The sequence below is a fragment of the Plecotus auritus genome, assembly GCF_963455305.1.
Source record: "Plecotus auritus genome assembly, chromosome: 10".
In the NCBI taxonomy this organism is placed as follows: domain Eukaryota; kingdom Metazoa; phylum Chordata; class Mammalia; order Chiroptera; family Vespertilionidae; genus Plecotus; species Plecotus auritus.
Window position 1 is genome coordinate 42,625,174 of NC_137785.1, and position 128,040 is coordinate 42,753,213.

At 48.8% G+C, this 128,040-nt stretch overlaps 5 protein-coding genes and 1 long non-coding RNA gene across 20 annotated transcripts in view; 2 read left to right on the forward strand and 4 right to left on the reverse strand.

Moving 5' to 3' along the window:
- The first annotated feature begins 1,104 nt into the window (after positions 1–1,104).
- Positions 1,105–25,872, forward strand: LOC308234955 (pyruvate dehydrogenase phosphatase regulatory subunit, mitochondrial-like). Of its 4 annotated transcripts, XM_080643471.1 has the most exons (8): positions 1,105–1,336; positions 10,850–11,136; positions 15,089–15,222; positions 18,045–18,166; positions 19,282–19,474; positions 20,523–20,647; positions 22,805–22,967; positions 24,519–25,684. In XM_080643471.1, exons 2-5 carry the CDS (start codon positions 10,913–10,915, stop codon positions 19,291–19,293), a joined length of 492 nt encoding a protein of 163 aa, XP_080499597.1. In that variant the 5' UTR covers positions 1,105–1,336; positions 10,850–10,912; the 3' UTR covers positions 19,294–19,474; positions 20,523–20,647; positions 22,805–22,967; positions 24,519–25,684. The 4 variants fall into 4 exon arrangements, with proteins under 4 accessions (XP_080499597.1, XP_080499596.1, XP_080499595.1 ...); XM_080643470.1 differs by lacking the exon at positions 20,523–20,647 and having other exon boundaries at positions 24,519–25,872; XM_080643472.1 differs by lacking the exon at positions 24,519–25,684 and having other exon boundaries at positions 1,115–1,336; positions 22,805–23,896.
- Positions 18,423–21,384, reverse strand: LOC308234956. The gene is made up of 3 exons (XR_013959151.1): positions 19,805–21,384; positions 18,848–19,173; positions 18,423–18,766 (listed from the first exon to the last, which is right to left on the reverse strand). It is a non-coding gene; the product is annotated as an uncharacterized lncRNA (long non-coding RNA).
- PDPR (pyruvate dehydrogenase phosphatase regulatory subunit) lies at positions 24,921–101,940 on the reverse strand. 8 transcript variants are annotated; one of them, XM_080643462.1, is made up of 19 exons: positions 101,872–101,940; positions 98,645–98,730; positions 53,159–53,444; positions 50,720–50,853; positions 47,309–47,390; positions 47,051–47,214; positions 46,046–46,167; positions 45,150–45,267; positions 44,303–44,452; positions 41,629–41,821; positions 40,414–40,538; positions 37,843–37,998; positions 37,535–37,668; positions 37,054–37,202; positions 36,483–36,595; positions 34,648–34,742; positions 33,047–33,136; positions 27,048–27,230; positions 24,921–25,434 (listed from the first exon to the last, which is right to left on the reverse strand). In XM_080643462.1, the coding sequence occupies exons 3-19, from the start codon at positions 53,380–53,382 to the stop codon at positions 25,030–25,032; spliced, it is 2,637 nt and encodes an 878-aa protein (XP_080499588.1). In that variant the 5' UTR covers positions 53,383–53,444; positions 98,645–98,730; positions 101,872–101,940; the 3' UTR covers positions 24,921–25,029. The 8 variants fall into 8 exon arrangements, with proteins under 8 accessions (XP_080499588.1, XP_080499587.1, XP_080499589.1 ...); XM_080643461.1 differs by lacking the exons at positions 98,645–98,730; positions 101,872–101,940 and adding an exon at positions 68,188–68,413; XM_080643463.1 differs by lacking the exons at positions 98,645–98,730; positions 101,872–101,940 and adding an exon at positions 67,578–67,702.
- CLEC18C (C-type lectin domain family 18 member C) lies at positions 82,114–96,917 on the forward strand. 4 transcript variants are annotated; one of them, XM_080644955.1, is made up of 13 exons: positions 82,114–82,297; positions 82,418–82,660; positions 83,260–83,351; positions 85,813–86,052; positions 90,988–91,085; positions 91,467–91,588; positions 91,761–91,868; positions 92,506–92,598; positions 92,991–93,097; positions 93,663–93,792; positions 94,074–94,170; positions 95,712–95,803; positions 96,284–96,675. In XM_080644955.1, the coding sequence occupies exons 2-13, from the start codon at positions 82,522–82,524 to the stop codon at positions 96,319–96,321; spliced, it is 1,356 nt and encodes a 451-aa protein (XP_080501081.1). In that variant the 5' UTR covers positions 82,114–82,297; positions 82,418–82,521; the 3' UTR covers positions 96,322–96,675. The 4 variants fall into 4 exon arrangements, with proteins under 4 accessions (XP_080501081.1, XP_080501082.1, XP_080501083.1 ...); XM_080644956.1 differs by having other exon boundaries at positions 82,222–82,297; positions 93,687–93,792; positions 96,284–96,917; XM_080644957.1 differs by having other exon boundaries at positions 82,222–82,297; positions 85,912–86,052.
- Positions 101,941–110,297: 8,357 nt separating the features above from the next.
- Positions 110,298–111,611, reverse strand: EXOSC6 (exosome component 6). The gene has a single exon (XM_080644895.1). It carries the CDS (start codon positions 111,584–111,586, stop codon positions 110,768–110,770), a length of 819 nt encoding a protein of 272 aa, XP_080501021.1. The 5' UTR covers positions 111,587–111,611; the 3' UTR covers positions 110,298–110,767.
- A 1,205-nt stretch (positions 111,612–112,816) lies between these two features.
- Positions 112,817–128,040, reverse strand: part of AARS1 (alanyl-tRNA synthetase 1) — a 22,267-nt gene continuing 7,043 nt past the window's right edge. For both annotated transcript variants that reach the window (XM_080643897.1, XM_080643898.1), the window contains exons 5-21: positions 126,911–127,102; positions 125,908–126,052; positions 125,419–125,564; positions 124,740–124,848; positions 124,434–124,584; positions 122,917–123,041; positions 122,380–122,524; positions 121,417–121,595; positions 120,648–120,761; positions 118,633–118,839; positions 117,931–118,115; positions 116,614–116,722; positions 115,871–115,984; positions 114,877–114,996; positions 114,674–114,760; positions 114,118–114,231; positions 112,817–113,494 (exon numbers count right to left, since the gene is read on the reverse strand). In XM_080643897.1, coding sequence (XP_080500023.1) covers positions 113,309–113,494; positions 114,118–114,231; positions 114,674–114,760; positions 114,877–114,996; positions 115,871–115,984; positions 116,614–116,722; positions 117,931–118,115; positions 118,633–118,839; positions 120,648–120,761; positions 121,417–121,595; positions 122,380–122,524; positions 122,917–123,041; positions 124,434–124,584; positions 124,740–124,848; positions 125,419–125,564; positions 125,908–126,052; positions 126,911–127,102 — 2,428 coding nt within the window. In that variant the 3' untranslated portion in view covers positions 112,817–113,308. The remainder of the gene's footprint in view (positions 113,495–114,117; positions 114,232–114,673; positions 114,761–114,876; positions 114,997–115,870; positions 115,985–116,613; positions 116,723–117,930; positions 118,116–118,632; positions 118,840–120,647; positions 120,762–121,416; positions 121,596–122,379; positions 122,525–122,916; positions 123,042–124,433; positions 124,585–124,739; positions 124,849–125,418; positions 125,565–125,907; positions 126,053–126,910; positions 127,103–128,040) is intronic.

A 128,040-nucleotide genomic window follows, 5' to 3' on the forward strand; every position in this document is an offset into this window, starting at 1 on the left:
TCCTCCCCTGTCCCATCATGCACTAGTGGGGTCCCTCAGCCTGGCTTGCGTCCTCTCGCAATCCAGGACCCCTTGGGGGTTGTTGGAGAGCCAGTTTCAGCCGGATCCCACAGGCCACTCCCCTTGGGAGGGCGCCAGAAGTAGGGCTCATGGCTGGCGAGCGCTGCTGTGGCAGTGAGCCTCTCCCAATCGGGACTGATTGGGCGAGAGCCTGTGGCAGTCACAGCCGGGCCAGGATGAGCGTGAGCGGCAGGTAGGAGCTGCAGGCAGCGTTGGACTGCAGGTTTAGGCCCGATCCCTGCAGGCCACCCAGAGGGACCCACCCGTGCACAAATTTGTGCACCAGGCCTCTAGTAAAAACATAACATGCTAAGTGTCCAACTGATTGGTTGACTGCTGAACCAGTCACCATGACATGCACTGACAACAAGGGGGCAGACACTCCCATCTGTAGGTTAGCTTGCTGCTGGGGTCTGACAGATCCCGACTGTGCGAGATGGTGCTCCCGGCCTCTAGTAGTTCTATAAAGGAAAGAAATAGGGCCACGGGATAGTAAGGGAGCGGTAGGTGGGCTACTTCTCAGAAGATCCTGTGGTGATTGATCCCTTTTCCTCTGGCCCAGACAAGCTAGAAGGGTGCAGAGTAAAATACGGCCTGGAACTCGGGGTCCTCTAATCCTGCCTTCCTGGGAGTCAGGACAGCCAACCAGATTTCCGATCAGGTCAGCTAGAGCCCCGCCCTGAAGACCCCAAAGACTTCCAAGAAAAAAAGCGACTATCACACCAAGAAGCCTTTATAAGGCCTTGGATTAGGGTGGTTTTGGGTTCCAGACCCACGAGGGGCAAGACCTATAAACACCCTCGAGGGCAGAGAGAACCCCGCCTCCCCACACTCCAGCGGGGCTGCCGCCATCTCGGACGTCCTGGTTGCACTTGCAGAAATTAACAGCGTCTGAGGCTCGAGTTCCAAAGCGGCCTTGAGAGGAGATGCCTCCAAATCGCCTTCACCTTGGCTGAGGCAAAGGAGGGGCACAGCGAGGCCTCAACAAGCCCCACGTGCAGGGGAGGGGCCGCGGCGGTGACGTCATGGCGCGCGTGCGCGTGGGAGATCACGCGCGGCGTCCCCTTGCTCGGGGCCGTAAAGCGCGGAAGGTCGCGGCCCGCTTCCTAGGAACCCTTCACGCCCTCTGCCCCACCCCCTCCCGTTCCCGGCCCCCCACTCCCTTCCCGGCCCCGGAACCCCAGGACCCCAGGACCCCAGGACCCCGGTGACTGTGGAGGCTGCTGCCGGTCTCCCGCCGGGTGTTGCTGAGCGCGGAGCCCGTGGGGCCCGTGAGGTGAGGAGACGGCGGCGGACGCTCTGACGTCTCCGTCCGCGCGGCCTTAGCGCCCCGGGACCCCTGCGCCCCTCTTTCCGCTTCGGTCTGGCTCAGGGGTGTTCCCCGCGGCCCCTCGTTTCCCGTCGGTTCTACCTGGTTCTCCCGGGAAGGCGCGTCCTGGCGCCAGGACTCCGCGGGCCCGGGCGAGAGTGGGTCCGCCTGGTCTCGCTCAGTCTCTGCGGCGGTGCTCGGGGCGGCGGAGATTGTCCCGGCCTCGGGGACGCGTAAGCGGCTGCCGCGCACCCGCTCCCCAGCGTTCGGGGTGACCTCGCTTCTATCTCCCCGCCTCGGGCTCGCCCAGCCCCGCAGCGAAGATGAGGCGCGTCTAGCCCGGTCTTCCCTCTGCAGGTGGCGGTGTTCTCCCGCGTGGAAACGTGCGGTCCACCTGGGCTTTGCTCACTAGTCAGACTCTGCAGAGCCCCAGCAGTGCAGTCACCTGGGAACGCCTAGGCCGGGCAGTGTCTCATGCTGGTCCCCTCGGGTCTGATGTGGATGACACGCAGATTTGATTTAGGAATCTTGAAGTCCATGTTGCCTAGGCATGTGAGCCTGACGCTGGAGGATGCAGGTGGGGCTAGGAGGTGGGGTGAGTCGGCCCAAGAGGCACCCTTTTCCGGTGCAAGGGATTTATAATAATTTCTTAAACTTTGCCTGATCACCTGGCACACTTGTTTGAAAAACAGCACCCTGAACCAGGAGGATCAGACCCCCCAGAGAGGGAGCCCGGGAGGGAGGGTGTGTGTGTGTGTGTGTGTGTGTGTGTGTGTGTGTGTATGTAAAGTGTCCCAGGTGGCTCTTAGGCGGAGGCAGGTTTGGGAAATGCTTTCTTTGTCTGTAGTCCCCAGTCTTCCTTGGGGCCCGCACGCAGCCCATGTGTACACTAGGCTGTATCACACAGAGGAACAACTCAGAGGGAGTTAGAGCTATCCTCTTGCTCTTGGTGAGAGCAGATCTGAACCAGCCCAGTATTGAAGTTGTTTAGCAGAAATTATTCCTCTCAGCAGGGAATATTATACAGTCAGTTTATATTTTTTAATGTAATTTGTTTTAAAGGTGATTATATGTTTTATTTACATTCAATTTCTTCTCTACTGGCCTTACCTCCTTTGCTATCAAGCTTTGCTACCAAACCTACTAGAATAGACTCTGGTACTTTCCTTTCCTCACAGTTGTATCCACTTTAAACAATTTTTTTTCACTTCACTACTTTACTGACTTGTTTTTTAAACATATTTTTATTGATTTCAGACAGGAGGGGAGAGGGAGGGAGAGATAGAAACAGCAGTGATGACAGAATCATTGATGGGCTGCCTCCTGTATGCCCCACACTGGGGATCAAGTCCGCAACCTGAGCATGTACCCTGACTGGGAATCGAATCCTGACTTCCTGGTTCATAGGTCGACACTCAACCACTGAGCCACACTGGCCGGGCACTGACTTTTTTTAACTGAGTATAAGTATTTAAACATTTTTTTACATAAAATATTATATTAGTTTTGGATTAGACATGTAACTTACTAAGTGATTACCTCAATAAGTCTAGTACCTATGTGATACTATACATAATTATTACAATATTATTGACTGTATTCCCTGTGCTATACTTTACTTCTCTGTGACTATGTTTATTATTGGCAATTTGTACTTCTTGATCACTTTTCCTTTTTTTAAATATATTTTTATTGATTTCAGAGAGGAAGGGACAGGGAGAGAGAGAGAAATATCAATGATGAGAGGGAATCATTGATTGGCTGCCCCACACTGGGAATCGAGCCCGCAACCCAGGCATGCGCCCTTGACTGTAATTGAACCTGGGCCCCTTCAGTGCGTAGGCCAAGCTCTATCCACTGAGCCAAACCAGCCAGGGCAATCACTTTCCCTTTTTTACCCATCCACTCCCCTTCCACAACCTTTCTGCCATCTGGCAACTATCAATTTGTATCTATGAGTTTGTTTCTGTTTTATTTTTTTTTAGATTCCACATATAAGTGAAATCATATGATATTTTATTTCTGTCTGACTTATTTTACTTAGCATAATATCCTCTAGGTCAGTGGTTCTCAACCTTTCTAATGCATAATATCCTCTAGGTCAGTGGTTCTCAATCTTTCTAACCTTTCTTAGGCTCTACAGCAGCGGTTCTCAACCTGTCGGTCGCGACCCACAGGTTGAGAAGCGCTAGCAGGGTCACCTAAGACCATCGGAAAACACAGATATTTACATTACGATTCATAACAGTAGCAAAATTACAGTTATGAAGTAGCAACGAAAATAATTTTATGGTTGGGGGTCACCACAACATGAGGAACTGTATTAAAGGGTCACGGCATTAGAAAGGTTGAGAACCACTGCTCTAGGTCCATTCATGTTGTTGCAATGACAAGATTTCATTTTTTTTTTTATGGTGAGTAACATATCATTGTATACGTGTACCACAGCTTTTTAAATCCATTCACCTATCGATGGACACTTGGGTTGCTTCCATATCTTGGCCTTTGTAAATAATGCTGCAATGAACATGGGGGGCGGGGAGCATGTAGCTTTTCAAATTAGTACTTTGGATTTCTTTGTATAAATACCCAGAAGTGGAATTGTTGGATAATGTGGTAATTCTATTTTCAAAATTTTGAGGACCTTCTGTACAGTTTCCCATTGTGGCTGCACCAAATTACAAGCCCACCAACAGTGCACGAGGGTTCCCTTTTATCCACATCCTGGCCAAAACTTGTTGTTTTATTGATTATTGCCTTTCTGACACGTGAAGTGATATCTAATTGCGGTTTTAATTTGCGTTTCCCTGATGATTAGTGATGTTGAGCATCTTTCCATAAGCCTGTTGGCCAGCTAGCTGTATGTCCTCTTTGAAGGAATGTCTATTGAGGTTCCCCTGCCCATTTTTAAATCAGATTGTTTGTTTTGTTCTTTTTCGTGTTAAGTTGTATAAGTCCCTTATATATTTTGAATGTAGCATAGACAAATATCTTCTCTTAATCAGTAGGGTGTCTTTTCATTTTGTTGATGGTTTCTTTTGCTGTGCTAAAACATTTTAATTCGCAGTTGTTCCATTTGTTTATTTTTTCTTTTATTTCCCTTGTCTGAGGAGACATATTTTAAAACATACTATTAAGCCCTGGCCAGTTTGGCTCATTGGGTGAGAACGTCGGCCTGCGGACTGCAGGGTCCCGGGTTCGACTCCGGTCAAGGGCTCAATCCCTAGGGTGGGGTGTGCAGGAGGCAGCTGATCGATGATTCTCATTGATGTTTCAATCTTTCTCTCCCTCTCCTTTCCTCTCTGAAATCAATAAAAATACATTGATTATAAAAATACATTGATTATAAATATATATCAATAAAAATCTGTATTGTTGAAAGTATTACATATGTCTCCTTCCCCCCCCCCCCCCATTGATCCCTTTTAGCCCTCCCTTATCTCCCGCCCCATGCCTTCACCACCCTATTGTCTGTATCCATGGGTTATGCATATATGCATACAAGTTCTTTGGTTAATCTCTTCCTACCCACCCACCCACCTCCACCTTACCTCTGAGATTCTATAGTCTGTTCCATGCTTCTATGTCTCTGGATCTATTTTGTTCATCAGTTTATTTTGTTCACTACATTCCACATATGAGTGAGATCATGTGATACTTGTCTTTCTCTGACAGGCTTTATTTAGCTTAGCAAAAAATGCTCCAGGTCCCTCCATGCTGTCTCAAAGGGTAAGAGATCCTTATTTTTTACTGCTGCATAGTATTTCATGGTATAAATGTACCACTGCTTTTTGACTCACTGATCTACTGATGGGCACTTGGGCTGTTTCCAGATCTTAGCTATTGTAAATGGTGCTTCTATGAACATAGGGGTGCATATATCCTTTCTGATTGGTGTTGTGGGTTTCTTAGGATATATTCCTAGAAGTGGGATTACTGGGTCAAATGGCACTTATATATTTAATTTTTTGAGGAAACTTAATACTATTTTCCATAATGGCTGCACAAGTCTGTATTCCCACCTGCAGTGTATTAAGGTTCTCTTTTCTCCACATCCTCGCCAGCAGTTGTCATTTGTTGATTTGTTGATGATAGCTATTCTGACAGGTGTGAGGTGATACCTCATTGTCATTTTAATTTGCATCTCTCTGACAATCAGTGACTTTGAGCACTTTCCATATGTGTCTTGGCCATCTGTATGTTCACTTTGGAAAAGTGTCTATGTAGGTACTTTGTCCGTTTTTTAATTGAATTGTTTATCTTCCTTTTGTTAAGTTGTATGAGTTCCTTATATACTTTGGATATTAACCCTTTATCAGATGTGTCATTGCCAAATATGTTCTCCTATACAGTGGGCTCCCTTTTCATTTTGTTGATAGTTTTGCTGTGCAGAAGCTTTTATGATGTAGTGCCCTTTGTTTATTTTCTCTTTAGTTTCCTTTGGCCTAGAACCGTGGTCAGCAAACTGCGACTCGCAAGCCACATGCGGCTCTTTGGCCCCTTGAGTGTGGCTCTTCCACAAAATACCACGGCCTGGGCGAGTCTATTTTGAAGAAGTGGCATTAGAAGAAGTTTAAGTTTAAAAAATTGGACTCCCAAAAGAAATTTCAATTGTTGTACTGTTGATATTTGGCTCTGTTGACTAATGAGTTTGCTGACCACTGGCCTAGAAGATGTATTCGTAAATATATTGTTTCAAGAGGTGCCCGAGATTTTGCTGCCTATAGTTTTTTCTAGGATTTTCATGGTTTCCCGAATTACATTTAAGACTTTTATCCATTTTGGGTTTATTCTTGTGTATGGTGTAGGTTGGTGGTCATCTAGTTTCATTTTCATGTATCTGTCCAATTTTCCCAACACCATTTATGGAAGAGACTGTCTATGCTCCATTGTATATTCTTGCCTCCTTTGTCAAATATTAATTGAGCATAGTGGCTTGGGTCGATTTACTGGTTCTCTGTCCTGGTCCATTGGTCTATATGTGTGTTCTTGTGTCAGTACCAGGCAGTTTTGAGAACAGTGGCTTTGTAGTAAACTTGATATCTGGTATTGTGATCCCTCCAACTTTGTTGTTCTTTCTCAAGATTGCTGCGGCTATTCAGAGTCTTTTTTGATCCCATATAAATTTTTGGAGTATTTGCTCTAGGTCTGTAAAATATGTCATTGGTTTTTTATTTTTTAAATACATTTTTATTGATTTCAGAGAGGAAAGGAGAGGGAGAGAGAGAGAGAGAGAGAAGCATTGCTGATGAGAGAGAATCGTTGATCAGCTGCCTCCTGCACGCCCCACGGTGGGGATCGAGCCCGCAACTCAGGCATGTGCCCTTGACCAGAATCAAACTCAGGACCCTTTAGTCCGCAGGCCGACGCTCTATCCACTGAGCCAAACCAGCTAGGACTGTCATTGGTATTTTAATAGGAATTGTATTGAATCTGTAGATTGCTTTGGATAGTATGGACATTTTAATGTTAATTCTACCAATCCATGAGTGTGGTATATTCTTCCACCTGTTTATGTCTTCCTCTATCTTTTTTTTTTTTTTTCAACATGTTGTACTTTTTTGAGTATAATTCTTTTACCTCCTTGGTTAGGTTTATTCCTACGTACCTTAATTTTTTGTTGCAGTGGTAAATAGGATTGTTTAGTTTCTCTTTCTGAGAATTAATTATTGGTGTATAAAAATGCCATCAATTTCTGGGTGTTAATTTTGTATTCTGCTACATTCTAAGTTCATTTATTACATTTAGTTTTTTTGGTTTTCTATGTACAATGTCATGCCATCTGTGAATAATGAGAGTTTTACTTCCTACATTACAATTTGGATGCCTTTTATTCTTTTTGTCTGATCACTGTCGGTAGGACTTCCAGTACTATGTTGAGAAAGGGGTGAAAGCGGACATCCCTTTCTTGTTCCTGTTCTTAGGGACAATAGTTTTAGTTTTTGCCCATTGAGTATGACGCTGGCTGTAGGTTTGTCATATGTGGCCTTTATTATGTCAAAATATGATCCCTCTATTCCCACTTTGCTGAGAGATTTTATAAAAAACTAGTGACCCGGTGCATGAAATTCGTGCACATTAAAAGGGGATTAATTAGAGGAAATAATTTGATATTGCTATTTTCCCTTTCTCTGTTATAGAAGTGTCAGAGATGAAAGAAAATTAATAAAATGTATATGAAAACCTTCCTCCTGTCAAGGGTCTGGGGCACACCACGGGACCCAGAGTCAAGTCCCCGCCTACCCACATGCACCTCAAAATCGAGACCCAGACCTGGCCGGCCCTCCTGCATTGGGCTAGATCCAGACCTTGCCAGTCCCACCCTTGTCAAGCCCTGCTGGGCAGGGAGCGTAGCCTCAGGTCCCCTGGCCTGGCGCCAGGACAGGGGGGCATGGCCTGAGGTCCCCTAGCCCAGACCGGGGCAGGGGGCATGCCTTGAGGTCCTCCATCAAGCCCCGCCAGGTGGGGACACGGCCTGAGATCCCCTGACCCAGCACTGGGGGTGCACCTTGAGGTCCCCTGTCAAGCCCCGCTGGGTTGGGAGCATGGCCTGAGGTCCTGTCAAGCCCAGCCGGGCAGGGGGGCACAGCCTCAGGTCCCCTGGCCCAGTGCTGGGGCGTGGGGAGCAGCCTGAGGTCCCCTAGCCCAGCACCAGGACAGGAAGCGCACCTTGAGGTCCCCCGTCAAGCCCTGCCAGGTGGGGGGCGTGACCTCAGGTCCCCTGGCCTGGCACTGTGGTGGAGGGTAGGGCATGAGGTCCCTCAGCCTGACACCAGGGTGGGGGGTGTGGCCTGAGGTCCCATGTCAAGCCCCACGGGGGCGGGGGCAGGGGAGGGTGTAACCTCATTTCCTGGCTGATTGCTCATTAAGGCTCCTTATGGGAATTTGGCCTCAGCTGTGGGTGCAGCCATCTTTGTGACGGAGTGATGGTCATTTAGCATATTCCCTCTTTATTAGATAGGATGGGTGTTGGATTTTGTTGAATGCTTTTTCTGTGTCTATTGATATGATCATGTGATTTTTTTAAAATATATTTTATTGACATTTTACAGAGAGGAAGGGAGAGGGATAGAGAGCCAGAAACATCGATGAGAGAGAAACATCGATCAGCTGCCTCCTGCACACTCCCCACTGGGGATGTGCGCGCAACCAAGGTACATGCCCTTGACCGGAATCGAACCCGGGACCCTTCAGTTCGCAGGCCGACGCTCTATCCACTGAGCCAAACCAGTTTCGGCAGTTGTGATATATTCTTAACAGCTCTCATCTTTAAAAAAAAAAAAAAAAAAAAAAAAAAAACCAGCTAGGCCCTAGCTGGTTTGGCTCAGTGGATAGAGCATCAGCCTATGGACTGAGGGTTCGATTCTGGTCAAGGGCACATGTCCAGGTTGCGAGCTCCATCCCTAGTGGGGGGTGCGCAGGAAGCAGCCGATCAATGATTTTCTCTCATCATTGATGTTTCTCTCTCTCTCTCACCCTTTCTCTCTGAAATCAATAAAAATGTTTTTTAAAAAATAAAACAACAGCAAAAACCCAGCTAGCCCAGCCAGTGTGGATCCGAGGATGAGCATCCACCTGTGAACCAGGAAGTTCTGTCAGGGCACATGCCTGGGTTGTGGGCTCAATCACCAGTGTGGGGCTTGCAGGAGGCTGCCAGTGATTCTCATCATTAATGTTTCTATCTCTCTCTCCCTCTCCCTTCCTCTCTGAAATCAATAAAAATATATTTTAACAAACAAGTAAAAAACCAGCTAGCCATCTCTGGCCAGTGTGATTCAGTTGCTTGGGTGGTGTCCCAAGCACTGTGGTGGGGGAGGCAGAGGTGTGCAAGAAGCAGCTGATCAGTGTTACATTCCCACATCCATGTTTCTCGCTTTTCCCTTCCTCTCTCTCTAAAAATCAGTAAACTGTTCTTTAAAGAACAACCAGCTCACCTTGCTGTACCCCACATTCTTCCCACGCTTCTGCCCAGCTTTTCTGCTCCCCATAAGAGCAAACTGTAACCGAGCTGTTCCCACTCCCACATCTTGCTTATCTTCAGTTTGCTCTTGTATTTCCTCCCTTCCTCTCCCCTGAAATGTTCTTCTTGAGGACATCAGGACCTCCGTGCTGTCAGATCCCAGTGGGCACTCCGCCACCTGCTCCACCCTCAGCACTGTCTGTAGTTAACCACTTCTTGGAACCTGTGCCTGGTTTTCCTTCTACCTTACTAACCGCTCCTTCTTCGTCTCTTTAGCCCAGCCGTGGGCAAACTACGGCCCGCGGGCCGGATCCGGCTGTTCTATCCGGTTCTCTTGTTCTCCCCTCCGCTCCTTTACTTTGAATTTATATTAGTTCACACAAACACTCCATCCATGCTTTTGTTCCGGCCCTCCGGTCCAGTTTAAGAACCCATTGTGGCCCTCGAGTCAAAAAGTTTGCCCACCCCTGCTTTAGCCACTTGCCTGCGTCTGTACACTCTGATTCTGCCACAGCGTCCAGTCCTGTCTCTAGCCTTGTCTTTCTGTGTCCAGTCTGAATGCTGGGGAGCCTCAGAGTTCTTGTTTCTCAAAATGTTAGGGGCTTTCAACATTGCGCATATGCTAATGACTCCCAGCATCCTTCCCATTTCAGACTTGTGTATCCAGCTGCTACTTAGTGTTCCACAAGTGGATGCAGATGGGTATATTGTACTTAACTCTAAAAGTTGAATGTTCAACTGTATACACACACACTCACACACATACATGTACACACTCACCCTCGGCCTGCCAGGCTCACTCCCTGTTCTTTCCTGCTCCTTCACACTATAGCAAGTGGCCCCAGTTGCTTAACCCAGACACATAGGCATTGTCCTTGATTCTCCCTCTTTGCATGTTAACGTTCAATTTGTTGGCAAGTAAGTTCTGTCATTTCTACTTCCAAAACAATCCAGTCATGTCTCTGACTCCACTGCCCCCTCCTGGTCTCAGCCACCATGACGTCCCCCTGGAATAGTGCTATAGCTTCCCAACCCATCCCTGCTATTCCTCTCATTCTGCAATGCAGTCTCCACCACGGAGCCAGGCTGATCTTGGACAGGCTGGCTTCCTCTCTGTGCTTGGGCTCATCAAGGTGTCTCACATCAGGGCCTTAGACAGTTGTTCCTCTAGTCTTGTCTGGAACACGCAGGTAGCTGCTTCCATTTTGTCCATCACGTCTTTTCCAATGTCACTTCTTTCCTGACCATGGTATTAAAATTAGTTACTCCTTGTCACTTGTTTCATTTGTTGCCGCCCCTCTCCCATACACACACACAATCTCATCCTCTCTCACATGTAAGTTACTAAAGGCTGGGACCTCTTTATTATTGCTCATGCTGAATCCAAGTTAGCACAATGTATGGGACTCAGTCCTCACCTACTTGCTAAATGAACAATGATTGTTTTTATTTCATCCTTTTCTCATGAATCGTATGCACTCAGCACAGTGGAATGAAATATGTTTGTTTTTTCTGTCCAGGTCGAGTGCTTGGGATCTCCTTCTGACTGAGCGAGCGCACACCTCCCATTGCTGACAGACGTGATGTTTTACCGGTTGCTATCGGTGGTCCAAAGACAAAGAACCAGCCGAGGATGGCAGAACTGGTCCTCAGCCAGAGGCGGTGCATCAGCGGCCGAGGCGCATTCTGTCGCCCTGCCTGCCCAGGCGCAGGTGGTCATCTGTGGCGGCGGAATCATGGGCACATCTGTGGCCTATCACCTGTCCAAGATGGGGTGGAAGGACATTGTCCTTTTGGAGCAGGGCAGGTAAGGATCCACTGGGCATGAATTCCCTCCTTCCCTCTCCTCCTCCTTTCGGTGATGCTGTCCCACCACTAGCTACTCAGTGTTGCTAGGAGCATGAGAAGAATCACAGGTGGAAATCCTGTACTGGGTTTTGTTTGTTGATGCCTAAAACTCATGTTTCCTGGTTTTGGAGAGCTGGCAGAGTCCAGCAAACCAAGTCCCTGAAGCATGTGTTTATTCACGTTCAGAGCACATCTTGCCATCTGTTCTTCTTATACTAGTACAGTGGTCGGTAAACCGCGGCTCCTGAGCCACATGCGGCTCTTTGGCCCCTTGAGTGTGGCTCTTCCACAAAATACCACGGCCTGGGCGAGTCTATTTTGAAGTGGCATTAGAAGAAGTTTAAGTTTAAAAAATTGGGCTCTCAAAAGAAATTTCAATCATTGTACTGTTGATATTTGGCTCTGTTGACTAATGCGTTTGCCGACCACTGGGCTAGTAGTCAGGCAGCAACACAAATCCTGGGGCCAAGAGCTCCCTCTAGGAGTCAGACTGAAATTGCCTGCATCCTGCTATATGTTTTTGTTTTTCATTTAAGTAACTTGTTTTGAAAGAGTTTTAGATTTACAGAACAATTGAGAAGACAGGAGGGAGTTCCCATAACTTACCCCCAGTTTCACTTGTTATTAACATATTAATGTTACTGTCTCACTAACGAACCAACATCGACATGTTATTATTAACTATAATTCATAGTGATTTTGTATGTATTTTAAAAAATATATGTTTATTGATTTGAGAGAGGAAGGAAGAGGGAGAGAGAGATAGAAACATCAGTGATGAGAGAGAATCATTGATTGGCTGCCTCCTGCATGCCCCACACTGGAGATCGAGCCTGCAACCTGGGCATGTGCCATGACTGGGAATCGAACCATGACCTTTTGGTTCACAGGTCGATGCTCAACCACTGAGCCACGTCAGCCGGGCAATTCATAGATTTTTTGAAATTCTTCATTTTACTACTAGTGTTCTTATCTGTTTCAGGCTTTTGCCTATAACAAATTGGACATTTAAAGGAATTTATTATTTCTTAAAAGGCAATAGATTCGAGAGAAACCAAGATGGCGGCATAGGTAAACACCTAAACTGCTGCCTCGCACAACAATTTCAAAACTACAACTAAAAGACAGAACGGACACCATCCAGAACCACAGGAAAGCTGGCTGAGGGAAAATTCTACAACTAGAAGCAAAGAGAAAAGCTCACAGAGAATTGGAGGTACGGCAAAGGGGCTTTGTGCGCGCAGAGAGGAAGGGCGGCTGAGAGCCTGGCTGACTTTCTCTGGCGGAAGGGGGAAGGAAGCCTCCGACCGCACTGAACCCCAGTTCTGACTGCACTGAACCCCAGTTCCGGGCGAGCCCCTGGGGACCCACGCTCTTGTTGGGGGAGTCTGGACTCTCGGGCGGAGACTCGAGCTGGGAAAGGCAGAAGTCTGAAGGCGCACGCGGGCCAGTGCGCACAAAGGCTGCGGAGGTTGCCATAGGCTTTCCCTAGTGGAAGGGAGTCGGAGGCTCCTGACGGCACTGAGCCCCAGTTCTGACTGCAGTGAACCCCAGTTCCAGGCGAGCCCCTGGGGACCCACGCTCTTGTGGGGGGAGTCTGGACTCTCAGGCGGAGACTCGAGCCGGGGAAGGCGGAGGACTGAAAGCGCACATGCGCGCAAGGGCAAGGCTGACAGGAAGCCAAGACTGAGACTCCACCCCATCCAAGCTGAGCACAGAGGCTATTGCAATTTGGCAAGTCTAATCCTATAAGGCTGTCTCCAGCACCGAACTTCTCCCAGCATAGACACAGCTGATCCTTACAGCCAACTGGCCCGGAGGTCAATTCTTCCCAGTGATACCAACAACAATAAAGACTTAATTACAACAAGGCTGTACACACAGTCCACAAAGGGGTGCACCAAGAGTGTCCACCTCAGGTTAAGTGGGGAGGCAGACCCACTGGGCCATATTGGAAACCTAGCACAAATATCTACCTTACCAACTCGGAAGCAGTGAAAATGCGGCGTCAAAGAATCAGATCACAAACGAAAGAAATGGAGGAAAACAAACGACTGGATATAGAATTCAAAACCACGGTTATAAGGCTTTTTAAGAATATCCTAGAAAAGGCCGATAAATATAACGAGACCCTCGAAGATATGAAAAAGGACCAACTAGAAATTAAACATACACTGACTGAAATAAAAAATATTATACAGAGACCCAAAAACAGAATAGAGGAACACAAGAATCAAGTCAAAGAATTGAAATACAAAGAAGCAAAAAACACTCAACCGAAAAAGCAAAAAGCAAAAAAAAAAATCCAAAAAGTTGAAGATAGTGTAAGAAGACTCTGGGACAACTTCAAGCGTACCAACATCAGAATTATGGGGGTGCCAGAAGAAGAGAGAGAGCAAGATACTGAAAACCTATTTGAAGAAATAATGACCGAAAACTTCCCCCACCTGGTGAAAGAAATAGACTTACAAGTCCAGGAAGCCCACAGAACCCCAAACAAAAGGAATCCAAAGAGGACCACACCAAAACACATCATAATTAAAATGCCAAGAGCAAAAGACAAAGAGAGAATATTAAAAGCAGCAAGAGAAAAACAGTTAATTACCTACAAGGGAGCACCCATACGACTGTCAGCTGACTTCTCAACAGAAACTATGCAGGCCAGACGGGAGTGGCAAGAAATTTTCAATGTGATGAATAGCAAGAACCTACAACCAAGATTACTCTACCCAGCAAAGCTATCATTCAGAATTGAAGGGCAGATAAAGAGCTTCACAGATAAGAAAAAGCTGAAGGAGTTCATCACCACCAAACCAGTATTATATGAAATGCTGAAAGGTATTCTTGAGGAAGAAGAAAAAAGTAAAGATAAAAATTATGAACAACAAATACATATCTATCAACAAGCGAACCTAAAAATCAAGTGAATTAAAAACCTGAGGAACAGAATAATCTGGTGAATATAATAGAATCAGGGGCATAGAAAGGGAGTGGACTGATAATTCTCAGGGGGAAAGGGGTATGGGGGGTTCATGAAGAGAATGGACAAAAATCATACACCTATGGATGAGGACAGTGGGGGGGAGGTGAGGGCAGAAGGTGGGGTGGGAAATGGGTGGAGGGGACCAAGGGGGGGGAAAAAGGAGAAATAATTGTAATAATCTGAATAAAGATTTATTTAAAAAAAAAAAAAAAGGGCAATAGATTCACATGAGTCAGAATAGAAAATTCTAGAAGTGTCCAGGGAAAGTTTCTCTCCCATCTCTGACCTCTGTCTGCAAGTTTCCCTCGCTGGAGGCAAGTTAAGTTCCTGGTGTATCAATCCAGATGCTCTCTCCACATAGAAACAGACGTGTGTTCGTCAGTATGTACTGGTGTAAATGGGTGTTCATTTATTTATTCCGTTTTATACAAGCGATAGCATTCCTTACTGTTCCTTGCCTTGCTTTTCTCAGTAGGATTATTCCACATTGTAGCATATAAATTTTCTCATTCCGTTTTTTATTTTTTTGTTGTTAATCTTCACCTGAGGATATTTTTCCATTGATTTTAGGGAAAGTGAAAGAGAGGGAAAGACAGAGAGAAACATCTATGTGAGAGAGATACATCAAATGGTTGCCTCCTGCAACCAAGGTACCTGCCGTTGACCGGTGCCGAACCCAGAAACCTTTGGTCTGCAGGCCGACTCTCTATGCACTGAGCCAAACCAGCTAGGGCTCACATTCTTTTTTTATGGCTGTATAGTATCCCACCATGTAGGTGAACTCCAAAATGTGAAATCCGTGTCATGTCGACGGGCATGTAGGTGTTTCCATCTTTTGATATGACAGAACAGTGCTATAGTTGGGACTTGAACTGGCTGCATTCACAGGTATGAGTCCACCTAAAAGCCTTTGGGATCCATCCTGCAGGCTGGCTGCTGGCTCTACGAGGTTCTGTGCGGGCATCATAAGCACTGCCAGGCACTTGAGCATCGAGCAGAAGATGGCAGACTATTCAAACAAACTGTACCAGCAGTTAGAGCAAGAAACAGGGATCCAAACAGGTAAGCAGGGGGTCTGCCATTTCCTGGGGACTGTGTGTGGTCCCACAAGAGTTGGCCTGGTGAGTGGTAATTCAGACCTGAGTTGTAGTTTGGGCTCTGCCACTAGTCAGAGTATTACCTTGGGCAAGTCATTTTGCTTTTGAGCCGTCTTTGTTTCCCTATTTTTGTTTTATTATTTTTAAAAAATATGTTCTTGTTGATTTCAGAGAGGAAAGGAGAGGGAGGAGAGGGAGAGAGACATAGAGAATCATCAATGGGCTGCCTCCTACACGCCCCCTACTAGGGATTGAGCCCACAACCCGGTTTGTGCCCAGACCAGGAATTGATCCTTGACCTCTTGGTTCATGGGTTAACTTCGTGGTTGGCAAACTGTGGCTCTTTGGCCCCTTGAGTGTGGCTCTTCCACAAAATACCACGGCCTGGGCGAGTCTATTTTGAAGAAGTGGCGTTAGAAGAAGTTTAAGTTTAAAAAATTGGGCTCTCAAAAAAGAAATTCCAATCGTTGTACTGTTGATATTTGGCTCTGTTGACTAATGAGTTTGCTGACCACTGGGTTAACTGATCAATCACTGAGCCATGATGGCCAAGCTTGTTTTACTATTTTTAAAATGGGAGATTCATCATTCCAGATCCTTTTCAGATGCTATAATTCTTGTGATATTAAGGTTTTCCTGGGCCATTTCCTATATATTTCACTTGTAGAAGGGTAGTAAGTGGCAGCATTGGCTCCTTGAGGATGAGGAGGAGGAAGAATTTAAGTTAGGTGCTTGGAAGTTAAGTCAGAGTTTGACTCATTGAAGTACACCAGTCGCTAGTAAGGATGTTCCTGACTCTACAGCATTCTCACGTTTCTCCTTACCTGTGTAATTGGGGGAGGGGAGGGGGAAGGACATAGGGGTTATAAGCTAGCTAGCACTGGAGTGAGTAGGAACTGTCCCAGGAAGAGGAAGACCCATCTACACGATGGTCCCATATGATCAAAGGCAGAAAGAATGGCCATCAGTTTGTTGTAAGGTGACGGATTAGTGGAGGGAGAGAGAGATACCAGGAGAGGATCCAGAGGCCTGGAAGAAGAGGCTGTGTATTCTAGGGCACATGGCAGGGCCAGGACTGGGGTGAGACAAGTATGCATCCTGGGGTAACCCTGCAGTCACAGCACTGAGTGGGTGCCTCCTTACACGGTGTGCCCCTGGCGCCTTGACCCCATGGTGTCATTGCACTTGGCCAGGCCTCCTGTTGAAGGGCAGGGCTCTCCAGTGAACGTGGTAAAAGTGCTTCCTGCTGCCGCACAGTCTCTGGCTTTTAGTAGGGAAGATGCTGCTACAGGCAGGACAGGTGGGAAGCAGTCCCTTTGGTTGTGTTTAATGATGGCAACAAGGTACTTGAATCAAATATTAACTGGGTTCGAGTCAGAATAAGGTCCACAAAATGGGCCCCTGTTCCATTGGGCCAGAGACTAGTGCATTGCCCGGCCTTGCATCCCTCAGGTGGTGGGATTCCACAGGAATCAGGGTTATAAGTTCTTTTCTGTAAAGTGAGGGAGCTTAGCTTGCTTTCTGGATCACCATCTGGAACCCTTATAGGCCCGACTTCTCCTTGGTCCTTGTGGGAAGTGAGGAAGCCAGGTAAGCGAGAAGGGGATCAGCCTCAGTCTCACGCCCGTGGTCGTTCGCCAGTGGCGCAGGGAAAGGTGACAGGGCCCCAAGGAGGAGAGGTCTCCTGTCCCGCAGTTGTGCAGGTGCCTGCCATGGTCACTTCACTCATGGACTGCTGTTGGGTCATGAAATAAGGATGAAGTGACATACGTGCACCTAGATTTAAGGGAAGATGTTATCTGCTTCTCCTCTGAAAACAGTCCGTTTACTCGAGATGTTCGTTCATTACCTGCTAACCAAACTCAGCAGATGACCCCCAGTCCTCATCCCCGACTGTGATGTTAGTGTCGGCAGTGCTTCAATCTGTGTGACTTTGGTCAAGTGAATGAGAGAGGTGACATAATAGCTTTTATAATCTTTGGAAAGTATTCCATATAGTCCTTGATCTTATAATAAGGGTCATTCTTTTACAGCTGAAGAAACCTAGATTCGGGAAGTTGAGTTGTTTTTCCAAGTCAGGGATAATGCATTTATAAAAAATTATTTAGTGGGTTAAAAGGAACATACATACAGTGGTACTCTGCTATACGTAATCTATGGTAGTGAGCAGAAAATGACTTTTGAACCCTTTGCCTGAAATTCAGGCTGTGTTAGCTACAAGTCATTGGACTACTCTGGTAAACAGACTATATTTAAACACCAATCTCTGAAATTTCAGTTCTCCAAATAGACATTCAATGTGCTGACTTACTACCCTTCAGACTTCAGGAATTCCTCTCCTTCCCCCCCATCCCAAGGAACTGAGAGGCTCCAAGGTTAGTATACACCTTGGGGATTTAATCCACAGCTTGGATCATGTCCCGGGTTTGAGTGAATGAGGGGAGGACACCTCAGTGTTCATGGTGTTGTGCACTTTGAATGAACTGATCCATGATGTGGGTAGATAGGATGTAAGCTGTCCTATTTGAACTTTTCTCCCCTGCCCTTTTATGATTCCTGGAATTGAATTGTGCACTAAAGTCCCTTATTAAATTTGCCTGCCATTTTTAACCTTGGGAAATCTCCTTTACAGTCTCAGGGTGTGGTCCGTAGGAGTGTTTTGTTTTTTTAAATTAAAGCTTTGTCCTGGCCTTTTCAGTATTTCTTATGAGTTGAGAATCTGCTGCAGATGCCTTACTTGTGGACCATCTGAGGATCAAAGCCCAACTCTTTCTTTACCTTGAACAGGTGTTCAGATCTATGACCGGACAAGTGTTGTTCACGTGATGACCAAAAAAGGTGAAGTTACTGATGTGGAGACAGATAAAGGACAGATCGGATGCCAGTATTTTGTCAACTGTGCTGGTCAGGTAAGTTAGCAACAATAGCGGGATCTCTGGTTTTTTTATTTACCTTTTATCTCCAGGACTTTTGGTGTAGAGACTTAAGATTATTTAGGGACAAAGTAAACCGATGTCAGGGGCACACTGTTTCCTGTGTGGGCTGGAGCACTCCAACGCGGAAACCTGCACTGCTACTCCTGTGGCCTCCTCCCTCCTCCCAGGTGAACAGGTTTCCCCGTCGGGGCCCTGGAAGCACTTATGCAGTTACAAATACAAAAGATATGAAAGGGTCTATAATGAAGAGTTTCTCTCCATCTTTAATATATTTTTAAAATACAGGTGTGGGCAAAAGTAGGTTTACAGTTATAATTCAAATCCTATATAATAAAAGGCTAACATGCAAATCGACCAAATGGTGGAACGACTGGTTGCTATGATGCGCTCTGACCACCAGGAGGCAGACACTCAATGCAGGAGCCGCCCCCTGGTGGTCTCAGCCAGAAGCCAGAATGCAGCAGCAGTCCCACCTCCACAGCAGTCAGACATCCTCCAAGGGCTCCCGGACGGTGAGAGGGTGCTGGCCGGGCTGAGGGACCCTCAAGTGCACAAATTTCGTGTATTGGGCCTCTAGTAAGTAAATAAGAATAAACTGTGTTGTACATACTCACAACTGTAAACCTACTTTCTTATGAGAAATATAAAACTTACCCACCAGCCAGCTCACAGTCTGGTGTCATCTGTGACCACTGCCCCACTGGACTGCTCCCAGATGATGGAGTCACTTTAAAACAGACTGAGCATCTGTCCTTGCAGCCATGCCAGCTTAGGGAACCTGCCCTTCATTGCATCTCCCTCGGGCGCCCCGTGAGAGCTTTAGCACCGAGCCCTTTGAGATCCTCATCTGTAACGTGTTTGCTCTTCCACAGCATCTTCTTTGTCAGTCTGCATGCCAGGCACCTCGTAGGTGTGTTCCATAATTCCAGCAAGGGTTCTGCTCTCTGATAAATGGCCCCGTTGCTCTTCTTAGAAAACCTCTTCCAAAAGATTTTATGAAAGGAGAGGGAAGAGTTAGAAAGTATGAGGAGTTGGAAGGTTTGAATTCCCTGAAGCTGAGGACTCTGTTTGGCTGTTTTATTGCTCAGAGCCCCTGTTGAGCTCCCTCCTGCGTAGGATGCCAGACCTGGAGACGCTGGAGATTGTGAAGTTGGTCAATTGCCCCGAGACCTTCACGCCAGACATGAGGTGCATCATGGGCGAGTCTCCTTTGGTTAAGGGCTACTATGTCCTGGCAGGAATGAACTCTGCTGGCCTTTCATTTGGTGGAGGAGCTGGAAGGTAAGTCTTTGTCACTCACACTCAGCTTGCTAGGCTTCTTTTTCCCTAGAATGACTTGTTAACGTACTAGATGAAGTGTATTGTATACCATAGTAAGAAGGAGGTACATGTAATTTGAGAGTATCTCCCTCAAAGCAGTCACTTTGGGAGGCTTTTCTGACATTCCAGAAATGTCACTGCAAATTATTTCTGGAACTCCTCTTTTGGAGTCAGCCACCTAGCCTGTGGGATGTTGTGTGTGTTATAAAAAATGTTGGTCAATAATGAAACTGGAAATTAAAGGAGGAGGTTTAGAATATAAGATGAATTGTTATAGACCTGTTACCTTACCTATGGATTCCCAGATGTGGTTCCTCAGAGAATAATTGGATAAACAGATTAAAGTCCAGTGACTAAATTCTGATGGTAGCTGAGTACAGTAAAAGATCGCTGGCTTCTTCTCTTCCCAGGGTGTGACCAAGAATGTCCACATAAACATGGGCTCACATGAGTGATGACATCAAGTGCCAGGTTTCTAGAATGAAGTCAGTTGTAAGGCAGGATGTCGAACCCAGTGACAGGCACTAACCTCAGGAGGAACGGAGGCTTTCTCTCTCCAGCCAGGCCAGCACCGCAGGGAGGGGACAGAACGCCTGTATCTGCCGCACCTCGGTTTCCACATTCTGTTTTACACTTGGTAACACAGCAATCAACACTTTTATGTGTGATATCTATCTTTCGTGATGGCAAACACATACAGATGAATATTTCACAGACATGGTAAGAGTAATTAAAGTGTCTGTTTATTCATTTATAAACCTGGTAATATGAAAAGAAAAACTGAAATCCGGCTTGATAATACCATGTTCATGGAGGCAGAAAGGCTCGGTCACCCTGTGGGCCTGTGACCAGGGCCCTTGAGAGACGATCCCATTTACCTAAGTTCCTCAAACGGCTTCAGGACCACATGCTAACGCTACACAACCAAGGGACAGAAAGGGGCTGAACAGAACTGCACATTTATAGATGCGGGTAATGAGCTATGGCACTTTACAATCATTAATTACAGTGGCGCTTTGACATATCCCGAGAGTTGACCAGAGAGGAAGGTGTGAGCTGTGCTGCTGGAGAACCCCTCACTGAGACGAGCTGGGGCAGCCTCTCCCCACACCCACCTGTTCTGGGGAAGGAGAGGTGAGCGGGCGATGGAACCCTCAGCCTGAAATGGAGTTACCTTTGCCTCCCTCCTCTCCCCACCTGCCATGGGACACTCTGGAGTGTAAGGCACGAGAACAGGCAGGGAGAAAAGATGTGCTCCAAGCCCCAGTTCTTGGTGTGCAAAGGGATTCCTGGCTTAGATCTTGTGAAACAGGTGCTAAAGATATCCTTCCCACCTCTTGTAATTTCTGTCCTTGAGACAGAAAAGAGAAGGCAGAAAAGGATTGCAAAGGATAAAAATAGCTGCATCTAAATATCATGGGAAAAATGGCCCATGAGAAATGTGTAATTCTCCAAGGACAGTGTTCAGAGAAGTCAAGAATCATATTATGAAGAAACAGCTCTGGTGTGTAATGGACAAAGAGAAGGCAAACACATACAAAAATAGTCCTCTTGGAAAATAGTGCATTTGTTAGTGATGAGGGACTGCGAATGTGAGCCCCACACTGACGATGAAGGAGCCTTGCAATTCAGCACCTTACAGTGGAGGGGGGTGGTGGGGGAGGGTGCTGACGGGCAGACCTACAGTTTACTCACAACTTACAGTTGGATGTCCTAGTTAATGCGGGAAACATCTTACTATTTCTCCTACCATTTCTTCCACTCAACTGTGCTTCTCCTGAACCCATGTGCCTGGAAATGACGTGAGATGAAAATTCTTTCCTCACAAGAAAATTGCCCCTATATCGTGTTGATAAAATGGTGCTTATATCAGTTTGTAAGGGACCGGGGGAGGGGGGGTGGGGGGGGCGGGAATACAGGGGAAAACCCCCAGAAGGTTATTCTTCAGTATTAAAAACTGTTGACCAAACCTCTGCCTTAGATACTAAGGAGGATCCTTGCTGCCTACACTGCACAAGGAGCCACAGAGATAAAAATGAACCTCGCAGCTTACCCCTGAAAGTAGGCCAGTGAGCTGTCCTACTGGGCACAGCCTTCCAGGTCAGAACCAGGACCACAGGTCACAGAAGAGTCCCTCTTGCCTGCCTCAGGTTCTAAAACAGTGGTTCTCAACCTTTTTAGTGCCGCGAACCTTTAATACAGTTCCTCATGTTGTGGTGACTCCCAACCATAAAATTATTTTCGTTGCTACTTCATGACTGTAATTTTGCTACTGTTAATGAATTGTAATGTAAATATCTGTGTTTTCTGATAGTCTTAGGCTCTCCAGCCGTGGGCAAACTACGGCCCGCGGGCCGGATCCAGCTGTTCTATCCGGTTCTCTTGCTCTCCCCTCCGCTCCTTTACTTTGAATTTATATTAGTTCACACAAACACTCCATGCATGCTTTTGTTCCGGCCCTCCGGTCCAGTTTAAGAACCCATTGTGGCCCTCGAGTCAAAAAGTTTGCCCACCCCTGCTCTACACTGTCGCGACCCACAGGTTGAGAACCGCTAGCAGGGTCGCCTAAGACCATTGGAAAACACAAGATATTTACATTACGATTCATAACCGGTAGCAAAATTACATGAAGTAGCAACGAAAATAATCTTATGGTTGGGGGTCACCACAACATGAGGAACCGCATTAAAGGGTCACAGCATTAGAAAGGTTTGAGAACCACTGGTCTATAAGGATGGTGAAGACACTCAGATGCCAGCAAGTGTCCACGAGTCAGAAATCAGGGCAGTGAGTCATCTCTTCGTGGGCTCTTTGGGCCAAAGGGAAGCAGGTTGATCACTTGGCTAAGTGGTCTTTGGCCCTAGCCTGAATGGCATTGCCCAGATTTGGGGGTACAGGGACTCCCCAGAAGAGCACTAGCACTGTGGTGGGAGTTGTTCCCTTGTGTCTCCTGGAGCATGTCCTGCCCATGCAGGTATGAGACTACATCACAAGGTAAAGGACATCAAACAGGTTATCCAAGCGGGTACATTTTATCCCTTTTTGTTCTTAAAACTTTCTGAATTAGAGCTTTTCTGACTTCAGTGATAGAATCACAGATGGGAACCTTTCTGATAACACGCTTCAGTTTAACACGCTTCAGTTTAAGTCAACGACCGTGGCTGTGCCAAGAAACCGGATGGACGTGTGCAGTAGGGGCTTAGAAGCTATCTGAAGGGAGGAGGCGGCACACGGGAGACTTGCAACCCCTGGGTCTTCATCTGTTTGAGGCTAACACACCTGGTTTTTTAGGTTAAAAAAGATTCCCTCAACTGAATATGCTGACAAGATGGAAGTGTGTAGAGCCCCTCCCCAAGAGGTGATGATGGATCGTTTCAGAGAAGAAAAGTACCAACCATCTTAAAGTCCATCCACCCAGTCACAGGAGTCCAGAACCCCTGGAATCCTTAGAGAGGTAAGTTGTCACACGAGAAACCCTTGGGGCCTCCCTGCCCCAGAGATGGAAATGACATACAAATTAGGTGTTGTGATTGTCAGTTATGCTAGAGGTGGGAGTCAGTCAACCCCTTCAGATTTAGGACCAAATGGAGAAAACTACCAAATTCACACTGCCTGCATTTGAACAAAGAGACTTCAAGGATGGACTTTGAAGTGCCCAAAACTAATGTGTGTTGCAAGGCACTCAATAAGCAAGTGATGCGCTCTACTATGGACAGGATGAAGTTGATGCGTAACTAGAAAAGGTGGTTTTGGAATGGTGCAGAGCGTGTAATAACTGTAGCCCTCTAGCACCTGTTCCCATCTTCTTGGGCCAGTCGGCTCCCTGCTGGTTACCCTGCGTTGGCACACCTCTCCTTTCACCTCTGTGCCTAGGAGCAACATCTCTCAGCCATTAAGTACACATGTTCACCAGAATAGCAAGGCCTTCCAAGCAATTCTAATCACATGATCCCTTAGTCAACTAAGACCTCCTAAAAAGGTGGGCACTCGCTGGGGAAATAGCAAGACATGCCTAGAAGCAGACATTCTGATTAAGGGGGTAAATAGTAGCCAGAGCAGGCTGGCACCTGGAGCACCTTGTTTACTAGACTTGCAGAGCTAATGCATTTACGATGCCAATACAACAAAGGCTGCAGTTAGTTAGTTACATCTCTAGCAACAGTTTATACTTTTAAGAAAACAGCTTAGGTGCAAGGGGAAATTAAGAATTAAGTGTTGGGCCCTAGCTGGTTTGGCTCAGTGGATAGAGCATCCACCTGTGGACCGAAGGGTCCCAGGTTCAATTACTGTCAAGGGCACATGCTGGGCTCAATCCCCAGGAGGCAGCTGATCAATGATTCTCATCATTGATGTTTCTCTCTCTCCCCATCTCCATTCCTCTCCAAAATAAAAACATATTAAAAAAAAAAAATTAAGTGTTGGGATGAATAGTATAGTCTGACGTCACTCAATTTTCACCCTTAAAAGAGAGACACTTCTTAACTGTGCATGACCCTCTTAGAGGCACTCCAAGTCACTTTCTATTTGAGAGGATGCGGAAAGCAAGGATGGAAGGCAGTCTGCTAGGCTCACACACATACCCCTCCTCACTCAGAACCCACGTGGGTCAGCTGTGGCTCTGTGCTGTACCACAGGAAGCAGAACTTGGCAGTCCAGTCCTCTTGAACTCAGTATGTGGCTGCCCTACCTTCCCCTCCCTCTTCTTAAAGGGGAGAAATGTTTGCTGAGCTAGTGAGCCTACTACCGAAGGGACAGGAAGAGAAAGCAGCACTGTTTGGTGTTGGTACGTTCTGAGGTTAAGACCTTTTCATCTGGAAAAAGCAACATGGTTTTTCCCTTTCCAATACTGTGGCTTACTTGTTTACTCAACCAAACAAGCAAAGCCTCTCATTACAGAGATTAACAAGCGATGAAGAAAATTATAGGCAGGTGGCCCTGGCCCTATGGTCGAGAACTAGTTGTTAGGGAGGCTGGGAGTAATGCCAGCTTAACTTTATCTCTGCAGTCCACCTGATGCCTCTCGTCAGTGAGGTAGATGGTCATCTTGCTAGAGGTATCACGGTACCAACCCACAGCACAGTGGAACAGGAGCGCAGCTGCCTGGCTGAAGGCACAAACTGTCTCAGGGCCGTAACAAGCACACACAGCAACTCGTCACCGTCAACAGGCGGCTCTGAGAACACCTGGCGCCATGGAGATGGACTCTTGCCTGCTCACCACCAGCTTCCCTGGCTTCCCGACACAGCATGTGACATCAGACTGCCACCACACCCACTTCTACAAGTGGGGCTTGCTCCTGTCACCATGGGAATCAGACGGGGGGACAGATGGGACAAACAGCCCAGACTGAGTGTGAGAAGATGAGAAACTGCAACAGGGAGGAGGAGATGAAAGGACAAGAGAGGCTGCAAAGCAAAAAGTTAAAATGATATCGAGGTAAGAGATGGAAGGTAAAGGTTAAATCGAGAAGAGGGACGGGATCAGGACAGAGGCTAAGACGGTAAGACTGCCTGGCATTACTTCCCATGCAAGTCACTTAGCTCCACGTCTTCCTTTCGGCGCTTATGAGTGTAGAGGGAAGCAACTGGGTAGAGCCGGGCCTTGGCCTGGAACCGCTGTCCCGCGATGTCAATCTCGTACTCTCCCCGGTTGACGAAATCTGCTGTCACCACCTGCTCTTCCCCAGTGTCCTCAGAGAAATTGTGCACGAAGCCCAGGCAAACGTGGCGCTCCAGGGTGTAGCTATAGGCACTGCTGGTGGTCTTGCCAGCGTACAGCCCGTTTCGGTAAATGGGCTCTCCCCACCAAGGCCAGAGGTCCAGGTCTGTGTCGTGGTCATCCAGGACGAACATAGCCAGGCGTTTGTACACTCCGTTCTGCTTTTGCTGCAGCAGGGCATCTCGACCAATGAAATCCACCCCCTAGGGAAGAAAGGCAACACTGAACCATCCTCACCAGCAGCACAGTGGGAGGGTCCCCTGTGTCACTGTGGTGGAGGGCAGCGCTCTCCCCCACCCAGGGAAGGCTTTGGGGACATTGTGTTTGCCTACCATGTGAAAAACTACATTCACAACAGAAGAGACGCCTTCAGAGAATTTTTGTAACAACACAGGTAACCATGTTTCTTTTTTCTATTTTATAAACACGGATTTCAATAACAAGACCACATAGAACAAAATATTTAGGAAGAAAAATCAATATTCCAAAAACACTTGCTAGAATATTTTAGAAAAACAGCATTTTTATATAATCCCAACAAAAAGTCCATGCATATATATCTGTATTCAATGCATACATGTCTATATATGCATATGTACAAAAACAAGAGCAGGATAAAATAATAAAGTATGAATGACTTTAATTTTCTTGATATATTCTATTTTCTACAATGAATATTCATTTTATATCAGAAAAAATGTTATCTATAATTTCTCAAAAAGAATACTATAGATCTAATATACTGGTAGGGAATGATTGTTAAAATAATATAGCAAGGATGTAGTATCCAACCATCTAGGTTAGAAAAGTGGCCAGGGGCCCTAGCTGGTTTTGCTCAGTGAATAGAACATCAGCCTTTGGACCTAAGGGTCCCAGGTTTGATCCTGGTCAAGGGCACATACCTCGGTTGCAGGCTCCTCCCTGGCCCAGGCCCTGGTCAGGGTTCGTGCTGGAGGCAACCAATCGATGGGCTTCTCTCACATCAATGTTTCTGTCTTTCCCTCTCTCTTCCACTCTAAAAAAATCAATGGAAAAATATCCTTGGGTGAGGATTAAAAAAAAAGGGAAAAAGTGGCGAGGGAGCACACCTGTGCCATTCCCTTCCTCACCCCCCTCCCTGGCACATAGCCCCTAAGGGACTCCATGAGACTTGCAACCAAGGGAGCAATAGGCAGTAGCAGCTTATCCTGGGCTAAGGCCCCCTATTCTCTGATTTCCCAGTTAAGCTAAGGCAGCCCAGACTCTCCTGTTACTTCTATGCCCTTGTTTCACCCTCTTAAGTATATTTTTGCTGTGGTCAATAAACACTCATTGGTTCGCAACACAAATTCTAAAGGAGAGACAAGAAACTGCTCCTGATAAAGGTGGCAGTGAGACAGGTGGGGTTCAGAGGTGGAGAAGAGAATTCACCCAACATTCTCTTCAATTATGACTTTTTTAAAAATCATGTTCATATGTTACTTTGAAAAGAAACCAAAAATTAGGCAGTTGAATAGAAGGTAACTAATTTGTACAAACAATCATGGCACGTTCATGTATCACTACATTCTACTCAGAAAAACTTGCCCAGAAAGCAGTCTAAAAGAGCAAAGTGCTAAAAACAGGTGCTGTCGGCTTCTTGTTCTCATATTAAGATGTTTTATCCCATAGATACACTCATCATTCTAAGGACATCCTAATCATCACAGTTCACCTGATGCTATCATCGAGGTCTCAGTACTTCCACCCTTTCCTTCCACATAAGCCCACTTCCTGCTCTTAACACAGACGCCCTGCACGGGCAGGTGAGTGACAGGAGTGCGCACGGACACAGTACCTTCTCTAATTTCACCCGAGACTCTCGTCCACATTCCAGGGGGGTGGTGAGGGTATTCAAATCCTGGCCCCAGAAGGCAAAAAACTTTTCAATTCGGAGACTACGAAGAGCATAATACCCAGCGTTCCGGATTCCGTATTTCTGCCCAACACTCATCACTTCATTGTAGACATGTAGGGCATACTAGAGGGAAAGATGAAAGGGTAATAAGCAGCAGACCTTCAGATTTCAACCTGGAGTGTGTCTGCCGTGCCTGATGGCTGACACTATTAATCTGGATGGGGAGAGGTTTGTATAAAATTCTCAGGATGTCTCATCAACAAACCAAAGTGCTACAGCCCAGGTGTAAGGAGCCAGGGTCACCCTTAATGCAGACGTAAGCTCCATGAAAGCAACATTCATATCTTTTCATGCCTCTGAAATGTCTAGGAGACTAACTTAAGTACTTACTAGTATATAGCAATTATTAAATAACTCACAGAAGCACTCGCAGCTCCAAGTAATGACTAAGCTCAGCTGCTTCTCCAATAGCCTGCTCACCCTCCACTGGCTTTGTTCCCTGCCCCAATTCCCTATGAGCTGGCCCTGCTATGAAACGTGGTACACATCACTCTCCCATGTGCCCATAACATCTGATTTTTCACACAGATTACAGCGTATCTTAGAGATCCAGGATGAGGCACAGAGGAAGAAGTCAGGGAAGCAGAGCTCTCCCAACTTGCCCCACAACATTGGCCTCTCACGTTCTTTTTTTTTTGTTGTTCCAAAAATGTGTAAGTATCAAATAAATGAACAGTTTTCCAAATTGAAAGCAAAATATTCAATCCCCATCTAAATATACTCTGTTAAGTCTAAAGCCTAATAGCAGACTACACTGTTTGCTTTAAAAACTGTAAAAAGTAAAAGACAAAACAAAGACAGAAATAAGGCAGATATTACATGATCTCACTTACATGTGGAATAAAAAAAAGCAACTCCTAGAAGAAGTCATCAGACTTATGGTTACCAGAAGTAGGGGAGGGAGGAGGAGGAATTGGAGGGAAGTGGTCAAGTACAAGATTCCAGTTATAAGTTAAAAAGTAGTAGGAATGCAGTGTACAACTCATGACTCTAGTTAACACTGCAGTATGGAGTGGAGTCAATCCTAAGAGATCTCAGCACAAGTAAATATTTTTTGCTTTTTTTTCCCCCCAATCTGTAAGAGATGTATCTGCCCTAGCTGGTTTGGCTCAGTGGATAGAGCGTAGGCCTGTGGACTGAAGGGTCCTGGGTTCGATTCTGATCAAGGGCACGTACCTCTTTTGCAGGCTTCTCTCCGGCCTGGGCCCTGGTCGGGGTGTGTGGAAGCAACCAATCAATGTGTTTCTCTCACATTGATATTTCTCTCTGTCTTTCCCTCTCTCTAAAAATCAATGGAAAATATTCTCGGGTGAGGATTAAAAAAAAATGATGTATATAAATTTATGGCAGTAATCATTTCATAATATGTGTAAATCCATTACGCTGTACATCTTAAACTTATACAGCGATGTATGCCAGTAATCTATCTATATATATAAAAGCCTAAGTGACCGTTCAACCATTCACGATGATGCGCACTGACCACCAGGGAGCAGATGCTCAATGCATAGGCATGGAAACATGGAACAGACTGATGAATCTCAGAGGGTAGGGGGGAGGGGAGAGGACAGGAAGAGATTAACCAAGCATGGATTCGTACACTGATGGGGTCCCTCGGCCTGGCCTGCAGGGATCAGGCTGAAACTGGCAGTCCAACATCCCCTGAGGGGTCCTGGACTGCAAGAGGGCGCAGGCCAGGCTGAGGGACCTCACTGGTGCAAGAATCCATTCACCGGGCCTCTAGAATCTCAATAAAACTTGAAAACAAAAAAAATCAGCTTCACTGGTGTTATATTTTGTCCTGGCAATGTGTGTTGCTCTTTAAATTGCACTACTGCAGCTGGACAGCCTGTGAAATGTGTGAGTGAAACACCTGAATTAGCAAAGTAGGGGGAGGAGACCAACAGAGACTGGCAGGGAAAGGAGGATAAAGAGCCACTATCTGGTGGGCTTGGTGCTTTACGGCCTCAAACTGAATACTCTGTACTGGAGTTAAGAGGACGACAAAGGAGGAAAGGTCTAAAGCAGGTGACCAGTCGTTGGCTAGTTGAGAAAAGCAAAGGGAAAAGTGGGTCCCCCATCACTGACTCATTTCCTCACTAAATGCTGGGAAAATCACAAGAGCGGGACCAGGAAAATCAGAAGGCAGACACCAGGGCCTCCGAGTCACGATGCTGCTGGAGCCGCAGAGCCTCCCCCTCCTGATGGGGTTTGGCCAATCAATGACATGTGCACCCAGGTGGTAACACCTGAATGACCTGATGACACTTCAGAATCAATCCCTGTCCATATAGGCAAAACGTATCAGCTACATTTGTATCAACTCCTCTTAAATAGTGAATAGTACTCTCATCTTAATATTTTTATAATATTTCTGAGCATAGAAAAGCAGATGAAATTTCATGGGCGGATAATTTTGTGTTTCACTTAATAATTGAGAAAACTTAACACTATGAGTAATATGACTGATGTTAAGAACAGGACAAGGATGCCTATGATCACTGCTACCTGTCACAATGGAGCAGGGAAAGAAATTGTAGGAATAAAAATTGTCTAGCTGGTTTGGCTCAGTGAATAGAGCGTTGGCCTGTGGATTGAAGGATCCTGGGTTCGATTCGAGTCAAGGGCATGTGCCAGGGTTGTGGGCTCGATCCCCAGTAGAGGGCGTGCAGGAGGCAACCAAGTCATGATTCTCTATCATTGATGTTTCTATCTCTCTCCCTTTCCCTTCCTCTCTGAAAAAAAATTGTTAAGAAGAAAAACTTACTACCCTTATATGTTAAGATTGAACCTTGGACATTCCAGAGAATCAACTGAAAACAACTGTAAACAATAATTTAGTAAGGAGTTAGGTTAAAGAATCAATATACAGGAAAACAGCTTTCATAAATCATAACCACTTAGAAGATAATGGACAAAGATACCCTTCCCAGTCATAGCAACAAAAAAATATTATCCAAATAAACTTGAGAAATGTACAACATTCACATGAAGAAAATGTCAAATACCTTTGAAGATTATAAAAAACAAAAAACGAATAAAAAATAAAAAGCATACTTTGTAAGATTCAACACAAGAAATGTCAATGGTCAGCCCTGGCCGGGGAGTTCAGTTGGTTAGAGCATTCCAATACACTAGGGCAGTGGTCGGCAAACTGTGGCTCGCGAGCCACATGCGACTCTTTGGCCCTTTGAATGTGGCTCTTCCACAAAATACCACGGCCTGGGCAAGTCTATTTTGAAGAAGTGGCGTTAGAAGAAGTTTAAAAATTTTGGCTCTCGATATTTCAATCGTTGTACTCTTGATATTTGGCTCTGTTGACTAATGAGTTTGCCGACCACTGCACTAGGGTTGTGGGTTCCATCCCTGGTCAGGGCACATACAAGAATCAACCAATGGGTGGTGAAGACCTGGGGGGAGGGGAGGGGCTGAGAGGAGGGAGTGGGGATGGGGGATGGGAGACATCTGTAATACTATCAACAATAAAAAATATATTTTAAAAAAATCAACCAATGAATGCATAAATAAGTGGAACAACAAATCAATGTTTCTCTTTGTCTCTAAAAAAATAAAATAAATGTCAATTCATGTAACACGATCCAAACCATAGGGTGGTGTTTTAACTACATGATTATAAAGTTCACAGGGGAAAATAAGGAAACAGGAATTGTTTTTCTTTTCCAGAGTTTTCTAAGCTATGAGAGAGGATAAGTACTTACAGGCATGAAAAATATATAATAATAATTAAAACTGTGATCCTGGATCTGAATAGACCGACAGAACAGAGTAAAAGAGTCCAGAAATAAACCCAAATGCACTTAGTCTCTGACAAAGGTAGAATCTCAAATCAGTTGGTTATCCAGGTGGAGAAAAATAGTTTGAGCTGTATCTCATAAAGTGCACCAAGAGACACTGAGGGGATGGAGCATTTAAATATATAAAAGAAACCACAAACCCGTAAAAGGCAACTAACACCAAGTATAAAGGCACTAGAAGAAAAATGGAAAAACTCTATAGCCCAGGAGTGGGGAAGCCCCTTCCACAAAGACTGATAAATTCAACTATATAAAAACAGAATTTCTGCAATATATGAAACATTTTCCATAATAAAAAGTAAATTTAAAAAAATCCTTCTACATGCAAAAACACAAGTCAAAAGACAAATGGCAAATTGGCAAAAAGATTTTACAGCTCTACAGCAAGGACTGTTTGATTCAGAGAATGCCTAGAAGCTGGTAAAAGTACCAATAATTCAATACAAAAATGGACAAAGGATAGGACCAGAACATTCACTCATACAGCATGTATTAAGCATTCACTATATGCCAAGTATCTCTCTAAAGTGCTGAGAATATAAAACTTAAAAGACAAATATGCCTGCCCTCAGGAAACTTACATTTAAACAGGTAATCCAATGAATAAAAAATATTTTTATGGAGAAAAATAAAACAGGAAAGGTGGATAGGGAGAACTGGGGTTGAGGGTGGGGTTGCAACTTAATTTTATTTTTATTGATTTCAGAGAGGAAGGGAGAGAGAAACATCAATCATGAGAGAGAATCGCTGACTGACTGCCTCCTGCACACCCACAGTGGGGATCGAGCCCATGACCCAGGAATGTGCCTATGGAGAATTGAACCGTGACCTCCTGGTTCATAGGTCGACACTCAACCACTGAGCCATGCCAGCAGGCTTGGGATTGCAACTTTAAATAAGGTCTCATCAAGAAGGTGGCATGTAAATCTGACCTGAAGCAGGTATGGCTAAGAGGTTGGGAGTATCTGTCTGATAGAAGGGGCGCCAAGGGAAGGGGAACAGCAAATGTCAAGGCCCTGAGGCAGGAGCAAGCTGGCATGTTCAGAGACTAGCAGGGAGGGAGGGAGGGAGGGAGGTAGAGAAGACACGTTGCGTAAGATCAGAAGAGAACGAGTGGAAAATGGGCAGGCAGAACTGTGCCGGCCCTGCAGGTGGGTGGGCTTTTACTTAGAGATGGTTTTGAAAAGTTGCTCAGTCTCTGACACACACACACACACACACACACACACACACACACAAGGAAACTAAAGCTGTACTGACCAACTGTTTTGCACCTATCAGCCTAAAGTTTGACACCTCCATGTGTTGGCACACTCTTGTACACTGCCGAATTTTTATAATAGTAAAAGGACTAGAAACACCATAAATGTCTATTAGTACCAGGCTGGTTAAGTAAATTATGATTCAACTATATGATGGAATAATGTGCCACTATAAAAAAAGAAAGGAAAAAAGAAAGAGGAAGCTCTTTAAGTACCCATAGGAAAAAGATCTCTATGATAAATTGTTAAGAAAAACAAAATGAATGCCCAGCTGGCATGCCTCAGTGGTTGAGCATCGACCTATGAACCAGGAGGTCACGGTTCAATTCCCAGTCAGGGCACATGCCCGGGTTGTGGGCTGGATCCCCAGTGTGGGGCATGCAGGAGGCAGCCGATCAATGCTTCTCTCTCATCATTAATGTTTCTAACTCTCTCTCTCCCTTTGTCTCTGAAATCAATAAAAAAAATATATATTAAAAAAAAAAGATGAACAACAGTATGCTTCTGTGGGTCTAAAGAGGGTTAAAATATGTATTTGAACTTCCATATTCACAAAAATTTCTGACATGACAAAAAACTAAGATCACATAGTTAGTAGAAACTGGTCAAATGGAACTGAATATTTTGGGGTTTTTTAAAACCATGTGGACATATTACCTATTTTTTAAAAAAGTAAATACCTTAGTTAAATGTGCTAAAATGTCTTTAACGCAGCCTATTCAATTACCCAGGCACAACAGGGCTCTAACCCTGCCAGTGCTCAGCAGGTGTGGGACACCAGCACACCTTCCTTGCTTCTTACCTCTATGGGGATGTAAAGCATGAAGCCTGGCTCTCCCGTGTGAGTCATGCTCATCACTCGGATCCCGTTGGCATAGCCCACACTCATCTCCTGTGGAGACAAAGGGAGATAGTGTCAAAACTCCAAGGGAAGTGGGCAAACCCCTCTCCTTAGCTGTGCACCCTTTGTCTGACCCTAAAAGAGACATGTGAATGAAAGAATTTCATCCTCAAAATGATCTGTTTTCAGGTCTCCAGGTCATCAGGAATGGAACAAAGCCTTTACAATATCTTTTCTTTGAATATCATCAATATCAGGAGTGCTAGCCAAATTGCTGATGGGAAGTGGAGGCAAAGTCCTGACAAACAGGAAATAATACTTTTTGCAAAGTCCTGCTAAAGATTTGTTTTAGGTGCACAGGGAGCAATGAAGACCAGGAGTCTCTTTCAGGGCACTCGGCAGACAGTGCTAGGCTCCTGCCCACAAAAGATGATGTCTGGTGCCCAGAGAACACGGTTCACCTGCTATCCTGGGGTCTGATGTCCAAAACGTGTTCACAGCAGCTCCGTTACCTCTGTCTCAATTCCTGTTCCTGTGAAGGAAAGTGCCAAGTCCCAGGTGGCACTAAAGCAAACTTTCCACAGAAAATCCGGCATCACATGGTGCTCTGCAGGCACACGCGGATGATCACTCATCAAGAAACAAGACAACCCTAGCCGGTTTGGCTCAGTGGGTAGAGCATCAGCCTGCAGACTGAAGGGTCCTGGGTTTCATTCCGGTCAAGGGCACATGCCAGGGTTGCTGGCTCAATCCCCGGGGCGGGGGGGCATGCAGAAGGCAGCTGATCAGTGATTCTCATCATTGATGTTTCTATCTCCCTCTCCCTTCCTCTCTGAAATCAATAAAAATTTAAAAAAGAAGCAAAGACACTGAAGGAGTTAGTAATGGCTAACAGTGAGTTTCCTGTGGCTTTCACTCTGCCATAGAGGAAAAGGAAAACTGAAATCAATTAGTAGGTGGATCCCAAATTTGGTTTGAACATCAAAGAGCCTCCTTCGATTACTGTCCCCAAGCTGCTTGTTACAGGCTGACAAAAACATTTCTCCATTTGGACCGCAAATCAAACACTTCGAGAGGACGCAGTTATTTCTTTTTTGTTCAGTTACAATTTGTTTTTGTTTCACTCAGCTATAGTTGCCAAGTATAAGAAAGAATCTTATGTAAGTTGTTTAGGAATTCACCTACACCACTTATTACCTGAAGATGCCACATACACAGAAGCTGCTCTGCCTCTGGGCATGGGAGAGAGGAAGAGCTGCTGGAGAGAAGGGACCTGACCCTGACCGGCGTATTATAATCCTGTAACGTAGAGTCTGCTGTTATAGAAAGCAATAAATATATAGAACTGATATTCAGAGAAGTTAAATCCACTTCACATATATCCTGATGCTTATTAAATAAGGAGATCTTGAAGGGTGAAAAATAAAGGAATTTGTTCTGTCATTTTATTAATAAGTCAACACATTTTGTGGGTGTTACCGCCATAGTAAGAACAGGCAATTTCCATCTCTTAAAAAGATATTCCCTGCCCATTCAAAAACTAGAACCTTACTGGCACTCACCTTGCAAAAGAGGCTTGGGAAGTGGTCTGGAGTTATCGGGGCATAGGACAACTCGGACAGCACATCCACAGCTCGAGGACCAATCAGATTGAGGGCTAAACAGAAAAGAACAAGCAATGTCTGGCCGCTCCAGGTAAACAGCTGAGCCATTGGGAAAGGTCTGTTGTGGACTTGCTCACCCATAACCAGGCCTGGGTGGCAAGACCACAAGAGCATCCCTTTGTTTAGGCCAGTGGTTGGCAAACTCATTAGTCAACAGAGCCAAATATCAACAGTACAACGATTGAAATTTCTTTTGAGAGCCAAATTTTTTTAACTTAAACTTCTTCTAACGCCAATTCTTCAAAATAGACTCGCCCAGGCCGTGGTATTTTGTGGAAGAGCCACACTCAAGGGGCCAAAGAGCCGCGTGTGGCTCACGAGCCGCGGTTCGACGACCACGGGTTTAGGCAATCCAAAGTGCACCTGATTCTGATAGACACCCCTCTCCCGACAGGCCTGCTAAATGCAGCTACTGACTGCTGGCATAAAAACTAACTAGAGTGTTTCCTCTTCCTAGGGACACAGGAAGGCAACATTCCATAGCCTCCTTTGTAGTCAGATGGGACCATGAGACCAAGTCCTGGCCAGTGGGACAGGAGCCCACTTCTAAGACTGGACATCCTCTCCTGCATACTTCCCATTCCCCTCATCTTCCCAGTGTGGCTACGTGATGGGAAAAGCCCCACTCCCAAATCGACGAGGAGGAGAGCTGCCCAATCACTCTGGATCTGTCAGTTTGTGACAGCAGCCTGTGCTAAGTACACTTTAACTATCTTCATTCAACAACTCTGGTTCAACAAGATTCTGTAGTTTGCCAATCTGGCAGCAAGAGTTTGTAATATTTGCTGCTACAATGAATTGAGAATGAGGGCCTGCTGAAATGAAGGGCAGGAGTAGGTTAAGTAGGGTGAGGGAGGAGTTACACCTAGAATGGTAGTGGGATGGCATTAGAGGAGAGCTGCTCCCCCGACTTAACCACTGGAACAAACAGGAAATTTAAGTCATCCTTAACAATTATTCACTCATTGCCCAGCCAGTGTGGCTCCGTGGTCGAGCGTCGACCGATGAACCAGGAAGTCAGGGTTCAATTCCCAGTCAGGGCACATGCCTGGGTTTTGGGCTCAATCCCCAGTAGGGGGCATGCAAGAGGCAGTCGATGGAAGATTCTCTCTCCCCCTCTCCCTTCCTCACTCTGAAATCAATAAAAACATATTTTAAAATATTATTCACTCATTAAAAAAAAGCTAACGAAAAATTTTTTTTTTAATTTTTTTTTCAAATATATTTTATTAATATTTCTACAGAGAGGAAGGGAGAGGGACAGAGAGCCAGAAACATCAATGAGAGAGAAACATCGATCAGCTGCCTCCCGCACACCCCCCACTGGGGACGTGCCCGCAACCAAGGTACATGCCCCTGACCAGAATCGAACCCGGGACCCTTCAGTCCGCAGGCCGACGCTCTATCCACTGAGCCAAACCGGTTTCGGCGCTAATGAAAATTTTTGAGGAAAATAATACTTAGATAATAAATATAAAAATGCTTTAAAATTACTTACTCTAGAAAACTAGAGAAAATAAAAATTATTTACTCATTCACTCAACAAATATTTACACTCCTAACATGCTGACTGCAGGGGACATAGCAGTGAACAAAACAGTAACTGAAGAACTCATTCCACATTTCCCTTAAAAAACTCAGGAAGTATCAGAGACCATTTTTCTATAACCAGTGAGCCTCTTCTAATTCTGACAAATCTGGGTCAGCTCCCCCGGGGACCCGGAGAGAAGTACCTGTGTATTTCCAGGTGACGTCCTCCAGGAGCAGGTCGCTGTCTAGCGGCATGTGCTTCTTAAGCCAGGCCCAACAGTGGACCTGCTGGTCGGTTGGAGAAATCATGAAGAAACTGAAAGGGAGACCCATAAGCAATCAAAACCAGGCAGCAGAGAGAGGATCGGGAAACAATCAAGTTCTGAGCTAATGTCAAAGCAGTGGGTAGAATACTGGCCAATGAGCTCTTAGCCTTCAGAGGGCCAGGAGCATGGAACTTGAGGACACACCATGTAAGGACAAGCGGAAGACTGACTTCTGTCACTATACAGACCTACTAATACAAGATAAGACGTCTTCTCCCAGTAGGGTAACTAATTTTCCACATCAGGTTTTGCATAATCTGATGAATTTCTTTTCTTTCTGGTGATTTTTTTTTTTTTTTGTACTGGACTGCTAATGGACTGGCCATGAGGTAGTGAAGTGTTTCTGTCCTTGGTATGACTCAGGGTTCCTGGGGGAGCTGGGTGCTCTGCTCTGTCACAGTACCCGGGGACCAGTGCTGGAGAGAGCCAGCGCGGCAGCTGACCTCACCTGCGCTTGTTCAGGCGCGCTATGCTGCAGTCATTTTCATATCCTCCGCCCTCATTGAGCATGCCGGTATGCACGATGTGGCCCACGGGCACGTCAAGGTCATTGGAGAAGAGGTACTGCAGAATTTCTAATGCCTGATCTCCGGTGGACTGCACAGTTAAGACACAAAGCAGAGAAAGCACAAGAACATTTGGCTGGTAACACGGCCTCATGAGCAATGTGACTTGCTACAAAAATTCACTGCAACAATATTTTCAGATTTACATCACTGTAGGAAGCACGAAAGAAAGCTAGCTGTTGATTCTAATGATAAATGGGCCTCTGTAAGCAGATTAAAAACCAGAAACAAAGAGCTAAAAATTATGTAATAAAGATATGATATTAAAATATATCAGAGTTCTTACAGAATCCATTTTAAACAGACAGATGAAAAAAGGAGGCACCGTCTCCTAATCTGTTATATTGGTTTCCAATTACTTACTGTTATTTCAAACTTTGTGAAAGAGGACATGTCAATGACACATACGGCTTCCTTACAGCACTTGACTTCAGACTCCACAATGTCAAACCAGTCCGGCTTATAGAAAGTCTTGCTCTGCTCCAAAGCCAGGAGGTCTGTGGACCAGAAAAACAGAAGGAGAAGATTTATATTGGGGAGTCTCCTGTGTAGTTAGGTTTTATTATTTATTCTTCCAGGAACACATTCTAGCTACATATGTTTAAAAATAAATTGTATTAATTCTCAAAAGCAAAAAAAGTGAACAAAAATGAGAATGTGCCTCTCTTTACCCTTGTCTGGTGGCACAAAGTACTTTGGCCTCTCGAATCCATGCTTTTCCATCCACCTGGCTCCTTGTGCGTCCAGCCGGTCATAGAGAGGGGATGTGCGTAACTGCCTCCCAGTCTGGAAGTCCCAACGAGGAACCTTCAAATCGTACAGCAGAGCTAGAACAAGTAAGAACAGTCCATGAAAGCCCAAGCCAGTGAGCTGAGTGCACACTACCCACTAGACTCTGCAGTTGCTCCCATTCAAAAAAGCATCCTTTCCAGGCTAACGTAGCATAACTTGCCAAACGGCACCCAGTATAACAGGCATGTTCCAGGAGAAAGAAAAATATTGCAAGAGCTGGTGTCACCCCTTCATAGTTATATAGCTGTGAGTCACATGACAACTCTACATCCCTGTTTGCAATTATGGTTCCAAATTTGTAAGTAGATCTAAACTTTGCTAAGCTCTGTAGGAGAGATGAAGGAGATATCAAAGGTCACAGGTGGTTACAAAGTGTGAAAAAATGGCACTTGATTCTTTACAGTGCCTGTGCTATTGGGATCTCAGACCCATTACAGACATTTCCTCTGTAATGCTGAACCCATTTCTGAAGTGAAAGGTCACAGCATACCTCATTTGGTAGCTCTGAAACCTGACAGCTTGCACAGGATTGTCCCAGTGACATTATTCACATAACAAGTTTGGGTCAGGATTCAGTTCTCCTAATGTCCAGTCTGCAACAGCAATGAGTAAAAATAGCCAGAAAGAGTGTGACCTCTAGTCCCTTCCAAAGAGAAGACCTGACCTCACACCACTCCACACAGGAGGTATCTTGGGGGTAGTGGGGAGGTTGGGAAACTAAAAATCAGGAAACTAAAACCCTAGTTTTCTTATATTGTGACAACTTGTCCATCTCTGGTATTTTAGGTTCTACTTTCCCCATTTTCTATCATGCCTACAACAATTTCTATTTTATGAGAATCAGGAAATGTCACCTAACATGTCATGTCATCAAGGAGAAATTGAAGCTGTTATGATTTGCATAGGTTCTAAAGTAACTATGGATGGGGAAATCTGGACCTATGATAGTTCAACATTTTAACCAAAATATTTGCTAAAAAGAAGGAAGCTTAGCAATTACACATACTGCTGCCAGGTCCCAAATCTCCCCCAGATATCAGTTCTCTGCCACAGGTCATACAGGTGTTAAAGGTCACTAAATGCTCACGATGAATGGAACAACCAGCAGTTCATTCTTAAAGAAAAAGTTTTTACTGATTTTGGATAGAGGGAAAGGGAGAGAGAAAGCATGAAAGAAACATCGATGTGAAAGAGAAACATTGATCAGCTGCCTCCTGCACACCCCCTACTGGGGATCAAGCCCACAACGCAGGCACATGCCCTGACCCTTAATCAAACTGGCACAGGACACTGCTCAACCAACTGAGCCACACTGGCCAGGTGAGCAGTTCATTCTTAATCAAGAACAGTGATCACAGCCAATGTAGAAACTTAGTCCTGAGCATAAATATGCCCAAAATATCTATCTATCTATCTATCTATATCTATCTATCTGTATAAAAGCCTAAGCAACCTGCTGACCAGCCGACTGGCCAGTAGCTATGACACACAATGACCACCAGGGGGTAGCCGCTGAACGAATAGGCATGGAAACATGAAACAGACTGATGAATCTCAGAGGGAAGGGGGAAGAGGGGAGGGCAGGAAGAGATTAACCAAAGATCTTATATGCATACTAGGCCCAGTGCACGTCCTTGGGCCTGGCCTGCGGGGATTAGGCCGAAATTGACTCTCTGACATCCCCGAGGGGTCCCGGATTGCAAGAGGGTGCAGGCCAGGCCGAGGGACCCCATCGGTGCACAGATTGGGCCTGTAGTTTAGACACATTTTGGCAAAGTCTGAAAATAGTTCACCAGTGTAAGAAAAATGAAATTACAACCTGATTTGGTTTAATTCCTCAATAAAAGTTAGAAAACAAATGCAAGACAAGGAAGAGTACCTAGTTAAGTTAAAATGAAGAGCTGGATCCTTCAAAGTTGGAGGGAAGCTAGAACAAGGAGAAAGAGCAGGGACATATGTTTTGTATGCACATGAGAAGTTGTTTTCTATCTTGCCAGAGTATCAGGGGTTAATGACAGAAGACACTCAGAGAAGCTTTAAGCTTTGAGAATAAGTTGGCAAGTTCGCTGCATTGGAAAGCAAATCTTGATCCCAAAGACCAAGTGGTGAGCCAGAGCACTCACTGTGACATCAGCTTTCCAGACACAGTGGGAAGCAGGCAATGCTGGGAACATACTAGAAGCTGCTGCCTGAGTCTGGCAGGAATTACCACCTGAAAGTCAGTGCACTGTCCTGCCCCGTGAAGTAAATAGGTACAAGATGCAAGAGAAAACGTTCCACAAACATCACAGGGACACCATGTCCCTGACACAAGCCTGAAACAGTTAAACATCAGAAGCTCAGCTTGAAGCAATTACAGAAGAACTGAGGAAAACCTGCCCTCTGAATGACAGATCAGGCACCAAAGAAGACTCCTGTAAGCAAGTGCGACAGGATAAAGCTCCACTTACGCATGACTTCCATGACCCGGTGGCGCAGAAAGGTGCGGCTGCTCTGCAGGGCTCCGAAACGCTTTAGGTCCAGCTCCCAGACGTTTTCTGAGGGATAACCATGCACCATCCACTCAGCGAGGTACCTGTTGGCGGGGGGGTGAGGGGAGCAGTAGTAGTTGGGCCTCAGATGTGATACTCTCAACACTGTACCAGGAATCAAGAACCAACATGATCAAAGATCCTGTCTTGTCAGAGACTGGGTGAGAAATTCTGGGCAATTTCCTTAACTTTTTGGAAGAAACAAACATGGATCCATCTCCTGTGCTCACAAGATCACTATGAGGATTTTAGCTCTAATGATAAGATTCTCCAGAAAGTGTTTAATACATGGGCACATCTAGGAAGAAATAAGACTAAAAGGTATACAAATGTACTCTAATTTATACATCCATGTATTTATTTTTGTCTGTAAAACAGGAGGTTATAGTTATCTGAACACATCTCCTCTGCTCCAAAGGTTTTTTGTAACTCCACTTCCATAACTGTTTTCAGAGCCATTCTACAAGTCACTCAAGAAAAATGGCCTCATTAATTTTTTAGGAAGTTTTTAAATTGTGAATACACAGCATAAGCTGACCATCTTAACCACTTCCAAGTGTATAGTTCAGTGGCATCCAACATTCACATTATTGTGTAACCTTCACCACCTTCCATCTTTTCCCAAACTAAAACTCTTTATTAAGCAATCACTCTCCATTCCCTACCCCAGCCTCTAGCAACCAGCATTTTACTGTCTGTGCCATCCGTTATGAATTAGCCTCGCAGAGTGAACCACACCATATCTGTCCTTTCATGACCAGCTTGTTAAATGTTTATTAGTACCAATTAAATAAAAACTAGTGATACTCAGCATGATCATCTATCTCACTCACCATACTTGGATGTTCCCAAATTTAAATATACAAAATTGTGTACTCTTACAGTTTGAAAGAGTACACAAGTATATCCATCCCACAGGCTTAGTGACTAACTCCAAAATAGGGGTTCCAAAAACATTTTGCACATTTCAGGACCATCAGAAGAGCCTTCCATGGTAATTACTTTGAAAGGACTTTAAAATTACATATATCTTCCTATAATAACATACCAGATTAAATATATTATTTAAAATTTAACAAGTCATCCTAGAAAGAAAGAAGCCCAGTGAACTGAGTGTGAGTGACAAAGACTTACCTTCCAGCTCCTCCACCAAATGAAAGGCCAGCAGAGTTCATTCCTGCCAGGACATAGTAGCCCTTAACCAAAGGAGACTCGCCCATGATGCACCTCATGTCTGGCGTGAAGGTCTCGGGGCAATTGACCAACTTCACAATCTCCAGCGTCTCCAGGTCTGGCATCCTACGCAGGAGGGAGCTCAACAGGGGCTCTGAGCAATAAAACAGCCAAACAGAGTCCTCAGCTTCAGGGAATTCAAACCTTCCAACTCCTCATACTTTCTAACTCTTCCCTCTCCTTTCATAAAATCTTTTGGAAGAGGTTTTCTAAGAAGAGCAACGGGGCCATTTATCAGAGAGCAGAACCCTTGCTGGAATTATGGAACACACCTACGAGGTGCCTGGCATGCAGACTGACAAAGAAGATGCTGTGGAAGAGCAAACACGTTACAGATGAGGATCTCAAAGGGCTCGGTGCTAAAGCTCTCACGGGGCGCCCGAGGGAGATGCAATGAAGGGCAGGTTCCCTAAGCTGGCATGGCTGCAAGGACAGATGCTCAGTCTGTTTTAAAGTGACTCCATCATCTGGGAGCAGTCCAGTGGGGCAGTGGTCACAGATGACACCAGACTGTGGAGCTGGCTGGTAGGTACACGGGGTTTGATATTTTCTACCATAAAAAGTTTACTTTAAAAAAAATCCATTAAGGCTAGGAAGGAAACTTCATTATAGACCTTTTCATATCTTTTATATTTGGAACCATGTGAATATATTAACTATTCAATAAATAAAAAGTATTTTAAAATTGAGTAACGGACATTAACAAAATAATTCTGCTTTCTAAAAATGTCTTTAATCCTATCTAATAAAAGTAATATGCAAATTACCTCCGCTACACCCACAAGCCACACCCACCAGACAATCAGGAGCGAATATGCAAATAAACCCAACCAAGATGGCTGCGGCCACAGAGAGCAGGAGGGAGGTTTGGGTTTCCCCGGAAATGGAGGAAGCCAAGCTTTCCGCCTGCCCTTGCCAGCCCAGTCCTCCACTCAATGCTACGAAGTTTCAATGACAGAAGATAAATAAATTCCAACAAAAATGGCAGCAGCCACGGAGCTGGATAACCCGGCGATGGAGGAAGCCAAGCTTTCCTGCACACCCTGGCCTGCCTTGGCCTCCGCTTAAGGCTACAAAGTTTCAATTATAGAAGATAAATAAATCCCAACAGAAATGGCTGCTGCCACAGAGCGAGCAGGAGCCTTGGTTCCACTCCAGGATACAATGTTTCAATTGTAGAAGATAAATAAATCCCAGATACAGGGCCTCTGCTTGGGTCGCCGGGGGGCGTGGCCAGCCTGCAAACCACCACAGGCCCCTCGCCCAGGCCGCCCCACGCCCCAAGGGAACTCCCACCCTGATCCAGGACACCCTTCAGGACAAACCAGCTGGCCCACACCCGTGCACTAGACCTCTATCCCATCTAATAAAAGAACAATATGCAGATTGACCATCACTCCAACACACAAGATGGCTGCCCCCATGTGGTCAAAGATCCTGCCCCCATGTGGACATAAGATGGCCACCACAAGATGGCCAGCAGGGGAGGGCAGTTGGGAGGGATCAGGCTTGCAAGGGAGGTCATTTGTGGGCAATCAGGCCAGCAGGGGAAGGCAGTTGGGAGGGACCAGGCCTACAAGGGAGGGCAGTTAGGGGTGATCAGGCCGGCAGAGGAGGGAAGTTGGGGGTGACCGGTTCTGCAGGGAAGGGCAGTTGGGGGGGGGACCCAGGCCTGCAGGGGAGAGCAGTTGGGGGGGACCAGGCATGCAGGGGAGGGCAGTTAGGGGTGACCAGGCCTACATGGGAGTGCAGTTAGGGGCAAACAGGCTGGCAGGGGAGCAGTTAGGTGTCAATCAGGCTGGCAGGGGAGTGGTTAGGGGGTGATCAGGCTGGCAGGCAAAAGTGGTTAGGGGCAATCAGGAAGGCAGACAGGCGAGCAGTTGGGAGCCAGCAGTCCTGGATTGTGAGAGGGATCCCAGATTGGAGAGGGTGCAGGCTGGGCTGAGGGACACCCCCCACCCCCGTGCACGAATTTCGTGCACTGGGCCTCTAGTCTTCTATAAAATCCTAAGAAAAGGTTTCCTCCTGGCTTAAAATTTCAGCAGTAATTTTAGGTGAATAAGTAATAAGCTAAAAGTCCACTAACCAAGAATAGTCTTCTGACTCTGCTACCAAGTAACTGTCCTGAGACCCAGCAAACTCTAACCTCCACACGGGGCTGTTACAAAGATCAAGTGAGATGCTGTTCTTGAAAATGCTTTGAAAAATGTAACATTTTAGGTAAGTTCAGAGCATTATTATTACTACTAAAGGCCCAGTGCATAAAATTCGTGCACAGTGTGGGGGGTGTCCCTCAGCCCAGCCTGCACCCTCTTGCGATACGGGACCCCTTGGGGGATGTCCAACTGCCAGGACTGCTGGCTCCTAACCACTCTCCTGCCTGCCTGATCACCCCCTAACCACTCTCCTGCCTGCCTGATAGCCCCTAACCACTCTCCTGCCTGCCTAATCACCCCTAACCGCCTCTGCCTTGGCCCCCGCCACAGCGGCTTCATCCAGGAGGACATCTGGAAGGTTGTTCGGCTGTCCGATCTAATAATCATATTACACTTGTATTATTATACAGTTCACACACCAAAGTGGTCCCAGTCTTCCTGTAGGTTGTGAATCTCCAGCTGGTTTTTGCCCTCAGTGAAAATTGGTTTCGGGGTTTTCTCAAAGCCCCCAGACAAGATGCCACCCTGCCAGTTGCGAATATAAATTCTGCCATCGGCGTCTACAATATCTGAGGAGAGAAACAATAAGGGAGTGGGGAGTGGAAGAGAAGAGCAGGGGTTAGATGTAAGCCAGTTTTCTAAATAGACAGAAAAAAAGCAAAGCAGAAACACCCACTCGCTGTTGGCTTTGTTAATGGAACAGCATCTCATGAACACATCAGCTTTAAAATACCTTTCCAGGCCATCCAGGAGGTTTCCCCTTGCAGATTCACAATGGAGACTTTCTCTGATTTCCCTTTACCCGATCAGTTACGTAGAAGCTTTGACTAGTCCTCACAACCAAACTACTGTAATTGCCACTGTGCCACATAAAGCCTAAGAAAAGGGGGCATTGCCGAGCCCACTGCAGGGATTCAGACCTTCAGAGTGAAATCAGCCCTCTCCACAGCACTCGGGGTCACTGAATACCCTGAGTTTATAGCATTCAAGTAAAAAACTCCAGGTTATATTCCAAATATTGTCAATTTAGACCTCTGTCTGGGAGTACAATTAGCTTGCAGAAAAAAACTGCTTCAGTAGAATGCCCGTTTGGCCATCCTTTCATAAAGAGTTCTTAAAGAAAAGTCAGAACTGGGCCACCTCTCTGTAACATGCTCTAGAAAAGAAAAGGCTCTTTCGGACAGTCTGTCCTTCGCAGAGAGTCTTCCTTCAGAGGACAGAACAGTGGCAAGGAAACAAGATTAAAAACAAAGTGCAGGTCCTCACTTGGTGTGTTGCTCTGCAGAGGGGTCTCCAAGGGGCGAGTCAGGAGGTAGAAGTGTTCGCAGGCATGTAACGGGATACTAATCGGCTCCTCGTTGGACAGACCCAGCTCGTATGCCCACTACAAATGGACAGATTGATTTGTGGGTGGAAGAGGAACAGAAAGACAAATGAGCAAGTTCAGCCGCTTGAAAAGAGTTTAATTTCAAGTGGCCTGTGTGTGCTCTTGCAACAATGTCAGCTGTGGGAAGCCAAGATTCAGCCTGCTTTCGTTTAATTATCTGGATGGGGAACAACACTAGACGTTTTAAGTAATAAAACTTACTTTTAGATCAAAAGAAGACAGATTTCCCCATAGTAAAAGGAGCTCATGGGGAGCAAAGGAGGCCTTCTAACGAAATGCCTGGCTTCAAGACAAACCCCAAGTACCATCATAAATGAGCTTTACAGAACAGGAAGTATCCCTATATCACCTTAAACTGTAGAGTGGACAGAAAGGACCAATTTGTCTTCAAAGCACAAGCAGCTTAGTGAATTGGAAACTGAATCTATGCTCCTGACACAATAGTACAGCCTAGTACTTTACCTGCTAGGTTGTAGAATGAAAACAAAACACCACAGGAAGATCCAATGCCAGGGATTTATGTCAATGCGCAAGTGCTTCCAGGGCCCGGACGGGGAGCACCAGTTCACCAGGGAGGAAAAGGAGGCACTGCAGCTCCATAGGGGAGCAGTGCAGGTTTCCAAGTTCGAGCACAAGAGCCCCGAGTTCCAGCCCTCATTGTGCTCCCTGCATCTCTTTACTCTGTCACTAAATAATCTTAAGTCTCTACACCAAAAGTCCTGGAGATAAAAGGTAAATAAGAAAACCAGAGATCCCGCTATTGTTGCTAACTTACCTGACCAGCACAGTTGACAAAATACTGGCATTCAATCTGTCCTTTATCTGTCTCCACACCAGTAACTTCACCTTTTTTGGTCATCACGTGAACAACACTTGTCCGGTCATAGATCTGAACACCTGTTCAAGGTAAAGAAAGAGTTGGGCTTTGATCCTCAGATGGTCTACAAGTAAGGCATCTGCAGCAGATTCTCAACTCATGAGAAATACTGAAAAGGCCAGGACAAAGCTTTAATTTAAAAAAACAAAACACTCCTAGGGACCACACCCTGAGACTGTAAAGGAGATTTCCCAAGGTTAAAAATGGCAGGCAAATTTAATAAGGGACTTTAGTGCATAATTCAATTCCAGGAATCATAAAAGGGGCAGGGGAGAAAAGTTCAAATAGGACAGCTTACATCCTATCTACCCACATCATGGATCAGCTCATTCAAAGTGCACAACACCATGAACACTGAGGTGTCCTCCCCTCATTCACTCAAACCCGGGACATGATCCAAGCTGTGGATTAAATCCCCAAGGTGTGTACTAACCTTAGAGCCTCTCAGTTCAGGAGGGAAAGGAGTTCTTTAAGTCTGAAGTGTACTAAGTCAGCACTAAAACAGGGTTCCTCAGGGCTTTAATAAGAAAAATGTCGTCCCAAGGAAAAATAGTAACAGGTAGCGTATTAAAACAAAAAGAGCCAGTGTAGCCCAGCTGGTGTCGCTCAGTGGTGGAGCATTGACTTTGAACCAGGAGGTCCCGGTTCTATTCCCAGTCAGAACACATGCCTGGGTTGTGGGCTCGGCCCCCAGTGTGGGGCGTGCAGGACGCAGCCGATCAATGATTCTCTCTCATCATTGATGTTTCTCTCTCTCTCCCTCTCCTTTCCTCTCTGAAATCAATAAAATTTATTAAAAAATAAAAGAGCCAGTGTACAACACAGTAGCTGAGTTGGTGTCGTTGCCTATTGTGAGACAATTTCTTCGACAACCTCTTCCTCCCTTGTCCCCAGCCTGCTTACCATTTTGGGAGGCAGCACTTGCCAGGGCGAGCGCCACGTCAGCAGAGGACACCACCGCGTCCTCGGGGACGTGCATGGCCCCCGCCAGGTCATGCACGTTGAGCAGAGGGTGCAGTTCGGCCACTTTCTTGGGGGAGATGATCTCAGAAGGGATGCCTATCACACTGCCACGGAACACAAGGGGACAATGACATCACTGGCCTCTGACAGAGGGCAGGGGGCAGTAATGCCAGGACAGGCTTCTAGCCTCACACATACTTCAGCCTGGAGTTGATGCGCTTCAGGGAGATCAGCCGGTCCTGAGTCTGGGCCAGAAAGATGGAGCCTGTCCGTATGTAACCTGTAAGAACAATCAGCCGAACTGAGATCAACCAGGACAAATGTGGGGTGGCAAAGAGGCAAACTCGCGGGATTATTAAGTGAGAAGACCTGTGATGAGCTCCGGCACTGCCACCATCCAAACGTTCTTGGCTCAGAGTTTTGTGAAGATCAAATGAGATTTTAATGCACATGAAATCACTCATAAAATAAAAATTAAAGATGCCACGGCTAAAAAACATTTGGGGGGCGGGTGGAGATAACCCAGACTCATATTCTTCACTCTGTTTAGATTTTCTCCCCGGAGTTTTGGTGGCATGTAACCCCCTAGAACATTCAGCCTTGAGCAAGTAGGTGAATGACTGGAGGTTACTCATCTCGGATGCAGAGCATCCAGGCCAGATGGCTCCTGTTCCAGCTGAGGCCCTGTCGGCTGTGGGGACCCATGTCCTGGCCTCCACGCTGCCTCTGGCAACCTCCTGACAAATCTAAAGGCACCCAACAGCCTTCCACAAACTCCTTATGCCCACTGCAGCCAGTCATTTCCTGTTGTTTGAAATCAACATACCAGACACCACCTTATTACATTTGGGTCAATTACAAGTCCCCTAAAATGCCATGTCTCTTAGTTCTTATGAAGAAAGAGTTGAATCAGTTATCATTTCAAAGGAATTATTAGTGAGAATAATTTATTTTCTTAGTTTCTTTAGAAATCATCATATAAATATACCCTTCGCTGATATGACAAGAATGTCTCAGTTTGAAGAACTGAAATTTCAGAGATTGGTGTTTAAATATAGTCTGTTTACCAGAGTAGTCCAATGACTTGTAGCTAACACAGCCTGAATTTCAGGCAAAGGGTTCAAAAGTCATTTTCTGCTCACTACCATAGATTACATATAGCAGAGTACCATTGTATATATGTTCCTTTTAACCCACTAAATAATTTTTTATAAATGCATTATCCCTGACTTGGAAAAACAACTCAACTCCCCGAATCTAGGTTTCTTCAGCTGTAAAAGAATGACCCTTATTATAAGATCAAGGACTATATGGAATACTTTCCAAAGATTATAAAAGCTATTATGTCACCTCTCTCATTCACTTGACCAAAGTCACACAGATTGAAGCACTGCCGACACTAACATCACAGTCGGGGATGAGGACTGGGGGTCATCTGCTGAGTTTGGTTAGCAGGTAATGAACGAACATCTCGAGTAAACGGACTGTTTTCAGAGGAGAAGCAGATAACATCTTCCCTTAAATCTAGGTGCACGTATGTCACTTCATCCTTATTTCATGACCCAACAGCAGTCCATGAGTGAAGTGACCATGGCAGGCACCTGCACAACTGCGGGACAGGAGACCTCTCCTCCTCGGGGCCCTGTCACCTTTCCCTGCGCCACTGGCGAACGACCACGGGCGTGAGACTGAGGCTGATCCCCTTCTCTCGCTTACCTGGCTTCCTCACTGCCCACAAGGACCAAGGAGAAGTCGGGCCTCTAAGGGTTCCAGATGGTGATCCAGAAAGCAAGCTAAGCTCCCTCACTTTACAGAAAAGAACTTATAACCCTGATTCCTGTGGAATCCCACCACCTGAGGGATGCAAGGCCGGGCAATGCACTAGTCTCTGGCCCAATGGAACAGGGGCCCATTTTGTGGACCTTATTCTGACTCGAACCCAGTTAATATTTGATTCAAGTACCTTGTTGCCATCATTAAACACAACCAAAGGGACTGCTTCCCACCTGTCCTGCCTGTAGCAGCATCTTCCCTAGTAAAAGCCAGAGACTGTGCGGCAGCAGGAAGCACTTTTACCACGTTCACTGGAGAGCCCTGCCCTTCAACAGGAGGCCTGGCCAAGTGCAATGACACCATGGGGTCAAGGCGCCAGGGGCACACCGTGTAAGGAGGCACCCACTCAGTGCTGTGACTGCAGGGTCACCCCAGGATGCATACTTGTCTCACCCCAGTCCTGGCCCTGCCATGTGCCCTAGAATACACAGCCTCTTCTTCCAGGCCTCTGGATCCTCTCCTGGCATCTCTCTCTTCCTCCACGGCTATCAAATCCTACCTACTAGACAATCAGTCTTCCTCTACAGTTTACAGTTTACTTCATGACAGTATGAACTATATAAAATGGAAATGTGATAAACCCTTACTTGTGATCAAAATTTCAAATCTCCCTTTCCCTAATGAAAATGTTGTCAGCGGTCACATGATTTCTAAAAGGGCTGGCGAGGTAAACCACACACTGTGCTAGACTATTGTTTGAATAGTCTGCTACTGATCACATGGCAGAGCCACTGCAGCTGGCAAAAGACAAAGCTACCACCCTCTGTCAGGATTAGTTTCTAATGATCTCTGATTCATTTTGTGCAATGTCTTCAAAAGAACGACCCTGACATATGCAAGTGTCTGGAATTTCATCACTGGGCCTCGCTACCCACACAGGATGATTAGTGCGCTCACCACAGTCTCATCAGCCACCAGAGCAGGCTCCAGGCTGGGCTTCTGCTAATCCGTCACCTTACAACAAACTGATGGCCATTCTTTCTGCCTTTGATCATATGGGACCATCGTGTAGGGGTCTTCCTCTTCCTGGGACAGTTCCTACTCACTCCAGTGCTAGCTAGCTTATAACCCCTGTTTCCTTCCCCGCCCCCCCCCCCCCCCCCCCCCAATTACACAGGTAAGGAGAAACGTGAGAATGCTGTAGAGTCAGGAACATCCTTACTAGCGACTGGTGTACTTCAATGGGTCAAACTCTGACTTAACTTCCAAGCACCTAACTTAAATTCTTCCTCCTCCTCGTCCTCAAGGAGCCAATGCTGCCACTTACTACCCTTCTACAAGTGAAATATATAGGAAATGGCCCAGGAAAACCTTAATATCACAAGAATTATAGCATCTGAAAAGGATCTGGAATGATGATTGAATCACATTTTAAAGATAGGGAAACAAAGCCTGGCTGGCGTTGCTCAGTGGTTGATCAGTTAACCCATGAACCAAGAGGTCAAGGACAATTCCTGGTCTGGGCACAAACCGGGTTGTGGGCTCAATCACCAGTAGGGGGCGTGCAAGAAGCAGCCCATTGATGATTCTCTCTCATCATTGATGTTTCTATCTCTCCCTCTCCCTTCCTCTCTGAAATCAATAAAAGCATTTTTAAAATAAAATAAAATAAAAATAGGGAAACAAAGATGGCTCAAAAGCAAAATGACTTGCCCAAGGTAATACTCTGACTAGTGGCAGAGCCCAAACTACAACTCAGGTCTGAATTACCACTCACCAGGCCAACTCTTGTGGGACCACACACAGTCCCCAGGAAATGGCAGACCCCCTGCTTACCTGTTTGGATCCCTGTTTCTTGCTCTAACTTCTGGTACAGTTTGTTTGAATAGTCTGCCATCTTCTGCTCGATGCTCAAGTGCCTGGCAGTGCTTATGATGCCCGCACAGAACCTCGTAGAGCCAGCAGCCAGCCTGCAGGATGGATCCCAAAGGCTTTTAGGTGGACTCATACCTGTGAATGCAGCCAGTTCAAGTCCCAACTACAGCACTGTTCTGTCATATCAAAAGATGGAAACACCTACATGCCTGTCGACATGACACGAATTTCACATTTTGGAGTTCACCTACATGGTGGGATACTATACAGCCATAAAAAAGGAATGAGAAAGCTTTTATCCCACAATATGAAACAATCCTATTGAGAAAAGCATGGCAAGGAATGCTACCGCTTGTATAAAACAGAATAAATAAATGAACACCCATTTACACCAACATATACTGAAGAACACAGATCTGTTCCTATGTGGAGAGAAGATCTGGACCGATCCACCAGAAACTTAACTTGCCTCCAGTGAGGGAAACTTGAAGCCAGAGGTCAGGATTGGAAGAGAGACTTTCCCTGGACACTCTTCTACAATTTTCTATTCTGACTTATGTCAATGTATTGCCTTTTAAGAAATAATAAACTTTTTAAAAATGTCCAATTTGTTGTAGGCAAAAGAACAACAAAAGCCTGAAACAGATAAAGAACACTAGGGGTAAAATGAAGAATTCAAAAAAACTATGAACTATCCTATATAATAAAGAGGTAATATGCAAATTGACCATCACTCCAACACACAAGATGGCCACCCCCATGTGATCAAAGATGGCTACCACAAGATGGCCAGCAGGGGAGGGCAGTTGTGAGCGATCAGGTCAGCAAGGGAGGGCAGTTGGGAGGGACCAGGCCTGCAAGGGAGAGCAGTTGGGGGCGATCAGGCCTGCAGGAGAGGGCAGTTAGGGGTGACCGAGCCAGCAGAGGAGGGCAGTTGGGGGCAACCAGGCTTGCAGGGGAGGACAGTTGGAAGCAACCAGGCTTGAAGGGGAGGGCAGTTGGGGGGGGACCAGGCCTGCAGGGGAGGGCAGTTGGGGGGACCAGGCCTGCAGAAGAGGGCAGTTGGGGGCAACCAGGCCTGCAGGGGAGGGCAGTTAGGGGTGACCGAGCCAGCAGAGGAGGGCAGTTGGGGGCAACCAGGCTTGCAGGGGAGGACAGTTGGAAGCAACCAGGCTTGAAGGGGAGGGCAGTTGGGGGGACCAGGCCTGCAGAAGAGGGCAGTTGGGGGTGACCAGGCCTGCAGGGGAGGGCAGTTGGGAGGGACAAGGCCTGCAGGGGAGGGCTGTTGGGGGGGACCAGGCCTGCAGGAGAGGGCAATTGGGGGCGACCAGGCCAGAAAGGGAGGGCAATTAGGAGTGACCAGGCCTGCAGGGGAGGGCTGTTGGGGGAAATCGGGCTGGCAGGGGAGCAGTTAGGTGTCAATCAGGCTGGCAGGGGAGTGGTTAGGGGGTGATCAGGATGGCAGGCAGAAGCGGTTAGGGGCAATCAGGCAGGCAGGCAGGCGAGTGGTTGGGAGCCAGCAGTCCTGGGTTGTGAGAGGGATGTCCAACTGCCTGTTGGACATTCCTTGAGGGGTCCCAGATTGGAGAGGGTGCAGGCTGGGCTGAAGGACACCCCCCTCCCGTGCACGAATTTCATGCACCGGGCCTATAGTAGTTAGTAGCAACATATAAATGTTGGTTCATTAATGAGTTGGTATCACTAATGTAGGATGTTAATAACAAGTGAAAGTCGGGGGTAAGTTATATGGGAACTCCCTCCTGTATACTCAATTTTTCAGTAAATCCTAAACTCTTTCATAATAAGTTACTTAAATGAAAAACAAAAACAAATAGAGCAGCCTGGCCTGCGTGGCTCAGTGGTTGAGCGTCAACCTAAAAACCAGGATATCCTGGTTCGATCCCCAGTCAGGGCTCATGCCCAGGTTGTGGGCTCAATCCCCAGTGTGGGGCGTGCAGGAGGCAGTCAATCAATGATTCTCATCTCTGATGTTTCTATTTCTCTCTCCCTCTTCTTTCCTCTCTGAAATCAATAAAAAAAAATGTTAAAAACAAACAAAAAGAGCAGGATGCAGGCAATTTCATTCTGACTCCTAGAGGCAACTCTTGGCCCCAGGATATGTGTTGCTGCCTGACTACTAGTAAAAGAAAGAGAACAGATGGCAAGATGTGCTCTGAACGTGAATAAACACATGCTTCAGGGACTTGGTTTGCTGGACTCTGCCAGCTCTCCAAAACCAGGAAACATGAGTTTTAGGCATCAACAAACAAAACCCAGTACAGGATTTCCACCTGTGATTCTTCTCATGCTCCTAGCAACACTGATTAGCTAGTGGTGGGACAGCATCACCAAAAGGAGGAGGAGAGGGAAGGAGGGAATTCATGCCCAGTGGATCCTTACCTGCCCTGCTCCAAAAGGACAATGTCCTTCCACCCCATCTTGGACAGGTGATAGGCCACAGATGTGCCCATGATTCCGCCGCCACAGATGACCACCTGCGCCTGGGCAGGCAGGGCGACAGAATGCGCCTCGGCCGCTGATGCACCGCCTCTGGCTGAGGACCAGTTCTGCCATCCTCGGCTGGTTCTTTGTCTTTGGACCACCGATAGCAACCGGTAAAACATCACGTCTGTCAGCAATGGGAGGTGTGCGCTCGCTCAGTCAGAAGGAGATCCCAAGCACTGACCTAGACAGAAAAAACAAACATATTTCATTCCACTGTGCTGAGTGCATACGATTCATGAGAAAAGGATGAAATAAAAACAATCATTGTTCATTTAGCAAGTAGGTGAGGACTGACTGAGTCCCATACATTGTGCTAACTTGGATTCAGCAGTGAGCAATAAAGAGGTCCCAGCCTTTAGTAATCTACATCTGAGAGGAAGGGAGTCTGTGTGAGTGTGTATGCGAAAGTGGCGGCTATAAACAAAGTAAGTCACAAAGAGTAACTAATTTTAATATCGTGATCAGGAAAGAAGGTGACATTGTGAAAAGATATGATAGATGAAATGGAACCAGCTATCTGAGTGTTCCAGTAGATTGAACATCGTCCCTCTCTTGGCTTCTGTGATACCTCTGCCTGGTTTTCCAGGAATAGGGAATGTGTCTGGCAGGCTGAGGATGAGTGTGTATGAAGGTAAGGAAACTGTGGCTCAGTGGATTGAACATGGTCCCATGCACCAAGAGGTTGCTGGAACAAGTGTTACCAAAGGCCCTGATGTGAGACAGACCTTAATGAGCCCAAGCACAGAGGGGAAGCCAGCCTGTCCCCAGCATGAAGAGCAAGGAGGCCAGGATCTAAGAGAAAACTGGAGAGGCAGGCAGAAAGCCACTACACACCACCTTTGGATGTGGGGATTTTATTCTAAGTGCACAGGAAAATACTAAAGGAGAGAATGAAATGATCTGATCTATTTTCCAAGATCAGTCTGGCTCCATGGTGGAGACTGCATTGCAGAATGAGAGGAATAGCAGGGATGGGTTGGGAAGCTATAGCACTATTCCAGGGGGACGTCATGGTGGCTGAGACAAGGAGGGGGCAGTGGAGTCAGAGACATGACTGGACTCTTTTGGAAGTAGAAATGACAGAACTTACTTGCCAACAAACTGGATGTTAACATGCAAAGAGGGAGAATTAAGGACAATGCCTATGTGTCTGGGTTAAGCAACTGGAGCCACTAAGGAGGAGGAAGAAACAAGAGGTGAGCCTGGGAGGATGAGAGTGAGTGTGTACATGTATGTATGCGTGTGTGTGTGTGTGTATACATTTGAACTTTTAGAGTTAAGTACAATATACCCATCTGCATCCACGTGGAAACACTAAGTAGCAGCTGGATACACAAGTCTGAAATGGGAAGGATGCTGGGAGTCATTAGCATATGCACAATGTTGAAAGCCCTAATATTTCGAGGAACAAGAACTCTGAGGCTCCCCAGCATTCAGACTGGACACAGAAAGACAAGACTAGAGACAGGACTGGACGCTGTGGCAGAATCAGAGTGTACAGACGCAGGCAAGTGGCTAAGAGACGAAGAAGGAGCGGTTAGTAAGGTAGAAGGAAAACCAGGCACAGGTTCCAAGAAGTGGTTAACTACAGACAGTGCTGAGGGTGGAGCAGGCGGCGGAGTGTCCACTGGGATCTGACAGCACGGAGGTCCTGATGTCCTCAAGAAAAACATTTCAGGGGAGAGGAAGGGAGGAAATACAGACAAGAGCAAACTGAAGATAAGCAAGATGTGGGAGTGGGAACAGCTCCGTTACAGTTTGCTCTGACAAGGAGCAGAAAAGTGGGGCAGAAGTGAGGAAAGGATGTGGGTAGAGCAAGGTTAGCTGATTGTTTTTAAGGATGGGAGTTGTTAAGAATATTTCACTGGGCCAGCCAGTGTGGCTTAGTGGATTGAACACCGTCCCATGCCCAAGAGGTCGCTGGTTCAATTCCCAGTCTGGGTATATGCCAGGGTTGTGGGCTCCATCCCCAGTAGGGGGCATGCAGGAGGCAGCTAGTCACTGTTTCTCTACCACTGATGTTTCTATTGTCTCACCCTCTCTCTTCCTCTCTCTCTAAAGAAAATCAATGAAAACATATTTTAAAAAATATATTTCACTGCTATGGGATCACCCAGCACAGGGAAAGAGATGGGTGAGAAAGCAGAGTCAATTAGAAGACTGAGGTCCTGGAGAAGGAAAGAGAGACAGGGGCGCAGGCCTAAGTGAAGGATGGCCTGCCTTGTGTTTCCACGGGTGATGTGGTGCAGATTTAAGGCAGTTGTTTCTTCCAGAAAAGTAGAGGATGATTAGTCAGGCTGATCAGTTACACACGAGACACAGGTTATAACCAAGCACACCTTTCTACAGACCACTAAATGTAAGTTAGAGAAGGGAGAGTAGTCATATAAGAAGTAGGACTTAAGCCAGCCGTGGGCAAACTACGGCCCGCGGGCCAGATCCGGCCTGTTCGGCTGTTCTATCCGGCCCGCGGAGCCGAAAGAGCGGAGGGTTCTCTTGCTCTCCCCTCCGCTCCTTTACTTTGAATTTATATTAGTTCACATAAACACTCCATCCATGCTTTTGTTCCGGCCCTCCGGTCTAGTTTAAGAACCCATTGTGGCCCTCGAGTCAAAAAGTTTGCCCACCCCTGACTTAAGCTGAGCCTTGAAGGGGCAAGATCTGGACAAAGAGGGACAAGAAGCACACACAATTGTTACAGCCAAGTCCGACACGGGTACTTGTGGATGAGAGTAAGGGACCAGGCTTGGAGGCCTTGGTCTCTGAATGCTGGTAGCAGGGATTGAAGTAAGGTGGACCCAGACCACGTAAGACTCTGAATACTTGGTCCGACTTGGTCCACTATACCGTAAAGAATTACTACAGGCTGAATGGGACAAAGGCAGGGTTTGAACAAAACTGCAAAACAGAACTGAAGTAAGACCCACTGTTGGACTATGCAATCACTGAAGTATGAGATGAGGATGTAAGATGACAGGGGGCAAACAAGTGGATATCAGGGCAGCACATGGCTAGTAAATTCACCACCACTACCTTCCATACCAGCCTCAGCACCCAGAGTCGGCTCCACATCAGCCCAAACTGTCTAAGGCCAAGGTATTGACATTCATCCATTAGAGAGGACTCCCAGAACTGAGACAGTGTCCCAAGAGAAATCCCATCCAACTGGGGACTAATTATTTTGGCCACCTTGTGATTGCCAACATGCCTCCCATTCATTGTCCCTGTGAAATTGTCTTAAGATAGCTGCTTCTCCACACAGCTAGTCTCCCTGTAAGCTAATAATCTGGGGCTACTTCACGTGTACCAACATTCTCATCATGGGAGTGCCAGAACAAGAGAGAGAGCAAGAAATTGAAAACCTATTTGAAAAACTAACGACAGAAAACTTCCCTAACCTGGTGAAGGAAATAGACATAGAAGTCCAGGAAGTGCAAAGAGTTCCAAACAAGATGAACCCAAAGAGGCCCAAACCAAGACACATCATAATTAAAATACCAAAGGTTAAAAACAAAGAAATAATTTTGAAAGTAGCAAGAGAAAAGTAGTTGGTTACGTGCCAGGGAGTTTCCGTAAGACGACTATCAGCTGATTTCTCAACAGAAACTTAGCAGGCCAGAGGGATTGGCACAATCAAAGTGATGAAAAAAAGCAAAGACTTACAACCAAGATTACCCCACCCAACAAGGCTATCATTTAGAATAGGAAAGAAAAAACGTTTCCTAGAGAAGATAAAGGTAAAGGAGCTCACTACTTTACCAGCATTACCAGAAATGTTAAAGGTACTTCTGTAAGTAGAAAAGATAAAAAATATGAATAAGAAAATATAGGAAAGAAAAATTCTTACTGAAAAAGGCAAACATTTAGTAAAAGCAATCCATCAACTAACTATAAAATATAAAGGTAAAAGTAGGAAGCATATCCTATCTAATAAAAGAGTAATATGCAGGTTGACCATCACTCCAACACACAAGATGGCTGCCGCCATGTGGTCAAAGATGGCTGCCCCCATGTGGACACAAGATGGTCGCCACAAGATGGCCAACAGGGGAGGACATTTGGGAGGGACCAGGCCTGCAAGGGAGGGCAGTTGTGGGCAATCAGGCCAGCAGGGGAGGGCAGTTAGGGGTGACCAGGCCGGCAGAGGAGGGAAGTTGGGGGCGACCGGGCCTGCAGGGAAGGGCAGTTGGGGGGGACCCAGGCCTGCAGGGGAGAGCAGTTGGGGGGGCACCAGGTCTGCAGGGGAGGGCAGTTAGGGGTGACCAGGCCTGCAGGGGAGGGCAGTTAGGGGTGACCAGGCCTGCAGGGGAGGGCAGTTAGGCATCAATCAGGCTGGCAAACCAAAAATCTACAAGGGATATCCTACATAATAAAAGGCTAATATGCAAATCAACCAAAGGGTGGAATGACCAGTCGCTAGGACATGCACTGACCACCAGGGGTCAGACGCTCAACACAGGAGCTACCTCTGGTGGTCAGTGTGCTCCCACAGGGGGAGCGCCGCTCAGCCAAAAGCCAGGCTCATGGCTGGCAAGCGCAGTGGTGGTGATGGGAGCCTCTCCCGCCTCCGCATCAGTCCAACATCCCCCAAAATCTTCACTGGGCTGGACTGAGAGAGGGCGCAGGCTAGACTGAGGGACCCCCCCCCCCGAGTGCACAAATTTCATGCACTGGGCCTCTAGTGTGTGTATCTATCTACATATATATATATATTAAAAGGCTAATATGCAAAGTGTCCCCTTGGGAGTTCAACCGGGAAAATGGGAGTTCAATCGCTCACTATGACATGCGCTGACCACCAGGGGGCAGCGCGGAACATGGCAGGTGACCAGTGGCAGCCGGTGCTGAAGAAGCGAGAGGAGGAGGTGGGGAAACGGGGAACTGTGTGGTGGCAGTGCGTGGGTGGCAAGGGAAGGAGGAGGTGGGGAGATGGGGAACCTGATTGGCCCTGATGACCGGCCAGGCCTAGAGACCCTACCCATGCACGATTTTGTGCACTGGGCCTCTAGTACAAGAAATAAAGAGAAAGGAATCCAAGCACAACACTATAGAAAGTCACCAACTACAAGATAAGAGAGCAAGAAAATAAGAAAGGATCAGAGGACTACAAAAAACTATCAGAAAACAATTAAAATGGCAATAACTACTTACCTATCAGTAATTACTTTATATATCAATGGACTAAATGTTCCATTTAGAAAAGATATAGGGTGGCTGAATGAAAAAAACAAAAAAGAACTGTACATATATATGATGCCATGAAGAGACCCATTCAGATAGAAAGACATACATAGACTGAAAGCAAAGGGATAGAAAAGATATTTCATGCAAATGGAAAATGAAAAACAAAGCTGAAGTACCAATACTTATATTGGGAAAAATAGACTTTCTTTTAAAAAAATGTTTTTATTTATTTCAGAGAGGAAGGGAGAGGGAGAGAGAGAAACATTAGTGATGAGAGAGAATCATTGATATGCTGCCTCCTGCACGCCCCCTACTGGGGATCGAGCCTGCAACCCTGGGCATGTGCCCTTGACTGGAAATTGAACTGTAACCTTTTGGTTCATGGGTCTCTGCTCAATCACTGAGCCACACCAGCTGGGCAAAACAGACTTTCAAACAAGGAATGTAACAAGAGACAAAGAAGGGCATTCCATAATGATAAAGGTATTGATCTAATAAGATATAACTCATAAACATTTACACACCCAATGTGTGTGTGTGTGTACATATATCTACATATATAAAAGGCTAATATGCTAAGTGTCCGACCATCCAACTGGTGGCTATGATGCGCACTGACCACCAGGGTGCAGATGTTCAATGCAGGAGCTGCCATGACTTGCACGGGCCATTTAGAGAGAAACAGGACCACGGACCTGGTGCCCACAAAGCATTACTCGGCTTCCCCCAGGTGGGACACAGGCCACGGCAACACCCCAGAGCACACAGATCACAGCCAATGCTGCTGAGACCCCATGGCGCAAAATGCAGCCCACAGCCCAGCCCAGCTGGGTAATAGTCGCTGTGGGCGCCGGTTAATGACGTCAAATAGCGACGACTAGCCTCCTTGCAGTTTCTTCAGCCCAGGAATATGACTTGCTTTATAGCCAGGTGCAAACATTTCACACTTTAACCAAATGTCTGTGAAGCATTTTCCCGTGCCTCATCTCATTTGATCCTCATAGAAATCCTGGAGTAGCTAGATAGGAGACTCAGTAAAATCCTATTTTCTTTTCATTAGCCAGAAAATGAAGATTTAGAAAGTTTAGAAATTTGACCCGACTGAAAAGAAGTAAGAAATGGTAGACCTTGAAAATGACTTCAGGTTTTCTCACTGGGCAGAATATAGTCAAACACTGCTGCAGTTAAATATTTTACCCTTTGTTCTCCCTGCATGATCTACAATAATACTCTGCTTCGTGTTGATATTTACTGCTGTGTTGCTGAGTTACCTGAAAGAGAAGTTGGGGTGCTTCACTGGGCTGGAAAAAGTTTAGCTACATCACAAAGCAGGTCTAATTAAGCAAGTTTATTCTATACTAGTGGCCCAGTGCACGAAGTTCGTGCACATTAAAAGGGGATTAGTTAGAGGAAATAATTTAATATTGCTATTTGCCCTTTCTCTATAATAGAAGTGTCAGAGATGAAAGAAAATTAGTAAAATGTATATGAAAACCTTCCTCCTGTCAGAGTCTGGGGCTCACCACGGGACCCAGAGTCAAGTCCCCGCCCACCCACATGCTCCTCAAAATCGTGTGAGAGCCAGACCCAGCTGGCCCACCCCCATTGGGCTAGATCTAGACCTAGCCAGTCCCACCCTTGTCAAGCCCCGCTGGGCAGGGGGCATAGCCTCCGGTCCCCTGGCCTGGTGCAAGGACAGGGGGACATGGCCTGAGATCCCCTGTCAAGCCCTGCTGGGTGGGGGCATGGCCTGAGGTCCCCCATGAAGCCCTGCCAGGCAGGGGGGCGCAGCCTCAGGTCCCCTGGCCCAGCACCTGGAGGGGGGTGCAGCCTCAGGTCCCTCATCAAGCCCCACTGGCAGGGGGGCACAGCCTCAGGTCCCCCGTCAAGCCCCACTGGGTGGGGGCGCGGCCTGAGGTCCCCTGGCCTGGTGCCGGGATGGGGAGTGCGGCCTGAAGTCCCCTGTCAAGCCCCACCAGGTGGGGGGCGCGGCCTGAGGTCCCCTGGCCTAGCACTGGGGCAGGGGGAGCAGCCTGAGGTCCCCTAGCCCAGCACCAGGATGGGAAGTGCACCTTGAGGTCCCCTGTCAACCCTTGCCGGTGGGGGGCATGGCCTGAAGTCCCCCGTCAAGCCCTGCTGGGTGGGGAGCATGGCCTGAGGTCCCCTGTCAAGCCCTGCCAGGTGGGGGACACGGCCTGGCGTCCCCTGTCAAGCCCTGCCAGGCAGGGGGGTACAGCCTCAGGTCCCCTGGCCCGGTGCTGGAAGGAAGCTGGGGCGGGGGGTGCGGCCTGAGGTCCCCTGTCAAGCCCCACAGGGGTGGGGGGGCGAGGCCTGAGGTCCCCCGTCAAGCCCCACGGGGGTAGGGGAGGGCGTAGCCTCAGGTCCCTGCTGATTGCTTGTTAAGGCTCCTTAAGGGAACTTGGCCTCAGCTGTGGGTGCAGCCATCTTTGTGATGGAGTGATGGTCAATTAGCATATTCCCTCTTTATTAGATAGGATATATAAAAGGTGTGTTTCCATCTGTCATTGTTGATCGTGAATTTGGTTGACACTTTTATTATAGAGAAAGGATGAATAGTGATATTAAAATATTTTTTCTAATTAATTTCTTTCCAATGTGCATGAATCTGTACACTAGGCCACTAGTGTGTGTGTGTGGGGGGGGGTGTATTTAAATATATAAAACAAATATTCACAGATATAAAGAGACTGACAATAATACAGTCATAATAGGGGTTTAACACCCCATTAATATCAATGGATAGGTCATCCAGGTAGAAAATTAACAAGGACACAGTAGCCTTAAATGACACATTAGACCAGGTAGGCATAATTGATATTTTTAGGACAATTCACCCAAAAGCAGCAGAATAAACATTCTTTTCAAGTGCATGTGAAACATTTTCTAGGATAGACCACATGTTAGCCCACAATACAAGTCTCCATAAATTTAAGATGACTGAAATTATATCAAGCATATTCTCTCACCACAATGGTATAAAACTAGAAATCAATGACAAGAAGAAAACTGGAAAAAAACACACACAAAAAAACACAAACACATGAAGACTAAATAACATGCTGCTAAAACAATGAATAGGTTAACAAGATCAAGGAAGAGCCCTAACTGGTTTGGCTCAGTAGACAGAGCATCGGCCTGCAGATTGAACGGTCCCAGGTTCGATTCCAGTCAAGGGCATGTACCTTGGTTGCAGACACATCTCCAGTGGGGAGTGTGCAGGACGTAGCTGATCCATGTTTCTCTCTCATCAGTGTTTCTAACTATCTCTCTGCCTTCCTCTCTGTAAAAAATCAATAATCTATACTAATAAAAGGGTAATATGCTAATTAGACTGGGAGACCTTCCAGGAGACCTTCTGGACGTTCTTCTGGACAAAGCCATGGTGGTGGGGCTGAGGTAGAGGTGGTTAGAGGCCAAGAGGGGAGGGCAGTTGTGGGTGATCAGGCCAGGATGGGACGGCAGTTGTGGGTGATCAGGCTGGTGGGGGGCGGGGCCATTGGGGGTAAGCAGACCAGCAGGGGGGCCAGTTGGGGATGAGCAAGCTGTCAGTGGGGGTCAGTGGAGGTGATCAGGACAGCGGAGGGGGGCAGTTTGGAGTGAGCAGTCCAGCAGGGGGGCAGTTGGGGGTGAGCAGGCCAGTGGGGAGGGAAAGTGGGGGTGAGCAGGCCAGCAGGGGGGGCAGTTGGGGGTGAGCAGGCTAGCAGGGAAGGCAGTTGGGGGCGAGCACAATGGCACGGGGGGCAGTTGTGAGTGATCAGGCTGGTGGGGGGGAGCATTTGGGGGTGAGCAGACTGGCGGCAGGGGGCAGTTGGGGGCAAGAAGGCCAGCAGGCAGAGTGATTAGGGGCAATCAGGCAAGCAGGCAGGCAGGTGAGCGGTTAGGAGCCAGCAGTCCCAGATTGCGAGAGGGATGTCCGATTGCTGGTTTAGGCCCAATCCCTGTAAACCGGCAGTTGGACATCCTTCAAGGGGTCCCAGACTGGAGAGGGTGCAGGCCGGGCTGAGGGACACCCCGCCCCCCCTGTGCATGAATTTCATGCACCGGGCCACTAGTAAAAAGAAAAAACAATCAAGGAAGAAATCAAAAGATACCTTGAGACAAATTTCCTCAACAAAATATTAGCAAACCAAATCCAGCAATCTATACTAATAAAAGGATAATATGCAAATTGGTCACAATGTCCTCACAGTAACAACCGAACAGCAGGCTGCATGGGGCGACCAGGTCAGCAGGGGAGGCAGTGAGGGGCGACCAGGCTGGCAGAGGGGGGCAGTGAGGGGTGACCAGGCCAGCGGGAGGTGGGGGGCAGTTGGGGGCGACCAGGCTGGCAGGAGGGACAGTGAGGGGCAAACAGGCTGGCAGTGGGGGCAAACAGGCTGGCAGAGGGGGGAAGTGAGGGGCAACCAGGTCAGCAGGGGGGGCAGTTGGGGGCAACCAGGCCGGCAGGGGGGGCACTAGGGGTCAATCAGGCTGGCAGGCAGAGGCGGTTAGGGGTGATCAGGCTGGCAGGGGAGCAGTTAGGGGTGATCAGGCAGGCAGGCAGGTGAGCAGTTAGGAGCCAGCGGTCCCAGGGATAGGGCCGAAACCGGCAGTCGGACATCCCCCGAGGGGTCCCGGATTGGAGAGGGTGCATGCTGGGCTGAGGGAACCCCTTCCCGCTGTGCACGAATTTCGTGCACTGGGCCTCTAGTACATTATATAAAGATTATACACCATGATCAGGTGGGATTTATTCCCAGGATGCAAGCTTGGTTCAATATCTGAAAATCAAGTAACATGACACACCACATAAGCAAAACGAAGGATAAAAATCATATAATCATATCAACAGATTCAGGAAACATATTTGACACAATCCATTATCTATTAATGATATTAAAAAAATCTCAGCAAAGTGGAATAGAGGAAACCATACCTTAACATAATAAAGACCATATATGACAAACCCACATCTAACATCATACTCAAGAGTGAAAAGCTGAAAGCTTTAAGTTCAGGAACAAGACAAGATGGTCCACTTTGACCATTTTTATTCAACACTAGAGGCCCGGTGCATGAAAATTCATGCACTGGAGGGGGGTCACTCAGGCCAGCGTACCCTCTCACAGTCCAGGAACCCTCAGGGGCAGAAGACGACACAGCGATCAGGGGAAGGTGACGCCCTCCATTACACCTCTGCTGCTGCCACTGCCAGCCCTGGTTACCTGAGCCTCAGGTGGCCCTAGGCGGCTGGGCAGCCGCCATCCAAGGCTTGCCTGCGCCTCGGGCCGACCCTGGGTGACTAGGGAGCTGAGGGGACTGGGGGACTCCGGAGGCAGGCGCACGGAGCAGCACGCCTGCTACCCCGGCGGGGCTGAGGGGACGGGGCTCCGCCATCCTGTGGCTGTGGGCACCACCATCTTTGAGGTGTGACAGTCAATTAGCATATTTCCTCCTTATTGGCTGTGGGCACTGCCATATTTGAGGGCGGGGCAGTCAATTAGCATATTCCCTCCTTATTGGCGGTGGGCACCGCCATCTTTGCGACAACATGAGGGTCAATTAGCATATTCCCGCTTTATTAGATAGGATAGTACTGGAAGTCCTAGCCAGAGCAAAGAGACAAGGAAAAAAAAAAAAAAAGGCATCCAAATTGGAAAGAAAGAAGTAAAACTGTTATTACTTGTAGTTAGCATGATATAGAGAGAAACAAAGAATCCACCAATAAACTATTAGAATAAATGAATTCAGTAAAACAGGATACAAATTAATATTCAGAAATTATTGCATTTTTTAAATCCTTCTCTGAGAATATTTTTCCATTGCTTTTTAAGAGAGTGGAAGGGAGAGAGAGGGAGGTAGAGAGGTGGAGACAGAGGTGGAGAGGGAGACTGGGAGAGAGAGAAAGATCAACATGAGAGGCATAGCAATTGGTCCCCACCCTACAAGCCCCGACCAGTCCCAACCAACCAGACCCAACCAACGGCCTTTGACTGGAATTGAACCCTCTCGGGCCAATGCTCTAATCACTTAGCCACACGGGCCAGGGATCATTTTTATACACTAATAATGAACTATTAGAAAGAGAAATTAAGAAAACATTATCATTTACAATTGCACCAAAAAGAACAAAATACCAAGGGATATTTTTAAAATATATATATGTATATATTTTTTATTGATTTCAGAGAGGAAGGGAAAGAGATAGAAACATCAATGATGAGAGCGAATCATTGATTGGCTGCCTTCTGCACACCCTCTACTCAGGGGTGAGGGAGGGGTCGAGCCGCAACCTGGGCATGTGCCCTTGACCAGAATTGACCCTGGGACCCGTCAGTATGCAGGCCGACGCTCTATCCACTAAGCCAAACCGGCTAGGGCCCAAGGAGTATTTTAATGAAGGAATTTAAAGACTTGTATTTGGAAAACTTAAGACAATGAAAAAAGAAACTGAACGCCCTTGCCTGTGCTCTCTTAAGGTTCACACAGTGCCTTAAGATGCTAACATAACCCTCCAGAGTGGCTCAGTGGATAAGCGGTGACCTATGAACCAGGAGGTCATGGTTCGATTCTCGGTCAGGGCACATGCCCGGGTTGTGGGCTAGGTCCCCAGTGTGGGGTGTGCAGGAGGCAGCTGATCAATGATTCTCTCTCATCATTGATATTTCTATCTCTCTCTCCCTCTCCCTTCCTCTCTGAAATCAATAAAAATATATTTTTTTAAAAAGAGGCTAACACAAAAGGGTAAAGTAAGTCTCCATAAAACTCAGAGAAGAGCTGGTAACATTAGTCTTTGGATCCTGTCTGGAGTCACAGCTGGAAAACAGAGAGAGGGAGAGAGAGAAAAGATAAATAAAAATAAAAAAAGAACTGAAAAAGATAAAAATAAATGGAAGGAGCCCTAGCCCGTTAGGCTCAGTGGATAGAGCGTCAGCCTGCAGACTGAAGGGTCCCAGGTTCGATTCCAGTCAAGGGCACATTCCTGGGTCACGCTCGATGCCCAGTAGGGGGAGTGTAGGAAGCAGCCAGTCAATGATTCTTTCTCATCACTGATGTTTCTATCTCCCTCTCCCTTCCTCTCTGAAATCAATAAAAATATGAAATAAAATAAATGGAAAAAATATCCTCAGATGAGGATTAACAAGGACAAAAAAGTACAAATTTACAGTTATAAGACAGTAATGGGGTGTAAAGTACAGCATAGGAAATATAGTCAATAATATTGTAATAACTATGTATGGTGTCAATTGGGTACTAGACTTATTGGGGTGATCACTTCATAAGTTATATAAATGTATACTCACTATGTTGTACACCTGAAAGTAATACAATATTGTATATCAAACTATAATTTTGAAATTTTTTTTAATTTTAAAAAAAATCCTCATCTGGCCGAAACCGGTTTGGCTCAGTGGATAGAGCGTCGGCCTGAGGACTGAAGGGTCCCGGGTTCGATTCCGGTCAAGGGCATGTACCTTGGTTGCGGGCACATCCCCAGTGGGGGGTGTGCAGGAGGCAACTGATCGATGTTTCTCTCTCATCGATGTTTCTAACTCTCTATCCCTCCCTCTTCCTCTCTGTAAAATATCAATAAAATATATTAAAAAAAAATCCTCATCTGAGCATATGTCCTCATTGATTTTATTTTTTATTTTTAGAAAGAGGAAGGGAGAAAGAGAGAAAGAGAGAGAAAAACATTGATGTGAAAAACATCTTTTGGTTGCCAACCCAAAACCTAGGTATATGCCCTAACCGGGAATCAAACATGCAACAGTGTGGACATATTTGCACATGACAATGCTCCAACCAACTGAACCACCTGGCCAAGGCTAAAAAAATTTTTAATTAAAAAAAAAAAAAAAGAATTAAATTGGCCCAGCCAGTGTGATTCACTGGTTGAGTGTGGACCCATGAACCAAGAGGTCTAGGTTCGCTTCCCTGTCTAGGAACTTGCCCAGTTTACAGGTTCAATCCCCAGTAGGGGGCATGCAGGAGGCATCCTATCAATGATTCTCTCTCATTATTGATGTTTCTATCCCTCTCACTTCCTTTCTCTGAAATCAATAAAAACATATATATTTTAAAAAAATAAAATTAAGCCGAAACCGGTTTGGCTCAGTGGATAGAGCGTCGGCCTGCAGACTGAAGGGTCCCGGGTTCAATTCCGGTCAAGGGCATGTACCTTGGTTGTGGGCACATCCCCAGTGAGGGGTGTGCAGGAGGCAGCTGATCGATGTTTCTCTCTCATCGATGTTTCTAGCTCTCTATCCCTCTCCCTTCCTCTCTGTAAAATATCAATAAAATATATTTAAAAAAAAAATTAAACCAGATGAGTTAAGAAAGGGTAGCTATGAGGACAGAACCACATGGCACATCCCCAACAGAGAAAAGAGAATTGCAAAGATGACAGAAGAAACATAATAACAAATGAGTTTATCATGGCCTTCAACAGAGTCAGTAAAATGCAGTCAGTAAAATGCGAGTGGGAGAAAGAAAGGAAAGAAAGGAGGGAGGAAGGAAGACAGATTCAAAACAGATGCAAATAACTAAGGAAAAGAAGGAACTAGAGTCTATTCTAGTAGGTTTGGTAGCAAAAGCAAAGCAAGGATTGATAGCAACTGAGGGAAAGCCAGTAAGGAAGACACTTAAGATGTCAAAGGCAAAATACATTGTATTAAAAAAAAATGTGTAATATTCCCTGCTGAGAGGAATAATTTCTGCTAAACAACTTCAATACTGGGCTGGTTCAGATCTGCTCTCACCAAGAGCAAGAGGATAGCTCTAACTCCCTCTGAGTTGTTCCTCTGTGTGATACAGCCTAGTGTACACATGGGCTGCGTGCGGGCCCCAAGGAAGACTGGGGACTACAGACAAAGAAAGCATTTCCCACACCTGCCTCCGCCTAAGAGCCACCTGGGACACTTTACATACACACACACACACACACACACACACACTCACTCCCTCCCTCCCGGGCTCCCTCTCTGGGGGGTCTGATCCTCCTGGTTCAGGGTGCTGTTTTTCAAACAAGTGTGCCAGGTGATCAGGCAAAGTTTAAGAAATTATTATAAATCCCTTGCACCGGAAAAGGGTGCCTCTTGGGCCGACTCACCCCACCTCCTAGCCCCACCTGCATCCTCCAGCGTCAGGCTCACATGCCTAGGCAACATGGACTTCAAGATTCCTGAATCAAATCTGCGTGTCATCCACATCAGACCCGAGGGGACCAGCATGAGACACTGCCCGGCCTAGGCGTTCCCAGGTGACTGCACTGCTGGGGCTCTGCAGAGTCTGACTAGTGAGCAAAGCCCAGGTGGACCGCACGTTTCCACGCGGGAGAACACCGCCACCTGCAGAGGGAAGACCGGGCTAGACGCGCCTCATCTTCGCTGCGGGGCTGGGCGAGCCCGAGGCGGGGAGATAGAAGCGAGGTCACCCCGAACGCTGGGGAGCGGGTGCGCGGCAGCCGCTTACGCGTCCCCGAGGCCGGGACAATCTCCGCCGCCCCGAGCACCGCCGCAGAGACTGAGCGAGACCAGGCGGACCCACTCTCGCCCGGGCCCGCGGAGTCCTGGCGCCAGGACGCGCCTTCCCGGGAGAACCAGGTAGAACCGACGGGAAACGAGGGGCCGCGGGGAACACCCCTGAGCCAGACCGAAGCGGAAAGAGGGGCGCAGGGGTCCCGGGGCGCTAAGGCCGCGCGGACGGAGACGTCAGAGCGTCCGCCGCCGTCTCCTCACCTCACGGGCCCCACGGGCTCCGCGCTCAGCAACACCCGGCGGGAGACCGGCAGCAGCCTCCACAGTCACCGGGGTCCTGGGGTCCTGGGGTCCTGGGGTTCCGGGGCCGGGAAGGGAGTGGGGGGCCGGGAACGGGAGGGGGTGGGGCAGAGGGCGTGAAGGGTTCCTAGGAAGCGGGCCGCGACCTTCCGCGCTTTACGGCCCCGAGCAAGGGGACGCCGCGCGTGATCTCCCACGCGCACGCGCGCCATGACGTCACCGCCGCGGCCCCTCCCCTGCACGTGGGGCTTGTTGAGGCCTCGCTGTGCCCCTCCTTTGCCTCAGCCAAGGTGAAGGCGATTTGGAGGCATCTCCTCTCAAGGCCGCTTTGGAACTCGAGCCTCAGACGCTGTTAATTTCTGCAAGTGCAACCAGGACGTCCGAGATGGCGGCAGCCCCGCTGGAGTGTGAGGAGGCGGGGTTCTCTCTGCCCTCGAGGGTGTTTATAGGTCTGGCCCAGGGGACCGCAGCCGAAAGCCACTCTAGTTCAGGACGTAAAAAAGGCTTCTTGGACTGACAGTCACTTTGTTTCTTGGAATCATTCAGTTCTTCCTGGGCAAGTCTCGAACACAGCAGATTAGAAATCGGGTCTGCTGCGTGTGACTGAAGGGTCCCAGGTTCGATTCCGGTCAAGGGCACATGCCCGGATTGGGGGCTTGATCCCCATAGGGAGTGTGTAGGAGGCAGCCAATAAATTATTATCTCTCATCATTGATGTTTCTATCTCTCCCTCTCCCTCTCTGAAATAAATAAAAATATATTTATAAGTCAGTCAATCAAACAAATCCGGCCTGCTGCCCTGCTCCACCTTGGAGGCAGGATCTTACTCTGCACTTTGCTAGCCTGGGAAAGAGGAATCATTCACTCCATCATCTTAGAACACCACCCCTCCTTACTATCACATTGACCTGTTTTCTTTCCTTTATAAAATTCATCACTATGGAAAGTGTTTGTTGACTGCCTGACCAACTAGTTGTGAGCCCTGCCCTCACACAAAACTTTAATCTAATGCATGGCACATCGTTCAGTAAAACTTCCTCTGCATGGAAAGCAATCTAATGGGAGTGCTGGGCCACACTCTCCTGTTCCAACTCCGCCCCTGAGTGTTGGGCCACACTCTCCTGTTCCATTTCTTGGATTCAAGCCCATCTCACCACAAAAGCCAATATATCTGTATATATATTAGAGGCCTGATGCACAAAATTTGTGCAAGGGGCTTGGCCCCTGCCTGCCTCGACCCCTGCCGTTGTGACTTCATCCCAAAGGTCGTCCAGAGGATGTCCAGTCTAATTAGCATATTATGATTTTATTATTATACTAGAGGCCTGGTGCATAAAATTCATGCACTGGGTGGGGGGGGGGAAGAGGGGGTTCCCTCAGCCCAGCCTGCACCCTCTCACAATCCAGGACTACTGGCTCCTAACCACTTGCCTGCCTGCCTGCCTGCCTGATTGCCCCTAACCACTTCTGCCTGCCAGCCTGATCACCCCCTAACCACTCCCCTGCCAGCCTGATCGACGCCTAACTGCTCCCCTGCTGGCCCAATTGCCCCCAACTGCCCTCTCCTACTGGCCCAGTAACCCCGAAGTGCCCTCCCCTGCTGGCTCGGTCACTCCCAACTGCCCTCCCCTGCTGGCCCAGCCGCCCCCAACTGCCCTCCCCTGCCAGCCCGGTGCCCCCCAACTGCCCTCCCCTGCTAGCCTGATCACTCACAACTACCCTCCCCTGCCAGCCATCTTTTGGTGGCCATCTTTGATCATATGGGGGCGGCCATCTTGTGTGAGGGCATGAGGGTCAATTTGCATATTACCTCTTTATTCTATAGGATATATATATATTTATATTTACATATATATTTATATATATACTAGAGTCTTGGTGCACAAAATTTGTGCATGGGTAGGGTCCCTAGGCCTGGCTGGCGATCAGGGCCGATCGGGGATCCCAGCCACTGGCCAGGGCCTCCCTTTCCCAACTGCTGGCTGCCAGCTAGGGCCTTTCTTCATTCCACACCGCCCCCTGGTGGTCAGTGCACATCATAGTGAGCAATTGAACTCCCAGTCTCCCAGTCGAACACTTTGCATGTTAGCCTTTTATATAAATAGATTTTTTTTAAGAGACAGAGGAAGAGAGAAAAAAAGAGAGATTGAGAGAAACATGGATAGGCTGACTCCTGCATGCCCCCTACCAGGGATCAAACCTGCAACCCAGGCATATGCCCTGAGTTCAAATGGAATCAATGACCTCTTGGTGCATGGGACAATGCTCAACTAACTGAGCAACATTGGCCAGGGCACACAAGCCAGTCTTGTTTTATCAATGGCCTCTTGTGGCCAGGCACTCTGTTGAGTGATGGGATTCAGCAGTGCACAAGAAACAGGGCTTCTGCCTTTACAGAGTATCAGTAAAGTTCCAGGGACCCCACAACCAGCCCACAACCTGCATACTTTATTTTTGTTGTTATTAATCCTCATCCGAGGATATTTTTCCATTCATCTTTCCTATTTATTTTTTAAAATATATTTTTATTGATTTCAGAGAGAAAGGGAAAGGGAGAGATAAAACACCAATGATGAGAGAGAATCATTCACCAGCTGGCTCCTGCACACCCCCCACTGGGGATCGAGCCCACAACCCAGGCATGTGCCCTTGACCAAAATCGAACCAGGGACCCTTCAGTCAGCAGGTCAATGCTCTATCCACTGAGCCAAACCAGCTAGGGCTTCCATTGATCTTTTTTAGAGAGAGCGGAAGAGAGAGGGAAAGACAGAACTATTGATGTGAAAGAAACACATTGATTGGTTGCCTCCTGCATGCACTCTAGGTCCAGGGAGGAGCCTGCAACCAAGGTACATGCCCTTGACCAGAATCGAACCTGGGACCCTTTGGTCCCCAGGCTGACACTCTATCCACTGAGCCAAACCTGTTAGGGCAACCTGCATACTTTATACACCACACACTTGCCAGTTAACTCACACAAGACAGCCCACATGACGTCTTGCTGCCTGAGAACAGAAACTCTGCCTCTTGCTAATTCTGCTTCATGAAAAGTTCAGGCCATTCTGGGCTTCTGTCCTAGATAAATACCTTAATATTTTAGCTAACGGCTTAACGCTTGGAGTCATTTAGCCCAAAACTCTGCCCCAGAAAAGAAGAGGGGACAGACTAATGAATCTGAGGTATATTCTTGGGGGAGCCATTCCTGGTGCCCAGAAGTGGCTCTTTCAGGAGAAAAACTTCACAAGTTTTTATGTGTTTTTGTTTTTGTTGTTGTTTTTTATGAGCCATCTGGCTCATGCCATTTCCAGACATATGAATTTGGGAGAAACCTAGTTGTCTGTAGGAAATGAGGATCAAAATGATATTTAATGTGTTGATAGTCAATATGCCTTCTTCCTCACCCATCACCATTTTTGGCCTCCACTTTGAAATGCTAAGTCCTAAAAAAAAAGCTACGTACTAAAATGTCTTTCATTGCCAATGTTGACTTGTACTTTGATAGACTCTCATAAGCACCAGTGCACTATTTTAAGAGCGTTGGGTGTGTTTACGTTTTTAGCTTTCCTTTTTCCATAAAATGTCAGTGTTATTCCTTGTGAGTTTCTAGACTTCTCAGAGCAGAGCATCCCTTGCAGAATTACACATTTCTCATGAGCCAATTTTCCCATGATATTTAGACGCAGCTATTTTTATCCTTTGCAATCCTTCTTGTTTTTCTGTCTCTCAAGGACAGAAATTACAAGAGGTGGGAAGGGTATTTTTAGCACCTGTTTCACAAGATCTAAGCCAGGAATCCCTTTGCACACCAAGAACTGGGGCTTGGAGCACATCTTTTCTCCCTGCCTGTTCTCGTGCCTTACACTCCAGAGCAGGCATCCTCAAACTATGGCCCGCGGGCCACATGCGGCCCATCGAAGACATTTATCCAGCCCGCCGGGTGCCGCTGCCTGTCCTGCTTAGCAGCTGACTCGTCCCAGGCCCGCAGTGCGCATAGGAATTTGTTCATAGTTGTTGTTTTTTTAAACTATAGTCCGGCCCTCCAACGGTCTGAGGGACAGTGAACTGGCCCCCTGTTTAAAAAGTTTGAGGACCCCTGCTCCAGAGTGTCCCATGGCAGGTGGGGAGAGGAAGGAGGCAAAGGTAACTCCATTTCAGGCTGAAGGTTCCATCACCCGCTCACCTCTCCTTCCCCAGAACAGGTGGGTGTGGGGAGAGGCTGCCCCAGCTCGTCTCAGTGAGGGGTTCTCCAGCAGCACAGCTCACACCTTCCTCTCTGGTCAACTCTCGGGATGTGTCAAAGCGCCACTGTAATGATTGTAAAGTGCCATAGCTCATTACCCGCATCTATAAATGTGCAGTTCTGTTCAGCCCCTTTCTGTCCCTTGGTTGCGTAGCGTTAGCATGTGGTCCTGAAGCCGTTTGAGGAACTTAGGTAAATGGGATCGTCTCTCAAGGGCCCTGGTCACAGGCCCACAGGGTGACCGAGCCTTTCTGCCTCCATGAACATGGTATTATCAAGCCGGATTTCAGTTGTTTTTCTTTTCATATTACCAGGTTTATAAATGAATAAACAGACACTTTAATTACTCTTACCATGTCTGTGAAATATTCATCTGTATGTGTTTGCCATCACAAAAGATAGACATCACACATAAAAGTGTTGATTGCTGTGTTACCAAGTGTAAAACAGAATGTGGAAACCGAGGTGCGGCAGATACAGGCGTTCTGTCCCCTCCCTGCGGTGCTGCCCTGGCTGGAGAGAGAAAGCCTCCGTTCCTCCTGAGGTTAGTGCCTGTCACTGGGTTCGACATCCTGCCTTACAACTGACTTCATGCTAGAAACCTGGCACTTGATGTATCACTCATATGCCTGTGAACCCATGTTTATGTGGAAACAGGGTGTGTGTGTGTGTGTGTGTGTGTGTGTGTGTGTTCTCAGTCACACCCGTGGGGAGTTTTCAGAACATTATCTATGAGAAGCAGCCAGTGCTCTCACTACACCAACTTCCATCCACAAATCCTGGTGTATTTAGGCAGAAAAACACCTGCTAGGGACTCGAACTGTGCTGGGTGCTGTAGAACTATTTCATGTAGTCTGAGTAAGACAGAGTAATACTGCAACTCGCTACTCTGCCAGGCACTGTGCCAAGTGCCCTGACTACATTACCTTATTGAAATGTCCCCAAATCTGTGTCATAGAGATGAGAGTATCCCTGACTCACCCATGAGGAAAATGAGGCTTAGAAGTACATTCTCAAGGACTCAAATCTAAGTCTTTTCACGCATGAAATAGTGAACTATTCAAGTAGGTGTTAAGTGATGTGCTAGAGACTCTAATGCATTAGAATCACTTGGGGAAATTTAAACCAAGACCCTCCAAATGAAGTGAAATCAATAAGGCTAAAGGGCAGATCAGTACTTCTAAAGAACTTTCCAGGAAGTTCTCTTGTACCTAGAGAAGTTGCCTGGATGCCAACTAATTAGAAGAAGAAATTATAGTTATTTAAAGCTATGTGGATGAGGGAGAACTTAAGATGCTGCTTCTTTTTTTTTTTTAATCCTCACCCAAGGATATTTTTTTTCCATTGCTTTTTCAGAGAGAGTAGAAATGAGGGAGGAAGGGGAGAGAGAGAGAAAAAAAAGATTGATGTGAGAGAGCCACATCAATTGGTTGCTTCCTGCATGCCCCAGACCCAGGATCAAACGTGCATCACAGGTACATGCCCTTGAACATGCCCTTGACTGGGAATCAAACCTGTGACCCTTCAGTGCGTGGGACAACACTATCCACTGAGCCATGCCAGCAAGGGCCTTAAGCTGGTTCTTTAAGAGTGTGCTTTACACGGGACAAGGGTTTATCTTATACAGCATCCCATTTCATCTTTATGACAATCTTATGAGGTAAGTTTTTAGTAGATGATGTACTAGTAGACTCAGATGTACCATGATTTTTTCTTTTCAAATATTTTTATTGATTTCAGAGAGGAAGGGAGAGGAAGAGAGAGATAGAAAGATCAATAATGAGAGAGAATCATTGATCGGCTGCCTCCTGCACGCCCCCTACTGAGGATTGAGCCTGAAATCCAGGCATGTGCCCTTGACCAGAATCAAACCCTGGACCCTTCAGTCCCCAGGCCAATGCTCTATCCACTGAGCAAAACTGGCTAGAGCTGTAACACGACTTTTTAAAGATCACACAGCTAGTGGGAAGGTCTGGGACTAGAGCCAAGGTTATATGTCTGAATCCAGTGACCTCTACCGTTTCCTGTAGAACAAGTGGCCAGGAGGGCATTTAAGGCTGAGTTGACCCAATGACTAGAAACAGAGAGACGGAAAAGAGCAATCAATGTAAGGAGCTTGGCTAGCTGTCAGAGGTTGACTATTTTTTTTTTTTTATTACCAATCATGTATTGAAAGCAGTAAGAGGTTCCATGACACCAGATAAACCAGTTCTGAGGTTTTTCACAAGATAAATTTTAACAGCTCTAGTTTCTTCAGTGTTTTATCAAAATACAAAAGAAAAAAGTAGAGGTTGTTGTTTTTGATGTCAATCTGACCCTTGAGGCTGAGGGAGTGAAAGCACATGTAGATGGGGGCTCTGAGGAGCTAGGCTCTAAGACGACCGGTCACCTGTCTGCATTCCTACTGGTGAGACCCAGACAACCTGGAGCAAGTGAGTGTGTGTAGGGACCATGGGGGTCTCATGTTCTGGCCAGAGTGGTCCTGCCAAAGCACCTTCGCTGACCCACACTGACCGAAGGGAAGGCTGGGGTCCTTCCCAGGGGTCTGAGTGGTGGCCGCAGCCCCCAATCCACCCCCATGGGCAGTGGTGTAAGCACAGGTACAAGCACAAACGCTATGGGATGCAGATGACCCAGCGAGACAAAGCCAATCAGGGACCGTAAGTGACCACGCAGAATGTATTGTGACTGGTTTTGCCTACTGCACGCTCCAGATGGGAGACAGACCACAGGCAGACTGGACTCAAGCCATTACTGCAGAACCTACACTAGGCACATTTCTCCCTTCTCTGTGTTAAAGTGTCTCCTTACCTTGTATTTATATTATAAAAAATGTACTGAGTTTGGGTTAAAAACCAACCACCAAAATGGATCTCAACACAGATTTAAAGCCCAGAGGAGGAGCGTTGAGGTGATCTCACAGCAGCTCCTAGAGGCCCTGCCCCGGGGTGCCTAAAATCCCTTCTCAGTACTAAACAGTAGGTTGATTCTTTTTTTTTTTTTTTTTTTACAATAAAAAAACTGAGTAATATTGCATAGGAGTACCAGAAACTGCCTCATTGGAAACAAGAACTATTTACACAGAGGTTGACTATTGTTTTCAATTCCTTATTCCATCTGCCATGTGACCTTGCAGCGCATGTAAGGCTGTAGTATATATTTCTTAATATATTTTTGTATTGACTTCAGAGAGGAAGTGAGAGGTGTTATAGAAAACCGAAGAAGAACAAAGCAATACTTAGAGAGATGGAGTTACATTTATTACGCGCGGGTCCAGAGGAGAATGTCTCTCAAAGTCTGGGCCCCAACATGCAGGAATTTTCCCTATTTATATGTTTTTACCTTCTTTGTCTCCCAAATATGGGGTGTTTCCGGCCCCTTTTGCAAGTTCTTAAAGAGCCCGTATGTGCTGGGGCCTCGAGACCTCAACCAGAGGCCTGGCCTGGCACCAGCACTGATAACCTTGTCTGGGGAAGGTTTAATGGCCTCTCTGAAGTGGGAGTAGTCTTAGCAAGCAAGAATTTACAGAAGCCAAATAGCAGGGCTAAAATTTCAAACAGCAGTATTTATATAAGATGGATGCTTCAGAGGAAGATAGAAACATCAATGATGAGAATCATTGAATAGCTGCCTCCTACACGCCCCCTACTGGGGATCGAGCCCAGAACCCAGGTATGTGCCCTGACTGGAAATTGAACTGTGACCTCTTGGTTCATAGGTCGACACTCAAGCACGGAGTCTCACCGGCCGGGCTGTAGTATATTTTTGTCCCACTGATGTCAGTGGGCTTCAGCCATTCCTATGACATTTGTAAGCTGGGCATTAGCCATAGTGTACAAGTGTGGAGCCAGGCCTTACGAGGCATTGCACATTTTCACTAGGCCTTGTGGACTCTTGCCATTCACCATAAGAAGATGAGGGCGTCATACTCGTGGCACTGGATCATGAAGGATGAGAGATGTGGGAAACAGACCTGAAATCTGCCTGAAGCCAAGCGCACTGACCCACACCCTGAAACAGAGATCCCCGCCAAACCACAGTCACCCGCAGGCTCATGAGCTTGAGACTAAATGCTTGTTGTCAGGCACCGTGGATTTGGCTGCTTTATTATGCAGCCTTTTTGCACCTCAAATAAAGGAGCTTTGGATAGTGTCATTGTATAGGAATTACAAAACCAAGGCCTACATCCCCTTAAGGAATTCTTTGCTTACGGCAAACTTTGAAGTCAATGGTGTTCATTGCCTAATATCTGAACAGCTACATGTGGGAGTCCCACAGGCTAACATGTCAAGAACAACCTCATCTTCCAAATCTGCTCCTTTATTATTTCCAGTGTACAAATGGACAAGAATCCTGGGAGTCAACTAGTCACCCCACTCGCTTCTCCCTGCACCTCCAATTCCCCCAGCCCCACAGAATCAGTCTCCTCCAGGTCTCCTGTTTCTCCTGACCTCTTTCCCCACTTTTGTTGCTGGAGTTCAGAGTTAGCATTCCTTGCTTCATTGATAATCTCTTAAATGATTTTCCTGATGCTCAGGTCACCCTGTCCTCAATCTACAGGGTTGTTTTTCTAAAATGCATCAGATAATTTACTGGCTTAACACCCTCATGTGACCCCTTGTTGGGGAGATAGTGTTCAGACTCTTTATCATGGCAGACAAAGGTCTTCACAGTGGGACTGGAGGAGGCTGATCATGGCCCACACTGTGCTTTGTGCTGGAGCCTGAATCCTGGGCCATTCTCCACCCCTACCCCCACCCTCCACCACCCCCGTGCAGCTGTATCTCCAGTCGCACTAAGATCTTTGCCATACCCACCTTTTCTCACTAGATGCCCTTCCTGGCACCCACTGTGCTGTGCTTGTGGAATAGTTCTGAATTTAGAATCAAATGACCCCCCACAGCCCCTCCCATCAGCCTGGCAGACCCCTCCTGGATTTCAAAAACTCAGCCCGATATCACCACCACCTCCTCAGGGAAGCTTTTCCTTCCCCAAGGTGGTTTGCCTCCCTTTGGTGTCCCCACTGTACCCTTTTCGGGCACATATGTCGTTTTTCTCCCCTACTGGTTCCGTAAATGCCTCTAATGAGGACTTGGCGTCTTTAAAGCCCCAACACCTAGCTTCGTGCCTGGCATTTAATATATGATTAAATGAATTGGGAAAAGACAAGAGCAAAAGCTCTATTTGCCCATCTGAAATGGGGCTAATCCTGTAGTGATAGGATTAATTTACTGCCTTTGGTCATATTAACTGACCAGGAGGTGGCGCTGTGGCATATGAATTAAGGTTTCCTGAATTCACAGGCCCCTCCTACGGAGGGCAGGATGTCAGGATTAATCAGAAATCTATGTCAGACTAATCAAATCTGAGAGGAGATAACCCAGCGTGGCTCCTGTGAACAGCAAGGACTGAGAAGATGCTCCTTTGGTGAAGCCTTGAAGAAGGGATGGGCCCGTCCCCTCCCACTGTCCTTCCCAAGCAAGGCTCTGTGGAGTTAGGGACCCTCAGACACCTGGATCTGGAGCATCCTTGGACTCAAGGCCCTCAGAGTCCAAGATGGAAGGGTTTGTTGAGGTTGGTCAAGAGAATGACTTTGGAGCTGACCTGGCCTGGGTATGAATGCCAGCATTCAAGTATTCAGTATTCAGATATTCTCTACTGAACTGGAAAATGAGCTTTCATACCACTCTCCCTCTTTCTCCCCACTTGCCACCTATTTTTTAACTTTGTTTTTATTTTCCTTTTTGGATTAAATCATTATTATTTACATTGTCTGACTTCATAAAAGCTATTCTCAATTGAACCATGTCATGCCCTATGATTACATTTCTCTCATTTTATTTTTAAAGATTTCAAATATACTGCAAAGTTGAAAGAATTTTACAGTGAACACCCAAACACCTAATGCTGGATTTTATCATTTTACTAAACATCCTTTATCACAAATTGATTCATCTATTAATTCCTATATTCATTCATGAATCTATCTTGGTTTTGCTTCATTTCAAAGTACATTGTAGACATCAATATACTTCACCCTAAATTCTTTTCTTAGCATATTTTTGGTTTTGGTATCAGTGTACTGCTGGACTCATAAAATGAGTTGGTTAGTGTTTCCTATGTTTGTTTTTTAAACAGCTTCACTGGTATATAGTTTACATGCCATGAAATTCACCTGTTGTCTATGTGTGTTTGGCATTATTTCTTCCTTAGATATTTGATAGAATTCATCAGAGAAGTGATTTACACCTAGGTTTTTCTTTGTGGAAAGACTTTTAATCAATCATTCAATTTCTTTTATCATGATATGTCTATTCAGTTTTCCCATTTCTTCTTGAGTCAATTTTGGTAATTTATCTTTCTAGGAATTTGGCCATTGTGCTTACGTTGTTCATTTTGTCGACATTTTCTTACAACTTTTTGTTTTCTGGAGTATCCGTTGTGATGATGTCCCCCCTTTCCTTCCTGATTTGGGTAATGTTGTCTTTTCTTCCTTTTCTAGGTGTTTATTAAAAGAAAAGAAGCCCGGCTAGTGTGGCTAAGTTGGTTGCACTGAAAGGTCGCTGATTCCATTCCTAGTCAGTACACATGCCCGGGCTGCAGGCTCAATCCCCCGTAGGGAGTGTGCGAGAGTCAGCTGATGGATTTATCACTTTCACATTGATGTTTCTCTCTCTCCCACTCTCCCTCTCCCTAAAAATCAATAAAAAATCTTTTTAAAAAAGAAAATTTTAAAGTGTACACTCATAGCAACTTTATTGATAATAAAAGCTTAAAACAGTTTAAATGTCCATCACTAGGAGAATGAAAATATGAAATACCACCAGCAATGAAAAACAGATAAGAAAAACAACCTACTGATACAGGCAACAGCATGCAAGAATCTCACCGACATGATGTGAAGCAAAGGAATCAGGGCCTAATAGTGTGCATGTTCTATGAGTCCTTGTATATGAAATTCAGAACAAATAAAGCAAATCTATGCTGATAGAAATCATAGGTTGCTGCCCTGGCCAGGTAGCTCAGATGGTTAGAGCATCATCCAGATATGCCAAGGATTCAAGTTTGATCTCCAGTCAGGGCACAAGGGCACATACAAGAATTAATCAATCAATGAATGCATAAATAAGTGGAATAAAAATTTGATGTCTATTTCTGTCTCTCTCTCTAAAATAAATTTAAAAATAATAAAATAAATATGTAAGAATTTCAGCCTTTTAAAAAAAGTAAGGACATTCTGACAAAAAAAAAAAAAAATAGAGGTTGCTTATTGGGGAAATTTGCTTTACAAGAAAGGGGATACCCAAGTGCCCATCAGTAGATGAGTGGATCAAAAATCTGTGGTACAGCCGAAACCGGTTTGGCTCAGTGATAGAGCGTCGGCCTGCGGACTCAAGGGTCCCGGGTTCGATTCCGGTCAAGGGCATGTACCTTGGTTGCGGGCACATCCCCAGTGGGAGGTGTGCAGGAGGCAGCTGATCGAAGTTTCTCTCTCATCGATGTTTCTAGCTCTCTATCCCTCTCCCTCTCTGTAAAATATCAATAAAATATTTTTTTTTAAAAAAATCTGTGGTACAATTATTCCATGGAATATTATGCAGCAGTAAAAAAAGGATTTCTTATGCTTTGAGACAGCATGGAGGGACCTGAAGAATATCATGCTAAGTGAAATAAGCCAGTCAGAGAAAGACAAGTATCACATGATCTCACTCATATATAGAATCAAGTAACAAAATAAACTGATGAACAGAGTGGATCCAGAGATATAGAAGCATGAAACAGAGTGCGGAATCTCAGAGGGAAGGCGGGGGAAGGTGGTTGGGTAGGAGGTAATCAACCAAAGACCTTGTATGCATATATGCATGGCCCATGGGCACAGACAATAGGATGCTGAAGGCCTGGGGCTAGAGGGGGCCAATGGGGGGACAAAGGGGGACATAGGTAATACTTTCAACAATAAAGAACTATTTTAAAAATAAAAAAATAAGTTAATGCACTAAACTCTAAAAATAACAAAATACTATACAATATATTTTTAAAAAGCAGGGCGGGGGATACCCATTCTCAAAACTCATCTCAACCACACAGCAGGATCCTGTGAAAAGTCTGGATCCATGAGGAAACCTCATGGAAACTAAAGTGCAATGCCCTGGTTAGGGAGTCCGGCATAGGTTGGCTGTCAACCCTGCTTCATGCCACTGGGCAATGAGGCCCAGGGTTGGAAGTGACAATCCCGGTGTCACACAGAGTCTGGGTTAGCACCCAGGCCTTCAGATGTCTGGTCTGCTGTTCTATCCACCCTGACCTCCTCTTGCAGTGAGCCAGGGCCCCTCAAAAGTCGCTCCACCCCAGGCCCCAAAATATACTTTCCTGCCACCTGTCCCACGTGTCTGCATTGTGCTATGAGAGAGCTAGCCACATTGATCATTGAAGTCCGGAGGCAGGGATTGCGTCCTTTGTTACCATAGAGCAGGGCTGGGGAAACTGAACTCACGGGGCCAAGATGTGAATTAAATCAGATCTTCACTAGCGTCTGGGAATGTGAAGACAAAGACTGGTTAGCTGGCACACTCACGCGCGTGCCGGATGACCTTGGACAAGTCCCTTGGACACACTGAGCCTAGCTTCCTCATCTACAAAATGGGCACCACATCTCACAGGGTTGTTGTGACAACTGAATGAACTCACACATGTGAATATGCATTGTCAGCTCTATAGGAAAGGTTACTGTTATTAAGCATTGCTGGGATCTAAACGGGATACGTTTGAGGTTGTCGGGTCGTGCTTTGCGGGAGTAGAAGCTCCTGAGGTCCTGGGTTTTCGGGGGGACTTGCAACCCCAGGCTGGCTTAGGGGTCCTTGTGGCTGGCCTGGCCCCACTCCCCAGTACCCACAATGACATCCATGTTCCATCAGTGTCCCCGGAAAACCAAGCCCACTTGCATCTCAGCGAAGCTCCCAGGGAGTTGACACCAGGCTCAGAGAGTGCCAGCCCAGGGGTCAGGGGTCGCACAAACTCCAGAAGGAAGAGGTAGTTGGCTTGCAAGGCTGTCCTTTGCATGGCTGAATAACCTTTGATCTGTGCTGTGGGGAATGTGGACATTTGCCTGTGGCCTGCAAGACAGCCTTTTATTTTCTAAGCAATGTGAGCCATGGTACAGATCTGCTTCAATATACTCTTGTCGGATTGTGCAGCCGTGGCCAGACCCCGAGCATCATGGCAATTTGCTGCCCCCTAACTACACCGGCTGTTTGTCTAGGGGCCAACTTGTTCCCTACAGGACTCAGGTCAGCCAAGGCTGTCACGTGCTCTCCTGCCTCTTGCCTTGCCTGCTTCTGGCCAGTAGTCACATGGGAGATGGGGTGGGGGGGGTGGGGGAGGATGAGGGGGGCCCAGCCCCCACACTGCCCAGACAGACGCTCCTACAGCACCCTTTCCTCCCAGCCCACTTCCCTCGAGCCTACGGCCCCAATGCCCACCCACCAATGGCACCTGTCTGGTGTACAGTTACCACCTGCCCATGTTTAATTCATGGCTGGGGGTTGGGACTAGCTTCCCAAGAAAGGAAAGAACTCCCCTGGGGTCTTGCCCAGTTCCTGCCCGCACGCAGGGCACATGGCTGAGGCCCCAGCCTCCTGCCTTGGCTTGGGGCTGGGAGTGGAAGCCACTGATGAAGGACACTGTCCCAGCCAGGACACCGCCATCACTTGTTAATCCGCAGCCCTGGAATGTCTGTGGGCCAATCAGCAAGGTCTGCAAAGGCTCCCGAGAGCTCTAAGAACCCTGCAATGATTAGCAGGGGCCACGGGGTCAGTGCACACCGCTTGGCTGGTAGGTCGGCTGTTGGGGGGCGGCCGGGATTGCAGCTGTCTATCCTTTTCATGCCAGCCTGGATGGGAGGCTTGTTTGGACACAATGATTACTCACCAGCCTCCTCCTTTTGTCTGCCAGCCCAGCCTGACTTCTTGAGATTGTGAATAGCTCTGTCCAGCCTGGGAAGCGAGCTGGACGCTGGTCGGCGGAGCCAGGCTGTGCCCAGATCGCCCTACAGACCCATGCTCCGGCGGGAGCCCTCTTCTGGGCTGGGGGGCCACGGGCCTGGCCTCCTGCCCATGCTCCTGGCTCTCCTTTGCGTGGCCTGGGCAGAGGTGCGGCCGCTCCAGCTGCGGGAGGAGCAGGCGCCAATGCCTGGAGGTAAGGGGCCCTGGGGGAGGCAAGATGGAGGAGCTATGACATGGCACAGGTGTTCTAGGGGGCTTCTGGAAGCTAGTTCGAGGCCTGAGCCCTGGGCATGCTGATGTGGTCTAAAGAGCAACCGTCGGCCAGTCCAGGGGCTGAGATGAATGGGGAGGCTGCGCCGGGGAGGAGGAAGAATGAAGGGGAGCGGGCCCAGGCTTGGGGTCAAGGAGGAATACAGCCTAGAGTTTGCAGTTGGGGCCCCAGGAGAACCACAGTGGCCAAGAGGAGCCCGAACCAGGGGGCTTCTGCGAGCCCAGGGCCGGCGTCCTCCCCACACCCAACCCCCAGCCCCTGTTGCCTCTATCTCGCCACGCCCAGCTCTCAGCCAAGCTCCTTTACACCTGTCCCTCCCACCCCCAACTCTTCTCCACCTCTTAGTCCCCCCATCTCTCTGCTCCGGGTCCTCCCACACAAGCACACCGTCCTCCTGTCCCGCCTTAGGTCTTGTTTCCTAAGGGCAGGACTGCATTCTCATCTTGACGTGGTGACCCCACCCCATCAGCCAGGGCACAGCCCCGCCACTCAGGTGGCCCTGACCTTGTCTCCCATCCCAGCCCTGAGCAGGAAGGAGGGTTTCCTGCTACTCTCCCTGCACAACCGCCTGCGCAGCCGGGTGCACCCCCCTGCGGCCAACATGCAGAGACTGGTGAGTGCCTGGCCCAGCTCACAGAGGGGGCAGCTGGAGGGGCAGTCCTGAAGAGGGCTCAGGAGGCCCTCCTGGCAGCAGGCACCTTCCACCTGAGCAGGGCAGAAGGGGCAGCCAGTCACCTGGCCCGCAGCGGGATGGGCCTGGTTGCTGGGGGCTCCACAGCTTCCTGCTTCCCAGAAGGGCAGTCCTTTGGCCTTTCCTCACATCCCATCCCGTTGTCCCGGAGACCAGGAGGCATGGGAGGAGCTTCACAAAGGAGTCCCAGCAGGATGGAGGGAGAAGCATCCTGCTCAGGGGAGGGGCTTGTGTGGGGCCGGGACCCAGTGCTTGCTTCCTCACGGGTTTGTCTGGGTAAAGGGGCCCCTCCAAGTTCTCTGCTCATTCACTGGGACAGTGGTCGGTGGTGCAGGGTTTCCCATCACCTCTGACTGGGGCTCTGGAGTTGGAGGTGTCATCCTGGGGCCCAGAAACTCTGAGGTGTGGGACCTCAACTACCCCAGCCCATGCTAACAGGCCTGGGAGCGAGGGAGGGGCAGGGTGGGAGCGGGCAGGGTTCCCCATGACTGCCTCCCACAAACTCCTCCTCCGCTGGCTGAGCACGGGTGACCTTGAGAGCTCCTGGGTCAGTTTCCCAGGAGGTGGGGGTGGGACAGGGAGATGGGAGGGGTCACTTCTCCCCCTTTCCCTGCGCTGCAGCAGCTCTGGCCCTCCTTTAGGCCCAGGTCCTGGCATCCACGCCCCTCCCCACACTCTGGGTGAGGGCACCCCCATCAGCTGTTTCTACACTTTCATGCTCTCTTTGCCAAACTCTTAGAAAACAGCGTTTCATAAAAGGTGCAAAAAGAAGTCCCCACGCAGCCTCCCTCATACCTATGGCTTGGTCCTGGGCACCCCTGTGGGCTCCTACAGCTTTTTCCCGTGGGGTTGAGACCCTGGGGGTGGCTCAGGGCTGCTGAGGGGCCCCAGTGGGCCCTGTTGCTCCCAGCTCTAGCCCCCATCGGCAGTAAAGTCACTATGGCCCCCTGCTGTGAGTCAGGCCCTCAGCAATGCACTCTCCTCCCTGCATCCATTTATTTTACTTTTTTAAAAAAAAATACATTTTATTGATTTTTTACAGAGAGGAAGGGAGAGGGATAGAGAGTTAGAAACATTGATGAGAGAGAAACATCATCAGCTGCCTCCTGCACACCCCCTACTGGGGATGTGCCCGCAACCAAGGTACATGCCCTTGACCGGAATCGAACCTGGGACCCTTGAGTCCACAGGCCGTCGCTCTATCCACTGAACCAAACTGGTCAGGGCTTACTTTATTTTTTGAAATATGTTTTTATTGATTTCAAAGAGGAAGGGAGAGAGAGATAGAAACATCCAGGATGAGAGAGAATCATGGATCAGCTGCCTCCTGCACACCCCCTATTGAGGATCAAGCCCACAAACTGGGCATGTGCCCTGACTGGGAATCGAACCCTGACCTCCTGGTTCATAGGTCAATGCTCAACCACTGAGCCACGCCGGCTGGGCCCTACATCCATTTAATCCTCATGACAGCCTATAGGTCCCTTAGTGTTCCCATTTTACAGATGAGGATGTTGAGTCTTATGAAGATTAGGGGACTGCTGGAGGTCACATAGCTGTGATGGGGTGTCTAGGTGGAACAGGGCATGGCGACGGGATTATATACGTTATCCTGCCTGCTGAGGGCCTTGTTTCAGAGGAGGGGGTGCTGCAGGGTGGGGGTGCGGGGAGGTCAGCTGGTGCCTGGGTAGGGAGAGCAGATTACAACTGCTCCAGAAAACTCTGCTCTCTGGGACCAAAGCCCTGGGACCAGGAGACCTCCAACACCCTCGCTGGCCCCCTTCCCTGTGGGTGCCCTTCACACGCCAAGGCCGGGGTGGGGGAATAGGGTACAGAGGCACGGCTGCTGCAGCTTTTGGCATCACAGAAGGGAAGCCGAGTGGGAGCAGCTGAGCATGGCCAGGGCCAGGTGTACCTAATGGCCAACACAGAACCAGTGTGAAAGGCTTGGGCACTGCCAGCGCTCACATTCCCAGGTGGATAAGATTACTGCAGAAACCCATTCCGTCTGGGCTGACATTACTCCCTCTGGGGCACCTGTCCCCCCAGGATGATGGTGCCATGATCAGGGCCTAAGAGTGCCCACAGGAGTCAGGAGGATGGAGGCTCCCAGTCCTGGGTGGAGCAGGCTCTGGGCTGGGGGTCCAGACAGCACCAGGGCCTTTCCCAACACACCTTGGAGAGCTCTGTGCCAGTCCTATCAGACCTTCCCCGGTCCAGTGAACTGGGTAAAACCCGCTCAGAGTGGTCAGGCATCCAAGCAGGACACCTGGCCCAGCGCTCTCTGCAACTAGCAACCCCGGGAATGTGTGTGTGTGTGTGGGGGGGGGAGGGGTGGCAAGGGAGGGCCCCCTGCTGATGTTTCTGTTTGTACTGCCCCCAGGACTGGAGTGAGAGCCTAGCCCGACAGGCTCAGGCCAGGGCAGCCCTCTGTGGCGTCCCAGCCTCAAGCCGGGTGCCCACTCAGGGGGCCACTTCACAGGTGGGCTGGAATGTGCAGCTGCTGCCTGTGGGCGTGGCATCCTTCGTCCACGTGGTGGGCCTGTGGTTTGCAGAAGGCCAGCGGTACAGCCATGAGGTGGCGGAGTGTGCCCTCAATGCCACCTGCAGCCACTACACTCAGGTGAGGCCAGGGTACTGGCTCAGAAGGGCTAGAGTTTGTCCTAAAATTAGTGGTTGCTTTTCCTCCAATTTGTGTGGTTTTACTTTTTTAAAAAATATATTTTTATTGATTTCAGAGAGAAAGGGAGAGGGAGAGAAAGAGAAAAATCAATGATGAGAGAGAATCACTGATCAGCTGCCTCCTGAACGCCCCACACTGGGGATCCAGCCCGCCACCCAGGCATGTGCCCTGACTGGGAATTGAACTGTGACCTCCTGGTTCATAGGCTGACGTGCAACCACTGAGCCACACCAGCAGGGCAGTTTTACTTTTTTCAGGGCACATACATAGGTTGTGGGTTTGACCCCTGTTTGGGGTGAGAACTGGAGGCAACTGATTGATGATTCTCTCTCTCTCTCTCTCCCTTCCTGTCTCTCTCAAAATCAGTAAAAAGATATCCTCGGGTGGGGATTATAAGTTTTATTACAGAAAATTTCAAACATATACAAAATGGTCAGATGATATAATGAACCCCCATGTACCCGTCACCCAGCTTCAACAATTATCAACTCGTGGTTTCATGGCTCATCTTCTTTCATCTATATCCTTTCCCAATTCCCTTTCCTCCCATATTATTTTTAAGTAAATTTCATACACCGTATAATTTTATCTATAAATAAGTATATATCTCTAACAGATGACTTTTAAAAACATAATCACAATACCAACATTAATAGGTATTTTAAAATGTGAATTCTTCCTTGTCTTCCTACTTTCAAGGCTGTCATTTATCTGTGCACCATCTATACTAATAAAAGGGTAATATGCTAATTAGACTGGGTTGACGGGATATCTTCCGGTCATCCAGTCCTCCTTCCAGACAAAGCCACAGTGGCGGGGGCCGAGGCAGAGGCTAAGGGCAATCAGGCCGGCAGGGGAGGGCAGTTAGGGGCAATGAGACTGGCAGGCAGAGGGGTTAGGAGCGATCAGGCAGGCAGAAGTGGTTAGGGGCAATCAGGCAGGCAGGCAGGTGAGTGGTTAGGAGCCAGCAGCCCTAGATTGCGAGTCAGATATCCCCCGAGGGGTCCCAGATTGGAGAGGGCGCAGGCCAGGCTGAGAACCCCTCCCCCATGCATGAATTTCATGCACCGGGCCTCTAGTCTGTTATAACAGTAATTCAAATGCTAAAACACTTATGTATTAGTAAATAGTCACTACCTCAAATTCCCAGAATGCACCTGGTCTAGCCCCTTCCCTGGGACCCTTGGGGTCTCTCCTATGAGCTAGAAGGATGAATGCCAGGCACAGTAGGGGGGCTACAGAATCTTGCTCTAGCCCAGCGTCTGTTTCCATTGGCAAGTACCCATGCCTCCTGTTCGTTAAATACTTTGAGTATCTGCCTACTTTGCATGTCACGTGATGTGAAATAAGTGTGTGTGTGTGGGTGTTGTTTTGTTTTTAACTCATTGCTGGATTTGGTTTGCTAAATATTATCCGATAGTGAAATTGTCTTCGATTTTCTTTTCTTCTACTGCCCTTACCTGGGTTATGGCAATGTTATACTGACCTCATAAAATAAGCTGGAAGCTTAGCCTCATTTTTCATTTCCTGGAGTAATTTCTGTAATCCTATATAATAAAAGGGTAATATGCAAATCAACCTAACAGCAGGACGACAAGTCACTATGATGTGCACTGACTACCAGGGGGCAGACGCTTAACACAGGAGCTGCCCCCTGGTGGTCAGTGCGCTCCCACAGGGGGAGCTCAGCTCAGCCAGAAGCCGGCTCAAGGCTGGCCAGCGCAGCAGCAGTGGCGGGAGTGGGCCTAAGCCGTCAGTTGGACATCCCCTCAGGGCTCCTGGACTGCGAAAGGGCACAGGCCAGGCTGACAGACCACCCCCCAGTGCACAAATGTCATGCACCAGGCCTCTTAGTATCTGCTATAACTCTCCTGTAAAACGATTTGGGCCTTGTTCTCGTTTTTGGTTGTTTGTTTTGTGTATGTATTTGTGTATATGCATGGATTTTTAACTGATTCAACTTTTAGAAGTGGTCATAAGCTCTAGCTGGTTTGGCCCAGTGGATAGAGTGTCAGCCTGCAGACTGAAGGGTGCCAGGTTTGATTCCAGTAAAGGGCACATGCCCGGGTTGTGGGCTTGATCCCCAGTGTGGGGCGTGCAAGAGGCAGCTGATCAATGATTCGTTCTCATCATTGATGTTTCTATCTTTCTCTCCCTCTCCCTTCTTCTATGAAATCAATAAAAATATATAAAAAAAGAGGAAAAGGAAGAAATGGTCATAAATCATTTCAGATTTTCTGTTTCTTCTTGAGAGAGTTTTGCCAAGTTCTATTTCATAGAAAACTGTCCATTCTGTGTTTTCCAATTTATTGGTCATAATTGTTCTTTTCAAAAAATTTGTTGCAAAGTTTATTTTATGAGTTAGTTATAAATAGATAGCCATTCATTATCTTGACTTTTAGAACTCCTAGTCTTTCAGATTCTAGAAACTGTATTGGTAATAGAAAAAACTGAGTTGGTGGTTTGCTTTTCATTAACATCCAATTCTAAAGGTAATATAAACTCCTTGAATCTGTACAATAGAATGGCAGTTAGATGGTGACAGTGAGAAAACAAATACTTCATAGTTGTTCATTATTTAACAGAGATTTTTTTAAAATATATTTTATTGATTTTTTTTTTTTTTTTTTTTACAGAGAGGAAGGGAGAGGGATAGAGAGAAACATCGATGAGAGAGCAACATCGATTAGCTGCCTCTTGCACACCCCCTACTGGGGATGTCCCCGCAACCAAGGTACATGCCCTTGACCTGAATCGAACCTGGGACCCTTGAATCCACAGGCCTACGCTCTATCCACTGAGCCAAACCGGTTAGGGCTTAACAGAGATTTTTAAAACTAGAATTAAACAGAGATTTTAAAGTATTTACTGTGTAGCTAATGTCCTTTTAAAAGTCCCACATTTATTTGTGCCTTCTCTCTTTTAGTCTTGACCAATTTTTCCAGAGGTTTCTCTATTTGAACAAATCTGCTTTTTCTTTGTCTTCATTTAAAAATTTTTCATTTCTGTTTTTATTTTTATTTTTTTCTCCTATTTTATTCGACTTACTCTATTATCTCTTTTTATATTCGTGATATGGGTTCTTAGCTCATTAATTTTAAGTATTTTTCATTATTGCTTTATGCATTTAAAGCTATAGATTTCCCCCTAAACTTTGCTAGCCACATTCTATAAGTTTGATAGTGTTTTCAATGTCATTAAGTTCTAAGTGTTTCCTATTTTCCATCATGATGTTGCCTTTGATTTTAAAATGTATATTTAAATTTCCAAACTATACTTTCTTCTTTACTTACTTCTAAATTACTTACTCTGGATTTTATTGCATGGAAGTCATAGAACATGGCCTATAGGATATTGGTTCTTTGGTAATGGATGAATCTTGCTTTGTGGTTTACTGAGGGGGTCAACGTTTGGAAAAATTCCATGAATTCCTAAGAAGAATGCATATTCTACCCAAACAGTGTGGCTCAGTAGTTGCGCATCAATTTATGAACCAGGAAGTCATAATTGGATTCCCAGTCAGGGCACATGCCCAGGTTGTGGGCTCGATCCCCAATAGGGGGCATGCAGGAGGCAGCCGATCAATGATTCTTTCTCATCATTGATGTTTCTCTCTCTCCCTCTCGCTTCCTCTTTAAATATATATATTTTAAAAAATGCATATTCTTTCATTGTTGGACACATATGTATGACCACCTGTTCATCTCTCCCTGCCTCATACCTGTCTTTTGTTTGTTTGTTAATCCTCACTCAAGGATATTCTTTCATTGATTCTCAGGGAGAGTGGGAGAGAGAGGGAAAGACAGACAGAAACGCTGATGTGAGAGAAACACATAGATTGGTTGCCTCCCTCATGAGCCCTGACCGGGGCCCAGGCCAGGGAGGAGCCTGCAACCAAGGCACGTGCCCTTGACCGGAATTGAACCCAGGACCCTTTGGTCTGCAGGCCAATGCTCTCTCCACTGAGCCAAACCAGTTAGGGCCATACCTCTCATTTTTAATGGCTACCAATTTGCTTAGCTCTTCCTGTGTTTTGACCATTTGTTCTATTTCCACATTGTCACTGATTCTAAAACTTTAAATCTAAGTTTTGAATACTGTTAGCAACCTGTATCCATTAGCTTTTGAAGCACACACACTCCCCCACAATGTAGCATCTTACAATTCTGCAGGTGGACAATTTGGGTCGGGATCAGCTGGGAGGTTCTTCTGGTCTTGGCTGGACCCACTCATGCAACTCAATCAGCTGTGGGATTGGCAGAAGCTGGCTGTCTAGAGTGGCTCTAACTGGCTCGTCTCTGCCTTAGGAGGTCTTTCAGCCTCCAGGAGGCTTGTTCATGAGGTGGCTTGAGCATGGTGTTATGAGAGTGAGTAGAAATTGCAGGGTCTCCTGAGGCCTAGGTTCAAAACTGGCTCAATATCACCTCTGATGCAAGCCTCAGGGCCAGCCAGACTCAGGGTGTGGGAAAGAGAGTACTTCTCTTGATACAAAGAACTGCAAAGCCACATTTAAAAGGAGCTGGAGCGAGAAGTGTGGCCATTTTTGCAATCTGGCACAAGGTTTTCACGTCCAAGTTTTTCTGTAGCATCTCTCCTCCACCCATCCACAAACTCGCCTCCTTTCAGGTATCTGCCTGCCCTCACCCTCCACTCCTCTGAACACCCAGACAGCCTTCCTACACTATTCCCACCATCCTTACAGCCCTGCGCATCATAGCTGCTACTCTTGAGGCCCCCAGGGAGGTGAGGGATCTGCCTGCCTGCCTCGTTTGGGGCCAGAGCTATGTTCTCCCTCCCAGGTGAGCATCACCTGTGCTGCTGGCCCCAGTCTGGGGGTGGCCCAATAGGACTTCTGAGCCACTGTGTCTCCCACAGCTCGTGTGGGCCACCTCGAGCCAGCTGGGCTGTGGGCATCATCCCTGCTCTGAGGACCAGGCCGGGATGGAAGCCTTTGTCTGTGCCTACTTTCCTGGGTAAGCTCCTCCACTCCTGGGCTGTCAGGCTGGGGTGAGGATACTTTCACCCTGGGAGAGGCGTCTACACACTCACCCAAAGGTCTTTACCTCTAGATCTCCACCCTGTGGGAGAGAGGGAAGAAGGGGGTAAGGGATTAGGTGCAGAGGTGGCAGCACCCACGATGCTGGCCATGCAGGATGTGGAGTCTCCTCAGATGCCTCCTCCTGGAAGCACTCTCTGCTTGCAGATTTCCCAGTATTCGTTGGGAGGTCCTCTCTTCTTTTCTAGGAAATCTCCAAGTCTCATCTAGCTCCCTGACTCACTGGCTGAGCTGAGGGGCAGATGGGGCAGGCCGATGGCCAGGTCCTTCCAGCCCTCTCTGGTGCTTGCTCTCACAGAGGCAATTGGGAGGTCAATGGGCAGACAATCGTCCCCTATAAGAAGGGCACCTGGTGTTCGCTCTGCACGGCCAGCGTCTCAGGCTGCTTCAAAGCCTGGGACCATGCAGGGGGGCTCTGTGGTAAGTGCCCCCTTGCCTGCTTCCTCCTGTGGGAGTGGGTATCTGAGAGCTTGATGGGTGATTAGAGGAAGTGGCAGCGTCCGGAGGGGCTGTCCCAGAAGCCTGGGCCCAGCACCCAGGAGGCACCTGCCTGGGGGAAGCCCCTTTCAGAGGTCCCTCCTTATCTGACCAGAGGTCCCCAGGAACCCTTGTCGCATGAGCTGCCGGAACGGCGGACAGCTCAACGTCAGCACCTGCCACTGCCACTGTCCCCCTGGCTACACGGGCAGATTCTGCCAAGGTGAGGAGCCCTGGAGTTGCAGACCACAACGGCGTGAGGGACCCAGCGAGGGGAGTCTAGGCCTGGCACACACTCAGGCAGCCCCTGGGGGTGAGGAGGGGCTGAGCCCAATGCATGTGGGCGCATGCGTGCACACAAACACGGTGTGGTGTGTCCAGGGGCTGTGTTGCACTCAGTGAATGAGTTTTGAGGGAGTATCAAGTGTGCTAGGGGGTGCTTGCTGATCTGAGCACTGCATATAGTCATTCAACAAGCATCCATTGAGCAGTGACTGTCTGCAAGACCCTGAGCTGTGCAGGGGGTTAAAACAGAATCAGGAGTGGCCCCATACATTCTGAGGTGGTGGAAGACAGACTTAGGATTCAAAGTGGATTTCTCTCCCATTGTCTCCCCTCCCCAGCTCTGTGACCATGGCCAGGTCACCTCCCGAACCCCAATTTGCTTCTCTCTACAAGATCAAACCAAAGATGCCAAGAGTGGCAGCAGTTGGGAGCCCTGTGGCTTCCGTCCCTGAGTCCCTGAGAGGGGATCTCTCTGTGGTTGGCCAGTCCCTGCATGTCCGCAGCCTGGCCTGAGAGGGGCAGCATGGGGTCGAGGGTTGTGGCTGAGCGCAGTCCCCTCCTGCCCTGTCCTGTAGTGCGGTGCAGCATGCAGTGCGTCCATGGCCGGTTCCGGGAAGAGGAGTGCTCCTGTGTCTGTGACGTCGGCTATGGGGGAGCCCAATGTGCCAGTGAGTTCTGACCCAAGGCCCCCAACAAGCCGGGCCCTCCCAGGATCCCCTTGATAGGGTGCTGGATCTGGCTCGGGCCACCTCATAATTGCCTATTGTCTACATCTCTTCCCAGTTCCATGGTCAGTGATATTGGTAGCTTGAAATGGGCCAGGGTATGGGTATTTACACCCTGGGAATTGGCAAATGCTACAAATCATAGATTGATTGATTGATTGATTGATTGATTGATTTTGAGGCAGAGAACTGGCTGTTATACATTTACCAGCACACCACTGAACCCACCCACTCTCCAGTGGGTGGTACCTTGAGCTCAGCTCCCTGGCCGGGTGGGAGGGGTGACGATTTTGACATGAGATGCTTACACGCAAACTCACACTCCCTCTCCCCAGCCAAGGTGCACTTTCCCTTCCACACCTGTGACCTGAGGATCGATGGAGACTGCTTCATGGTGTCTTCGGAGGCAGACACCTATTATGGAGCCAAGATGAAATGCCAGGTGACAGCTGACCCCTGCCTTCCCAGGAAGCCCCTCCCCTCTAGGGTCTCAAAGAAAAAGGAGGGATCCTGGACTAAGAGATGGTTCTTTCGACATCTTCTCATCATTAGCATAAAGCAGGGGTCCACTCAGAGGCCCATGGAAACCAAGAGGTCACGTAATGAGCTGAGGGACCAGGAACGAGGCCCACTCAGCCCCCATCTAAGGAGCTATCCTGACTCAGCTCCAGCTGCTGGCTGCCAACAGGGATACGAGTCGGGGAGGCCAGAACTCGGGATTTTTCAGAACCAGAAATCCAAATTTTCATTGGCATCTCTAGAATTATTAATGTTGGCAGCCAACTCAAATGTATCTAAGGCACTGAGCAAGTAAACCAAAACCCTCCCAGTGGCAGGACCCTGCCAGGCTGGGCCCCGGTGCAGGCGGGGGAGAGGAAGGGGAACCCCTCCTCTACGACGACAGCACAGCCAGTACACGTATTTGTCATTTATGGCCGTTGTGGGGTGGCAGGAGGGCTGCCTGAGCTCTAGGTCCCTGCCAGCATGACCCAGAATGGGGGTTACAGGGAAAGGGCGGGGTCCTCGCCCAGATCGAGAGCCAGAAAGTACAGGACATCCTCGCCTTCTACCTGGGCCGCCTGGAGACTACCAACGAGGTGACTGACAGCGACTTTGAGACCAGGAACTTCTGGATCGGTAAGTGTGGGGGCTGGGATGCCCCCAGGAATCTGGGCCATGGAAACCAGAGCACCCACCAGCAGACAGTAAGGCTGGGGTGAAGGCTTGGAGCCCAATGGGGCCGGCAGTCAGGCTGGCTCCCCCTGCCCTGGGGAGAGAGCTGCCGTGAGAGAGAACCGCCGGGGAACGCGAGAGCTGGGAAGGGGCTTCAGGGCTGGGACCGGGCAGGCCTCAGGCAGCGGGCTTAGCTCCAGCCCTCCTTTCTTGGGTCGTGGGCCAACCTTGACTGCCCGGCCCAGGGCTCACCTACAAGACCGCTAAGGACGCCTTCCGCTGGACTACTGGGGAGCACCAGTCCTTCACCAGCTTTGCCTTTGGGCAGCCTGACAACCAGGGGTGAGTCTGGGGTGCCCTCCCTCCCCTGGGCCCACCTTCTCCCCTGGGCCTGCTCACTAAGCCTTGAGATGCCACTGAAGAACCTCCACCAGCCTGCTGCCTGGCCGAGCCCTCTGAGGGTCTGAGCCTCCCCGGCTACCCGGGTGCCCAGGAGGTCAGGGCACAGCCGGGTGTGGGCATGGTGCTGAGATGAGGCATGTTCCAGGGAACCCAAGAAGGCTTTATCCGTCTACCCATCCCCATGGTCCTCTCCATCTATTGTCCATTCCCCCTCCCCAGTATCAGTACACTGATTCCCGGATTCTGTAGCCACCCACCCACCTGCATCCATTCACACAACATCCACCCACCAGCCAGTCTGTACGAAGGGCCTTCTGGTTATATGGCCCTGCCCTGGTCTTCAGAGCCTCGGAATGCCCAGGGCGGGGGTGACAGGGGTGGAGGTGGTTAGCCTGTGTGGCCACACAGGGCTCCAACTATCTCACCCAGCCCCCCCCCAACTATCTCACCCAGCCCCCCCCCAACTACCTCACCCAGCACCCCCCCCAACTATCTCACCCAGCCCCCCCAACTATCTCACCCAGCACCCCCAACTATCTCACCCAGCACCCCCCAACTATCTCACCCAGCACCCCCCCAACTACCTCACCCAGCACCCCCCCAACTATCTCACCCAGCCCCCCCAACTATCTCACCCAGCCCCCCCAACTATCTCACCCAGCACCCCCCCAACTACCTCACCCAGCACCCCCCCAACTATCTCACCCAGCCCCCCAACTATCTCACCCAGCCCCCCCAACTATCTCACCCAGCACCCCCCCAACTATCTCACCCAGCACCCCCCAACTATCTCACCCAGCCCCCCGCAACTATCTCACCCAGCCCCCCCAACTATCTCACCCGCCCCCCACCCCCCGCCCAACTATCTCACCAAGCCCCCGCTCCTTGATGGCAGCCAGGCCTATGCCCCTGGCCCATCACCTACAGGAAGGCAGCCTGGTTGGTCTCCCAGGCACACGCTCCCTCCAGGGCGGGAGGGCATGCTTGTTCCAGGCAGCTCCCCACCCCGGTTGGCTGGTGTGGCTGAGTGCCGGCAGAGGGTAGGTGGATTGCTGCCCCAGGCAGGCGGTGTGCCGGACCCTCCCAGCTTCCCTGAGAAGCGCTGCAGTGGTCTGGGGCAGGGATGGGAGCTTGGGTTGGTCTGGCTCCCAGAAGCCCCACATACAGGCTAGAGAGCAGGGGTGGGCAAACTTTTTGACTCCAGGGCCACAGTGGGTTCTTAAACTGGCCCGGAGGGCCGGAACAAAAGCATGGATGGAGTGTTTGTGTGAACTGATATAAATTCAAAGTAAAGGAGCGGAGGGGAGAGCAAGAGAACCAGATAGAACAGCCGGATCCGGCCCGCGGGCCGTAGTTTGCCCAAGGCTGGGCTAGAGGCACTGAGGCCTCTTAGATGCAGGTGGCCTGCTGGGGAGGAGGATCTGAAACTCCTGGACGCCTAACGTCATCCCACCTGAGCACCCGACATCTTGGCCCGGCAGGTTTGGCAACTGCGTGGAGCTGCAGGCCTCGGCCGCCTTCAACTGGAACGACCAACGCTGTAAAACCCGAAACCGCTACATCTGCCAGTTTGGTGAGAGCCCTCCCTCGGCTCCCCTCCCATGGTGCCTGTCCCCTGGGATGGCTGCTGGCCCAATCCAGGCGCCTGGACACGCAGATCACAGGCCTAGAGAGCGTCTGAGCTCACAGGGCCTTGGAGAACGCCCTGCGCAAGACGCCCAGCGGAGAGACCCAGAGGGGAGGGTGGGCCCAGCCTCACACAGCACATACACACGCGGCAGGACCTGGCGGGGGTTTCTCCAAGGTCCCTTCCTCCTGTCACTAAAGCTGCTATTTGGGGACCTGTCGGTTTCCTCAATGTTACCTGATTCTCTAGAGCCCAGTGGTGGGGGGCAGAGGTGAAGCCAAGCCCAGAATTGGCTCCCAGCAGCACCTGCTGGAAGGGTCCTGAACTACACAGGGGACCACGGGCCTGGGTGCTTCTGGACCAGGTGCAGCGGGTCCCCATCCCTGGGCGGCCAGGGACCCTCGCTCTGTTCTGCTTCCTTCCCAGCTCAGGAGCACATTTCCCGGTGGGACCCAGGGCCCTGAGACGCTTGCCAGGCCTCTCCCCTGCCACTGCCTGGAGGCGCACCAGCCCTGCCTGCCTGCCCATCGGTCCGAACCGGGCCAGGCCAGGACCTCAAGCCCAACGCCCAAAGAGGTCTCAGACCTTGCAGGAAGTGGGGCAGGGCCAACAGGAAGCCTGGCATAGGGGGAGGGGAAGCCCTCAGCCTGCTTTTGATTGGGGGGATGGGCCTTAATTAGGTGCTGAAACCAGAACCAAGGAGAGGGGTCAGATGAGACCGCACTTCTCCAACTGGGCTGTACCCTCTGGGGCAGACGGAGGTTCCTCGCTGCCCAGGATGCACCCCACAAGAGATTAAACTAAGTTTTGAAACAGCCAAACTTGTGAATGCTCCTTTGGAAGGGGATTCAGATGAGCCAGGAGGACCCTGGGAGACCAGAGAGCCCGAGGCTCCACTGCCGCTGCCTCCTGCCCAGCCTAGTCCCTTCCCTGCTCACCCCAGTGATGTTTTCAGGCTCTTAGTCCCTGAATGACACATAGATTTAGAAGGCTCATGCGTGTCCCTAATGTCCTGCTCCAGCTCCTCTCATCACGGCCTCTGTGGCTTTGTGTGCTGATCACATCCTCTCCCTTTATTCTCTTTGCAGCTCCACGTGTTTCTTTTTTTTTTTTTTTTGTGATTGTCTATACTGGGGTCTCTTGTGGCCCTGTCCCCCTCCTCCCCCTGCAGTGGTGCAAAGACCCAGGCAGGCACTGTCGTTTGGGTCCAGAATGTGCCATGGCACACTTGCACACTGCTGTGTGCCCACGTCGAGTTGCTTTGCTGGTTGGAGGTAGAAGTGTGGCCTGGGACCATGGATGGGGAGAAGTGTATCTGTCACAATTCTTAGTTGCAACCAATAGAAACAGCTCTGGCTAATCATGGCAGAAAAGTAATTTATCCTAAGGACAGTGATTTAGAAATGGGTACAGGACTTGCATAGGTAGTTCTCCAAAATGATAGACAAAGATGTTCAACATCACTAGCCATTAGGAAATCCAAACCAAAACCACAAGGAGACACCAGCTCACACCCATTAGGGTGGATGTTTCCAAAGAAACAGACAATCACAAGGGTTAGTGAAGATGTGGGCCAACTGGAACCCTCGTGCACTGCTGGTGGGACTGTAACAGGGTGCAGCCACTGAAAAATAGTTCAGCAGTTCCTCAAAAGTTAAACGCAACTACCATATGACACAGCAACTCCACTCATAGGTATGTACACAAGAGGACCGAAAACAAGGAAATCCCTATACACAAAGTTCATAGCAGCACTGTTCACAATAGCCAAAAGGTAGAAATGTCCCAAATGTCCACCAATGGATGAATACATAAGAAAATTGTGGCCCAGCTGGTGTGGCTCAGTGGTGGAGCATCAACCCATGAACCAAGAGGTCGCCGGTTCCAGTCAGGGCACATGCCCGAGTTGTAGTGGGGGGCCTGCGAGAGGCAGCCGATCAATTATTCTTCTCATTGATGTTTTTATCTCTCTATCCCACTCCCTTCCTCTCTTTCTAAAAATGAATAAAAACATATTTAAAGAAAATTGTGGCGTATACGCATATACATATAATGAAATACTATCCAGCCAAGAAAAGGAATTAAGTACTGACACATACCCCAGGTGGATGAACCTTAAACGTATTTTAAGTGAAAGAACCTAATCACAACAGGCCACATTTTGCATTATTCCATTTACATGGAATAATGGGGTCTATTGTGGCCCTGTCTCCCTCCTCTTCCTGCAGTGGTGCAAAGACCCAGGCAGGCATAATCAGAACAGGAAAATCCATTGAAATAAAGCAGCCGGAGAATGGGATTAGCTGCTTAATGGGTACAGATTTTACTTTAGAATGATGACAATGCTGTAGAACTTAGTTAAATGTGGAACTTAGGTAAATCTCAGAGTTGTGAACAGTACTAAATGCCACCATATTGATTGATTTCACGTTACAAAAATTTCACCTCAATTTAGAAACAAAAAAGGATAATGAGTGGTCACAGGATCCCGGGGAGAGTCAGAGAGCCAGGCTGGCCGTCTCTGTGGCCAGAAATAGTGGCCCAGATTCTGCTGCACAGACCGTCTGGGGACTCCCATCACTGCTGCAGGCCCAGGAATGCTGAGTGTACTCCAGCGGCCGTGACACTGGCGCCACCTTGTGGCAACCCCACCTCTGCTGGAGCTCTGACACTGGCAGTCCAGTGCCCTTCGGAGCCACAACCACGTCCCTCAATGCCACGGCAAAGGACTTGGCTTTGGGGCCATCTCAGGGTTCGTGGGTGGAGGTGGCCATCAGCTGGTCCTACCTGAAAAGTCCGTGGCAACCTTGGGCACGTTAACATAATGCCGTGGTTCTCCATGTCTGTCCGCTGACCAGTAGCATTGGCATCACCTGGGAACACGTGAGAAAAGCAAATTCTCAGCTGCCTCAAATCTAGCTTTGTCCTGGGGAAAATGACGGCGAGGAGGGTTATCTGGGCTTTTACAAGACCTCAGCTACTTCAAACACAGGCTCTGGCTCGAGAACCACTGGCAGAGAGAGGCAAAGAGCTTGAGTCTTAAGTCAAACCACCTGAATTTGAGGCCACGCTCTACCACTTACTAACTGTCTGACTTTGGCCAGTTACTTAACACCAAGGGGGACCAGTTGTCTCAATTTGCCTGGAACTGTCCCAGTTTGAGCAGTCAAAGTCCCACGTGCTGAGAAACATCTCTGTCCCAAGCAAACCAAGGCAGTTGGTCACCCTAAAACATCTCTCTGCCTCATGTTCTGTAAAATGAGGATAAGAAAATGAGTTAGTATATTAAAGTGTTTGGAACAGTGCCTGGTGAGACAACACTGATGAATGTTAGCTATCAAAACTTCATTTGTTAACTAAATACATTTTAAATAAGAACAGTACTTAAAACTGTGCCTGGAGGATAGTAAGTGCTCAATAAATCTTAGCTATTCTCATTCTTCTTATAATCACCTATTATCTAATATTATTTTATCACAATCGAGTCTGTTTCAAGCACCATCAGAGCAAACAACAGAACCATCCCAGCAACTCGAGCCAGCTCTGTAGAACCCTAAATTCCAATATAGCCAACCCCACTAACGTTATTTTCTTCCTTCCCGAGAATCCATTCTTGGGTCGCTTTGCCAGGTTTTTGCCAAATCTCACAGTTCTTTTGGCGATTCAATCCTCATCCCAAATTGGAAGTCACTGGCGCCCTGGAGCCTGCAGGGATCTGACCTGTTCTTTCAGTCTGGAGACAATGGAGGGGTGGGGTAGGGCACACAGGGGAATGCAAGCTGCTGGCCATGGTCACACATGTGCAATGGGGGACAGGGGAGCCCAGGTCGGGCAAGGCCCTGTCACCTGCAGCACCTGGCTTCCCAGCTTACCCAGGGCATTCGCATTCAGGTGGTCAACTGGGGAGGCAGGAGGGTGGACGCTCGCTCGCTCGGAGGATGCTATGGGCCTGGAAGTGGTGCCCATCCCGCCCACCCATAGCCATTGGCCACCCCTCAGCCGTGCAGCACACTAACGACAAGGGAGGTTGCAAATTCCAGCTAGATGTGTGCCCAGGAGGGAAGGGATGTGGGTTTGACAAAGAGCTAGTGAGCTTCTGCCACCAGGACATTCAGAATGACCAAGAGGAGTCACTTTGGCCAGCAAGGGGGGCGGGGCTCCGTGAGGGCACGGGTAACTAAGTCCTCCACACCTTCCCACAGAGCCCCATTTGGATGGCCTCTGTTCTCCACTCTTTCCTGATTAGAGACCTAGCAAGGGTGTGAAGCCACCTGATGATGTCATTTTATAGCCACTGATCAAGCTTTACGTCTGGTTTGCTCTCTCAGCCTTGTAGTTAGTTGCAAGTTGCAAAAATCCCCTGGTTTTCTAACCATGCCTTGAGCTGAGAATTTGGACGGTGAACTTTATCTGTCCTTTAAGCTGTGCGGTGCCATTAGCACAACACCCTGTCCAACAGCCCTTGACTTCAGAGTTATCTTTATCCTCTTCTATGGCAAGAGGCACCAGGCCCTCAAAGCCTTGACTTTGATGGGTACCCTGTTTGGGGGCACAGGATTAACTGCCTCACCATGCAGGCCATGGGCTGCTGGCATTCTGTCCCTTAATTCGAGCTGGATTTTCCCTGTCTGACCACCTGCCAGCCTTACATCACCCCTCTCTCCCTCAGGGCTTCCTGCTCCATCCACTCCTAGTTTTATATTTGTTTCAATCAAGGTTCTTAGTTTTAAGCAAGAGAAACAGATTCTGGAGACTCTACGCAGAAAAGGAATTTGTTGATGATACTGGTTAGTTCCCAGAAGACCCAGAATGTCGGAGGGTTAGATCTGAAAGTGACCTATTGCCTCTGCTGGGCACAGACACCACAGTCAGCCCACCAGTGAGGGATGGAGGTCCAAGCCTTTGAAAGCTGGGGTGTGGCTGCTGCCACTGGTGAGAGGTGCTCCTTTACATCAGCAGCTTTAATTCAAAGTTGGGCATGCAGGTCTGACTGGCATGACCAAGTAATGTGCCCAGGCCCTAGCTGCAAGGGAGGCTGGGCAAGGGAGGCATAAAGGGACATTTTTAGCTTCTTTCATGGGAGGCAGGTTCTGTCTCAAAGCTGGGGATTCTTCTAACGCAGGAGGGGACTCAGATGTGGAGTGGCCAAAGGAATGATTCATGTTTACTGCAAGAAGCCACCTGGTGTGCAGCTAGTACTCTAGCCTACAATGCTGACCTGGCCAGCCCCATGCTCTGTGCAGGGTAGAGCAGGTAACGAGCAGCCCTGTGCAATGGCGGCATGGCCTGGAGGCGCCAACAGAACCACGCTCTGCTTGTAGCTGTGTATCTTTGAGTACCTAAGTCCTCTGACTTCTAGGAACACTTCAGTGGTTGCGAGGCAGGGAATGACATCCCATTGGCCTCCTAAGTTGCTCTGTACGTGACCCTGGATGCACACAGTAGCCTTTCTATAGATAGGGGTACTATTAGCGTCTACCCTGCGAGGTTGCTATGAGGATTTCATGAGATGATGGATGTAAAGTCTGTAGCATAATGCCTAGGAACAGCGGTTGCCAACCTTTCGGACCTCACGGACCACCAGTTGGCGACTGCTGCCCAGGAAGATGCCACCATACACTTGGACATGGTTTGCCATTGATGGTGAACTTCCCAGACACTCCACCAGCCCCTTGTGATAACCGGCCTTGATTGGCAACCTGGTGGCCAGGAATGGTTTTTCCCATTTGACCCAAAGGTTGGTCTCATGATTGATGCCTCTTGAGTATTTCTAGTTTTAGGGGGTAGTGATGATATACAGCCCAAAGGGAATGGCAAGCTTATCTTAATGCTGGGCCTTCTGACCTTGGGCGTAGCAGGCTTTTGTAAGTGCCATGCACCGCTGCCCTGTGTGGTGGACATGGATACGACTTTCTGTCCCTCTGGACGTTGCAAATGTGAAAGTGCCCACAAGTATGAATATAGGCTAAAAGGACAGACAGAAAGGCAGACAACAGGGACGTGCAGGTGTTTACCGTGGTGCACGGATGAATCCTGGTCACGGAAGGAAGATGGGGGCCACAGGTGGAAACGCCGAATTGCCAGCTTTCTCCCAACTACTCAGATGGTCAGTGCCTCAGGGCATCGTTGCCAGTCTCCGCACCACAGCAAGCGGGTGCTCCTGGTGACTGTGTTGCAGGAAGTCTTGAGAACGGAACAAGGGGAAGGCTCCCATTCATGACTGTCTTGCCAGCCAAAGGGGGCCCTGGATGATGGCCATAGATTCAGGCAGAAAGGGGTGGGTTCCAGGAGGGGCCTCAAAGTCACAGGCGACACTCTGGGGTCTGATCCAAATCCACAAACAAAACTCAGAATTGATTGAATGGAACTCCATTCACATATTCAGCAGACATCACCTGAGCACCTGCCTACTAGTGCCAGGCCCTGCGTGGGCCGTGGGGACCCAGCAGGAAGCAGGATTCCCCTCCATTGTCCTCCATTTCTAGGGTAGTAAATGCAGAAAGAGCCCAGAAATGAGACAACCTTCCCATGCCTGGTGCACAGATGGCTACATTGCTTGACTTCTCAGCCCCCCATTCCCTGAATTGGGTTCAGCTGACTCCCAACTTCCCACTAAGGGAGGGCAGTGGGGTGTCCACTCCCCAGCCCAGGCTGGCTGCTCACTTGGTTCTCACTCGGAGCATTCACACCATTTCAGATGCAGCCGGCCCAGGGGCTTAGCCCAGAGGCAGCTGTGGGGCAATGGGGCAGGCAGGTAGGCAGGGGGAAAACACAAAGAATTAACCCCAACCAAGGCTGGGTGTCTCCTCAGAGGACACGAGGATCACAGACATTCCCCCTCCTGCCTTCTGACGGTACCACCCCCAAACTCCAGGGCCTGAGAGATGGGGTTGATACCCAAGGGCGGGGTTTCATCTCAGCACCATGGTTCTCTGAGGATGAAGATGGTCCCTCTGGCGCCTGAGCCCAGCCCTGGGTAGGAGGACCCATTACTGCACCGCCCACCTCAGGGCTGAGGGGCAGGGAAGGGCCAGCCCAGGAAGCAAGCGGGAGCCCACGTGCTCTTGGTCCTTCCTCCTGCACCCCCTCCCTCCCTCCTCTCACGCTCTGCCCACTCTCTTGCTCTCTTCAGATTCAGATATGGCTCGGGAGCCTGCACCCAGCCCCATCTGGCCTGGCCAGAACAGGCAGCGGGACACAGCCGTGTCCTGGTGAGTCTGCCTGCTGGGGAAGGAGGCTTGTTTGGGGCGCTGGGTTCCCAAACAAGGGATGGAACAAGGACCCCAGCTTAGGCTGCGTCCTACTCACTGTGGCACCTGAGGAGGTCCTTCCTCCCCGGCCTCAGGTGCGGTCTGGGCTGAGGGAGTTGACCTGGCTCATTCCCAGGCCCCTTCTCACTGAAGCCACCAGCCAGCATCCTGCCCGCAGACCAGGGTGCCCCTCCTCCCAGGGGAGCCTCGCTGTGGGGCCCTGGGGGGCTTTTCCAGGTTTAGGTGTTGGAGAAGTAACAAATAAGAACCTTTCTGGATGAAATCTTGGCCATAAACTTGGGAAACTTAAAGAAATCTTCAAGAAACCTTTAAATATTTTCCGGACAGAGGTCACCAACCTCTGCCAGCCAACGTGCCACTTTCCCAGGCATAAGGAGGGTATGTGTGCACACGCTGGCCCCTGTGGCTGGGCATCTGTGCTGGCTGCGCTGAGCTCCGGGCCCTTTGGTGGGCCATTGGGTGCTTCTGTCTTGAGGGGGGGGAGGCGGAGGCAGCGGGCAGGTGGTTGCTCTTAGGAACGGCATCCGTGTAAACACCCTGGGGCCTGCCCAACGGTTCCACTGCCTTTGGGTTCTGCCCAGCTCGTGTTCCCGGAGGTGGGATGGCAGGGCTGGGTGGGGCTGCTCTGATGAGTCTCTGCACCTCCAGGTTGACCTAGAGAGAACAGGCCAAATCTCTCCCTGCCTGAGGCAGCCTGAGAGTCTGTGTGGGCAGCTGTGGGCAGTGTGGACAGCTTTTTCAGTGTTTGTTTTGGGTTACGAGTAGAGGTGTACTCATGGGTAACCCAGTTTTTTTAAACTTGTGTTTCTCCAATGATGCAGAACTGCATGTGGTGTGTTGATTAGCTGCCTCGTGTGTGAGACTCTTATGCCTGTTTTTGGGGCGGTGCCTGTTGGTGCAGTTGTGTAATTATCTGTGATGCAAGGTCCGTGGTTCTCTCCCATAGTTCTCTCATGTTTGTGTGTGTGTGTGTGTTTTATTTCAGAGAGGAAGAGAGAGGGAGAGATAGAAACATCAATGATGAGGGAGAATCAGTGATTGGCTACCTCCTGCACGCCCCCCACTGGGGATCAAGCCCGCAACCCAGGTATGTGCCCTTGACTGGAATTGAACCTGGGACCCTTCAGTCCGCAGGCTGATGCTCTATCCCAGTGGTCGGTAAACTGCAGCTCACGAGCCACATGTGGCTTGCAAGCCGCGGTTTGCCGCTCTGTTGACCAATGAGTTTGCCGACCACTGCTCTATCCACTGAGCCAAACCAGTTAGGGCTCTCATGTGCTTTTTTATGCGGCCACTTTGGAGGCTGAGAGACCTCCCCGCCCAATGTCCTAGCTGCTGTCTCCAGGTTTCCTATTCCACCACCGCCCCCTTGCCCAGCGGCTCGGACCCAGTCGGGTTGGCCCTCTGAGGGGTGCAGGTGCAGGTGCAGCAATAGGGAAGCAATGGGGAGTGATGACAGCTGTCCCGTAGGAGCTCAGATTCCATTTAGAGGGCCCTGCATTCAAGGCCTGGGGCAGGGGTGACCTCCTTAAGACCCATGTGTCCCCAGGGGACTCCAGTGGGGAGAAGGAAGCGCTTCCCCAGGGTTTGGGGCAGCAGGGGGTGAGCGCAGGCTATAGCCCTGGCCTCTTGGGATGTTGCCCAGAGGAGGCACAGGTTCGGGATGGGGTTTGGTGGCCACTAAGCTGCTGGATGACCTATTCCTGAGAACTGGTCAAGTCCGGGCCATGTGCTTTGGGCTTCAAAAGGGAGCTTGGCAACCTGGAGCGAGAGATTTGTGGGGGAGGTCACCACCACCACCACCACCACCACCCTCCCCCACCCCAGCCCTTGCCTCTGACCCTGAAGACACTTGAGGAGGCGGCTTGACCTCTGCCCATTGCACATAAATAAATGTGCATTCATTTATCTTTTGGGAAGCCCAGGCTTGCAGACTGCAACCATTAGCCCAGACCAGGGGGACTGATATGGCTGAGGACCTATGACCAGGCCGCTGCCTGGTCAAGTCCAGGGCACACTCTTCAGCCCTGGCCCATGACTGAGGGAAGGTGGTGGGGGGGGGGGGGGAGGCAGAGCAGGGAGACCCCCCAGGTGTGAGGGACCACCCGTCTGCAGCAAATGCTGCTGTAACAGTGCCATGCGCATAACCCCTAACCCTGAAATCCATCCTGCCTGTTTCAATTGGGGTAGCTCCCAAGCCTGGCTCAGCGGTCAGGGAAATACCATTCCTTTACCATTCAGTTAAAACGTCATTTTAGGGAAAATGCGATAAAACGGTGGGGGTAGAGGGAGAACCAACCTTCGCATTGGCCTGGCACCTAATCCAGGCCTCTCGTGTGATAGGCAAGAATTCTACCACTGAGCCATCAATGCTGCAGCGAGTACATTTTGTGCGGTTCAGGTGGTGGGCCACACTGGGAAGGGAGCCCCGGCCAGCCTGAGGGGCCTGAAATTTTCCCTAAAAAAATGTGCTCTGGCCCTAGCCGGTTTGGCTCAGTGGATAGAGCGTTGGCCTACAGACTGAAAGGTCCCAGGTTCGATTCCGGTCAAGGGCATGTACCTTGGTTGTGGGCATATCCCCAATAGGGAGTGTGCAGGAGGTAGTTGATCAATGTTTCTAACTCTCTATCCCCCTCCCTTCCTCTCTGTAAAAAAAAAAAAAGAAGCAATCTGTGCTCTGCTGAGACTTGTCGCCTTGAGTTCTGTCCCAGCCGCCTTGAGTTCTGTCCCAGCCGGGTCATTCCTGGACATGGGGGAGGGCTGCCTGTGACCTGCACCGCATCCAGGACCCAGTCCCCGACCCACAGCCCTCCACTCGCTCAGCTGGGTGCTTTCCTTTCTCCAAGGACCTGCCTCCCACCACTGGAATCAGCATCCTACTGTTCCGGGGCCGCCCACCCAGGCTGCGGAAGCCAGAAAGCAGAGGGCAGGGGTGGCCAGAAATCTCACACACAGGCCTGGGACCCTGTGGGATGAGCTGGAAGACCCATCTCACCCCCAATGTCCTCCATAGACGTGGCCCCCATAAATGTTGGCCCTCGTGGGCTGGGCCTGCGCTGGGTCATGGAGCATAGTACCAGGAAGTTGTTTCAGAAACTGCTGCCCTCAGTATCTCACCACGTTTCCCCCTCAATTCATGACCCATCCCCGCCTCAGGTGCAGGCAGCACCTGAAGCTCCTGCAGCTGTGTCCCCCTGGGCCTTTTTGCCCAGGCCAGGGCCCTGTTGTCCCACTCCACCCATCTACCCACCCCTCCTGGGTACCAGTTCCCTGGAGGTCATGGTACATTGAGAGGAGGCTGTGGTCAGGCGGTGAGAACCTGGGACCTTCCAGGCTCATCCTCTCTCCCAGGATCTGGAGCAACGGACAAGGTGGCCTGGCCACACCCCCATCCTGCCTGGCTCGCCCTGCCCACGCTGGGCCCGGCATCCTGGTGATCCCCACACAAGGATCAAAGGCTTGAACACCCCCTCCATGGCTGTGGGCCCTGACTGAACTTTTTCCTTTCATCCCTCGCCAGACTAGATCCAGACTGTCAGCAGTGCCGGGGCAGGCCGAGGCGCGTTGGGAGGGCCTGGCTCAGGTGGCCAGAAGCCTGCGGGCGATTGTCCCCCTCCTGCCAGCTGGAAGGTCCCCCTTCTAGAGACCAGCCATGGGAAAGCTGGTTTGCTACAATCTCTCAAAGTGAACTTGGTCAAGTCCCTAGGGGCTCCTCCAGTGGAGAATCCTGGGATTCTAAGAAAAAACTTCATACCTATTTCCCCAAGACAAACTGGGGTCTGGACAAGGACTCCAGCCCAGGACAGTGACCCCTGCCCCATCCGTCTCTGCCACATCAGCAACTATGACCTGGACGACAAGCTGTACAGGGAAGATGTTCCCTACAGGTGAGTGGGTCCTGCCTCCTTGGTCCTCTGGGCAAATGGGTGGGGCTGGTTGGCCTGACTCCCTCTGCCCTGCCCATAGGGTGTATAAATACCAGAGGACCCCTCCACTCAGCAATCACGTGCCTCTCAAGATCAGGAGGACCCACATGGGCATGGGGGTCAAGAGCAGCTTCAGTCCCCGCAAAGCCCCCAGGAAGAGCCACCTTCCCCCAGGAAGAGCCACCCTCCCCCAGGGCTGATAAAGAGTGAAGGGGCGCAGCTCTCATCTGCAAGGCTAGGAAGGAGCTGGGCAGCCTCAGCAGTGAGGCAGGCCTGGAGCCCTGGCAGCACTGCCCTCTGCCTCCTGGGCCTGGGAGGCACCGACTCTGGGCCCTCTACCAACAGTCCAGGCTGAGGAGCTGCACTGCATCAGGGCGGAGCTGAGCCAGATCAAAGCCCAGGTGGACCGTCCACTGGAGAGTCTGGAGCACCTGGACCAGCAGAGGGACCAGCTTCCAGCTCGGGCACTCCACACCCTTAGGATTTCCAGCTTTCCCCACTCCTGAAGGTGCGGGGGCCCCTGGAGTCTTGCCTTAGGCTCTCCCTATCTGCAGGGCTCCCCCCAACCCCACTCCTCTGGCTGTTCCTGTGGCTTGAGGATCCTTGTGGCTTTAGGTTGTCCCATGACCCTCACTCATTCAGTAGACATCTGGGGCCACAGGAGTGTCCCAGCCCAAACTCATGTTGTCCTCTCAAGATGATACTCTGGATTGGTGCTGGATGTTGAGAGGCTTCTCTGGGCTCAGCTGGGGCTCCAAGCCTAGCCATAACAGGTGACTCTTCCTGCACAGGGACAGAGGACAGCGAAGAGAACAGGGGCCCTGGAATTAAGGTTCTTCATGCAGAACCACTGAACACAGCAGGAGCCCAGGAGCCAGAGGGCCCATCCAGGGGCAGGCAGCTGAGGAGAGTACAGACCCGGAGGAGGCAGTGAATGGTGGGGTGCTGCCCCCCTCCTTGTGTCTGGATCCTGAGGTCTCTCTGTGAGCAAGGGGGTAACTAGAGTTTGCGCGGGAGCCCACAGTGGTGGTTGGGGGAGGCCTATCATTCACCACAATCAATGCCCAGATGGCCTGTGGCCTGCTTATATCCCAACTCTGGCTTGGTCAGCTCAGCTGGGCCAGCTCTGGGCTGAGATACCACCTCATGGGCTGAGATACCACCTCTGGCGGGCAGCCCGCACCAGGTGCTGCTGCAGCACAGGATAGAGGAGCTGGCAGCCCTCGTGACCCAGATTCCTGCCCTTTTCCCGCCCCTGCCCCCACTTGCTGCCTGTCTTTAGGCTGTCCACATGGTACTATGCTCCCCAGAAAAGTTGTGGAAACATACCTTCCTGGATGGAGAAGACCCAAACCTGGATTTGATAAGAGCCCTCAGTGCAGCCTTAAAGAGCCCGGATGTTCCCTGCCCTATCGTATCCTCCTCCCCTACTGGTGGTCCCTGAGGTGAGCCAACCCCCCGTGTTTGGGCCATCTTAGCAGGGCTGGGGCTGCTGGGGAGCAGGCAGCGCCGAGCTTCCCTTCCTCCACTGCCCAGCTCTGCCCCTTGTCCTGTGGGGCTCCAGAGGGCCCTTTACTGCCCAGGTCTCGGTCGCCTCTGGGAAGACTAGGCTAGATGGAGAGAATGCTCTTTTGTCTGGTGGTTTGGGGTTTCCAGGTCTCAGGAAGAATCTGAGCTGCCAAAGCTGCCAAGAAAGGGAGGTGGGTGTGAGGAAAGACTGGGATATGTTAGTGGATGGTCCTCTCTTTGCCAGCCATACCGTGCTTCTCAGCCCTCTAGGCCAGGGTCCTGCTTCTGTTTTCCCTACAAGTGAAGAATCATGCATCGGACCAGGGCGGCCAGTAGGTTAAAACCCCTCCAGGGTTCACCTGCTCCAGCACCTTCCCAGATGGCTCCCTTCCTTGCCTTGTGTTTTTAAGGCCTCCCAGTGGCACCTGTCACTGCAGGCACCCACTGTGGAGTGAGGGCAATGAAGCGGAGGCACAGCTGTGCCAGACCAGCTGGGAAGCCACCCCGTTATGGTGGCTTTAGCTTTGGAGGTCATGCTTCCATGAGTCTGGGAACTGGCAGGGGTGGGATGGGATGGAGAACTGCTCAGCACCAACTCACCATCCTCATGAAGCCGAGGCCATCTTGCAAGAGGAAGCTGGACAGGGCCCCCCCTCACCCCACACCATCAGCCCTCTCCAACTGTAGGTACTGTTTCGGATGCTCTTCCCCTCCTGTCCTGAGTGTGGAGCACCCACAGCAGTGGGCCCAGACAGCCTTCTCCAGCCACAGTGATGTACAGGCAACATCCTACTGTTCCCCTTCGTCTGAAACTGAGCTTTAAGGTGCTCAGGATGTGCCCCATATAGGGGGACAGTACAAAACCATCCTTCAGAATAGGGGTGTCATTTCATGTCCTCTTTCTATCTTGTCTCTTGCTGGTGTGATACTTTGTATATCAGATCTGCTCTGGAAATATGTGTCAGAAGGGGAAAAATTAAATTTGTATTTTTCCCTGGTCATCAAGGTTGTCTCTGAGCTTCATTCTGGTCCTTGGGCTGCTCCAGGCCAGCCCTTCCTAGAGGAGCTGAGCAGACCCAAGACACTCAAGTTCAGAAGCTCATACCAAACCAAGGCACAGAGAGGAGACTACGTTGCCCTGCCTTCCTCCAACAGAGACATGAGCACAAACAAACCCCTGGGGCTCAGGAGCCACCCAGGGTAGATCCTATCCTTGTGGCCAGTCAGCCAGGCCGGCTTTGCCCCACAGAATGACCAGGGTGCATCTGGATTCCCAACATCCAACTCTCACTCCTGGCAGTTCATCTGCTCTCTCCCAGCAGCCGAGACTAGGTAAGGGACACCGATAATGAAGCCAGTCCAGGCCCTCACTTCCTACCAGCAGTGGAGGCCGCGGGCTGTGCGGCTCTGCACAAAGCCAAGAAAGGGTGGGATCTGGCTTCCACTGAGACCCAAACCCTTCCCAGCACCAAAACAGAGGCTGGTGTGCACCCAGAATGCTCCTGGAGGCACACAGCCCTCCACGCTTATCACACCTCAGCAGTGGCCCTGACTCTGGTACTTGAGGGGCAGCTTCTCTTCCAAAGCTACATTTCCCCACATGAACCCCTGCAGCTCCTTCCGTTTTAGCCTATCTCTTCTGCTCATGTTACACTAAAGACAGAACACATTTTAGACCTTGCTGCCCCTAGCCCTTGACACCAGGAGTCCAAGAACATACTACAAAGCTCAAGACAGCCTTGCTCTTTTAAATCCCGTACCAAGAACCACAATAGAAGGCTTTTCAGATAGAAAAGGGTTTCTGTTCTGTTTTAGCTCAGATCCCAAGTGAGAAGGCACAGCCCCCTTGTCCGCTCTCTCAAAAGCAGCCGTTACAGAGGAGAGTCACTGGCCCGTCTGCATAGGGTCCACCCCTCACAAGACAGTAGTAGCGTCAGGTCCCATTTTCCACCTCTGCCCAGCCGAAGTCCTTTCCAACTTGGGTCGGGGCTAAGAGCCAGCTTAAATAGAAAAGTATCTTTAACCAGTCAGTTTGTACAAAATTGTTCCAACACAGCTGTCCAGTGCATCAGTTCCAGGCGCGTCTCCCCAGATCCTCTCAGGTGCTCCGAGTTCTCAGGGTGGTGCAGCCTGGAAGCTGACCAGTGGCGGCGGCAGCAGCAGCAGCAGGATCCTGGGCGTCCGTCATTCCTCCGGCTTCTTGTTCAGGACGGGGCAGCGGCGCCCCTCCGGCGGGCAGCCCGCACCAGGCACTGCTGCAGCACAGGATAGAGGCGCTGGCAGCCCTCGAGACCCATGCGCACGGCTTCGACCCAGCTCTCGGTCGGGCCCCCCTCCCCACTGCCCAGCAGCCCGGCCACCTGGTTGAGCACGGGCATGAGAGCCACAGTGAGGCCGGCGGCGGCGCGCTCCTCCTCCAGCCGCGTGGGGTCCAGCAACCAGGTGGGCGCAGGCCCCGGCGCGCGGCTCAGGCCGCATCCCACCACCAGGTCGTACATCTCGATGCCTGCGTCGGCCAGGGCGAGCGCGGCAGCCGTGAGCGCGGCGGCCAGGGCCGAGCCGCCGTCTTCCAGCAGCAGAGCGGACACCTCGAGCTGCGCGCGCGGGTAGCGGCCCAGGCGCACGGCGGGCTCCAGGGCTTCCTGCAGGGCCAGCGCCAGCTCGCGCTCCTCCCCGCCGCCCTGGGGCGCGCGGCGCCGGCGGCCCGCGAAGGGCGCGCGGCGGAAGTCACAGAGCAGGCGTCCCCGCAGCGCGGCCGGGGCCTCGCCTCCCGCGCCCGCCGGGCCTCCGCCGCGTTCTCCTCCCTCGACCTGGCGCGGGCCGGACACGGCGCACAGTACCTTGGTGCCTCCCGCCTCCAGGTAGGCCGAGCCCTTGGCCTGGCTCAGCAGCCCGGCGCGCGCGTACACGGGCCGCAGCCGTGAGGGGTCGCGGGGGTCGGGCGCCTCGTCCTCTTCCCCCGCGTACAGCTGCGGCGGCTGTGACTCCTCGGGCCCGCGGATGCGGCGATGGTCCCCGGGCATGGCGGCGCTAGGCGTGCGAGCCGCTTCCGCCGCGCGCCCTCGCGAGGGCTGTCGGGATAGCAGCGAGCGGCGCCGCACTGCCCCCTGCCGTCCTAGAGGGAGAACGGCGAGCGCTTCACAGCCCCGGGCCCGCCGCAAAGGACGTTTAAGGTTCCAAGGGTGGACTCACCTGGCAGGCCTGCAAAAGTGGGACCTGAGCTCGCCGGCTGACTTCTAGCTTCCTGGACCTGGGCAATCCCAGGGCGTGTCTTCTTCCTTTCACTTGTGAAGATTGTAATTATTTATTTATTTAATGTTTTAAAATATATTTTTATTGATTTCAGAGAGGGAGAGATGGAAACATCAATGATGAGAACCATTGATTGGTTCCCTCCTGCACGCCCCCTACTGGGGATCAAACCCACACCCGGGCATGTGCCCTGACTGGGAATCTGTGACCTGACTCATGGGTTGATGTTTAGCCACTGAGCCACACCGGTGGGGCAAGATAGTATTTAATTCTACACTTACTTGTGTGACTATTCTATGTATTCTTCACTGCCTTATCCAAGAGGGCAATGACTTTTTGTCTTGCTCACTCCTGTACCCTCAGTACCCTGCCTGGCACGTGTTGGAATGATCTCTCTGCTGCCCTGGATTGTGAAGCTTTGTATCCCCAGCATGTGCTTGAATCCAGGGTTTTGGCACCCTCCTTCTGCCTGTGACAGTGGCCTCTGCTGCTTCTCCCAGCAGACCTGCTTTTTCTCCTCCCTCCATGTCAGCCAGCCTGCTGTGCCCAGGGGACAGGAAACCAGCTGAAGCCAGTGTAGGTCAGCAGTACACTTAACCTCCCAGCACACGTTTCCATACCCAACTGTCTTCATCAGGCTTGGGTGAAGCGGTTCAGGACCAGGTAGGGTGTCCATGCTCACTGTCCATCTTTGAGTTAAGGAAACAGGAATGATGGGGCAAAGGAGTTGGGGGAGGCAACTGATGTACCCTAAATACTTCCTGTATCAGAGAACATCTCAAAGGGGAAGGGAAGAGGGACATAGGCCAAAGAAATGGGGAGGTTCTCTCACGAGAGGCTCCAAGAAAGGAGCTTCTCTCTGCTTCCAGTATCTCTGTGAATCTTCTGTTGGTTCATGCCTCTCTCCATCTCACTCCTGCTCCATCCTGTGAGCCACCTCCACAAACATCTTGAGGCAATCCTTGGGGCCATTCCCAAAATTCAGGGGTCTGGGGCTGGATGCTGTATGGACTGCAGCCAGAACCACAGTATTTATTCTTCACTCAGGGAGCCACATGCTGTCACACAGGGGCACCTATTGGTGGTGGTGGTGGTGGTGGGAGGGTGGATAGTGATAGAAATCACAGGGTATCAAGTATTGCACATGGTCCTTTTATTCTCTGCAGCAAAAATGGTTCCTTCCCGCAGACCTAGAGCCTTGGGTCTGCAGAGAACTGTCTATAGACATAAGCATGACAATGATAAGTAGCAATACTGGGATAGTGGTTCTACACAGATGGTGCTGAGGTGTAGGGCTCCAGGCAGAAATGTAACATGGGCATTGAGTCACAGGCTGGCACCTAAGTGAGTTCCAGTTACTGCTGAGTTAGGAGAAATGGGACTATTCAAAGGTCCCAAGATTCCAATGTCCATGTGGCAGATGGAGATCTCCTGGTTGGACGGATATATCTGGGTGTGGGGGAGACGCTTCCAAGTGGAAGCCACCCCTCCCCTCAATTCTTCACATCTCCCAGGCGGAGCTGGGCAAAGGAAGTGGCCAGCTGCAGTGCCTCCTGCAGGCAGCCCACATTCTTGCCTGTGGCCTGAGCAGACACATCTTTGCCACCACCTTTGCCATCCATCAGGCCTGATACCTGCTGCACCCACTCACTGGCTTTCAGGCCCCGGTTGGCTGCATTCTGGAAGACAGGAAGGAGAAGTGGGAGTCAGGACAGAGGATGGAACTGAGGGAGGCACTGAGAGGGGAGGGAAAGAAAAAGGATGGGGGAACCACAGACACCCACTCCTGCCCTGGGTGATGTTGCCAGAGGCTGAGGCAGACCCTACAGCTGTATCATGGTTACGACAAGGCATACTGAGTGACAAAATCAGGTTATCAGCCAGCACAGTTAAACACATCCACCAAGGAGAGGGCCTGAGAGTAAGGGATGCTGGAGGGGACCAACAGGAGGGCAGGAGAAGGGCTTTTTCTTTGCCCTGGTCAGTGTGGCTCAGTTGGTTGGAGTCACCAAAAGGTGGCAGGTTCGATTCCTGGCCAGGGCACATACCCAGGTTGTGGGTTCAATTCCCAGTTGGGACATGTGCGGGAGGCAGATGATTGATGTCCCTCCCTCCCTCCTTTCCTTTCTCCCTCACCCTTCCTTCCTGTCTTTAAAATCAATTTTTTTTTAAGAGAGAGAAGGGCCATTTCTAATGGGGGCTGCACAAACACATTTGGGGGTTGGGCAAACAACCGTAAGATCTGAGCTCCCTCAGAAAAGCTACAGATACCCACTGGCCCAGGGCTGCAGGGTATTCTGACCTGAGGGACTTGACACAAGCATGTGATCTTGCCAGCCTCATTATCCACTGTGAAGAGCATGGCCGACGTCTGTGGGGAATGCGTCTTGAAGAGTTTCAAGGCTTCGTTCAGGGCCTGTGGGAGAACCTGACATCAGGCCATGGCCCTGGGGAAGAGGCCAGGCTCCCCCTAAGTGCAGCTAGTTTGCAGAACTCAGTTCTCGGAGCTTTCCCTGCCCACTCTCCCCCTCCCCTTCCTAGAGCAGGTGCTGGTCCTAGGAGCCTGCAAGGAGAAGGACCAAGCACAGGGCCTGGCCACACTCGGACTCTCTAAGGTTTGCCTCCCATCTCCAAGAGCCACAGCTCGCCAGCCACCAGATCTCTCCATGGCTGAGCCTAACCTCAATCCCAGAGAGTGGGCCCTCAGATGACCACTCCGCTCTGAGCCACAAACTCAGACTGCAGCCACCAGAGGGTTGATGAGCCCCCCAGAGGAGACAAGCAGCGGATAGGCACCAAGCAATGCCTGGAGACCCAGCCCCTAGAGCCCTGCCCCTGGAGCCCTGCCCCTGGGTTGCCTTGGCTGATGCGCCGCTCTCCATCTCCAGGATCACGAGGGGCTGGTTGGGGTTGCTATCAATGAGCTGCTTTGTCTTCTCCAACACCTACAAGGGAGGAAGGTCCATAAGAGAGATTTCAGGTCCAAGGCCCAGACTGACACGCAGACAGTGGTCTTTGCTGGGTAAATCCTCTTGGTTCCCTTCCAGCCACCAGCACTCACTCGCTTCTGGACATCAGCTTTGCTAGCCCGGTCTAGGTCATCCATGATCTTCTTCAGGGATTTGAGAGTCTCCCGGAATTCATCCTTCTGCCACTGGGGGATGACTGCAGTGGCCAGGCCCTGGAACCAGAACCGGAAGACCATTCAGATATGAACCACAAGGAGCTGATGTGAGGATCCAGCCCAGCCCACCCCACTCTTCTAGCTTTGAACACTAAAGTCCTCCCTGATTAGTGTCCAGAAGGAAAGAGAAAACAAAAAAATGGTATCCATTGGTCGTGAGGTCAGTCACTTATGAATAACTACAGCACTTTATTGTTTTGTTAATCCTCACCTGAGGATATTTTTTCCATTGACTTTCTGAGATAGTGGAAGGGAAGAGGGAAGTGGAGGAGGGGAGCAAGAGAGAGAGAAAAAAATATCAATGAGAGAGAGAGAGAGAGAGAGACATCAATTGGTTGCCTTCCGCAGCTGCCTTGACCAGGCTGGGGATCAAACCTGCAACCAGGTTATGCGCCCTTGACCAGGAATGGAACCTGAGATCCTTCAGTGCACTGAGCCACACCAGCCAGTGTTAACTACAGCAGTTTTAACAAGCAGGACTGGAGAGAAAGAGGCAGAATAAAGAGATGGGAACCCTGTACGACCTGGTCCCAAGCAGTGAACACAGCCTGTGAAGGGCTTATTGGAAGTCCCCGAATATTAACAAACACCGGAAGGCCTGGAAACTGGGCACCCACAGCACCTCCCCAAACTCCCTCCACACCAGTGTGCACTCATGCTTGGGACAGACCCCCCTGCTACTGGCAATGGGCAGCAGGCAGGTTCTGGGATCCATAAACTCCCTATTGCAAGGCTGCGTGACAACAAAAGTCAGTCCAAAGGTCCACTGCACTGAGAACCAAGCCTTGAGGGTTCAAGAACAGTGTGTGTCTGATCACCAGGCCTAGGATCCCGCACTGAGCAGGCCCCGAGGAGCGGGAAGCCACCCTACCTCTCCAAGGTCAGCGATCTCCCTCTGCACGTCCTTGTTGGGCGAAGTCTGGGCCTTCACTTTGGCCTCCATGACAGAGAGAGACTTCTTCAAGCTCTCTGCTTTCCTGAGGGCCTGGGGAGGACAATCAAGAGTTGTAAACTCCAGATACCTTTCAGCTTCACTATTCTGTCTATCAACAGCTGTGGCCAACACTGATGGCAGGTGATGGAACAACACATCCCTAAGACACCGGAAGTTTCTCTTCCTTCAGGGAGCAAGTGTTTGCAGCCTCTTGACCCAAAAAGGAGCACCTTCCTCACACGCCAGCGGAAAGGCTGCACGAGCTCAGGTTCGAGGGTAACTGAGAAGTCGTAAGTTAGGAGGCTTCAGCACACATCAGGCACAAGCTAGTCCCCACCACACACAACTGTTCCCATTTCAAATTAGGCACGTACCCCCAGGGCGACGTGGGTAAGTGCCGGGAACACTGGAAGTCACAGCAAAACTATGGCTAACCTTCCCAGACACAGATATACTACTGGGTACAAGACACAATTTGCATGTATTATACAGATTAAAAGTAAGATAGCTATAAAGTCTTCTGCACTGGTGGCTTGCTTCTGCCAGGTAACTGGGGACATTTGGGGGCAGCCCTGTATTTCTGCTTCTGACTGCAGCAGCCACATAACCATCTGTGGATCTGCAGATTAAGCTCCTCTTGCCTTGTTGAATTAAGCCACGAACCAGCCCAATCTGCTCACCTTCTGGGCTTCAGCACCTGTGACAGCCACGATCCTCCGGATGCCCTTGGCAATCGCTTCTTCACTCACAATCACAAAAGCTCCTGCGTGACTCGAATTCTGCAGGTGACTGATGGCAGAACACAAAGCCCGTGGTTATGAGGAAGCCCAGGTGCCCTGGTCCCCATTGCACCCCCGAAGCCCTTGGCTCTGCAGCCAGGCTGCAGAATCCAGCTTGGCCAGGAAGGGGCTGAGAGCTTTGTGACACTAAGCTAGACACCATGTTTCTGAGCTTGTTTTCTCATGTATGAATAGGTGTTATGCTCCCTCACAGGGCTGTTGGGAAAATCAAATGAGATCAAATGAAACTGTAGTTCCTAATACCCAATACCATATAACTGCTGGTGGGTTCTATATTCATTCACGTTTTTGGTTCTCTCTGGTGGAACATAAGCTATATTCTTCTATCCCAGTTCACTAGTTGAGAATATTGGAGATTAATTTAAAATCCTACAACCCTTTAAACAGGTTTTGTTCCCTGTTGCTCAGAGGACCTCAAATTCTCATTATCTCTCAGTCATCCTGTGAGGCATAGAGTCTTTGAAAGCTGTTTTCTGTGCTCTACAGAGTGCTGTGCAAAGTGTCAGGGCAAAATTAGGCCTAGAACCTGGTCCCCATATACTCCCTCACCCTCCACATGCTCTCCTGCTCTCTGCCTGCCTGAGGCCTGCAGGAGGCCCTGGATGGGCCCAACCAAGGTCCCAAGAATGCTTCACCAAGCTTCCTTCAAAAGCAGGAACATCCCAGGTCACCATAACCATCCCGGAAGACCCCAGGGAGGTAACAAGGGCTATAAAGGAATTCAAGTTGGTGGAAATAAGTGGCTATCCCAAAGCCAAGTTAAGCTGGGCCTACCATGGGGCCTGCCTCAGGCTCTGAGACAATGAGATTAATAGCTCAGATGCTATTCAAGCAGCAAAGGGAGTTAAGTGAGGCCCCAGGAAGGGAAAGGGGCTGGGACCAGACCAGGAGCTGGATGAGCACTCTATGGCCTTGCTGAATCCTGAATTCACAGGCCAAGAATCCCAACTCTTATGGGATCAGCACAGGAACAAGAGCAAACAGTGTGTGCGAGTGCTTCCTTCTCCTAGGAAGAACATTTCATCACAACCCCGGGGAATCACAAGCACTGCGATGCTGAGATTCTTGGGAATGCTGTTTGCCAACTGCGCTTCTGGGGCTTTGTTTAAACCTTAGATAAACAAGAGCTGGTCTAGGACCTACATCCGCCAGGGGTAATGCCACTGGCCTCACTACAGCTCCCCCTGAGGTACTCACGTTCCCCCACAGAACTCAACAGAAGTGAGTGAGCCAGCAGGACCAGAGGGGTCATCTAGCAGCTTGGACACTGGGACTCCAATAGAGACAACTCGCACAGGGTCAGGATAGGTTTCATCAAACACAGCCCGCAGGCCCTGGATGGCTTTAGCTGCTGCCAGGGGACAATCCTGGGTATAGACGGGCTGCGGGGAAAGAAGACAGAACAGAGGCTGGGAAAGGTCTCTGGAGGTCAGCAGGGAGCACTAGAGCAAGTGTGGTCCTGCAGGCAGGATTCGGGGTGTCTAATCCTGGCTCTGCCCCTCATGTGCCCACAGCCTCCTGAAAGGAGGTACTATGTATAGTAGAGGAAATCAAAATAGAAATTTCCAAGAATGTTTTGTTAAATTGTGAACCAAATCTTACATGGATGTGCTTTATGTAAAGCAGACATAACTAGAAGAGCTCTGGTTGTCCTAAGCAGGGAATGGAGCAAAGACCTCTCTCTGCCGCTCCCCAGAGGCCCTCAGATCCTCTGCTGAACACCAGCACTGCCCCCACTTAGCACAGTTTGAGAATCACTGCTTGAAGCAAATCTGCGTGCAGGACAGAATATGGTACGATGGAGCGAGAGCATTTGGGTTGACACTCTGTGGACAGAAAGTCATGGTGCAGGAAGGAGTGAGGTTCATGACCCAAGAGGTTACACACAATCCAACCTACCTTGGCGGCCTCAATCATCTCGTTAACAATCTGCTCAGCCTTCTTTATCTGTTGGGTGGACATGGCTCCCTTGGCAGTGAAGTCAAACCGAAGGCGGTCAGGTGCAACCAGGGAGCCTCTCTGGTCAGCTTCCCCAAGCACGGAGCGCAGGGCAAAGTTCAGAATGTGGGTAGCTGTATGGTTGCTCATGACAGGTCTACGTCGGGGCTGTAAAGAGAGGCAGCTGGTAGAGGGATCTGCAACAGATTGCTGGTTGTCCCCCAATACTTGCTCTTCCCATCTTCCAAGTACTAGAATTTTTAGCTGGACACCTGGCTGCCCAGAATAAAGACTACATAGCCTAGCTTCTCTTGCAGCTAAGTGTAGCCATGTGATAAGTTCTGGTCAATGAGTTGTAAGCATACCCTTAACAGTTGTAAGCTTTCCCCCTGCCTAGAACAGGAGTTGGTAAACCATGGCCTATGAGCCAAATCTGGCCTGTCACCCATTTTTATAAAGAGGTTTATGAACACAGCCACACTCATATGTGCACATATCGTCTACGGTGCTTTTGTGCCACAACGACAGAGTTGAGTAGTTGTGATAGAGACCGTTATGACCCAAAATGCCAAAAGTATTTACGATCTGGCCTTTTCCAAAACAGTGCCGATCCCGGACCTAGAAAATCAATCTGATGGCTACCTTCTTGGACCATGAAATCAAGGGCAACACCCCAGGAATGATGTCAAAGCAACAAGCAAGGAAAAGCTGGGCCCAATAACTTTGTGGGGCACAGCCTCTATATAAGTCTGGACTTTTAGGTGGAAAACACATTTCTATCTTGTTTAAAGTTACTGTTATTTTGGAGCTCTGTCACATACAATAGAATCTATTTCTTTTGTTGTTAATCGTTACCCAAGGATATTTTTTCCCATTGATTTTTAGGGAGAGTAGAAGAAAGGGAGGGGCAGACAGAGAGAGAAAGAAAGAGAGAGAATGAGAATTGATTGGTTGCCTCTTGCATGAGTCCCAGCTAGGGCTGGGGATGGAACCTGCAACTCAGGTACATGCCAGGGCTAAAATCTATTTCTTAATTAATATAGGATCCTTGGGTCCTGAAGAAGTATTTGAAGTTAACCTGGAGAAAGGTAATTCATGAAAACAAGTCTATAGGATTGCAATGGAAATCACTGTGGTCTGACATGGGAACATATAGATTTAACACTCAGATTCATCCCTTATAATTATGGACCAATTTATAGGAGGACATGAATAGTAAATACACCAAATCACTGTGATGTACAGTCATATGCTGCATAACGATGTTTCAGTCAATGACAGGCCACATGTACAATGGTGATATACCATGCAGCCTAGTGTGTAGTAGGCCATAACATCTAGGCTTGTGTAAATGCACTCTATGATGTTCGCACAATGATGAAATCACCTAACGAAGCATTTCCCAGAATATATCCCCATTGTTAAGTGGTGTATGACTGAACTTTAAAATACCTTATAATTTTATATGTCAATTATACCTCAACAAAGCTGAAATTAAAAAAAAAAAGGATGCCCTGGCCAGGTACCTCAGGTTAGCAGCCATGGGCAAACTACGGCCCGCGGGCCGGATCCGGCCCGTTCGGCTGTTCTATCCGGCCTGCGGAGCCGAAAGAGCGGAGGGTTCTCTTGCTCTCCCCTCCGCTCCTTTACTTTGAATTTATATTAGTTCACACAAACACTCCATCCATGCTTTTGTTCCGGCCCTCCGGTCCAGTTTAAGAACCCATGTGGCCCTCGAGTCAAAAAGTTTGCCCACCCCTGGGTTAGAGCATGGTCCCAAAATGCTAAGATTGCAGGTTCAATCCCTGGTCAGGGCCCATACAAGAATCAACCAATGGATGCAGAAATAAGTGGAACAACAAATCGATGTTTCTCTGTGTCTCTCCCTTCCTCTCTCTCTAAAATCAATAAATTAAAAAAAAAAAAAGAGGTGAATACTAACCAGATTCAATGCTGACCAACATAATTCAACTCACCTCATCAATAAACAGTCGGACCTGATCTCCCACTTTCAGGTTGCCATAGATTGTTCCTATGTGTAGCACATACCCTCCTCGCACCTGAGTATTCTTCACTGTAAACTCAGTTTTCTGGAGGCAGTCAAGGAAGAGACCAATAAATAAACCAACAAATGTGTGTGTGTGTGTGTGTGTGTGTGTGTGTATATATATATATATATATATATATATATATATATATATATAAATAAATTCGCTTTACAGATACAAGTTACACATACACACACTCTCTAAGACATTCCTCACTGGCATGCGTGTATATACTTATACACCATTAATGCCATGTTTATTATCTATACATACACAAGCACCATTATGTACATATTTACATTATATGCACACGCCATTTTATATATGGACACATATTTGACTAGGTCACTAATCCAAGACCACAGAGTCAGCAGTGGCAGAGCTAAAGGCTGAGACTCTGACAAGGATTCTGCCCCTCCGAGAGCTGCCTCTCCCTATTTATGAGGAAAGCACAGAGAAACTGAGGATCAACCCATGCATCTGGCTGCAAGGATCCTGCTACAAGGGGACCTAATGGCTATGAAAGCAACAAGCAGCTCCCTCAGCTTCAGAAATACAGACTGTGGAACACAACCCCAATCTCTATGTCTGCTCCCCAAGGCCGAGTGCTGAGGAGCCAGCAAAGCTGCCCCAGACCAGGCCTGCACTTTGTCAGATCCCCTCTCTGGCTAACAATGAAGCATGCATGTTGGCTCACGTCTTCACTGCTGTCATCAACCTTCACCAGGTAGCCTTCGTCATAGATCTGCCCTCCTTGCTCGGCATAGAAACAGGTCTTGTCCAGCACCACTCCACACTCCTGGCCCGTGGACACCTCCTCCACGAACATCTTATCCCTGCGCAGAGCCATCACTGTAGCCACTGCGCTCTCAAATGCTGCATAGGAAGGGAAACGGGGTCAATGACTTCGGTCACACATTCTTACCAGGCTTTTGCTGCATTCTATTTCTCAAACTCTCGTTAGGGCCTAATTATCTAATTTTGTTTGAAAGCAAGCTCACTAGACTCCACGAAAAGGCTTAACACACTGGCTTCCCACCAGAGAATGCAGCACTCACAGGGCGTCCAAACTGTCCTGGTTTGCTTGGACCCAAGGGTTTCCTGGGATGCGAGGCTTTCAGTGTCAGCACTGAGACAGTTCTGGGGAAACTGGGGCAGCTGGTCACCCTAACTCAGCTACTACTGAGCAGAAACTCGGTGAATGTGATTAGTTCTTTAATAGTAGTAATAAATTCCCTACTTCAAGGTCAATTCACAAAGAATATACTCTTTTGTGAGCTTGCTTAGATAGATTTAGATATGTCTGCCGGAGCAAAAGAGGAAAAACGTGTAGTGCCTGTTTGATTTTTCATATCTCAGAATATTACTATCCCCAATGCAAAATTCAACAGCCACCGTGAATCATATAATGTCCATTTCCTGATTTCCTATCAGATGTTACAATGACAGGCAACTGGGTGAAGAGTACAAGGAATCTCCCTATAAACTTAAAAACAAAACACTCCCTATGAATCTAGAATTACTTCAAAAGAGTTAAGAAAATCAACCAAGAGTCTCTGAGTATGAAATTACACAGCATGACTTCACGGCACTGACGAGAGGCTACCACAGACACCCTAGGTGTCTCTTGCAAACGCCCCAAATGAGTTCAGTAACATACCGTAGCTCCCACTGGAGTCCGAAAGGTAATTGTACTTTGGAGAATCATCTGTTGCCTCCAGACTCTTTCCCCGAAGCTCTTCAATAGCATAGATGTCCAGCATAATGTGGTCTTCCCCTCCAGCTCCCTTGCCCTGTGATTTCAGCTGCCAGTAAGAGAAGCAAGGATAGTTACCCTAATGTAGAAGAACTCCAAACTGCTCAACTATGTCCAATGTAAAACTCTAGAACAGGGTTTTTCAATCTCAGCAGGTAATTCTTTGTTGTGGGGCTGCCCTGTGCACTGTAAGGTGTGAGCAGCATCTCTGGTTTCCATCCACTAGATGCAAGTAGCATGCCCCATTGTGTAAACCAAAAATATGTTCAGACATTATTGCCAACTGTCCCCTGGGGCGCCAAAATGCCGCCAGCTGAGACCCACTGGTCTAGGGAAAACGGGATTTCAAAGACTTTAATGAAAGGAAACTCTTGCTTGCTTTGCAGCCAAGTCCTCCCTTGGTAGGTGTTGGGTCTCCTGCTCACTCCCCAAATTCTTTACCTGGGCCAGTTTCCTCTCCTCTTCAAAGCCGTCCATATCTACCACCAGGCCCTTCTCTTCAGCAATCAGACCAGTGAGATCCACGGGAAAGCCATAGGTGTCATAGAGAAGCCAAGCAGTGTCCCCTACACAGCACAAAGGAATTGTGTCAAGTACTGTGGATGGCCTCTGCCTTTCGCCCCCAAGCCCTTCCCAGGAGGACGCTGACAGTGACAGAAGGATTAAAGAGACGAGGTAAGTGAGTATTGGTCTATGCACTTGTCAGAAAAGCCATCAAATCTTTTGGAAATGACTTGGAGGAAGCACGAGAGGTCTCCTAGTGAAGTTCTGTTTCTTAATCTAAATAAGTGTGTTCAGTTTGTGAAATTCATCAGCCTTTCCCCTTGTAAATTATATTATACTAGAGGCCTGGTGCACGAAATTCGTGTGGGGCGGGGGGGCTCCCCTCAGCCCAGCCTGCACCCTCTCCAATCTGGGACCCCTCAGAGGATGTCCGACTGCAGGTTTAGGCCCAATGCCAGGGATTGGGCCTAAACTGGCAGTCGGACATCCCTCTCACAATCCTGGACCACTGGCTCTTAATCATTCACCTGCCTGCCTGCCTGGTCGCCCCTAACTGCCCCCACTGCCGACCTGATTGCCCCTCACTGCCTCTGCATGCCGGCCTGATTGCCCCTAACTACTCCCCCTGCCGGCCTGGTCGCCCCTAACTGCCCCCCACTGCCGGCCAAGTCGCCCTCAACTGCCCCCCTCCCTGCTGGCCTGGTTGCTCCTAACTGCCCACACCTGCCAGCCTGGTCACCCCACATAGCCTGCTGTTCAGTCGTTTGGTCATTCCTCACTAAACCCCCTGCCAGTCTGGTCGCCCCACGCAGCCTGCTTGTTCAGTCGTTTGGTCGTCCCTCACTAAACCCCCTGCTGGTCTGGTCGCCCCACGCAGCCTGCTTGTTCAGTCATTTGGTCGTCCCTCACTAAACCCCCTGCTGGTCTGGTCGCCCCACGCAGCCTGCTTGTTCAGTCATTTGGTCGTCCCTCACTAACCCCCCTCCCGGCCTGGTTGTAGGCAGCCATCTTTGCATATTACATCTTTATTATATAGGATTTCAAAAAGAAAAAAATTTTCAGAATTAATTTGTACTGTCTGGTAAAAAATAAAGCAATTTTCAAAAACCAGTATTATCTGTTCCCATTTTTGCTGGAAAACACACACACACATTTGTATGCAAATAAAGAATCATCCTGAATACATCCAGCTCTTAAGAGCTGTTACCTTTGAGAAATGTATTTGGGGAAAAGGATTTTCACTTTTACTTTTATGTTGTTTTAATACTTTACCATAATAATGTATTTTATAATTTTAATATAAACCCCATTTTACACCACAAGCGTCTAACCAAGCTATGCTCAGCCTCTGGAGGTATGGGAGTCCCCTGTCAGTTTGTGAAAAAAGGGCTTGCCTCTTCCAGGAAGATGAAACAGCCTAGTTGGAGAAAGGAAAAAACTAAACTGGTCCTCACCAGGAATGGTCTTGCTGTCTCCCAGGCTCTGAATTTTCCTGTCCAGGATGCGACGCCCTCTGCTGAGAGTCTTGAGAAATTGCACTTCCTCTTCATTAATGATGTCCTTCACCATATCTGGGTCCTTCTTTAGTTCAGGGAATGCATCTCCCTGGCAAAGGGGAAACAGAGATGTGGACCCAGTGAAGCCAGGGACTATTCCATGACCCCCTCTAAAAATGCTCATTAACAGTATGCTCCCTCCCTCCCAAGCCCCCTCAAGGAATGTGCTTGGTATAGAAGAAGCAAACAGGGAAATAGACCTACCAGGGACTGGACGACAACGTCTACTAATGTAGCAAAGAAACCCTTGCTGGCATTGAGTTTCTCATGGGAGTATCGCACAGCCCGGCGAAGAATCCGTCTCAACACATACCTATAAGAGGTAGAACCCAGTCCCCCGTTAGGTATGTTCCCAGCTGAATATTTTATAGTAGTTCTTTGGAATTTGACCCAAAGCAAGATGACCATCTTTTTGTCTTTCTCTTTCAAAGACTTTCTTTTATCCTATGATTGCTTCTCTTTGCATTCCCCAAGGTCATTGACATGAATTCCAGCACAAAACTCAGTAACATATCCACAAATATGCATCAAGGATGACCTGGGGTAATCATAGTTTGTTTCCTGCCCCCAGAGATGGAGGCAAGTACAGACCAAATGGTGGACTTGATTCCCCCATCCCAGGCCCTGCCTGTCAGTAAAGAAGTTGCCTGGAGCTAGTCGAGACCTACCCCTACCCCACTGCTGCCAATATTCTATCAATCCGTATCATCTGTACTTAGCAGCAAAGAATTAATAAAGAGACAACTCTTTAGTGTGATCTGAAACTCCCTTCATTCCTTAACAAATAAAGTTTCCCTCCAACTACCTAGAAGACAAAGAAAACAATAACAAAACATATCTTTAAGTTCCACAGAGTCCTAACATTGCCCCATGTGTAACATACCCCCGCCCTGTGTTGTCAGGTCGGCCGCCATCAGCTAGAGCCACAGTGATGGTCCGAGCATGGTCAGCCAGCACCCGGTAGGCCATGTCAATCCCATCAGCATCGTCAGCACCAACTTTCCCAGTGTATGGCCGGGCACCTGTGCCCTACAGATAAAATCCAGGAGGCAGCACATGAGGAAACAGCCTTTCTGGCCTTGCCTTGCCCAAGGAGGTTCCGAGAGGACTGAGGGGCATTGGGAGAAAGAACGATCCTCCTGCCAAGAAAGGTGAGAGCAGTGGGACTAAAGAGCCTCCAGCCAGCCCCTTGCTCTCCACACATTATAGTGCCTTGTGCCCAGAGCCTTGTGTTATTAACAGTAAAGTTGGCAGATGGTCACAGGACCCTCAGCTGGCAAAGCATCTGGTTATTCTACTTTAGACAGCACTGCTAAGAGCCCAGCCTGAAAACTTCCACACAAGGTGGCAGTGTTTGCAAAAGGACCAGTACCTTCTGAATGGCTTCAAAGTAAGGGACAAAAAGGTCAGTGTCATAGTTGGACATCTTATTCTGCAGCACAGACACCAGTCGCTCCAGGCCCATCCCTGTGTCAATACTTTTCTTAGGAAGAGGTTTCAGAGTTCCATCAGTTTCCCTGCATGATCAGAGAAAAAGGAAGTTGAAACGAGAACTCAGACCTCTCCATGCCAATTAAAACTCATTTACACAGCAGCTTGCAGATTGGGACTTGTTGTCATTTGACCCTGCCTGATTTGGTGGGAGGAGGAGAGTGAAGGGAGAAAGGTAAGAAGTACTCTGGGGTCCATTTAGAAGGGAAACAAAGCTTCAAAAATAAGCTTTAAAATAACCATCTAGGCCTAGCAGGTTTGGCTCAGTAGATAGAGCGTTGGCCCACAGACTGAAGCGTCTTGGGTTCGATTCCAGTCAAGGGCATGTACCTCAGTTGCAGGCTCTCTTCCCCATTCCCAATTGGGGTGTGGGTGGGAGGCAACCAATCGATATGTCTCTCTTACATAGATGTTTCTCTCTCTCTGTTTCTCCCTCTCCCTTCTTCTCTCTCTTAAAAAAAAAAAATCAATGGAAAAAATTATTCTTGGGTGAGTAGGTATCATAGGGAATAAAACTCATTTATAAAAGAATAGCCCCAGCTCTGACCCGGAGATCAGAGGGAAAACTTGAGAAATAAAAGAATGTGCCACAAGATGCCATGATGCCTTCAGTGCCTGCTTTAGCACTGCCCCACTGTCGCCAGAGACCAGGATGAGAAGACAGCTACACGCCTGATTCCTCTTTCTCTGTGCAGCTCGAGGACATAAAAACAAAAACCCAAATTTCCTTTGTCCTAGACCTGTTTGACACCATTACATTTCCATAAGAAATGAACTTTCATATGAAGAATACCACTCTGTCGAAAAAGATACACACAGGGCTACAGAAACATGAGAAAAGCCTGGAAGAGTATATATGGGATATCTCAGTATATATGGGCCACCTGTTATATTGGATGAACACAAGGTTCCAGATCTCCAGCACGTTGGGGTCATCCTGGTTGACAAGATGTGCAGCATCCCGACCTCCGACCCGGTCATAGTGGATCTCACTGCAGGGACCACATGGGCCTGTGTCACCCATCTCCCAGAAGTTATCCTTCATGTTGCCGGGGAGGATTTTAGTGTCATCCACCCTGCATATAGTGGGGAGGATAAGCCTAGTTATAACCATGGACACGATTTAGCACAGACTTGCATCTGCTGTAAAAAGAGATAGAGATCCTTATAAATTTCTACAAAGATGGACCACTCTCCAGCAATTACTAATGCCAAGCCTACATACAGACGCTGCTAAAGAGGCAGAACACGATTCTTCTCAAGACTGATAACAATAGAATACAAAATATGCATATGCTCCAAACATGACTAAATAAAAATATCCAAAGATATGGATAACACCTAGAAAGGAACACATTAAAAATGGAAACATTTATGCTGCATACCACCAAAATTTAAGCAAATATTTTCTTGACAAATGGTTCTTCATTTTAAAAAAATGACTATATGACAGTATAAGTGTTAAAAAAATAAAAAACCCTGCTAATTAAAGTTACCCCTCAATACCCCAATTTAGTCATCTATATTTTACCTTAAAATGATACCAAAAAGAATATAATAAGATTAAAACATTTCAAAAATAGCTAACTGCTGAAAGTTGCTAGATAATAAAGCAATACAAAAAGATTGTGCTTACTACTTAATAAACAAAGCACAGACACAGAGAAAGCCAAGTAAAACAGGACTCAAAAAGTCAAGGTTAGTATTTAAGTTTCACATATGTTACTGCCCAAAATGTTCAAGTACATTAGACTACAGAGTGTAAGCACGTAGGAATTTCAGACCAAGTACAAGGGGAAGCTGGATGGAATAATACACCTGAAGTAAAAGTTAAAAAAGGAAAGAAAGAAAGGCAGCATTGCTTAAGTGTACTAAAAAGTTATACACTAACCCAGCTGGTGTGGCTCATAAACCAGGAGGTCGAGGTTCAATTCCTGGTCAGGGCACATGCCCAGGTTGTGGGCTCAATCCCCAGTAGGGGAGTGCACAGGCGACCGATCAATGCTTCTCTCAT

What these genes read in the sequence shown, in the direction of transcription:
- LOC308234955 (XM_080643470.1), top strand. Translation starts at nt 10,913, where the DNA reads ATGTTTTACCGGTTGCTATCGGTGGTCCAAAGACAAAGAACCAGCCGA. An exon ending in GTCCTTTTGGAGCAGGGCAG is followed by an intron (nt 11,137 to 15,088) that starts GTAAGGATCCAC and finishes TCCATCCTGCAG; the next exon opens with GCTGGCTGCTGGCTCTACGA. An exon ending in AGAAACAGGGATCCAAACAG is followed by an intron (nt 15,223 to 18,044) that starts GTAAGCAGGGGG and finishes TACCTTGAACAG; the next exon opens with GTGTTCAGATCTATGACCGG.
- PDPR (XM_080643462.1), bottom strand. Translation starts at nt 53,382, where the DNA reads ATGTTTTACCGGTTGCTATCGGTGGTCCAAAGACAAAGAACCAGCCGA. An exon ending in TCCCAAGCCTCTTTTGCAAG is followed by an intron (nt 33,137 to 34,647) that starts GTGAGTGCCAGT and finishes TTGTCTCCACAG; the next exon opens with GAGATGAGTGTGGGCTATGC. An exon ending in CTCGGGTGAAATTAGAGAAG is followed by an intron (nt 25,435 to 27,047) that starts GTACTGTGTCCG and finishes TTTCTTCCCTAG; the next exon opens with GGGGTGGATTTCATTGGTCG.
- EXOSC6 (XM_080644895.1), bottom strand. Translation starts at nt 111,586, where the DNA reads ATGCCCGGGGACCATCGCCGCATCCGCGGGCCCGAGGAGTCACAGCCG.
- CLEC18C (XM_080644955.1), top strand. Translation starts at nt 82,522, where the DNA reads ATGCTCCGGCGGGAGCCCTCTTCTGGGCTGGGGGGCCACGGGCCTGGC. An exon ending in GCAGGCGCCAATGCCTGGAG is followed by an intron (nt 82,661 to 83,259) that starts GTAAGGGGCCCT and finishes CTCCCATCCCAG; the next exon opens with CCCTGAGCAGGAAGGAGGGT. An exon ending in CACGGGCAGATTCTGCCAAG is followed by an intron (nt 91,869 to 92,505) that starts GTGAGGAGCCCT and finishes CCTGTCCTGTAG; the next exon opens with TGCGGTGCAGCATGCAGTGC.